Consider the following 144,179-nt stretch of genomic DNA (forward strand, 5'->3'; position numbering starts at 1 on the left):
AAAAGGCTGGCTGTTCCTTCTTATCCACTTCTCTAGCTACGAAGAGCTGCTAGTATTTGCAATTTATCAAACGCAAATACTGCTCCTCCCCAGTGAATTTAGGAATAATCAGCCATAAAAGGTAGATCTAAAATGGTGTTAAAGGAAGCAAGAGCCCAACCTGGATATGTGCTTCCCATTGGAGCCAGGATGCCAGAAAACTCAGAACCAAGCCTGGAGCTCTGCTCAGACTGAGGAAGGAACATGTGGAAGGGGCAGATACACATACCTGGGAGTGGAGAAATGCACATGATACTCTCCAGTTTTTTCAGTGTTCAAAAAAAATGAAGAAAAAGAAAAAAGGATCCTTTGGAGCAGGAGCAGGTGGTGGGTAGGTAGAGCATGGTGGTCCAAGTCAGCTTCCAGTTTAGAAACAAGTGTAAAGCATTTCAATGTTTCTGATGAACACAGACTTCTCAACTTGTCATCTGAATTCTTCCATTCCAACAGTGGATGTGTCTGTCCTTGAATGTTAACAGGGAGCAGAGGAGCTGCTCCAGAGGAGACAGCTGTAGGAGTTATCTCACTGCAAATTCCTTCATGCCATTTTCTATTTGCATATTTGAAAGCAAGCTGTATTCCTCCTAGGACGAGAAATATTCGCAGCAAAACTGTGCTCTACTGCAAAGGATTCACAAGCAGGAGATGGTGTGGCCATAACAGATTGTCCTGCTCTGAATGTCCCACACCTCCAGTACTTTCCATCCCATGGTTCAAGGTGGAAGGCTCATGTGAGCTTCCAACTTATGGGAGAAGTGCCGATCTCTACGCAGCAGAGGTATTTCATTTCAAAGCGATGTGCAACACTTAAAGCCCACAGACACTTCCAGCCCTTTTTAATCTCCTTTCAGCAGGCATATTCTAGTTATTTTCATTATAAACTCTGCAATTACTCCAATCTGGCTGAGGGATTATCCATCCAGTTCATGCTGAAACCTCTCTCTCACATGTACTCTTGCACACTCACACACACATGCACACATATCCTAAGGGAGGGGGAGGAAGTTTGAAAAAGCCACATTCTTCTGACATTGGAAGATCTACTTACCAAATTGCTCCTCCCGGGGTGCACAATAAACACCACCAAATGTCAGGCTGTGGCAGTTTCAAGTTCAAGTTAGATCAGTTAACTTCAGTTTCCTTCTTAAGCCATGAGAAAATTTTTACAACTCGGGGAGTGGGGTAGGAATCCTCGCCCCTCTGGGGTTCTGTGTGAAGTAGTCCCACGCAGTCCCTTCTTGAGGGTAAAACACCTTTCTTACCATGTGCCAAAAATGGATTTCAGCAGTTGCTTGCTAAATGTACCTTAAAAAGCTCTATACAGCAGAGTACAAACTACGGTACCACTTGAAGACCCAAGAGAATAGCAGCATGGAGCAGCAGGGCTATGACAACCAAGGACAATCTACAATGGTGTTGTCTCTGTTTGGTCAGCCAGTCTTCCAGTTCTCCCAAATTCTCTCAATTAGCAAAATAAAATGCATCCTTGTACATGCTGGCCACAAAGACACAATTAAAATATTAAAAAGTTCTGCAGCTTTCAGTGGCTGGAGGAACAGATCATTGTTTTCTACAGTAACCCAAATGTAAAAGACAGAGGATAACCAAACTGAGGAAAATAATTATTGAATCTACAGCCAAGGTCATATAAAGCCCTGTTGACATGCAACCATGCTGCAGACCTGGTAATACCTGAACTTAAGAGGGACAGTGTTCAAATAGCATTAAGACTCAGAACTTGAACTCAGCAAAGTCTGGGATGTAAACTTTGATTCTCTCTGCTCCCTTGCCATTTTGGCTTTGGGACTGCAGTATTCATGATATGTGGAGCTATCTGAAAGCCCAAACAGCCTTCCTGGGCTTAAAAAGTACTGCCAAAATTAGTTGTGGATGAACTTATCATTGTGACTCAGAACTTTTATGACTCTGCAGAGGTAAGTCACTCTGCCAGTGTTACCTGAACAGACTTGTTAACCTGTTTGACTCTCACAGCAGTAGTTCAAAAATAGGAGTGTCATCACAGGCTTTGAGATGCTCTTTAGAGCTGATGTAGTCTTTAGGCTCAATGAAAATACAGGGAACTGAGTGCTCAACACTGCTGCCCACATGCCTTAGAAACTGCTCCAGGTATTCCCCAAGCACCAGCTTTTCCTTCCTTCGTAACTCCATCACCTTCTTGTCTGTCTTAGCTGTCACCAAAATTATTCAAGTTCTCTGGACTGCTCTTTGGGGACTCCTGGCCCAGCTCCTTGCTAAATTTCATTGGTGGAAAATGCGCATCCCAAGCAATTAGAGACAATGCAACTGCTTCCCCAGCTAAGTGAAGCTGATGAGAATAGCTTAAAAAAAATCCCAGCTCCCAAGTTAAGAGGGTGTTAACAAAGCCTGTTTAAACCCCTTCAGCTCAGAGACAAAGGGCATCAATTTCCTACTGTAGGATTGGAGCAACTCCCTACTAAGGCAGTGGAGGTTATTTCAGATGTACAGGAGATCTGGGCACAAAACTGGAATGGCCAGGGGCTGATTTACACAGTCTTTCCTGATCTAAATGCAGGCCTGCTGCAATTCCTTCCAGCTCTGTGAAGACAGCTGTTTTCCCTTGGACTTCTGTCTAGTTCAGAGACATGCAGAATTGTTTCTCATGTCCCTTCTCTTCAAGGCTATTTTTATCTTCTAAACAATCAGATTTTGCAAAAGTCTCAGCTAGAAAGCAAAGATTCATCACAGCTATCAGCAAAAGGACTAATCAGCCCACATCCCTAAATCACAGGGCAGCATGCATGCAGGTTAGACAAGCACACCACAGGCTCTCCTTCCAAATGCCTTCTAGCAAGGCTAGCCCCAGAAATGCTGCAGAGCTGGCCTCGAGTCACTGCTAAATGCAATGATTGTCCTCATGGCCACACTCATTTTACCAATCTGCCATCTCCAGAGGACTGTGCATTTGCTCATTCAAGTGAGGCAAAGTCTTATTGTAATGGCCAGAGTGTTCGTGTAGTGTCTCCACTCTAGGATGGCTCTGGAGAGCTTCACAAGGTTTTTAGCAGCTCCCTCTTCCAGCACCCAGCTACAGCCTTTCTGAGGGGAGAAGGAATGGAAAGAAAAGAGCAATGTCCAGCTTTCCTTCTCACCACAGCCTCAAACTTTCTCCAATTTACAGAATAATTCATAAGTCATCAGCAACATACTGTCTTCAGGGAGAACAGCAGGAGGAAGATGGTACACGCAATCTCTTTGCTAGTGAAATACTGTCCTGGGCCAACATTTCACCTGGGGTAGGGGTGGACAGGATCTCAGCCCCAGCCCATCATGCTTGGGACTTTGGCAGAATAGAGCTTAACTTTTCATTGATTAGCATTCCCCAAACGAGCAGATGTTAAGGGAGACTACAATACACATCCAGCTTCCAAAGGGTTAGCATAGCAGGCAGGAGAGGAAAGAGATTGGTTTGGCTCATAATAGTCAAATTTCAAGGGTCCTCTCTCCACAAAAAAATAAGTCTGCAGTCAGAACAGCCAAAAGCCACAGGGAAGCTGGGTTTTGGGGGGGAGGGTGATAGTCTGGCTGCTTTGTTTCTGTTGCTCTTCAGAGCTGAATGCTTTTTCAAAGGCCTAGCAATGGATATTGATTTCAGTCCGACAGTAGCAGCCTTCTCCCCACCCACCCTCCCACCCACCCTGAAGTGACTCTCAGCAGGATGCACTGTGGCTATAAGTCTTCTGCTTAACAGCAAAGCAACACATTCTGGCAACATCTTAAATATATTCATAGGACATCTGTGACTGGGTTTGGAGGGGAACCAAACAGGGTAAAGGGAAGCAGAGTGAACATGAAGAGGGGGATCAGGGAGGAGAGGGATGGGAAGGTTTAAAAATGTTAACTGTTCATGAAAGATAAAAGTCATCTTCTGATATAGCAGCACTTTAGCAGTCAGCCGCGCTGAGTAGACCCTGTCTGAGATCAACCGCATGCCAACTTTGTTCCAGAAACAAGTCTGAGAGCCTCTCTCTTCAGCAAGTATTGGTTACGTGGATAGTTCTTTTGTCCTGGCATTTAAATACTGCAGCTTAAATGAGTCCTGGGAACGAAAAACAGAACAAACCAAACAAACCCCATTCGTACTAAATCTTTTAATGATTTAAAAGAACATCTGATTGACCAGAGTGTTTGAGAAAATCAAGAAAGCTGATCTGACAGGTCTGGAGCACCACCGTACAGTTACCAATCAAACAGGATCCAGGACGTGGCCCATAACAGAGCATTTTCATGGGAAAATGTCACTGTGGAAACGCCTTTGCAGAAGCCTGTTAGTTCTTCTGCCATTTTTCTCAAGCTATTAACAGTAATTGTGCATGTACCCACCCAAGCAAGCAATCATGCTATTCCACTTCACTCATATATATCAAATTCACTCTACAACTGACCCGGACCTATGAAACATTATGTCCTCCCCACACTGTGCTCACCAAGACAAAAGGGTAAGCAAACCAGCCAGGCTCTGATATGAACAATTTAACAGCTCTGCTGTGTGACAGAGAACGAGGGCTAGGCCCTATCAGTAAATTATTTTGCATGTTGATGCATCTTGATTAAATTTGCCTGGGCTTGTTCCTCACTGTCTCCTCCCCTAGCCAAACTGTAATCTTGAATCAGCTTGCTGCAGTGTGAGGAGAATGGTCACCACTTCCGAGGGAGGGAATAAAGCTGACGCTTCTTGGCAAAACCCTCCTGCTTGGTGACAACTGCCCAGGGTCAGGCCATCTGCATCCCCTTGTTAGGCAGCAGCTGCTCTACTCGCTCTGCAGAAACCCTTCTTCCTTCTGGATAGCAGTGATAGCTGATTTAGTTATTGATGATGATGGACAGAGGAGGAGGAGTTCTCTGGGGGAAGTCATAGGTGCCACATGCCACAAATCCTAAAATAAAGTTCCTATTCTAAGGTATCAAAACCACTCTTGTCCTTTTACAGGACACTAATTACTGTACAACCAAGATAAGAAATACTGATAGACCCAGATAATTATTCAAGCAGCATGCTCGTGCTACATCCAGTGTTCTCCTTTGAGCCTCCTTTTATTTTTTAATTTTTTTTTTACCTGTGCGAGTGTGAGGTACAGTGTAGTGTTATTTATCTGGAGATGTAGGTGTATGTTCTGGACGGGGAACGAGTGGATTCTGCTTGGGCAGCTGGGTCATTCAGAAAATCCCAGATGAGGATGGTGTCATCATGTGAGCTGCTGACAATCTGGAACTCGTCAAACTGAAGTCGAAAGACTCTTCCAGAATGCTCCTAAATGCAAGTGGGAGACACAGCATGTTACCTTGCAAACTAGCTGGCACCTGGGATGAAGGAGGGAATATGAACTTAGGCTTGATTCTAGTATTACATTCATTTCTCAGTAAACCCCACATAACACACTGTGCATCATGATCACAGAGCATAAATTACACTCTCTCGGTGAAAAGTGTTTGCTATATCTGAGTACTTGGCTTGCAGGAAGTTTATATTACAGTTGTCCTGCTACTCCTTAAATCCCAATACTGGATACACACTGTGCAAAACAAACCAAACTCTCTCCACCACACAATTCTGTCTGGCAGGACTGACAAGTGCAGTGTCTTCCTTTTTCCATGGCAAAACTCATTCCTGAAATTACAGCATTCCCAGATGCACTAGCTTACAGAGGAAGAGACGACAACTTTGCATTCACAACTTGGCACCATTGCCACTGCTGAAGAGGAAAGAGCTTAACACTGGAGGACACTAAGGAGCCTGTTGTAAAGTCCAGTGACACAGTAATAATTCCTCTTAAGCAGTTCTAAAAATATGAACTAGAAAGGGCATTCTTTATAGGCAGTTTGCATTCTGTTCCAAGGCTGAGTGGAGATAGCATGACGATTTGGCAAGAGTTCAGATCATAATTAACAGGAGGCAATGGGAAGATCTTGGATATCACATAGCAAATCCACTATGCTTTCCATTTTGTGTTACTTATTTTCTCTTGGTGCTTACACTGCTGCAAGACTAGTGGCCTCCTCCTCGGTCAGCAGGGAACAGGAACTGTGCAATCAGGGTGAGCCCTATCTCTTCCATCAATACACACTTCTCTTTAATGCTTACACACTGAAAGGGGCTGAGGGTCAGGAAAAAAACTTGTCTTAAAATACTTTAATACTAAAACCACAGGTTTCTCAAACATTTAGGTGAAAGAGAATTGTTAGTTACTAAATGGGAAACTTTTGTCTTATACAACAGGACTACAAAAATACAGCTCGGTTTGCAAAGTGCAACAGCTGCTTAAAAGTGAATTTCTAAATCTTTAAATTGAAATTATCTGAAAATAATCACACACAGTGTGATTCTAGTTTTAAGATAAATTTTTAAACATTTCTAATCAACGGAATCTTTCTGATCTTCTAACTATAACTCAAATTTGTCTTATAAACTCATACCTTATGAGTTTCTATCTTTCCAGCTACTCTAAAAAGAAGTGTTTTTCCAGAGTTTGTGTTGTAGCAGTAAAGAAGTTCTTGCTGAAAAGTATCACTACAACAGTCAGATCCACTGCTGGATTGCTTATAGAGACAGTGAGAGAGAGAGAGAGACTTTCAAAACCTGTTTCCAAAACTCCCTTCGTGATCCCTGTCATTGTGGGCTAAGTAGGGCTGCCCTACCTGGACTGTCTAGGTCGTAAGGAAAGCTGAACTGTGTGTTTATTCTGTGCATGGAAAGCATCTGTCAAATTCATGTGGCCACCATTCCAGCTAACGGAAGACAAAACTGGAAGGGACCTGGCATGCAGCGAACATTTGTTATCTGTGCACTTTCCTCCTACTGTTTGAAAATTGAACACAAGCAGCAGGAGACTCATGATGTTCATTGTGCAGCCAGGTTTAATTTTGGAGGACGAGGAGAGAGGAAAAAAAAACCAAACCATGGGCAAGCGGGTATAAGGACACCCTGTAGTCATAAAAGTCTAAAAACACCACAACAGCTTCCTTTGCTCCCCACTCCTCTTTTGGTCCCCTCTATTGCTATCAAACAGGGATTTATGAGTATCCATGTGTTGAGATTCCTGCAGCGTTTCCATCCTACCACTTCTGATTTATAATATAATTAGCTGGGGCACTTCGGCTGTCCACTGCTGGAAAATGCAGGGGAAATCACACCAGTTAAATTAAGTCCACAGGTTAGTTGGCACACATTTGTCTCAGGTTGGAGCAGGAACACTACTAATACCAAGCTGAAGACTCTCAGGATATGTGCTCATAGGCACTGAGTTCTTCCATAGTTTGGAAATGGGTGGCCAATGACAAAGGGGTTTTCTGGATTTCAGCCATGATACTATTTGCAGTTCTATTTGGCTAACATGAAGGTGTTTCAACATAGTACCTGCAGGCATCCAAGGCACTCAAGGACTCTTACTCTGCAGCTGAGGTCCAAATACATGACTGGAAAAGAGTTAGTATGGCTTAATGATCTACTGCCTGTCAGCTGAGTCCCAGTAACCCTCACAGCCTGCATCAAATGTGAAGTAAATATTTCAGCAAAATCTATAGCAACAGTAGCAATTCAGGTGGTGGATGAGTGTGCAGAAGGTCAGCCAGCACAGCTCAGTGGGTGAGAAACACTTTTAGAGAATCAGATAGCCTTGGTATGATCCTGGTTTAGAGCAGACTACACTCACGTGCCACAGCAGGAAAAGGTCTAACATACCAACCCAAGCACTGCCCAAACAACATTTTCTAGTTAAGAAATAGAAATATTTATTACTTCTTTTTCAAGGAGAATTTGGTACTGGTTGAAATCTTCCTTTATCCCCAGCAACAGTGCCTGTTTTTTGGGTTAAATGTGGTGGAGGGACACTTACAGGAACCATCCCATGGCCTTGACTGTACTGTCATTTTTTCACACCTTTCCCACATTACTGTAAGACCAGTGCAGAGCCACTGTTAAGCATGACTGTGAATGCTGTTAACACTCACACAGTGGCATTTTAACCACAGCATCATCAGACCTGTACTAAAAACTAGTGGACGGCACAAAAATAGTAGTTGCTGTTTAAGGCTAAGGCAATTTCACTGTTTGTTCCAGTCCTTACCTGCTTTTTCCTTTAACACCCAAAAGCTGGTTAAAATCAATCACAAGGGTGTCTTTGTTCCTGCTCTTCAGATTGGGAATGTAGTATTTCTCTTCAAGAAACTTAATGTTAACAATTCAGACAACTTACTACTACCTCATCAGGTACACACAGGGTAAAGTAAACCCACTGGCACATGGATTCCAAGAAGGACATTCTCAAAAATGGATTCAGTTATAAACTTCAAATCACAGAATAAAACTGCTAAAAAGTGAGTGAAAACTCCAGAAGTTCTAACTTTTAATGCTTTATAGCTTGCAACATTAAAAAAAGCTGGACGCCTAAAAAAAGCCAGACCCTTCGGAAATATTTCTAGATCCTGCAGACTGGGGCTAAATTACTTGAGTTTTCATGGCTCAAGATAGCCCTGATCAAGGACACTTTTTCCAACACCCCTACCAAAAGCTCTTACCACAAGGGTTCGCAAGCAGAGGGTCCCTGCTGGAGCACGGGGGTCCAAAGCAGCCACAAGATCCCATACTTTAATTTTCCTAGTAGTGAAAAAATAGACAAACACCACAGCTCTGTTAAAGAGAAAAGAGCAAGTACTCACAAAAAAAAAAAATGTAACTGTTAGTACAACTCAGCTAATACACCAGGTTAAGGAAAAGTATAGCAATCTTTCTGCTCTTCAGACTTGGTTCTTGAATTTCCCCTTCGTAAAGCTTATAGAGCTTAATGGGAGAAAAAAATAAGCTGTCAACAAAGTAAAACATAAAAAGCAGGTGGCAACAACTAACAGAAACATGGGCGTGCAGACAACTAGTTTGTAACAGCAAATGGTCCAGCAGACATAATCACAGATGGGAAAGATGGTTCTTATGAGTGGCTGAGCTAGAAGAGCTTTCAGGTTGAGTCGGTCAGATATTCTTACAACCAAAAGAACTGGACAACATACATCAAATCACATGGACTTGTTTCAAAAGAAGAACAAAAGCTATGCTTTGTAGCATGGTCCTGATTTACTGGCCATGAAAAGGTCTTCTTAGTATGGCAGACAGAGAATCTAATATTTATAGGGAAGAAGCAGCAAAGTGGGATGGGAGACACTGAGACAGACAGGAAGATGCACAGCACTGACTGCACTGATAACCTCACCCATCATATGCCCCACTGACTATCCTCTTGTTATCAAAGCGTATGCATCTCACCAACTCTTCATGGCCTTCCAGTACTCGTAAACATGCCCCACACTCGATATCCCACAGCCTGGAAGAGAGTACAAAGAAGCAATTAGAATTTTTTAATACCTTATCATTGTAACGAAACATTCGGTCTTTGCTTGTAGTTAATGGAAACTTGGAAATAAAGATTATGATGAAACAACAAAGAAGAAACAACATAGATGAAACAAACTACATTCATAACTCCTTTTCCTGTTAAGTGGATGCATGCTTTTCAACATGACCCTGTCATGTTACAGTATCACACGGGAAGTGACTCAGAGACCAGTTGTGTCTATTATCTAGTGCTGTACTAAGGTACACAAGGTATCTCCCAGTTATCTTCACAGTGAGCCTCACTTTATTTTACTGGGGTTCATTTTTCATGACAGTGTCCTGCCATGATTTTAAGATGTTAAGAGAAGGAGATTTACCAATCCCCCTGGCATCTTGTTTCAATTGATAATATCACCTTCACAGGGCATGTGTCCCTTTCTGCTCCCCTACATGCCTGTTTCTGATTTGGAGACTATCATCGGACAAACGAAGTCATCAATACAGTGGTGAAAGGTACAAGAATAAACAAGCCCTTTTAATTTGTCATTTTTCCCACTGAAGGTATGTTTACTCTGTAATCTGGTCACCTTATGCATAAGCTAAAATGGACAATCTACGTTTATTCTTTTGTAGTGCATTTTCTTCTTGCTCTCAAATAATTTCTGTGGCTCTCTGTGAACTGTTTCTAATAATAAAATTTTAGAAAAGTTCTGTCACCCAAACCAGCATACAGTATCTCAGTAAGAGACCCAGCAACACATTATTCTCTCAACTGTAAATATCCCAGAGTTTTGACCTCTGTGATGGATTTTGAGCATGGAGAATAAATTAAAATATATTAATTTTTACACTTACACAGTACCTTAAAAAACAGTTAAGAAATGCTACAAACAGTTATGAAGAAAGTCTATTTTTTTCCATGCTTTTGTCAGTTCTTTGACATGGCTCCCAACTACCATGGATCAAGAAAGATTATTTGCCTACAAGAACTGAAATCCTTTGACATGTATTCTATAGAGTTGTTCATACAGCACTGCTGCAGCTCCCAGACACTTAGGGGAAAGCAAGCAGCCACAAATGTTTTTAAATGCTCATTCATAAGCCTTTAGACTGACACGTTTTCCACAGAAGTGAGAAATATGGGGGGTTTGCGGAATTTCTCTGGGTGACACGTCTTGAAGCAGCACAGCTGCTGAGGGGTCAGGTCACTTCGCTTGAGAGATAAAGATAAACCACCCCCACATATTTTACTCCTGAGGTCCCCCAGGGAATAATCCAGATCCAGGTGATATGTGCCCAAGATTGGTGGACAATGATTGCACCTGTCTTGCCACAACAAGCTGCTCTCAACTTTGGACAACAGAGGAATGAACAGAACTCTTTTGTAACTGTAGAACCGGGAAAGGATTTGTCTATGCACATGTTTGAAGCCAACAAGGAGCACAAGGTAATTCTGTAAAGTTGATCTCTCAGGAATCTGTGAAGACCCCAATGGTTTCACATGAGTACAGCACACCAGTCAAGGTCAGAGCAAGCAACTTCATGGCAAAGGTCAGCCAAAGGCACTCTGGCTGGTCAGAGAGCATTAAGTCTCTCAAGGATGGACAATGCCAGAGATTAACTGGTGCAGAAAGGTTTGAAGAGCAATCCTGTGCCAGGAACTTTTGCGCCATGTGTTTCCATTCCTTGCCATCAATCCTGAGATTGCCAGCAGCTCTGGGAGTCTGCATCACACTAATTCAGGCCTTTTTCAGGTCCCAGTTTGAGGTTTTACCTGAATCTGAATGGGATTAGAAGAGGTGATCATGTCCCCAGTCATATGGGGCCTTCATGTACAAAGGTGATAACTGCTATTAAGAGCAGAGTTTCCTAGCACAGTTGGTGCCAAGGGTAACTCCCAGATTTGATAAGCTTCTCAAATGTCTACTTCTTTAAATAATCAAAGGAACAAATAGTAAAAGAACTAATCTTAAGGCTTGAGAACTAACTAAAAAAATTTTATGCACTCTTCCTTCCTACAATTTTGGGAGCATTTCTAGAAGTAGAGAGAGGTCTTCAATTATCCCAGCTTAATTCACTTGAAGTCCTGGCAGAGCCGAAAGATGTACAGAAGGCAGGTGAGCCTGAATCCCCATCTCTTAAAGAGAATGCTGTAGTCTAAACAGATCAGTAGCAGATCCCCACATGTGCACACATTGGAACTAGAATACACACATGCGAACCAACCACTCATTTAAAAATTAACACAAGATGTTAAAAGTCTGATTCTATTTTCTTGCCCTAAATTCTCTGGTTCCTTTTTTTCCTACACAATGCTTGCCTGTAGCAATTGCCTGTAGCAATTGTAGTTCCTACAATTGCCTGTAGGAACTTCGGCCCTAGATGCTTGGATTAAACTTGACGGACCACTTTCTAGCAGGTGGAAATCAGCACAATGATAGTGATGTCTATGTAGCTGTGTCCTCTTACACTGGTGAAATTTCTGGCCTAAAACAAAACCCAAATAATTTTTATATTTGGAGTCTCCCTACAGAAGAAAGACACTGATTTCTCAGCTACTTCACATGTCCTTACGTTTGCAGTTGCAAAACTAGAAATCACAGTCATCTTTTGGAAAAAAAGTTTCCCTGCAACTGAGGGATGATGAACTTTTAAGTTCTGTATCAGCCTCTCCTAAAGGCCAACACACAACATCTGGCATTTCACAGTGAATTCAAATCAAACATAGAAATCACCAAGCCACCCACAATGATGACTCAGAAACCTGCCCTTTCTTTATCACCCTTCCACTGACTTGTGCCCTTTGCTAATGGCTGGGAGAAAAGTGTGTGACCAGGTAAGTCCTTTGCCTTGCCCACACTGCTGCTAAACTTGACTTCCATTAAGATTCACTGCTGACATTCCTGAAATTCTAGCACAATTTATCTGTCAACTAGGGATTTTGTCCAATGTAAGCATAAAAGTAACAGTATTCCTCTTTAGCATTATCACTATCTTGACATTTATTTTTATTAGCATTGCAAGTCATATTTTAGATCCTTCCCTAACTGCTGCAGTATTTAACTATTTCTTACTCTACTTCTGAGACCAAGTTTCACAGTACAACTGCAGAGGGTTATTTTTTCTATTTGAAGAGTAGTTCTCACCACATCTAAGTGGTGTTGCTCTTACACAATGCCTATAATACCTTTTTCCCGTGATTAAGAGATGGAAGTTCCAGCTCTTCTGGTCATGCTCTCAGACAGCCCTATACTAAACTCTGGCACAATGACCTGTGATGTCAACCAAAGGACCACCATTTTCCTACAGAATGCAAAGCAGGGAGAGGCAGTGTGTTGCAAGCCAAGTCCACAGGCCTGCAATAGCATAAATCGTTCTCACCAAGGAGAAATTATTACTGACATATGAAGGGTTTTTGCCCATACTGTCCAGTTTTCAAGTTTTATCAGAAAGCAGACAATTATTTCAAGAGATGACAAGGACAAAATGGAGGTTGCTCTTCGTCCCATTTCCATGACAGAGGTATTTTCCTACATCACGTAAACTATTATTCAAGCTTGTTCCATGTACCCCGAAATTCATGGGACATCCCTCTGCCATCAGCTGCAGGATGTAGGGAGAAATCCTGGCTCATGATACCAGAAAGAGTTAAATCTCAGATTGCAACCAGGGCAGCTGGAGAAGTGCAAAAGGCAGCAAACTGAACTTCATGCTCTAAACCAGCTGTTCCAAACTTAACCAGGTGCCAAGTACCATAAGAAGAGTTTGGCGAGAGCCCAGGAGGATTTCTGCAGAGGATTAAATGCCTCTTACTGCAAATCTGACCCCTTTAACTAGACACATAGCCCAATTAAAATATCACAAGAGGACATCACAGAAAGTGGTACTTGCCAGCTCTTTCATACACCAGAATTGTCAGAGCAATGCAACTTGTTGATTAGTATGGGACTCTTGAGATGCTGAGGATGAAAGACAACACAGTAAAACAGGCTTCTAATATCTCTTTCCAGTAGTTCCCAATGTTCTATACCAAAGAAAGCATATTTCAAAGTTGACAAGGGTACAGAGCACTTCAGTTGCCTAACCTCTGCACATCCCAGTGAATCAGAGACAACGTGCTTGCACATAACTCTGCGATGGGGAGTGTGTCTCTCACCTGATAGTATTATCTGAAGAGCCGCTCACTACTAGCCTGTCTCTGTACTGCAGACATGCAATGCCTCGTTTGTGGCCATTTAAGGTGCGCACAAATTCGCAGGTACTAGTGTTCCATACCTGTGACAGGAAGGGAGGAGGGAACCACACAGAGACAAAATTATTAAGAAGAGACTAACAAAAGATGGTGTCTGTATGATTTATAGATGCATCCAGAATGTTCTTAATTGAAGAGGCTACCATTAAGACTGGGAAAATCACCCCTCCGATGACTTGTGATTATAGTCTGCAATTGTTAGCAGTTTGGGTCACTGTACACAGAAGATTTTTGCCATACCAGAAATAGCACTCTTTGGCTATGATTTAGTCTACACATGATCTTCATTTTCCTGACATTTAATACTGCAGATTGGGATCACAGCAGTAACGCTTAAGTGACTCCTATCCACTCACCTTCACTTTTGTGCCCATGCTGCCCTCTGACAACTATTGAATGACTGATGCTGAAACAGATTATGAAAGTGGTCAAGTCGAAAAAGAACACAGAAAAAAATTTCTTTTTGAACTGCCTCTGTACCTGGATCTGATTTGCCATACAGCTCTGTAAATGAGCTGTGCAAGCTCAAGAGAGGAGGGACAAGTGGAAATAAGCAGCAGGAAGAATACTGCTTCTAAAGGAAGCAGTATGGCCAAGGACCATCTTCCCTGTCTGGTCACTGTTCTTCATTAATAAATACCCCAGTGCTGAAAATAAAAAGCCTCTGAAACACCTCACCTTTATAGTTCTGTCACCTGATGCTGATACAATGTACTTGTCATCAAAGTCCACTACGTTGACAGCAGCTCGGTGCCCTACTAGCACCCTCCTCAGAGTGATGTCTGTTGGTGAAGCCATGTCCCACACGGCGATGGAACGGTCTTTGGAACATGTCACCATCATGCCGTTATTGAAGCGCAGGTGCAGCACGGCCTCGCAGTGGTGGATCAGTGTGTTCAGCATCTCGCCTGCATTCACGTCCCACACTCTGCAGTTTCAGATTTCAAACCAGAGAAAAGAGTTAAAAACCTGTACAGTGCATTTTCTGCAGGGCAAGAGAGGGATGGGGAGAGGTAATTGACTCTCTAGTGATATTAGAGAAGCAAACATCACAGGTTATACCTACATCTATTAAATAGTTCATTAAAAAATGTATTATATAAACCTGTTGATTATGCGTACATTGAGGAAGTCCAGAAGCCAAAAACCCTGCAATGAAGTTAATACCATAAAAATAACCCACCCAGGAAAAGAGCATTCTTTAATTTAGAGCTGAGGAAAGGTAGAAGACTGATGGTCTTAAAGGCCGATGTTTCCTGGTTGTGTCAGCCTACCGTACGCTTCATTTCCAGTCAATGTGGAGAAGCAAGTTCAGCGACAGGTTTAATTTTTGACCACTCTCACAGGATTACCAGCTCAAGGGATAATTTATACAGAAGCAGGAAAGACAATTCTTTTCAAAAAAATACGAGTAATTGCCACAAGTTGCACCATGAATTGAATTTATCTTAAGGTGCATCTGGTACACAGCAACATTCCAGGAATGTGCTGAATACCCAAATTAAGACACAGCATTTATGTCAACTTAATGTTATTGGAACCAACTGTTTCAACTGAATGATAATTTAAGATGCACATTAGATAAAATCTTCATAGAGAACTTCTAGGATTCAAAATGCAATTTTAAGTCTTAAAATGTTTCTTTTGGGCTATTCTGTTGGCAAACTTCTACCCTCCATAAAGAGATTTCTTTTGGCACTATCACACCTGTATCCCAAATACACTACAGGAGAGCAGAAAATGGCTGTATCATCAGGCACATCAGACACTGCAGAAGTTAAAACTTTCCTCTGCCAATAAGGCAAGCAGTAAGAAAAGGCAAGATGTGGGAAAGACTTCTAATGTCTTATTTTCTAACTTAGGGAGACTGAAGTGCATCAATTTATGGACTACAAATGAGAAAGAAAACTACATTCCAATTACAAAATGCAAAGGAGAAAAAACTAAAGACCTGAGCCATTAACATACGAACAGTTTGCAGACAGGGTTGCCAAACTGAACAGGAGCTGGAGACCCACTGACTTCTTTGGACAAGTGCATCCCTGAGATCCCAGAAGCATTAAGAGCCCATCTGTACTGTCTATTGGATGAAGCCCCTCTTCCTGAGGAGACACAAGGATAAAAGCGATGCATCCTATGTGCCTCTGGGGTCTGCACTAACATTTATAGATACAAAGGGAAACAAAGTATTTCTGGGCAAGTAGCCAGTCTGCAATTTGGCCTGCCCGGCCTGCTACGGAAGATGATAGTGCTTGTTACAGAAATCAGCCTCTCCTTTTGCGATCTGTTTAGCCCGGTGCAGTTCCCACACCGTCCTACACCATCTCCAGGTGTCTCTTTTGGCAATGCTGCCGAAATTCTGGATCCCTACTAATGACAGGACCCCAAAACTTAGCAGCACCACAACACTGCATGCAGCACATCAGTAACTAAACTATTAGATTAACAGCAGTAGTGTACACACAAGCACAGTGATAACCATGAGGAGCTTGCAGCCATAGGGAATACATGCTAATAGCTTCAGAAAAGGCCACCAACACAGCTTTCTGGTTCCAAGTTCACTGCATGGGCATTGTTTGCACTCTGACAAAGAGGGAATATATAACAACATGGAGAAGACAGACCTGCCCCTTCACATCCAAGTTCATATCACAATTCACTAACTCATATGTGCCTGTATTTATACGACAGGTCTTACATTCTCTGGGATTCTGTCATATGACTAGTGGACTTCAAATCTGCATGACATGCACTACAAGTGCTACCCTGAGGTGTCCAGCCTTTTGCTGTAGACTGGAAGGAAAGCAAGGTTAGAAAGACTGAATGAAAAGAAACATCATGCTGAAATATAATTAAAGTCATAGGAGATCTAGGCATATATATTTTGTTAAAATTAAGTGGGAATGGATGATGAAACCTTCATACTTGCTTTGAAAACTTCATCTCTTAAAAAGCTATTCTCAAGGAGAATTTATAACATTCTCAGGGAGTGTCAAAACATGCAAAACCTTGGTGAAATGCCAGATGGCCTTCCTAAGTCAGCTTGACCTTGACTGGCCTTTGCTTAGATTCTCATTTCTCCTTGACAGCGATTTGCAGGGACATCTGATAAAGAAGGACAGCACACTGCTCAACAAATATGTTGAACTACTTCATGGAACTGATTGAACAGTACACATTTAAGAAGAGATCATTTCAGCATTTTGCAAAGTTAAAACCCTAGAGGCAAACAGAAAGCTCCAAATCACAAGCACACACCTGACTGTTGAGTCTGAAGATCCAGTAATGATCACCCGTTCATCATACTGGAGGCACAGGACAGAACCTGTGTGTCCGGTGAGAATTCGCTTGCATTCCAATGTATTCTTATCCCAGATCTAAGACAGCAAACATTCAAAACCACACAGCTCAGTAAGGTTTTCATCTTTCAGCACTTACTGGTTTAACTAATCTGTTTTTTACTACAACACACCACCGATAGTGCAGTTAGAATACCTTTAGTGGCACCTGCAGAGTCTTCTACAGGCTCTTTGGTGCAACAGATTAATATCTTTGATATTACTGGCTTTACTATGAATATTAGTTTTACCCTTCTCATCAGGGTACAGGGCCTAGTAATTACATAGCCTGTAATTACTGATCGACAAAAACTCTGCTGGCAAAGTCTGTCTGTCTGGGAACAGGGTCTCTCTAGCCAGATAAAAAAGGCATACGTGCTGTGCAGGTGTGAGGTGGGGGAAGGGGAAGGCTAGATTACTAACAAGAGATTGGGTAGGTGTCACTGAAATTAGGACACTCTTATTTATGGCATAGGTACCACATACCACTGGTATGCCATTATGGAGCATTCTCACCTTGATAGTATTGTCTCGTAGGCCACTCACTATCTTCTGATCATCATACTGTAAACAATAAACCCCTTTGCTTGTCTCGCTTCGGCAGTGGATCCTCTGTAAACTGTGCCTTCCACACCGCCAGTTTGACTCTATTGTCTTGAGGAGAGACAGGAGACAAATGAGATGTAAAAAAAAAGCACAGAACTATTTCCCCTTTTTTTTGTTTGGCAGAGAAGACAGCAGACACTTTTCTTCACTCTTTCCTGCAACCAGGCCCAAACAATGACATAACTACTTTCTAGAAGAAGCAACACATGTAATAAAACCAATTAAACAGACAAATACCTGGAAAACATCTTGTGGCTAACCTGGTCTATGTTATCTGGAATGGTGAGGAAAATGGAACTTAAACACTTTTTTCTATCTCCAGCCTTTAACCCCCTGTGACTCAACAGCTAAACAACTGAAGAGAATGTCTCAGTTGAGCTGTAAGTGCTTGTACAAACTCATCACAACAGTGCCTGAGCACTGCTTTTGCCATTAGGAAACAACTAGAACATGCCATTTTGCCCATACTAAAAGTAAGGCAACCAGGCTCAGTTGCTTCCTGTTTCCCTGACTCTTAGGATTGCAGTCTTAGGCAATGCACTTTCTCCTTGGCTCAGTTCTTGATATCTTTCCATAACAGCTTATTAGGTCTCATCTGCACGGGGTGGAGCAAAGTACCATGGAACAGAGAAAACTAAGACATTATGGTGCTGCTGTGACATTTGATGTGCAAGGTGTAGAGACTCCACCTGCAAGGGCTCACTGAACAATCCAACTCATCCTCTGTCTAAAGGAGCAGCGAAGCCTGGGACCTCATATAATTATCCCAGATCTACAAACTCCAGATAAACAAAGACACATCGGATTTAAAGACATATTTCATTAGAATGGAATATTCTCAGAATTTCAGCATCATGAATGAATCAGGGACATTTGAAAAAAACAAACCCAAAAAGACAACAGCAAACCACCACCACATCTGGAAGCTGTTTCTTACCTCTATGTCCTGTATAATTTTGGGATAAAGTGCTCTGTAGAAGGAGTTGGGTGGAGCAGTTCCATCAGGAGGTTTATTTTTAAATAGATATTGCCCCCTGAAAGACAAAGAACACTTCCACTGAACACAAATCATGTTTCAGCATTTTGAAGACAGGTATTTTACAAATGGGTAACAACTGCTGGAAAGCAGAGATTCATATTTAAACTTAATTCACTCAATAAGACGGGCTGGTTCCTTGTTTGTTTGTCCTGCAACATGTCAGTGTTGCATTTTAACATTGAAATACCACAAAAACATCTGTGTCTAGTCACTCAGGTAAGGGAAATACATTCTCTATTATGGACATGGGCCCATTCAGCTCAGTAAGAGTTGAGAATGGCTTGTGCCTGCAATACACATACACATATCAGAAGTCACCTCTGAAATAAAGCATAGAAAGTAAATGAAAGAAGCCAAGGAACACTCAAACTCACTATGCATTCAAGGTTAGCTTTTATCTGCATTAGCAGGAACAGTATCACTTTGGGTACCTGGACATTTTACTACTACTAATGTATTTTGGTAAGCAACATTTCATCTGTGGTGCCTCCCTCATTTCAACACTGATTTGGAATACTCATATCCCAAGCTAGAGTTTTGCTACCAAAAAAATCTGTAAATGGCAATCACTACCTGCTGTGTAAAAAACTTTAATTCCTCATCCTGAAGTTAGGAAGCCACCAAACACGGTGTGGAAGCTTGTAAATCCCACCATGGGCGTACTAACTGCTGTTCTGCCTGGCAACATGCCTCACAAAATGGAGAGAGGCAGAAATGCCTCTGAGTGTAATCCTGGCATCAGAGGCACAGAGTTTACACTGGGCGAGCTCTCCACTTCTCCCTCCCTTACTCCATTACGGCATAATTAATTGTTCAGTACTTCCTTGCACACTCCTTTCCTGTCCTTTCCATACCGTACACCTCAAAACTAATTTGAGAGACTGTACATAAGCTGCCCTGATGTACTTGAACTAGGGAGATCACAACAATGAACTAAATTTTTAGGCTGTAAAGCAGTAGCAAACTATAGGACTGAACAAACCAAATGACAAATGCTCAAAAAAAGAACTTTTGATACTATTTTAAATAAAGTACTCTACGAACAACTTGAGAGAAAGGTGCTTTCCACTTTGGACAGAGCAATCATCTAATTCTTCAAATACAGCTACCAGCAAACACTTAAAGGGGAACAAACACATAGATGCAGACAAAGCACCAACTATAGATGGCTGTCTATTTACTGTCATCCAGACTGGAAGTGCATTCATGAAAAATAAAGTTACTGGCTCAGGGAGAGGAAAAACCCTTTGGAGGTACACAGAATATCTAGGACACATCCTGGAACACTTGAGGCAGGTCTACAACAATCTGTGTACAAGCCTATATGCCTAAAAACCTGTCTATTGTTTCTAACTTTACTAGCTAATGTAACACAAAGTCCTGCCTTGCTGCATGTAGAGTCAGTTGTTTACTGTTCAGCTAAAGGACTGTTTGGAATTTCCACGGCATCCCAGTAGCTGTTTTGCTGTAGCTCTGGGATAAAAGGAACTATTGTTTGCAGGTTTTGATGACCAGCCAATTCAATCAGATGGACACAACTGTGCCCAGATTCTGGGCTTCTGTTTTATATTTCTCTAAATCTGTGTAACCCTTCCTGCTCCCTGACAAGCTGTCAGTGAAGGATGCCATGCTGCAGAACGGGGGGTTTCTGTTGCAAACCATGAGCTGCAAATGCTGAAATCAGGCAGCCCATGTGCAAATTGAGGACCTGTAAGCAAATAACATCAGTCATTTATCTTTCTGAAATGTCCAGTTTGTCATCTCCTTGTGCCATGTACAGCGTTAGCATTGATTACAAGCTATAAAGCTCTACATGGCAGAGATACAATTGCATTGGATATTTCTTGTCTGCCTCTCTTAACCACGCAGTTCTATCTTCTAAAGCTAACCAGAGGAAACACTTGAGCACAACTTGCTCCTGTTGCATCAAAGCAACCTCCAGAATCCAGTGTAAACTCGAAGAAGAGATGCAGTAATGGGGAGACTGTCCTTGAGAGGAGAAGCAAAATTTTGCAATTGTTTTTTAGAAATGTTGTGTCTGTATGATTAGCACTTGGTGCTAATGGAGTGTAAAATAAACACAAGCATAAAGTGTGGAGTGTGGAGGGAGCAACTTGAGAACTATCAGCTATGATCTATGACAAGATGTAGAGAATAGGTAAAGCTCCACAGAACAGGAAAAAGACAAATGTAGCTCTTGTATTTTAAAAAAGGGAATAAGGTCCACCAAGGAAATAGTGGATTGTCTGACTCAAATAACTTTGACCGTTTAGCTGTTCTAGAGCACATACTCAGTCAGATGAGTGCCTAGATGATGACAACGTGACAAAGAGCAGGCAACACTGATTAATCCAGAATATACCATGTCAAATTGATCTAATTTCTTCTTACAGGCTACTCTTAAGACTGAGCAAGAGAAGTATCATCTTGGAAGAGCTCAAGGGTAGACACATAGATGGCTAGAAAGCAGAGTTTCCCGACAGTGCACTGTCAAACAGGATGGCAACTGGGATCTTGCATGGAGTCTGTCCTAGATGTGTCATTATTGAGCATTTTCATTAATGACAAAGAATGGAACAGGGAATGCATTTATTACCTGGCCAATGATAAAGTTGAGAGAAGCTACAGGCACTTTGAAGGCCAAGATTAAATTCATAATATTCCAGACAAAATGGAGAAATACCCAACAATAATAAATACTGTGTAATTCCTTTTCCAAGCAATGGCTCGGGAATCTCCATCAGTGAAGGTTTTTAAGAACAAGTTAAGACAAACATCTGAGATGACTGAAGAGAAACCTGGCTCTCCCTATGGGAAACAGGAGGGACTAAATGACCTCTCAAGGTCCTCTTAGGACTTACTGTGACCTCAACAATACAAAGAGAAAATGGAAGTCCTAGAGAGAATAAGGCACCAAAAGAAATGCAAAAGTTACCACTGCTATGCTTGTGTTTATTTTACACTCTTTATAAACATTACACTATTGGAAGCAGATCAAAATAGTATTTATTTTTAAAGAATGTCTCATAATCCTGATTTACTTGCCTTTACTTCCTGAGACAAACAGTATAACAAAATTAACTATAGACCAGGAGTCTTTGTTTGCAACTCTGTATCTTTTTCTTTTTAATAGCAACCAAAATGCCTGAGCTGTCACTTTTATCTTGTTTATGAAATATTCATACCCAGTTTCCTTTCTGCCAACATCCTAGGGACACCCTTGGAAAAGAAAATTATGTATTAAAGGACATACCCCTGAGAGAGAAAGTTCTAATGAAATGTTAGCAGAGCAGCTTCAAACTTGAGTGAGACCTACACTGTAGTAAGGCTATTCCAGATGATTATTAACTAATCTATCTGCATTTCTTAAGTCCCCTATTCTCCGTGGTACATACCCTCAGCTTCCAGTTTGAAAATTAAACAGATATCTAATAGTGAAAATCTGCTGAGGAAAACAAACAGACCTATCAGGAGTCAACTAATTCAGAGCACATGCTGCCCCACTGCCACCCCTAAAAAAGCTCTTCTGCTCTGAACTGCTGACCACTTTAGGGTTCCCCTGAGGCATACACAGCTTCTTAATTTGAACTGAATGACAGCCGGGTGTAAAAATCTCAGTCTGTATATCTCCCTTCTCACAGTGGGACAAGAGCATGATCAGATGAGGAAGGTGAGGGAAAAATCCCCCACATTGCCTGCATAGCCAAATAATGCCCTAACTCTCCAACCCCTGATTTTTGATTCAAGGAACTGTCAGGTTTGGAACCAACATGACGTTTCAGTGTGCTAAATAACCGTCTTCGAATATGGTTTGAAACGCACGGCACCTACTGTCCTGAATGGGGCCAAAGGAGGTGAAAATGCAGTTTCCTCACCATCCTCTCCTCTCTGACAACCCTCTCCACAGGGAGTCTGTCCTGACCATTCTCTCGATGAGCTTCTTCCACAGCATGCCGTCCGACGTCACCCGGTACCACTCCTTGCACACCAGCTCAGCAGCACACAACGATTTGGCATCCAGGTATGACAGAATGTTCTCAGCAATGTGATCCAATCCCCGAGCTGGGGGAGAACAACAACAACAACAACAACAACAACAAAAGATTATTTGCTGGGCAGACATGGAGTTTAAAAGAATTCCCCTTGCTAGTACAAAGATACGTTCTCCTTCCATCTCCTCTTCTGCATGCAGAGCTGGACCAAATGCACAGAAGAGCATTTGAGGCTAAGTTCAGGAGTGAGCAGTGTTCTCCAACTTCCTTTGGATATAGCACAACAAGTCATTAAAAATAATAAAGAATCCAAGAAGTCATTCCAATCTATTTCGATGGGTTTTAGCACTAGGGGGATATTCTATGGATGGCATTTCCAACTCAGCAACGCAGCCCCCAAAATCTCTCTATATTAGGACCATTTCTCATCTCACTGCTACAGCTGTTCTCATGCTGCAACGGCTCAAAAGCTGTTTTTGCTAAAGCAGTAGCTTTTAAACGTAATGAAGAAAAAAATATATATTCCCAATGTGTGCCCTGAAGGGTAGTGGTACCTTTAGACATGGGGGAGGGAAGGATATGCAGATGCACAGGGATGTCAAGAGGGAACAAGAGGCTGTGTAAGGAAAAAGTGAAGCAGGTTTGCTAGTTTCATTTATTTTAGAGGGTGAAGGAAAAATAAGCACCAAAATTATATAATTTGCAAATATTTTCCAGTGTGACTACCAAGACTGGCTCTACTTCAACATGGCTGGAGTGAAATGTAAAGCAATTGCCTGGTTAGCACCAAGCAGCTCAATGTAGCTGGGGCCAGGAAAGGTTATGCTGTATTTCTTAACTGGATGGATGTAATTAGTAAAAATGTGCCCTTACCAACTCAAATTTAATCACCAGCAAGACTTCAGGAAAATAAGATGCCTTTTAAATGAGAAGTTGCATAAACACAGCTTCTCTTGGAGGCTGTTTAATTCACGAGTGAGACATGCCACCAAGAGATTATCTCACTTCACAGGTCAAATTTCAGAGGCTTTGTGAAAGTTGTAGTTTAGGTTGCATTGTCCCTCAGGCATAATGTCCAGTCCAACCAAAAAGGAAGCATGGCAGATTGGTATTACATGCATTTTCCCTCTGATTCACATTTGAGACAAAGTTAAATACATGTTTTCTTGCTTTTAAAAGAACAGCCTCAAAGACCAGGCCCTGCTTGTGACAGTGAAAGAAAAAGTAGTAAGTGCATTTTAATAGTCACATGTCTGTATTTCTGCAAACCCAAATTGGGTGTAACCAGCTGATTCTGATTAGAGTTCATGACACACAAATGGCCAAAGCTTTGTTTTCCTTAACCAAAAGATCTCACAATTATCTCCCAGTGCACGAAAACGAGAAAATTCAGCATGCCTCCTCCTGCTGTTTTCAAAGAATCCAAATTTAGAATACACTTTGGTTGTGACATTCTGTCCATCATTTTATGCTTCAATCTGTATGTAGAAAAAGCATGTGAATGACACCATGCACAACCAGGGAGTGCAGAAAGAGGCCTGACATTTCTTATCTTTACAGATGCAAAATTAGATGTCAACCTGCAAAATAAAAGCTTCAGTAGCCTTTATTATGTATTCAATACAGAAAGATATGTACAACCACTATTTAAAATTCTGAAAAAAAATGAGTATTTGTAAATTTAGACTGACTGTACAGCAAACTGTGGAAAGAGAGATACATTTTACTGAACTTGAACTTGCAAGAATTCCACAATTTGGGAGGGTAGACGTGGAAATCATGTTGCCCTGCTTCTGCAGCCTGACACCTGCAGCTCTGAGCTCTCTCCATTGGGTGGAAATGGCTTATTTCACAGTCTGTGTTGCTTCCAGTGGGCCCACAGACCCACCAGAACATTTACAAATGCATGCCTGTGTAGCATCCACACTAGTGGCTTTAAGTCAGCAGTGTCACAGCAGGAATTTATTCTATGTGGAGAACAACTGGTGGCTTTAGGAAGCACGGCTACACTGTACAAACTGGGCACAGTAATCTTCACTCATGTGCCCTTCCTGGTTCATTAGTAGTTGCACTTTAGATCTTGCTGCAATGAGATGCTGTAACTATTTCCATGTCTGTTAGTCATCCTTTGCCATTGATATTAGACCCTTCACAGAGAAGGAACACTAATGTTTCGGCCTCTCCTCCTCACATTTATGATAAGTGGATGAGCAGAGCTATTTTGGCCTGGCTGCAAACTCAATTTTATTATTTTGTTTCTTAGGAACAGCACAACTCACTGAGACATATATGTAACAAAGCACTGCTTCCTTAAAAAGACAAAACTATGCTCAAAGAAGTTTTTGCTAAATGAATGTGAAACACGATTAGCCCTTCAGGCCTCCACACCATCAAGAATGTTCCAGTTATTTCACACATGAAATCCTTATCAAAATTACTTTCCTCATAAAAAATGTTAAACAGCTTGAAAATGCTAAGCAGAGGTCTTATTTTTCAGAAACTGAACAAACTTTGTTAAGTACACAGTTAAGCCGTATTTTTCAAACAACCTTAATTCTGTTCAAAGAACTGGGAAAATAATCTTAGCCAACCTTATACTAGTAAAACATGCTCATAATCTAAAACTACCATTAATTCTGGTCATTCTTTGGGACAGTGCTAGGAGGACAGAGATAAGATGCCTCATGATTTTGAAGCGGCTTTATTGTTTTATTCACTCAAGTGGGAGAGCAGGAGAAAAAATGAAGGAGTAAAAATGAAACCACAATACCGAACACTTGGGAATTTTAAAAAGTTAAAATATACTTATAGAGTATATATTTTTTTTATTATATGACTTAATGTAGAATTTTAGGTTCATCACTCTTTCCTAGGCAGTTTCTTACCTTTGCCCTTTCCCATTCTCTTTGGAAACCTGCCTATACTCAGGACATCCTGCACAGACTGCAGGATCTGTGCCAGTGTAATTCCTAGCCATTAATTTTCTCCCTTACAGCTATATTCACTAGGACATCTGCATTTCCAAATATGCAAATTGATGCACATACATTATTTACACACACACTTCCCACAACTATTAAAATACTCACAAATTAGCTGCCTGATTCCTATTTATTCTACATTCTGATATAGTAAAATTAGCTGCTTTCTGGGTAACTGTGAACAGACCACTAACAAATATGGTACATATGGACAGTAAATTTTGAATGTCTCTGGAAATATTTATAACATTTGCCCAAAATTTTCAGAAAAAAGCCTGTAGGTAGAAATTAGCAAGTGCAATGAGATGTGTTGGCTTGCTTTTACGGAGTTTCATGGAGAAAGTCCTGGAAAAATTGTGTATGTGATTATATGTATACTTCTGCTTTAAAAGTGGGGAAACCAATGCACTTTCAAAACACTTTCTATTTTTCTGAAAAAGAACAGCTCCACAAGTTATAATGCTGCTCTAAGTACATGAGATTATTGCCATTGGACTACTAAAAACTAACATAAAGCAGGTACTTAGCATAACTAAGATTTTTTTTTTAATGCTACAACAGCCATTTGATTACTGGGCACAATGAGCTTAAAATCCAATGAGTCTACCTATTTAACTTGATGGCAAAACTCTTGCAGTGCCTTTATGCTTTGTACAATTCTCAGTTAAACACAGTTTTTTCCATCTTTTAACCCTAAAATTTAAATTTCACATTGAGAACTGCCTTCTGAAGAATAATCAATGACTGGATTGAACAAATTGCCAACAGTTCAGCACTTCTTCGAAGGTATTCACAGAAGAAGCTCTTGGCAAGAAACTCCTCTCTTCAATTAGCTATTTAGAGACAACACTTGTAGCACTTCTTGCTCAGGTCCATCCTGCTGAGGACCTATAGCATGGGAATGCTAATCTATTACCTATCTATTTATCATCTAATAGTTTGAAAAAAACCAGCCAAGGATCCAGGAATTTCTGTCTGGTTCTGAAACTCTATCGCTGTATATATTTGATCTCCCATCGCCTCAGTTTTCCCATCTGTAAAATGGGGCCAATATAAAACTGCACGTACACTGCTTTATGTGTGCATTCTGTGAGATATGCCCAATGCCACATCTGAGAACAGCTGGGGTAATATTTTCAATGGAAAGCACTACAGAGATGTAAAAAATAGAATATTTCCATCTTTTGATCTTATGCCCTCCATTTTCTATTAGCAATAAACTCATAATCAAAGCAATGGATTCAGGAAATTATTTTACAAGGAAAGAGAGACAAAAAAAAAATCTAAATATGAATGGGGAAAACCTTAGTTGAGCAACCAGGAAGAGTAGTAGTTTTAATTTTAAAAATTTTCGTTATTCGTGCATCGTTATGGGCATAATGAGTACACCTACCTGCCCTGTGGCTCGTGATAACTATTGTTACGATACGTAGATGAGCTATCCCTTGCTCCTAGCCAAACCATGGTGGACTGTGCCTTGAGAGACAGCAGGAATACAAATTAAAATATTGCTCAATTTCATACTGGTATAGAGCCTTTCATTCAAAAGTTATCATCTATTTTGCAAACTGACCCTAGTGGAGACCTCTCCAGCAGGGCAGGCCAGAGCGGAATAGTTTTTTGAAAGACAAAGAGCAAGTTCCCTGTGCCTGCAGATATACCTGGCAGTGCAGTGATGAAGTCCCGCTGTAACATGGGTTTGAGGTATGAGTTTATATGTCCATGCTGGTAGTGACACATCTGGGAGATGAGGTGCTCCACAAACTCCACCTGGTCAGACTCGGACCACTGTTCAAAATACTTCACGCAGAGTTCCTTCTCCTTCTCATAGCTTGCAGACAACTTTCTCTGCTTGGGCACAATCATACTGGAAGTGCCATTGGCAAGTTTAGTCTGTAAACAGGGAGGAGAGAAACAACCCAAATCACATATATGAAAAGAAACTCAAGCAGTTTTACAGTATTTCAGGGGGAAGACAACAGAAGGAAAAAAGGCACTCTGACACACAAAGCTGGCTGGGACCACGTATCCCATTTGGTGCTGTCAGCTGGAGCGCAGCCGTGGCGAGCCGAGGCCCCTGCAGGACAATGCACCGGCTCATGCCAGAGCTGCACACAAAGGACTCTGGTTAGATGGGAAACCCCGAGCGGCAGTTTAACATACACACAATTTTATTTATCATGTAGACAGTAAAACATATTTGGATTCCTAATCTACATTTACTGTTACTTCAAAGCACCAACAGAAAACTGTATTTGTACTCCGGTTTGTTTTTTTTTTCCCTAAAGAATGGATTGCTGCTAAAATTCATAGGGAATGTGTGAAATGGATGAGAAAAAAATTGAATTACACCTCGAGAGGAAAGCCATCAAAAATACACCCTGCTATTTGGTATATACTTCTTTCATAGAATAAAATATTTTCAGCTTTCTGAGCACTGTTAATATCTTGTCAGAAGGAGTCAGCTCAAAGAAGAGTTTCAGGGACAAAACAAAACACTGACGTTTCAATTTACAACTTGATAGCAAGACATAATTCTGCTTTCTAAATGATTTAACTGGAAGAAAAGTGCACATTTTGCATTGCAAGGATATCTTTTGTCCAAGTAAGATTAACTGTTTGCTGGGAAATGAATTTTTGCTGTATCGGTCAAATAGTTTTTATTAAATGCTGAAAACATGAGATTTTTTTCTCTTTCATTGCAACAGTTTAACACCAGACAGCATTATAATAACAGTCAATATTATTACATCATTTTTATTGACAAAATAAATTTAGAGGTTCTTTATTAATTATCAAATAATTAAAAATAAATTGCAGATATCAGAACACATAAAACACTGATGCAGGGATGCTATGTTTCTGTTCTACAATAATTCCAAGCATCAACCTCACCAGGAGACTTCATTAAATTTAAAGGAAAAATGAGTCCCTAAATCTCTCTGCAAAGATATCTAATGAACTAAATGAAATGCAAGGATTAACTGATTTTACAGGAAAAGAAAAAAACAACACAAAAAGCCTCTTTTCAGTAAGTGCCAAAGCAGCAGGCTATTTAGAGACCACAAAATCTAGCTACCAGTACTGGGTTTGGAATGCAGGAATTTCTCATTTCTCGGGAGTAAATAACTCCTGAACTTCAACACCTCTCAAGCCCAATCGCAATCCTGACTTTGGAACACCGAAAACCTCATAATTTGAAAATCTACTCAACCATATATATTTCATTTTCTAGAGAAAATGCACCTAAACAGTCTTTTTGACATTTCTAGCAGAGCTGGACAGACCCTTCTCTGATAGAAAAAGACAGTAATTAGCTGTGATTTTTAGCAACCATTTTTTTCAATTTCTGGATTATGATTTAAGTTTCTGTGAGAACATAGAACATTGTGATCACACCATCAGTGCTCAGTTCTGCAGCCCAATGTTTTCAACCTTACTTTTATCCCCGCTCCTCCCTGCAAATGTGTGGCTGTGGCTTTCTGTGTTCAATAAGATCATGCAAGACAAGGACTATGCGTTACACTTTCATTCAGTTATCACATGGACAATACTGACTGCAAGCAAGTCACAGAGCAGCAGGAAAGAAAAACTCTCTCCTGGGCCAACTTTTTATATAGAGAAATCACTGAAGGGACTATGGGCATGAAGTCCTATTTGTAAAAGACTGGACTTTTTCTAGCAAAGTCCACAGTGTTCAACAGCCTGGCAAAAAATGATTACCAGTGGAGTGCACTGAACATCTGTGTCAAGCGATTCTGGTCATTTTTGGCAAAACAGACATCCCTGTAAAAATGCTGGATTAAGACAGTGGGGAAATGTTGCATCCCAAAAGCTTGATCTCATTTAATTTCCCATTTTGTTTGCTGTGCATCTCACAACAAAGGGTGTCTCTACAAAGCATTTTTTAAAAACCTATACGTCTGCCTTTTAATTTGAGAGACTGTGAAGTCTGACTAACACACTGAGCCTGAGCAGAGTAGACAACTGATGTGCAAAGGCCACAAAGGTGCAGCTCCTTTTCTGGGGTGGCACCACGTTCTGGCCTTTCCTTGCCTTCTGAGCTCCCCTCTCCCAGCAGCCTTCAGCTTCCCAGTTACCTCTAAAGCATTGGTTTGGAGTATCAAACAGAAGTTGGAACATCTGCAGAAACAAGTGATGGCTTGTGTGCATACAGATAGATGGATCCCAAGTGAACTCAGGCTTCTTTGATAGGAATAATGAGTAACAGGAGTCCATTGACCAACACTTTTAACAGCTCTGGAAGTGAAACTCCAGGTTTATAATGTGGTTCTGCTAAGAAGAACACGTTACAGTGTTTATGTCCAAACTGCTAGACATGGGAACACTGTATGTTTTAGGTTAATACTTTAGATGCATTATTACAATGCAACTTGAGACCTGCACCCTTGTCTGCTCTGGTTTCTCACCTAAAGGAGTGAGGACAAGCTCAGAGGTAGCCACAGTATGCCCATCAGATCCTGTGGTCAATGCAAGCATGGGACCAAGAGGACAGGGCATGCCATGAAACACACCAGTTCTGCAGAGCAGAGACAGATAAACTGACTCCCAAATCACTCAAACTACAGTTCAGAACAAAAATTCCAGAATTTCAATTTGAAGATTCCTGAAAATCCACTGGCAGTTCAGTGAAAAAGGCCTGTTAGCAAAAAAAAAGCATCAACAAAAACAATGACATCAAGCATCTGTATTATTAAATTGTCTACAGTCTCTCCTGGTACAGTAATCAGGTCTCACCTGAAAAACAAAAAGCTGTTCCACGTGCCATCCATACTGCTAGGGTAAATATCCATCCAAATGCACTATATACAGTCATGATTTTTATAAGCTTCACTTCCAAATGTGGCAAAGAAGAATAACCACTGGTAGTCCATCATCTGGGAGGAAATTTGGGTATAGCAGAGCAAACTACTAATTTGGAACAGATTAAACTTTACTGACGCCCTTTTCACAAAGCCCTGTACCTGAGGGCTGAGAGGTACCGCAGCTGGCTCTGGACACCATGACTCATCTGCAGCAACAGTAGAGATGTCCTCCTACAACCGTGATCCTGAGCTCATAAGCTGTGCCAGGAAACCCAGGGGATTGAGTGCCTCAGGTTGGTACTAGCTCAGGGATCTACGTACTATGCTCCACTGCAGCCCATAATTACAAGACCGTTTCTCCAAATGGCTACATTTAACACAAAGCACATTTGTATGCCCAGTGAAGTAGAAGAGGACTAATATATGAAAGGACTTTAATCTAAATAATGGCTTGCAACTATAGGAAGGTGTAATATTTCAACACGGATACATAAAGACTGGAAAAATCTAGTGTTATGCATACAAAACGAAACAGCTATGGTATATCTCAGCTGTAACCCATATATGACAACAAAGGTTACTTTTGTTTTTGTTCAGTAGAGGGGACCAAGGAGCCTCCTAAAGCACAGAAAAATAAAGACAAGCACAGTTCTCTGATTGTAGTATAGCAATAGTGTTTACCCACCCATATGAGTGGTCACAACTTTTATATATCTTTAAAAAAAACCCATCGTATCCTCTAATCACAGAAGAGGACTTTGTTCAGGCACTTTCCAAAGGGTAGATGAATTTAGGTTACATGTTTCTTAAGGTAAGAAGACATCCCTTAAAAAAAAAAAAAAGAGAGAGAAGTTGTCTCCTAGAATATCAAGAATGGCTTAAATGACCACTGCAAGGTTTGGGATCTTCTGAACCTTCAAGACACCTTCATGCTGAAGCTCTGAAAAGACCGAGAGATTAGACACTACTGCAAATTTCAATTTCTCCCTAGACAAAAGGAAGGATCTTCCCTTCCACATTCCAGCACCGAAAGGCCATAGCGTGCTTCTCCTCTCCTTCTGAGACTCACTGGGACTACAGGCTCTGACACAGAGAGATGTCCTTCACTACTTCTCTGCAACTGCAGCATTTTACCTCCAACTGCTTGCACCACCCATTGTGGTTAAGTCACTGATCTAGACAGAGCCACCTTAACAGGAATTTGGATGGGTCTTAGTGAAGGGGAGGAAAAAAGAGGACATAATGTTTAATTATAAGAAATGATTGAAATAGGCACAGACATACCCCGGGTGCCTCTGCACTGCAGCAAGCTCTAAACTTGTTATCGTTAATGGTTTAAATTTCACTGTGCTAATCATTTCAGGACACAAGCCTTTCTTGATAATCTAATGAATTATTCCAACATCCTTCAGCAAAAAAAATCCTCCATGACAGCACTAATTACAAGACGTTTTCCCAGTGCTTATGTAAAATATGACAGAGCAGCAGCTTAGGGAATTGCAGAAAACTGCTTCTAATTTCCACTGAGAAACTGACAAACACCTCTCTTTCATCTCTCCCAGCTCTCAAGTAAGATTTAACTTTCTCATTTAGTTAATTACCGAGTGAGGATCATCATTTTCCCGGATCGGAGCGGCACAGAGCCTTTATCGTGTTAACTTGTGAACTTGATCGATGGCTGCTGCTAAAACTTAATAACTTCACCCCCTGGCAAATTGTAAGATAAATATAATAGGAGAAACTCTGACAGTAAAAACCTGCCAGAAATGAGCGCTGTGTTTATGTTTCTTTGCAGGCAGCAAAAAAACAACCGACAGCTTATTACTGGGTGCGTGTTACTTATATTTAAAAGACTCCAGGCAGTTAACTTTCTGCGTACTGTTCAAACTTTACTCAAAAGATAAAAGACACTGGGGAAAAAACCCAAGCAATGGGATGACAAAGAAAGGAACCATGGAGGTGTATGTACGTCCAGGGGCCGGGGCAAGGGGGGAAGATGGAAACTTCACAATGAAAGCAAAGCCACACTTGTCTCTATATCCTCAATATTCTTCAAGATGGACCACATAAAAAATGCCCACAACACATTCAAACATGAAACTAGTTTCACCAGCAGCAAAAGCTTGGGAATTCTGGAGCATGTTAGAAGCACGTGGGAAAAGCAGAGGGACTAAAAAGTACCAGTGCGGCCATGAGATGATTCGGTTTGATGCCCGTAAAAGCCTGCAGAGCAGCCCATAAAGCTGCTCTTAGCCAGAGAACCTCAGCTTGGTTGGCTTTTCCAAAGTTACTTGCATGGCCACGGGACTGCTTGCTACTGCCCATGGTGAATTACTACTCAATACCACTCTGATTTAGCAACATAACAAAAATGGTGAAACGGAGCTGAGAACGTATGCCAGGCTTCCATGCTAAAGGGCAGAGCTAGTTATTTGAGAATCCTGTTGGAAGGGTGTTGTTTGCATGGCCTAAAGGCAGTAACAGCATAATTAAGAGGATACAGGTTCAATTTATATGGCTGGCTTCTTCTGTTTTAGGCTTGTAATTACCAAACGCTGCAGAACTGGTTCCCAGACTGCCAAGACCAAGCAAAGAGGAAAGAAGTTCTTTGCAGCTCCTCACTGGCAGCTTCCTATAAAAGAACTCCTTTGCTTTGAGATCTGGGGGTGGTGAGGGGTTGTCTCACCATGAAGAGCAGGATCTCATGAGCCGTAGCACCTGAGACATGAATAGGGCAGCCAGCTCCTCATTCTTCTCCTTTGCAGGATGAATCTGTTTTTCCAGTGTTTGAGTTGACAGCAAGGCTACAATGCTAAGTCATTAAACAACTCACTCCATTTACTTTTATTTTAAAAGCTCAGTTTAGAATCTACCCATTTCTGCCCGCCTTCATCCCACATAACAGCCTCTGTGAGGTTAACCATGGGTTTAGCACATATTTGGACTTACTCGCTCAGTACTGAATTACTTTCCACGCTGCAAAGCTCACTGAAACATTGCAAAACGAACATAACCCAGAAGTAGATGATCATCAATCACATCTGAGAGTCAAAAAGAAAGCACCATGAAAGAAACCACAGCATCTTTACTGTTTATTTCCAAGAGAAAATTCAAAATACACATACTAAAATTAACAGTGCCCAAAGAACTAGCCATTTTGCCTGTCTGGGGCTTTAGGCTGCTTGTCCACATCTGGTTTCTAATCACACTGCAGAAAAACTTTGATAAGAAAGGATACATCAAGATAAAAGATCACTGGAATTATGCTGGACACAGCAGGCCAACCTGCTGCACTTCCTGAAATCCTGGGAGGGCAATAGTTTTCAGAGGTACCATCTAAGTACCTATGATATGGTATCAGCCTGGAGGGCACCTGGCTAAGGATAGATATTACCTCAGATACAGAAGAAAGGGAGAAGGCTGGCTTTGTTAAGGGCCAGAAAAAGCTGCAGACACCAGAGAAGTAACATGCTGAGGCTCTCTAGGCACTGGGGAGAGAGGACTGAGCTATGGGCACTAGCACATGGGCTATTCAAAGAGCAGCAATAATACTTGCTGGAGAAGCTGCTGCTCTCCCACACTGCTACACAGTAAACAGCAACAGGGAGAGGAGATTAAAAAACTATTCTTTTAAGCTAATACTTAATGTTTCAGACAAACTAATAAAGTTTAATTGTCTGGAATCTCATAGCTCTTACTGTAAACTTTCCTTTGATATAGGTCTCCCACCTAGATTTTAAGTGTTGACAAAAACCTCCAAAATAAAATTTCTCTGATGTCAGCAATGGATGTGAACTGGGAGTCCCTCTCCTCCTCCTCCCTTATCTCCACGTTGTCTTTGCAAATAACAAGCACTGATGAGAAATCTGCTTGCATCAGCACAGCACTGGCATATGTTACTTCCCCAAACTACGATCCCTGACCAAATGCATATCTAGACATATGGGGGGGGGGAGGGCAAACACTATCACTCTTAAAGAGCTACATTTCAGAGCATACCTTTTACTTGCTGTGAAATGATCGTACACAAATTTCAAAGCAGATCCTCCAGTAACAACAAATCACTTCCAGTGGAAACCACTAAGGGAAATGCCTTCTTCCTCGGAATGGCTACCAGAACCAGAGTTGAACTGCTGGGACGATTATGTGTTATTGCTGTTAATGGAGGGAAGGAATATGCGCATTATAACTTGGAGAACCAGTCTACTAAAATTACCAGGTAATGGCCGGTAGCAGCAAAGGGCTCATTTACGGCAGGGAAAGGTGTAAGTAAGCTATGCTCTAAGCAGCAGTTTCATAGTTTTCTGGAACAGTTGCTTCTGCTTTTAAAACATTCAAGCATGATCTACTGCCTGAGTGAAGTTACTCTTTATGGGTCTTACTGTTGATTTTCTTCTTGCTTCAAGTGCTCCCTTAATTCAGAGAGAAAAGCAGCCAGGAACAGGTAGTGGACTCAAGTGATTCAAAACATGGCTGAAGAGTGAAGACTAGTACCACTGGGAACAACACACAAATAGATGGAAAGAATGACCGAAAAGACCTGTTATATGCTCTCAATAACACTATTGAGATTTTCAAATCACTTGGTTCTGCCTGTGTAAAGCTTTTGTCATCAGGAAATACAAGCCCTCCAAGACAGTTTACCCAGTATTACTTTCTATGTGTTTTTTCCTTGGAGATGCATTTTGCTACCAACAACAGAGGGCACAAGCACATCAAACTACCTGGCTAAGGCAACATGAGTGATTCAGAACTGGAAGTTGTGAATATATATGCTGGATATCATACACCATTTCCCAGCTACATGAGTATTACGTATTTACAGGGATATTGGAGAGACGCAACAAACAAAAACCCAGTAGCATTCTGAAGAACCTCAAGATTCATGTATGTGTCTTGCTCTCATTGCAAATGTACTCCTTGGATCTGCCAGCAGAGTTGGCTACATGAGCACTCCCTAACGTATTTCAGTCAAAATAAGCTTGTTAGCAAAGACCTGCTATTTAAACTGTCTACTCTAAAACATCTCATCTTAACTGAAAGCAGGTTTGCAGTTTTGCTGACAGATCCTGGAGGGCAGCAACCTGCAGCAGCCAGGCGAAGGCTGAGTGGTATTCTTTTCCACCAGTACAGCCAGATCTAGTAAGAGGACATCTCATCAGCTCACACTGACTGATACCAATATTACTGCTGTTAGCAGCCACCACAGAGATAGCTGAAATAGGACAAATCCATTAAATATTCTTGTACGGTGTTAAGTCAAAGCTGGGCAGTGGGCTGCATACAATATCTTTGACAGAGTTCACCCTGTAACCCCTATAAGATTATCCAATAACCCTCACTCACTAATGAGCATTGCCTTCTCAAGATGAGCTGTTCTGCCAACCTTTCAGTCAAATGTTACATTGCTGGCAAACTGGGTTGCTTCCCATAGAAGACCCCTAAGATTGCTAAGGAAGTCGGATGTGTTTGGCCTGGAGAAGACTACTAGGGGGCTATCTACTAGCCTAAGGGAGGTTACAGAGGAAAGTGAGACAGAATTTTTTCAGAAAAGTGTGTAACAACAGGAAGAGGGGCAACAGGAACAAGCTATAGCAAGCAAATTCTGGACATTAAAAGGAAGACTTTTAAAACATGAGTGGGCAAGATTCTGAGCAAAATGGAATGGTTGTGAAGGTAATCCTCCACTGAGTAGGCAGGGGGACTGAAGACCTCCAGAAGTCCACGCTACCTAAAGTTTTCGATGACTTTATATCTTAAGATTGTGTTGGTCCATTCTTTCATTGGTGTCTGGCAAGAGATTCATAACCTGAGGAACACATTCCAAAAGTACAAGGTAAGGACATTCTTTAATTAATTCTCCATCTTCAGAAATTGCATTATGTTGGGATAGGCCAAACACTGTTGATAATGTGAAAGCACATGACAGAGGTAAGGCAGAAAATAGTATCCTCTGCAACAAGTGACACTCAAACTGCACAATTCGGAAGCCCAAGTCACAGACTTCCGCACTGGGTATTCCTCCTTGGCTCAGTGTTACACTGTCAATAATCTTTCAAAAAAATCCCTCAAACTACATAAGGGAGGGAGCTTTCCAGTATTCCTCTTTCTATAGTAGACTCGATAAAAGTGGAATTGTTTGAATGTAGCATATAAGCAATATAAAACCCCCAGTAAATTGTGGCAAAACAGGACTGCTAACCTCACTTGGTCCTTCAACATGCTGTGTTTTCCAAATATTGTTCTTTCACTCAAAGGCATGATTCTGCTATTCCTTTTAGTGAGTTTATTAATAAACAGTGCAAATAGTATCAATTCACCCACATTTCCCTTTCCACAAATACAAGCCAAGTTTTCTTTTCTTCTTTTCATCCCATTTCTGAGAGTTACTTTCCCATCATATCAAGAATGTAATCAGTGTGGAGGACATGATATGAGAAATTTCTCCCATCCTCATGCACTGATGCATCTCATTGTAAATTTATCTAATAATCACCAACCCTTTCTATAACTTCCACTATAATAATTGGTTAAACATCTAAGAACCAATTAATTACATGGTGAGTAAAGTAGTTTCTCCTTCCAACAGTTTTAAATGTATTCCCTTTCAAATATCATTAGGTCTTCTATTGTGAGAATTGTCCTCCTTCGAGAAAGGAAAGGACTAGTCGACTTTATCACTGAATGCTATTTGTTGAACACCTCTGTGATACTTCTCACTTGTTTTCTGTATTTTCAGGTAGCTCACAATAGCCTGTATTAAATCTAATAACAGTACACTTGCAAACACATTACTTGCATCTTCTCATCTAGTAAGAGCAATTTGGGATCACACCTGGTAAAACCATATGTAACCTTCTGCAACAAAACAAAATTAAACGTCAAGAGAAGTCAACGCTTCCTACCACAGACCAAACTCTCAGATGCACCACTGACAGCCTGTTTCTCCGATCGAGGAGTTAGAGCTCCCTCTAGCACTCTCCAAACAGAAGAGCCATAGATGCTAGCTGTGACTATCTGACCTCACCCAAAGCAGTATTGAGTGGTGTTGTTAGTAATTTTTATTTGATTTACGTTTTGTAGTCACATGAGGAATTAAGAACACATCCACTAGTTTGTCTGAAATTCAAGAGAAACAAGCATCATGAGAAATTCCCTGTATAACCGATTAAAAATACTCAGATTGCTAAAATTAACTGATCTCTATTTTAAAATGTAATTTAGGACAAGCTGAAGCATTATCATGTCAGCTGTGTGTACAATGTGAGATGTAGCAGGAAATTAAATGAAAAAGTTGTTGAAAATTTTCAATTTTCATGGTATAAAGAAGTCTTGCTACTTCACCCCCGCCTTTCAGCTGACAAACATCCCAACGCATCTGACTGCAGTTGTGAATTACGTGTTTCTATTTTAGCATTAAATATTGAGTAACGCTGCTTAAGTAGAACTGAAAAGGTGTAACTCTGCTGAGTTCTGCACAACACTGAAGACAGAGAAACACCTCATGCCAGAAAAAGTGTCAGCCCTTTTTAATCATAGGTTATTACTTATTAATTCTTGATAAACTGAAAGCTGGAAGTACAATGCAAAAATGAGAAAGGAAGATGGGAGCCAAGTCTTTAAAGTTTTACTCCTAACTCTCTGCCTTCCTGTGCTGCCATAGGCAAGTCACTCCATTTCACAAGCCTATCAGTTAAATAGATGTATCCTAACACACTTCGCACAGAGACAAAGCACTGCTTAATGCTGGGAATGGCTTTGGAGGCCTCTGCACCAATGGTGCTTGAGTAGGGCAATGTCACAAGGTGACACCACATCACATAAGTGTAAACTTCACCTCAAGCACCAGCAAACAAATCTGTCACTTAAAACCAAAACAAACTAGACTTGTTAGTAAAGGCATGGTCTCGACTTCGCCAATTAGAAAAAATACAGCTGTACTAAGTGTTTCCACAGCTTTCCAAAGCTGAATCAAAAGTTGAGTGTGTTAAGAAAAAATTTCACCTGAAGTCTTCTCACACTGAGACACAGGACACAGATATCACTCCAAAATCTATAAGATATGTCAGTAACTCACTCCCTCCCGAAGATAAGCACCCTAGGGAGGGTGTGCTTTATTCAAGTTCCTTTACTCATCACAGCAATTTTGACGTGTAACCACCAGGGGACTTCTGAATGCTGCCTGACTTCAGAAGTTTGTGATTTTAATATTAGCATGTGACAGAGATGAGGAAATACAATAGGATGTGCTAGGCTATCCACAGCTACGTTTTATGGCTCTCACAAGTCCAGTAAGAAAGACTAGAAGTAACCAGACCCGAGTAGATGACAGAAGCACCTGACCAAAACTTCCCAACATTGCTCGCCGATGTCCCTCAGTCCCATCTGACAGCTGTCCTTGCCATTTTGGGCCCGAACTCTGTACACAGTCCTGCTGCTGCACCCAAATCCTGACACACAGACCCTCCTCCTGCCATATAGATGGCATCCAAGGCCATTCCTCTTATCCCCTTAAGAGGACGTGGAGAAAAGTGCTGGCAACAACTTCCTTCTCTCCACATCTCTCGCATGTGGTGCAAGAGGATTACAGTCCGGTATCTGACCTGTACAGCAGCAATGAAAGGACATCTGAAGAGAAAGCAAGACCTCTGCAGTTGCAGATTTGTTAGTGATGCTGGCAGCCTTCAGCTGCGTGCCTCTCAGGCTGACACTGCAGTCCACCTGTTCTCCCCACAGCTCCACATAGCTGTGGCTTGGATCCAAATGAGAGACAGGTAAGAAGTTGTGCTGACCGAACTGCAGTAAGACGTCATCAGCAGTTCCCCCCACACACGTGCCCAAATAGTGAAACTTTTGAGATCTCTGATCACTTCTGTATATTAGAAGCAATATATCTCCCATCCTCTTTTAGGGAAACAGCTTGCAGCCCCTGTTTTTGTGTCTTTGTTACTTCCAAACTGTGTAACTTGATGAGGTCCTTGGTGTTATCTTAGGAGAGAAAGGCAGGCAGCAGCTAGGGTGAAATGTAGCCCTTCTCATGCAAAGCATTACATACTCTAAGTGGTGGTTTAGTTTCTGGGTGTATTCGGAGACCTAAAATTGTAAGATAGATGTTCTGTATATGTAAAACTCCGGCAAAGCAGGTATCTAGCAGTGGAGCTTAACTGGAACTAATGAATTCAATACTGACCCTGCCCTGAGCAGAAGTTTGAACCTCCTGAGATCTTTTCCAACCTAAGTGTTTCCAAACTCATTGTCAAAGCTCATATATACTTGCCAGGCTTTTGGAAAGAAAAGTCATTCAGATTTTGACTGAAGCCAAGTTATAGTTATCTGATGTTGATGCATTTCATTTATCATAAGTAAAATCTGAAACTATTTTTAAAAGATGCTGAATAGAGAATTTTTATAAGACTTTCCAACTCTAGGGTTCACAAGCCTTTGCTATTGTATCACTCGTTGCAACAACCAAATACCAAGTTCTTCAAGAGTACTGCAGATATAACTGCTCTCTGGCTTGACAATTTGAGAGCATGCAGTATTCAAGGGACCTGTTCAGACATCCAATCTTCACTTCAACTATTCAAAATTTTTCAAAAACTGTCAATATTGTTATGATGCATGTGTTTTTAAGAACTTCATCTGATTCCCTCCACAAATCATTGAATTCCAAACTTATCTTCACTTGTGACCTGAACCAGTCTCAAAACTCAGGTCTCAAACAACGAATTAATTGACTGTGAAGTCTAATCATCTGTAATCTCCTAAATCAAATCTTGAAATACCCCATTACAACCCACCTCAGAACTGTTTGGGATTACAAATTATGCCCCAGAACAGGGTTGACAGATCTAAATTAACATGGCAGGAGAACAACCTGATTCAGCTCTGTAGTTCACACAATTTTGTAAAATCCAGTGACTTGAAAGAAAACAACAAATGCACATAATCAGCATTAATTAAGCAACATTTTTATTACCTACAATCAAAGACCGATAAGGAAGGTTTACTTGTCAGTTTTCTTTGCTGAGAAATTACAAGTCTTAGTTAATTAACAATCTAATTTTTTGTAGTATAGTTAAGTGTTTTTCACTTTTATTTTCTTCTAAATGAATGTTAGTCTAAACACAAAAGCTATCCTTTAATGTGATAGAAGTGGGGTCAGAATAAACAACGTTGAAATATTTTAATCATCATGTATTTTAACTAAATTCTCAGTTTGTTGTCACTGTTATAAGGGTTTCATTTTGTGCTGAGAAGCAACAGGAGTTTCTCACACTTTAAGGCTATGAGAAGACAGTTAAATCTGAACCTGTGCACACATGTATAGGACAGACCTATCATATTTCACAAATTCAGAGCACCATGAAGGCAAGTTTGCCTGTTGGACATAGGACCCAAACAGCCTGGCTACCTGAGCTGAACAGATAAAGACTACTGGTCTGTCAAGATTCACTATTATAGTAAAATAAGTAATTGCTGCTACTTTGAATACTACTTTCAGGACTGTGAGAGCAACTACTTGGTTGCTCATTTTTAATTTTCCTCAGCAGTAAGGCTCAGCAACATATACAGTGAGTACTGTTGTCTCCCACCAAGCTGCAGCCTTAACTAAGCCATCGGTTACAAGCAACAAGGGACTGCCTGCCTGCCTTGCTGAAGTTATCTTAGGTATGAGCTTCCACAGGCAGACTAATTCAAATCTATTTTTGTAAATTACAGATTGTGTTAAATATACATGAAGGAAAATATGGAACAGTTGCTTTTACTGCACAACATGAGTTATTTCCTATTCCAGGTTCCCTCTGAGAAAACTATAAATTCTGAAATCTGCCAATTAGTGGCAGTGACTACTGGTGATTCCATATTCCAGTCAAGCAGTAGTATTGCTGAGTACTGCAAAGGGCAGAACAATGTTCCAGGAGAACTAAGGGATCATGATACCTGACAATAACAAGTTGGAGGATGCAGTGATTTGCCCAAGCTTCCTCTTATTTTCAGAAAAATGCAGGTTGTGTCACTGCTTTAAATAACAATTAAACCATAAGCTTTGCATCAGTCAGAAGAATTAGATCTTTACACGTATGTAAGACTGTCAGTAGCTGAAGTACAGTTTAGGGCAATAATTTGACAATTTCTGTCTCAGAGAGAGTGATCAGAAAAGTAAACATGAATAAATTCCTCCTAGAAAACAAACTCCTCAACCACAAATGCTCAAACATCTTCATAGTTTTTCTTCCATTTCTTAAATTATGCCACTCCTCAAGGACAATTTAATTTGTCCTAATAAAACAAAGAGGATATGGCAGCTCTCTAAAAATATATGGGGATAAACATCAAAAAGGGAACAAAAACTACTAAAACAAAAGGAATAAACAACTCAAAGAACCAGTGGTATAATCTCTCTACGAATAAACTAGCTTGGAAACTCGGGAGAGGATTTCCAGTCATTAGAATAATTGGGTTCTGGAAACATCTGCTAATGGAAATAGAGTGGAAAAAAGATTGCAGATCAGCCCCTAACTGATTGTAAGATGAAAATCCATAAGCTCACTAAAGGGACAAAATAGTATCTGCAAGACAAGAGACTGGAACCTCTGAGGAACCTGTGAAGTCCCAGAAGGTAGAATCATTAAGACTAGAAAAGCCCTCCAAGAACATCCAGTCCAACTGTTAACCTAACATTGCCAAGTCCACCACTAAACCATGTCCCTAAATGTGACACGTACACACCTTTTAAATACCTCCCAGGTCTGTTACTCAACTTTCCTGGGCAGCCTGTTCCAATGCTCCATAACCCTTTTGGCAAAAGAAATTCTCCTAATAACCAATGTAAACCTTCCCTGGCACAACTTGATGCTACTTCCTCTTGTCCTATCGCTTGTTACTTGGGAGAAGAGGCTGATACCCACCTCGCTACAACCTCCTTTCAGGCAGTTGCAGAGAGCAATAAAGTCTCCCCTTGAACCTCCTCCAGGCTAAACACCCCCAGCTCCCCCAGATGCTCCTCATATGACTTGTGCTCCAGATCCTTCATCAGCTTTGCTGCCCTTCTCTGGACTCGCTCCAGCATCTCAATGTCCTTCTTGTAGGGAGGGGCCCGAAAATGAACATGGAATGTGAAGTGCAGCCTCACCAGTGCCAGGTACATGGGGACAATCACTGCCCTGGTCCTGTTGGCTTAACTACTTCTAATACAAGTCAGGATGCCACTGGCCTCCTTTCCCACCTGGGCACACACTGGGTCATGTTCAGCCAGTGTCAACAAGCACCCCCAGGTCCTTTTTTGTTGGGCTACTTTCCATCCACTTTTCCCCCAGCCTGTGGTGCTGCAGGGGGTTGCTGTGACCCAAGTGCAGGACCTGGCACTTCACTTTATTGAACCTCATACCATTGGCCTTGGCCCATCCATCCCGCCTGTCCCCACCCCTCTGCAGAGCCTTCCTACCCTCCAGCAGATCAACACTCCCACCAAGTTAGTGTTGTCTGTGAACTTACTGAGGGTGCACTCCATTCCCTCATCCAGATCATCAATAAAGATACTAAACAGAACTAGTCCCAGTATTGAGCCCTGCGGACACCACCAGTAACTGGCCACCAGCTGAATTCAATTCCATTCACCGGCCACTCTTTGGGCATAGCCAGTTTCTCCAGGAGCATGCTGTGGGCAGTGGTGTCAAAGGCTTTACTAAAGTCTATGTAGATACACCCACAGCCTTTCCCTCATCACAGAAGACCACGCTGGTCAAGCAAGACTTGCCTTTTATAAACCCATGCTGACTGGGCCTGATCACTTGGTTGTCCTGTGTGTGTCACCCATGATGGCACTCGAGACAATCTGCACCATGACCTTCCCTGGCACCAAGGTCAGACTGACAGGCCTGTGGTTCCCTGGATCCTCCTTCCAGCCTTTCTTGTATAACAAACAGGAAAATGTCTTGTTCTGCAAGAGGACATTCAACCTCTTATAGCTCAGAGTATACTTTAGAAGGCACAGATGTAAGCTTGTTGATGGTAACTGAGCAAACTGACTTTCAATGAGTAGAGAACATTGATGGGACTGTGGACTTCACTGTTAAATACACAAATGTGGAGCTTCATTCCTCTCTCATGAATGACTGGAAGAGCCGTCAATTTTCAGTCTGGTATGTTCCCACTGAGCTTGAGCATCCCTGAGATTTATGAAATGTACAACCTACAGCTTTCCACTATGTGCTAAAGAGCCAAGTTGCACATGACACACAGGAACACTAGTTATTCTGGTGTGGTTTTATCCACTGGTCTCACCTCCAGGAGACTCACAGGTAACTTCAGACTGCCCTGAGGCCATATTCATTATGTCTGTAGCTGGTTTCACAGGATATGCCTCGTGGTCTCCAATAATAAATGTATTACATGGGAATAGAGAATATCTCTTTTCATACCTTCACTGTCTCCAGGTAAACCCTCACAGTATCTGTGGCAAATCTTTAAGCTCTTCATTCATGTGATGTTTTGATGCTAGAAGAAGATATGATCCAGATGTGAGTAACACAAGTGACCTTAGAGTCCCTGCACTTTTTGCTGGAGGAGTTACCTTCAAGTCATTTACCACTGACTGGGAAGATCAGGCTGTGATCTGCTGGGCAGCAAGCTGTTTTAATGATGAACTCCATTGTCTCCAGGGACAACTGTCTACTGTTTTCACAATTAGAAGAAAAGTTACATGGCTGATTTCAACATGGTTGCTTGTGTCTTGTGTCTTTAACTGACCAGTCATCTGAGTACAGATTGCAATGGGTATCTGCCATTCTTGGGACTGCAAAGAGGGAAAAGTCAGACAGGTGCCAGCTAGAGCCTGGTATCACTCCAAATCAACTCTTATGACCATCAGGATCAAAACCTGTCCTGCCAGTCAACAGTAATTTAGTTTGAGAGAAAGAAGATGGAGGCAAGTGTCTCACCCCCAGACAGTTTGAGTCACTTGAGGTCCCACATAAGATGAAGAGATTTTTAGCTCAGTATCAGAAAACTCTGAAGGAAAATGTGTTTCCACCCGAGGACAGGATTTTAAGCCTGTTGATCTGGTTTTTCATATTAGAAGGGATTCTACATGTCAGCACTTGATTCAAAGAGGTTACTAGGGTGATAAATGCTCAGAAATAAAGGTAATTACGTATTTGAAAGTAAATTGAGGGCAAGACATCAAGTTCTCCAATGAGAACTGTTTTATTCTAATAAACATTATTGTAGGATATGAGACTGCCAACTCAACAGTACTGCTCCCATTTTCCAACTGATAACTTATCTATGCAATGTATAAATTCACATTTCTCTTACCCCACCTTCATGGGAACTACAAGATATATTGTAGGAACTAGTACTTCAATGTATGTATTAATTTCATTAGTGCAGCTTAGGTTTTATAATCTCTTTAAAGACAAATTACATTCTGTAACAGTATATAAGTAACTGTTTAGCATTAAACCCTTAGTAGGTGAACTTACAAAATTATTTGTTTTTAAATAAACGTTCTCCTTGTGTTTTAGTATTATTAACAAAAGAAGTTTAATGTACTTACATTTTACAGATCAGATACCACGTTTCATTATCCAAAAAACAAAATTACTACATATCACATGTTGACTCATAGTGTGCATATGAGAAGGGGGCAGTTAAATTCAAGTGAAAGCTCTGAATGTTCCAAACTTGAAACTGTTTCACCTATAATAAATACTACTGCATTAAGCAGAGAAGGATTTCTGGGGAAGAGTAATACTGATTATACATCTAGAAAAAACTTAAAAAACCTTTAGATATATGAGATTTGCTATTACTTTTCAAACACACAAAAATCAAGTTAAATTCAGTCTGCAAATTACAGCCCAGTTTAACAAAGTTTTGTTTAGAAAATAAAAAAAGAGAGAAATTGTAAAGAAAATGTCACTGGTGTTCTTTCAACAGCTAGTAGACAGTTTGCTAGCCCTCACAGAGAAAAGAAAGAAATGTATACTTGGATTGAGTAAAATATAGATAGTTTACCTAGAGATAAGAACTTTCTAACATGTAATGCAAAGAGGATTGGTTTTGACTTCACTAACAGTATTCAGGAAGGCTTTTAATGTGCTGGACAATGCATATATATTCTAGGAAGGGCACAGGTATAGGATCCATCAAGTCCAGCACTCTGCTCGGGACCATTGGGAACTTCTGTTACTTAAACACAGCCTGGTGTGTGCTTCATTCCTTGAGAGCTTGTTTCTAAAAATGTGTTTACTGGGGGCTCTTTGAAAGCTACAGAGTAGGGTAAAAGAGAGGGAAGGGTTCTGGGAAAATTTCTTTCTGTATAGGTTCTAGTTACTCAACTATTTTCTTTATCTAGGCTGGCTTGTCTATACACCATACCCCAGCAGCATGTCCTGCAGCAGTTTGTACACGGATGCTGGGTAGCTTCCTCAAAGATGAAAGCTACCACTCTCCAGAGAGGAGTCCTAGCTGGGTAACAATCTCTTTAGATCACACTCAACATGGTTGTAACGTCCTCAGAGCACACGTAACGTTGTCTGAGAACCGGGCTGTGCATCAAAGCCTTTGTGGTGGCCTCAGGTCATCAGTAGCAATACAGAAGTAGATATACTGCTCTATGGGGTTCCCTTTCATGTCAGTCCTGAAGTTCAGAAAGTCACATTCATTTGAGAAGAATTTCAAAGGGATTTTGATGAAGAGGTGATGGTTATTGAACTTGTGATTAAAACTGGTGGGAGTCCAGAAAGTGAGCATGTACCTACATAAAGCAGATGACTACACTGTCAGTAGAGCTACAGGACAGCTTTTACTCCTGGCTCTCTGCAGGTTCCCATCGGAGTAAGACGCCCCTTTTCTCCTGAGATACTATGCAGCTGTCTCACAGGGTGTTGCAGAGTTATGCCCCAGTTCCCTAGGCTGACTGAGCCTCAGGAGGAAGGCACTAAGTAGAAACACTCTACACACAGCTCTCCTGATGCTGAAAGATGGCAGAGAAAAACTTCAAGGAGATAAAAAAAGCTGAAGAAAAACACCTCAGAGGATGACCTTTCCCCCAGTGTGCTGTTCTCCAGTCTCAAAGCAGCTCTCAAAATGAAGGCCCCAAAACAGGGAGAAAGAACCATGCGTCAGGGTGAAAACAGAAAGGCAGGAAATCTGCACAGAGAAAATGCAGAATATAGGCAATGGAATGGGAAAGATATGTGAAATGTTTTAAATTAAATTAATTGAAATTGGGATTAAAAAAAAACCCTCAACCCATAACCCAGAAATTCTAGCACTGATAAAAACATTTAGTTGCAAAACCCAACCAGGAGCTAGAATGAAATTACTGTATTAGGTTAAAAAAAGAACTAAGATTAGCTCTATGTTCATTTTAACATATATGTAAAGATTTACAATCCCAAGGCTGCCTATTAATTCACAAGTGGCATATTTACACTATTTATGATATTATACCCCATGTTGGGACATCCCATTACAGAGTCACGGTAGTAGCTCCATACTTAAACTGGATTCTGCAACACATTGCATCTTTCCAGTCATTCTCCTGCAGTATGATTACTTTTGGGCAAGAATTTACCACCTCGTTTCCACCCACAAGGGAATGTCTTTGGGAGCTGACAAACGGATTTAAGCAGCTGTGAAATGATTTACTGGGTCTTGAGTTTTATTAAAGTAGAACGAAAGGCTTTGAGAGCTTTCAGTGTTTTATAAAACACCACGAAGAATGTTTGGCTTAATAAGTGTCCACTTTTTCTTACACTTTTCCTCTTGCCTCCCATAAGGATTGTATTTGACTGCAATTTGACTGCAGCCATTGGCAAGTGTACCTTTCCTAAGATGCATGTCTAATACAGCTTTTTGAAAATGTAGATGGACATGGGGAGAGAGATGCCACAGCAACAGAGCCCAAGTCAACATTAAGTGTATATAAACAAAAATACTGCTTAAGTACATAACATGCTTCAACTGACACCATGTTTCCAGATTCCCAAACATTTAATGAGGAAATGTTAAGCAGCATTATCCTTTTACAGATCAAAGAACTGAGATGAAAAAACAGAATATGACATAGACAAAAGATATCTCAAAATCTTGATTCATAATTCCTAATCTGATATTCATCCTGCGAGGCCTCGTTGCTTACTATAAATAAACTACTTCCTCCTTAGATTTCAGTTGTTAAAGTAACTTTTGAACTTCTCTGCAAAAAAGGGATGCTTGCCTCAAGAAACACTGGAAGGATTAATTAATGTTTGTGAAGCATTCAAACTGCAGGGGAAACCCCCAGGAGGAAGTCTGTATTTCCATATTCTGACCAGGACTTGAAAGGCATGCAATAAATACAGCCTGGGGCACAGAACAAGGAATACGAATAAAATAAAATATTGAACAGCTGTTTGCTAAGTGAATACTTTTCCTCCCACATACCAACTTTTATTCCCACCTCAGGCTGCAGGGAGTGGAGGGCAATCAGACTGAGGCCAAAACAAAATTTTACTTTGAAGGGTTAAACAGTGGCAAAGTTATAAAAAATTGAAACTGCTTACTGTAGTATTTTGAACTTTCGTATTTTGTAGGAATGATGTGCCATCTTTCCCCCTCACTCCTCTTTAAAAATCAGGGGCTTTGGATGAGTTAGATGATATCTACATAGCTTTTTACAGCCTGAAAGAGGTTAGCTTTCTAAATCACAGACCTTTTGTACTATCTAAACCAGTTTGTATTTCTAATATAATTATGAGTGGGGCTTGCAGTTCTGCCTGTAAAGGTTGTCTAATATTTTCCTCTGTAAGAAACAAAGATGGTGAGATCTGCCTAGAACTAAACCCCAAAGGAACCAACCTCATCCACAGCAGCTCTCCTTTCTAGCACACCTGTTTACTGCTACCTACCTAAAGTAAGCAATGCAAAGTTGACAGTGGGTGTGAGCTTACAACTCACACAAACAGCCTGTACAGTTTGCTGGATGCAGAGCGCTGATTTTTGCCTTCTCTTGCAAACTGACAAGATTTCACTTGCTTTTCAGTATCAGAAAGTGGAATACCTAAAAGTGAAGGAGGCTGTGTACCAATCAGAAAACTGGAAGAAAGGACACTGTGCACAGTGACAGAGCTTCACTCTTCTACCATTACAACTTCTTTGGGAATTATGGGGAAGGAGAAGAGAATTGCCTGAAAAAACACAATGCAGAGAGCAAAGAAGAATAGGAACTGTGGTAATCGGAAGTAGCTGGGTTCCCAATGCAAACATTAATATTATTTCATAATACTTATTTTTGTTCCCAGAAATTGCTCCCTAATATCACTTTTCCCCTCACATTATTTTTCCCCTTTACAAAAATAAAGATTTTCCTAAGATTGGTATTCAGATCTGACAGTCATTAATTCCAGTGTCTGTTCTTAGAATGTACTTGAGAAGACTGTGATTTTCTCAAATCATTAGGAAAAAAAAAATCAAGTCAACCTTAGCAATTACAGCAGCCAAATCTTTTAAATTATAATTTCCTGTTGGTAAGTGAATAAATTGAAAAATACCGGGGCAAAAAACCCCCATCCACAGAAAAACAACACAAAAAGGAGCATTAGGAAATCAATGCAGTATTTGATCTCTCCTCTTTTTTTGCTGCTGAAAGCCACATGGCACACATAGTATTTTTAACTGAGGAGTCTTGTTACAAATATATGCCGAGGAATCTTATTTCAAACATATACTAAATAAGGAGAGGAGTATTAAAAAAGGCAGTCCCTTACTCTAATTTTATCCATCTCCCTCCTCTTCTTTCCTTGATGCAGTGAAACTTTAACACCAAACCCTGTCTCTCTCTCTTATTTTTGTAAACAGTGATCAACATTTTCCTAAATGACCCTCGAAACGACCTACTTTGAAACTACTCATTAGTAACAGCCACGTTTGCAATATTAACCTGGATGTGGCTGTTTATTAAGATCTTTTAAGGGGTTTAGAATGAAGACACACTGCCGGTGTACAGGGAGCACAGAAGGGGTAATTTAAAACCCATGTTTTTCCTCCCCCTCACCGAAAACATGCCCAGTATTGTGCAGCTGTGCTGCCAGCTTCATCACTCCCTCCATCTCCACTCTTGCTAATTAAAAGGTTGATCACAGAACAATGCTCTTCTCATTAATTTCGGCTTTCTGATTGGGCAGGATTCCCGCTCGCTCCGCCTGATCTTTTCCACACTGCTGAAGTTAATGTGACAGGAGCCCGAAGATGGATTACCCGCTGCCATATTGCCCATCACCTCCAATCAGCAGCTATCGGGGTAAACTGATTGTTCTAATTTGCTCTCATTATTTTTACAATATCAGGAGAAAATAACGCACACAGCTCACTGTCAAAGCCGTGAAAATCAGCCATTAGTTAAACCCAGACACTGAGTGGCTTTATTAGAAGCACTGCAGTTTATTGATTCAGCTTCAGTAAACTAAGATAATACCTGTCCTCTTTAAATACGCTTCTTTAGGTGTATTTATGTTGCAGGAAAATATGTATTAGGATACTTTTGGAAACGCTCACTGTCTCAGCCTGTTATCTTGAGACGCTGGCAGACAACAAAGATTAAGAACAATGGAAGCTTGACTTCCACAGAATGAAGGGCAAAATATGCAGCATTATCTGCACGGCAGCTTGCCTGCATGTCTCAGCTACTATTTTACAGTTTAAATAAAAATCATCTCAGGACTAGTATGACAGGTGAATATGTAAACACACTCCAAAATCGCACAAAATACGGTACCACCATAAAGACAAACATGGTGCAGGTGTAATTGTATGAGCTGTGTGTACAAGGCTGAGAGTTCAGGTTTGGGGTTTTGTTTTTTATTTGGTTTTATTTGCTAAGCTGAAGAACCGGCACAGCACAGCATCAAAACACAGGGACTGAGAGCAGGAGCTCCAAATGACAAGGGTAACTGTTTTGTATGGGTGGGAACTATTTTTCCCCCCACACAGAGAGGCGTTATGCTGCCACAACTTGAGAAACGAGAGCAGAAATGTCAATCCACACTGAAGCCTCACAAGACCCCAGAGCTAAGAAATGAATAAAGTATTGTTTCTGGTATGAAGTCAGGCATTTTTACACCGCAGCAGTGTTAAGAACTACATTGAAAATCCCGGACCTCTGACTGTCCCTACGCTGTATATAAAGGGACCTACTTTATACTGCCTGCTGCCTATCTGCATCTTAGCAAAGGGAAATGCTAAATAGAGGGATTAACAGAAATATGATCCCTTAAATCTTGCTAAACATAAACCTTAAACTGGTGTCTACAATGCTGTAACTCGCAATGTGCTCTAAGAGTGACAGCCAGAGTGCAGCAGACTGATTTTACTTTTAAATAATATCTAAATTAGATTAATTCTTTGTGTAGATCTGCATGAACCAGAGGGGACATTCATCATTGTGCCAAAAAAGTTAAATTCACTGGGGTACGCTCAAAGTGAATGGTTCTAGACCTACGTTTCATCTCTCACACACATCACCAGGATGCTGTGCCAACACACATGAAGCCAGCTAGGAGCTGCAAGAAAGACAAGAGAGTAAGTGGATACCAGAGAAGGTCTAATTTTTCCCTTTGTAGATTATGAATTGCTTGGGACAGGACATGTGGCTTCTCTGTCTAGTAAGCACAGAGCATCCCTTTCAATACTTGAGCTTCTTTTTTAATATTTAAACGGTTTAAATATAAGGAAGGATATTCTCCTCCCTCCCCCTCCAAACCAGATGTAATTCTAGTTCCCCCTCCTCCTCCTGCTGTAATTTAAAATGCTACAATTTTCATTACTGCTTTTTAATATTTTTAAATCTTCATCAGCTAATGCCTTGCGTTTGGGGGTTGATTTTTACTCCCTCCTAGAAAAGCCACCTCATAGCTTTGTTTGGTATCTCTTTTGACCCTTGCTAATGTTTTTTCTCTTGGAGGGGCATGCCACGCTTTTCCTCTTAAAATTCCTGCACTGAAAGACTGCACCACACCACACTCCACAAAACGTGCTGATGGCACAAATTACAAGCCCCCAGCCGAACACTCCAGCCCCCACCATTCGGGCAGATTTATGTGGGCTCTTGCCGACGTTATTACAAGTCAGAGTTTATTGGGAAATTGTTACATTATGCGGAGTGTCTAACAAATTGCTTATGCTGCTATAATTGGATTACAACAGCCGCTTGCTCCCACCGGTAAGATTAGGCAAGTAGGACTCCTGCCGATCTCTGAGCGTTAGCAGTAATTTTATTTGCCTTGCCTCTCTCTTTCCTAACAACATGCCTCTTTCCCTGCCAGCTGTCTGCTGAAAAGGCACAGGCTTGTTCCTTGGCCCTAACAATGCAATTACAGCCCTGCAGATCGCACTGTTTGTGCATTAAGTACAGAGCCAAAACGAGGCGAATTGATCGTTTGACTTTTGGAGGAGCCATGTGATCTCTGCGTGCGGGTGATCCGGCATGCATCACTGGGCAGTGCTGCAGCGCACGCCTCACCATGAACTCGCTCCACACTACTTCCCCTCCCCTGTCCACTCCCAACAGCAAAGACGCTGGAGCCCACCCCACGTTAGCCCCCATCAGTCTACAAAAGCAGCCTCGTTTTTAGGGGCTCATTTGCTAGGCTGAGCTCAGAACTCGCTCTGCCTTCAGAAATGCGACACTCGGCCACACCAATGGCTTCCCTGCAGTGGGGTACACTAGGAAATTATTATTCCAGCGTTTCGTACCACAAGCTTTAGCATAAGAATTTGACATTTTTCAAACAACTTTTTCTGTTCTTGTATTTGAAAAACACTGAAGACAGATCTAGTTAATGTCATGTATTCTGTACCATCTGAGAATGCCATCACTGCAGGTGACTATTTAAGAAGCAATGCTTCTTTTCATGTTTGCCCCCATTTACCACTAAAGACACTGATGACTTGGATTCCAAACAGTTTCACATTTCTAGCATAAAGGATCCCAAAGTACTTTGGATATGCAAGTCGAGTTTGGTTCATAACACTTATCGTGGTGAACACTCCTTATAACCTTAATGTGACAGATCTTGAATGAAGACCTCAAGGCTGTAATTCTTTAAACAGCAAACACATGGGCTGGAACTACAGCATGTGACACCACACATAATAGTTATGGGGGAGTTTTGATTAAGGACACCAAGTCAAGTTCTAGACACTGAGAGGATTCCATGATGATTCAATTTAGAAGGGAGCTCAAGAATTCTCCAGCCTTGCCTCCTCCTGCTCAAAGCAGGGTGCATGATGAGGTCAGACCAGGTAGCTCAGGGCTTCATTCAGCCTCGTCTTGAAAACCTCAAAGGATGGACCCTACAGAGTGTCCACAAGCAACCTGCTCCAGTTGACTGTCACCACCACGAAAAAGCTCTTCCTTATAACCAGTCAAACCTGAGATGGGGTTTCTAACATTTGTGTGGGAGACCTTCCAGTATGTACTGAACTCAATTTCACAGGTAATGCAATTTGCTTGATTGAGATTCCAAACTAAGAGCTCCAAAAAGTAGAAACATCTCTATCGAGATGACCAAACTTTGAAAATTATTCTTCATATCAAGATTTTGCATACCACCTGCCTGACCATCCTTATTGCAGAGCTTTGAGAACTGATCTCCAGAATACACTTAGAGACCCTCAGCTATAAAGCAATGTATGAGTTAGCCTTTATAGTAATATTTCTTCAAAGCCTCTGTTGCATTTAAAAAACCCTCAAGTGTAATTCTTTTTTAATTTGTGGTTTCATTGACATGCAAAGTCATTTTGGGTGGTAAGAGAAGCAGAAATGACAAGCACTCCACAATGTTTGCATAACTGAAGACTAAAGAAGCCTGTTTACATGTAGTTTAACACTCAAAAGAAACTCTGAACAGCTGAAATGCCTTATAAATAGCTCAGACCCAGAGGAAGTGCAAACGTCTGCATTGTGAATTGTAGATCTTAATTACAGACAATGGCTGGTATAGCAAGTAGCACGGAAAAAAAAAAGTGAAACAGTTGCACTGTTCATGGTTGGCAATAATTCTTCAGGAAAATATTTACTATCAATCAGTTATGAGAAAAGGGACTCTGCGCTCATAAAACAGCACGTTGCTTCTCATACCAGGACCATTTTGCTTCAGCATAATCTGAATTTAAACAGCTTGTTTCCTGCGGATATAATTTTGGAAATAAATAAAACAAGTCTATCAAAATCTGGAGAATGTCTGTGGTGGGGTAGAGTGGGGGGAGCAGGAATATCACATTTCTTTCTCGGTCATTTGCAAAGAGGTTATTAGACCAAGGGGAAGATAAAGCATAAAGATTGTCTTGACCCAAAAAAAAAAAAAAAAAAAGGAAACAATTAAGATAAAAGTAGACATACAAGGTTTTGGATAAACTTTCCATTAAACACTGAGAATTCAGTTTCGAAGCACCTTCTGCACATCAAGTAATCCCAGCAATGTCCCTGCAATGCATGCCATCCACACAACCCTCTCATTACAGAAGGAATACCTACATACCTACAACAGAAGAGTAAAATGATATGCTTACACCCTTATTAGCCAGTGGCTAAGGCAGCATTTATCCAGTTTGCAACAGCCTCAAAAACTGCTGTCCCTCCCAGAGAAAGGTATATCCAAGACACAAAAGGGGACACTCTTACTGAGGGGTTTGGAACTGGAAGTATGTCTACTGACAGCCCCTCTGCATCACAACACAGAAGCTTAATATTAAAAATTAAGCTATGAAGGAACATAATTTCTCATTAAAACAGTGGAACAAGTATCAGGAAACTGAATGTTGCTAGTCAAATAATATTTGTTCATGATCAAATTGCTCTAATTTCAGTCCCAAGTACTGGAAAGGTTTCAAAAGCACTATAAAACTATGCATTCTCTGAAGATATACTGACTCAGTGGTATATCACAGCAGAACTCTGAGTTGGTTGTGCTATTCACGCAAAGTAAATGCAGGGACACTCTCTGGAAAAAAGAGCCATCAATCTGTGACATAAAGGGACTTGAGAGTACAAGAGGGACACTCTTCAGATCAATTTGTCCTACTGCCAACTGGAACATCCAGCCTGGAACCCTAAATGCTTCTTTATTAAAGAGTACTTGTGGTTTCTCCTTTGAATTTATATAAAAATTCTTGGCTCAGTGTTATTATTGTGCTGACTACGTTTGTTCTAAAAATTTGGAAGTAGCAATGCAGAAAGAACTGACAAAGGAAGGAAGATTTCAATTACCAGCTACTTTCACCACTCCTTGCTTTAGCTGAATCATCCTTGAGTGTAAAATGTATAGCAATAGCTAAATAATAAGATGCATCTTTGAAAGGAAATTTCACATGGCATACTGTAAGTGCCAAGGCCTGTTCTGTGTTTCCAGAATTGAGCAGAACAGAGCTCTCTCCCCTTGTACACTACACGCAGCTTGCCGAGCAAGCAGAACACCTCTATGTACTTAAGGAGGACTTTTCATCCAAGCATCAAAAAAATATCATACATTTCACAACATTTCTCCAAGAAGAGTATTATTCTGTTCCCTTTTTGAAGAGAAGCAAGAAAAGCCATCATGGCCACAGAGAATAAAATCACAGTGCTGTAGATAAAGGGTATACATAAACCCTTTCTAGACTACCAGTTCAATACATTAACCACTGCACATTTATCATTACAATGAGCAGTAATCAAAGATTCCCTAGAAGACTCAAAATGCTTAGAAGAGCCTGAGAAGTCCCTTGGTTTGCCGGGACCTTAAAAAGCAGGACTAGTTATCACACGTGAGTAGCAAGGAGTGGCCTGAAACAGAAGTCTAATTTTTCAAGGGTGGTGTGCATGATTACATTTTTCTTCCTCCAATTTCCCTTAGATAAAAATAGAGGCAGAAAACCTCTCCCAGCTGCTGCTGAGTTCAGAACTAAGTAGAAACCTGGGGATGCTGTATGCCATTTCAAAGGTGTCTCAGTGCTGTCTGTGGCAGGTATTCCACAGGGTGCCTATCTCTGGCACAAGCAGGAAAGAATTCAATGTCCAAAATAAAAACTGAGAACACTCCTTTGTATAGCAGATACAGACGAACTGGAACTGACTGTAGGAGCTAATAAACAGAAAAGACCTATCTAACAAATGCAGGAAATGGGTATTGACTGTAGAGCTGTGATATGAGTTGTACACCAGTCTCTTGCTGAGAAATAAAAGAGCCCTTTGAATCAATAAGATATTTCCACGATCCAGGGAAATGCAAAATCTAACAGACTCCAAGCAAAGAGCAAAACTCAAACCTAACACAGCCCACATTATGAAAGAGTGGGCTTTATGAAAGACCTCTGTTTGAAAACAGGACTACATATAACCCATCCATGCAAAGACTCAGCCAAGGAGACTGGAAACACAGCAGAGCATCCCTGGCCACATATCAAATATAAAGTGTGAAGGTCACCAGAGAAAGTAAGTGGCCCTGGGTACAGAACAGAATTGAAACTTGTTTGCACACCCAGGAGCATCACAAGAATCCTAGTGACATACCAGATGCCAAGGGACTTTTAACTGTGTCCCTCTCTAATTGAGGATGAAGCACACACCAACACCATTATCTGGCCTGAAGATACTGGCTTACAAAATATGGAACAAACAATAGGAACAGATGCTCATTTGGCTGGATTTCAATAAGCCTCATTAAAATCAAACACCCTGTCCTTGGAGCTCAGGTTCATGCTACATTTCTACCTTATTTAAGCACCTAGCACCAATTCCTGAGAAAGCTGTCCACTTGTGATTGCACACAAGTAGTATCATAAAAAGAAATCCTCTCACAGACATTTTTTCGTTTCTAAAGAGACAAACAGGAGGAGTTTGGATATATATCTTTGTGTGTGTACACACACATATAAAAACAAAAATAGAGACTGAATTTCCTTTTCAATGACATTATATTGGATATACATCAGACTTGTTGATCGCTCACAAGCAATGGGCAAAAAGATGCTAAAAGAGTAACAGAGAAACTCCTACAGATGGGAGAGAAACGATGTTAGCTGATGACACATGTGGCATCTGTGCATCACAATACATGATTTTTAATTTAAGATCCCACCTCTTCAATTAAAACATGTGCACACTCTAAACAATTTCCACTGCTCCTTTCTGGCTTCTACCCAAGCATCCCCAAGTCCTACCAGTGGAGTTTCAGAGGACAAATACCAGAAAAGCAAGGCTACGAACGAGATACAAAGATTCATCAGAACATGATATTCTAGTTCTATTTTTAAATGTCTGAATAAAACTAAATAATTCATAGGTTTGCAAAAGTGACTGAGAGCACATGGCTGCAAAGGCAGCATGACATCGCATACAAAACCAAACAAAGTTTCCTAACAAACATGAACTTCTTGAGCTGTCAGAAAGACTTTCCATATCTGAATATGCATATCTATTTATTACAAACTTTCCCCCCTCCTCCATTTTAGGAAGAATGCCACCTGTTAGGTTGGTAATTTATATCTGGATATCCTGTACAGAAACTCTCATTCACAAGAGAGTTCAATGGACAGACAGCGCTTCAGTCTGAGAAAAAGTACCTCAATGTTGATGTGTGTGGCCTCAAGGGAAACCACATTTCATTCTTTGAACAAACTTTTACAAACATCAAATACACAATGAATAGGTGCCATTTATACAGTGTTAACACAGCACAGTTTTCTTTTCTGAAAGTAGATGCAGAACTAGAAATTTTGTTTTTAGAAAAACCATCATCATCAGACTGACTGACACATCTGACAAGCATGTGATAATGCACACTATGGCTCCCAGTCAGGGTTGATACTGCACTGCAGAATCAGAAAAGGTAAATCACAACTTCCAAAGTAATCCTTTTTGTGTTTCACTGCAAGTTTAAAAAGAAAATTGAAGCCCTCAAAATACATTCGGAGAAGTGCTGCAGATAATGAAACCTGCGGTTATACTTTCCAGTATTCACCTTCCTGACAAAACATTTTAAAGTCCAAGGCTGTAAAACACATCAATCATAGAGGATAAAACTCGTCATGTGCATGCAGCCTAGGAGAAGGCCTCTGAACTCTTTAAATCCCACTTAAGCCCTTCACCTAGGGAACATTTAACAGTTGTGCCATTTGCCTATGCCATCACTGAGCCATCTGCATTTAGATAGCTGGATTTATAAATGCTTCAATACTTCTGGAATTTGAAAGGCAAGCTTTCTTAGAACCTATTTCATTTGGTTTGTAGCTAAGAAGGCAAAGGAAAGGAGTACAACAGCCAGGCAAGCTAGTACTAGAGGAATTGTATCCCCAGAAAAGTCTTTATGTTTTTTCATATATATATATGTGTGTGTGTGTGTGTGTGTATACAAATGTGTATATATATGCATGTATATGTATATATATATGTTTTTTGATATATGTGTGATGGCAGATTGCCCTAGAGCATACATACACATATACTGTCCAACAGCATATAGAGACAAGATACTTAAAAACATACACTTTTTCATCTCCAGGGTGACGCTTCACATTCATTCTCAATAGCATGAAACAAGTCTTGCTGCTCTTGCCTTCAGCCCTACCCACACCTCTCACCCACCAAAAACATAACTTTAGGAGAGTTTACAATTTAGGGCATTAAGATGGTAAAGTATGTAATTTCATTTAAAAGAGGCACCACTTAAACTGGCTGTACTTCTTGTACCTCCTTGCTCTTTAGTGAAGCGATTAGGTCAAACAAGACACTATAGAGCAGATGGGGTTGAATGGACTTACTCCAGTTAGCTTGCTGTGAGCTGCTTTATGGCATCAGAATGATGCTGCATGATGAGACAACTCAGCCAGAGCTGCTCTGCTGAGAGAGTTTCACCTCCTCTGTATCATAAAGCACCTTAGGAAGAAGTGTGCAATACCAGTCATCTCAAGAATGGAAGTGCTGGTATTAAATATCAGCTCTTTGTACCAAGACTGGTAGCTGCCCTCAGAAGTGCTTCTGCAGTGGGAGGCAACTGGCAGGTTAGCACAGTTTATGAGTGCTATGCCACCTGCAAGCACCATGACAAACTTTTATGACAGCCAATTCCCTGACAAGAATCAAAAGTAATGGGACATCCAAATTTCACCAGCAAAATCCCAGAGAAGATTTAGTTGGAAAATTATCTTAAAGGTCAATACAAAAGTGGTCCCTGAAGGGACAAGGCACCTTTAACAACCATTCCAAGTATGAAAAAAATGGACTTCAAGAAGATCAAGGAATAAAATAACCAAAAGAGAAAACAGGCTTTTGAGTGGTCAGGTTTGTGGTGACAGAGGAGCAACAAAATGCCAGCTGGTTTCAGTAACAGATGGCTGCATGCACTGATCTGTCCTGCATGCCCATTCTAAACTTCCTTTCAGTGGAAATACAAAGCTTGCACAAGGCTAAATGCATCCTTTGCACAGTCTTTCTAGACATATTGCATCATGGTTCAAATGTTCTCCATTCACAAACAGCCCTAGATGTACATTGTTTTACTCTAGTTATGCTGAATTTTAAGAAAAGAGGGTGGCTAATGGCACCTCACCTTTTTCAACAACATCTACCCCAATTCTCAACAAATTATTTTTCTGTGATAGGCTAATAAGTCCATTTTCTTACCATTATGACTGTGGTATCTCCCTCCTCCCTTTTCTTTAAATATAGCATTCACTGTATTTTAATCGAAAGGTCTTTCTTTTTGCACCTTCCTTCTGGCAGCTAAGAAAGGAACCATGATACAAAGAGCTCACATGGAGTATTTTTAGTATCTGGACATTTATCATTTGAAGTTGCCACAGCTAATTACATGGCAGGCATAGGTCATCCCACTGGAAAAGCCTATTACTTGTATAGCAGAATGAACCCTTCAGTCCTAGATAGCTGAAGACTCAAGTAATCCTTTCCAGCAGAGAAAACCAGCAAGTCTGAAATCTCTACACTGAAGAACAGAAAAACCTACCCAAAATACTTACTTTCTGTTTAAATATTTTTTCCTAACTGTAATTTCTAACAAGAACTTTTCTCTGACTGTCAATGAACAATTTGCTGAAAACCTCTCAAAACCAAAGCCGTTCTCTTACTTACTTTGGCCACACAATTTTCAGTCTTCATAGCAGTGCTTCCTAGACACACTGTTTCCTGGTTTAAGCACAGTCTGGCACAGCTGTTGTAGGTCTGCAGAAAGATTAAAATGGTTATGAATAGAAGAACACGATTTTCTTTCAGGCACCACATTTTTGGCACAGGAACCCACAACTCTACTACATTTCCTTTTTCCTAAGGTGTAAATGTTTCAAATTAAAATAAACTAGTTTACAGCAAAAGCCTATGTTCAGGGCATGCATGTCCTCTGAGCTATGTACAATTTTAGAGTTCTGATATACAAAAAAAAAGATTTTTCTCCTCTGTTCCTTTGAAAAAGGAAAAAGTATCTGATCTCATTTGTTCATTCTTTCACAAAATGCTGCATAACTGAAAAACTAAAGCAAGCTGATTCCTACACATTAGTTAGCACGGTGTATGTCAAATGTTAATAAACATCTCCTGACTTTATCAGGTAAAATACATGGGGACAGTATGAAGGTTATAATCAGAAGGGAGCAAACACAGACCACATCTCACTTGTATTTAATCTTCCCAATTTTGGAAAGCTTTTTTCATTTTTAAAGTACAATGTCTTTTTTCTTTAACACTGTCCTGCCCAGGGGGCCCTCAGTTCTAGCTGCAGACTTCAGAGTCTTTGCACAATACTTTATTCATAGCCTCTCCCATTTCAAAGGGAAGTGTATGAACAATACTTATGAAGTGGGTTTAAAATTATATTTTGGTTGATTTGGCCATTTAAACCAATATGCCCGAAGAACTCAGGAATTTCTAATGGAGGTTCTCTCTTCCCCCTCCCTTCAACACCTTTTTAATTACTACTTGATTAAGTTCACATTTTTTAGTAGAAGGAGGAATACAGTAACACCTAAGAGCTTCAGTATGGGATTAACCCTCCAGCATGTGCCATCACTTAAAGAAAAACGCTCCCATGCAAAAGTGGCAGCTCAAAAGCAAGCACAAACTTGCTTTGTTGCAAGAGTAGTAAGTGGACCACAGAGATGATATTGCTACCTCAAAGAGTTGTGTGGGGAAAACCCAAGAAACATGCTGAAAAAAATGAAATTAAACTTGTTACAACGACATTTCCAAGAGCACTAAGTAAAACGTACTAACACTCATTATATTTTTAAGATTGCCTTAAGGGGAAGACGCACAAAGACTTGGAGTGAACTGCCTGTCAGTTCTCTCCCTGTAATAGTCACTAGCAATCTCTCAAGATCTTTCTTTCAGGGCTCGCTACAGATTTCTATTTGTTTGATTTAAAACTAATTCAACACCAAATCTGCTACAGGTTAAAAAACCTGCGGACAACACTGCCATGTTAAGGACTCCTAAACCTCTCTCTCTTCTCCAAAGTTACATCACCAGAGCCAGATTCCCTCAGCACCAAGCACGAACAAATGACCTCATCCTTTTGCCCCTCTGCCAGAGGCCTGACTCTGTGGAAGATGCAGACAGCAGCAACAGAAAAAATGGCAGAAGAACACATGGCAAAAGATCTCAAATGCAAGAACGCAAAGAGATTAAAAGGGGGTTATGCTGAGTGATAGGAGATATGTCCACAAAGCCAGTGTTCCCAGCAATGCCCAGCCTAGGGGGATGGTAAGCACCAACTGATGGGAACTGAGTGTTCACAATCAAGTTTATAACATTCACCTAAGTTCTTATGATCCTCATGAAACACTCCTTACTGCCCACCATGGGAACTCTGTGTACTGGCTGTGGTGGATCTGTACTGGTCCAGCACAGTAGAGAGAATCTTGGGGAAATTCAGGAAATCACAGTCCTTTCCACCTTACCTATTTACAGAGCCCCTTTAAAGTTCACCATGAAATAGAAACAAAAAGGAACCCAGAAGCCCTATCTTCTTCATTCCTTTAGAAGTTCGTATTTTACTTCTTGGTGAGCTCTCTAACTGGTGACAGAGAGGAATGCAGAATATCCTGGCTCATGAGATCTCTTTACATGTCACAACATTGATATCTGCTGTGACTAGCAGCAAGTGAGCAATTTCTGTCTCTGGATCCAGAAAGAGAAACTGAAAAATTCAAACACATGAATTCTTTCAAGGCGTCGTGCAGATGAACAGAGTGCATCTTTCAGCAGGGGAGGTTCAGATTCAAACTGGATTAGGCTACAAGCAAACAGAAGTCTGACAGACTCAACTTAGCCTCTTACAAATATTTGCCAACATCATAAAACCATTGCTCTGGAATGCACAGAACTTTCTCCTCAGAAGAAAGACCAGAAAGGCATAAACTATTATAAATTGGGGCTTAGATGTAGCAGCCCAGCTGATAAATAAAAAGTTGACACCATCTGCTTTGCATTGACATTCAGACAATACCATGCAAACTTCATTTTACAGGCATGGTACTAGTTAAATTCAACGAGATTGTGAAGAGGAAAACCCATGAAGAGTTGATAAGATTCTTTGCTCAGTATTTGTATTTGTGTAATTTAACCCATTTATCATCAGTCTGTGATTTTTTTCATTTGCAGTTTAACCCCTAAAATTCCAGTCACAGTATTTATGCACAACACATCTGCTACATACTGTAAATTTTATGAGGAGCCCTGACTTGAATAAAGTTACTACTAACTCCACTTTGCAGATCAAAAGCTCAGCCACAAAAGCATTTACTGAAAGCAACAAGGAAGCCTGTAGCTCCGTGAACTGAACCATGAACTCAGATCTTGTCAGTCTTTTTCCTCTCAAGACAGGTATGCACAAACCTTGGTAGCAGGCCAGCTTTTTAAAAGCTGGGCTTACGACAGGCTTTCTCTCACACTTACAAATGGGAAAGAGCAGACAATCCAAATGCACATCGTGAAATACTAAAATGCTAAATTTAAAGACACTAGCACTTTCTGAGAATGAAGGAAGCTCACTATGCACTATTCAAAAGTTATGTGCATGTCAGAATGCAGACACAAATAATTATTCCAGTGTATTGCTTAATTTTTATTACTTTCATCCACACATTACATCTCAGTGAGAAACAACTGAACTTCCAGTGTAACTTCTTCATTAAATCCCACACCACCAGGACTAGTGATATTTGATGGAATTAGTATAGTACAAATTTAAAGCAGATAAAATTAAACATTTCTTCACACAGGAGGCTTGCTGCTCCAGGACATCGTGCAGAGAAACATCATCAGCAAGTGGAAAAAGGGACTAAACAAACTCATGGACAGCAGGACCACAGAGTACTCAGCACAGATATCAGTCATCCCAAGAGCAACAGTGCTAGATGCTGCAGGAGCAGGAGGACAGTAGAATACCAAAAGAGACCAGACTTGTTTGCTCTCCTTCAACAGCATCTTCCACTGACAGTGCTGGAGTTGGCAGTAGATGAGTCTGACTGACCCCGGCATTCCCATGCTACTGATATCCCTCTGCCCTTGTCAAGATGCCAATGATACTTCAGTTTCTCCTTACCAACCTTTTCAGCCACGGAAGGAGAGAAGAATGTGCTTTTCCTATGAGAACCAACTTTTACACAGTAATTTTATTACATAAGGATCTATGCACTGACCAAATAATCACTAAGTCCTCCAGCAGCTCTTAGCTTCTCAACAGAAGTTATGGGGAAAAAGAGAACATTAAAGGGAGTATTTATCATGGATTCAACACATAAGGATGCAGATTTGAGAATAAAACATAAAGTGATCTACAGTTCAACATAAATTACTATCTCTGCAAAGTTACCAAGTTCTTCTGTTGTTATTTTCACATTCTCACAGAAGAATGCATTATTAGCCTTGTGGGATGAATAAAGAGGGTAAAGAAGATTCACACACATATTCTACAATATGTTTTAAAGGGTTGAAAGCAAAATGCAGAACAAAACCTAGTTCTCCCTTGAAGTCCAGGGGAAAAAGAGGTAATGTCACTCTATTTAATAGGTCTCAATGGAAATGTATTGACAGTGTTACGAAGAAACTGCATCTGGTTCATGAAGCCAAGTCATAAGAAGCTGGTAGAATATATTGTGAAGGCAGTACTGTGTGATAGTCTCCTAATGTTTCTCTGTAGGCAGCAGTTACTGGCTACTGCAAGACACAAAATTACAGCTGGACGTGGAGATTTGGTCTGATATTGTCATACTTGTGTTTGCACACTAATAGTTAGCAGTGAATAGACCTAGTTAATAGAATAGTGAATTCTGATAGCAGAATAAATGTCATATCATCAAGTAATAATGCAGAGCCCTTCATGTTAGGTGAAACATTTGATGGTGTCTCATGCTACACTGCAACATCAGAGTACCTCCTTTCATTTGTTCCAATGCCCATGGGAACATTGATCAACCTGGAAGAAAAGCAGGAAAATCAAAGCCAGAACTAAGTCTCAGAAAAGTAAAATTCTGCAGCTCACCTTTAAAGCTTGACCCTTTTACATATCTCATCTAATCCACACCAAAACTGTTCAAGTTTCTCCTCACCTTTCATCAAAATAAGAGGTTTCTTCATCAAGGAAAAGTAGTCTGAAATGGTAGCCTGGTTCAACACCACAGGCAGATAGCTTTGCGTTGGAGTGCTTTAATATGTTTTTATATTGCATATAAAGCATGCAAACATAAACCAGTTTGTTGAAAACTACCCTCTTTGTGGACGCTGGCTGTAATTCTGAACAAGTTTTCAATTTTCACACTGCTGCTAGGGTAAAACATTTTAAAGAGTTTAATTTTTACAGTGGCTTCAATGACACGAGATTATCTAACAAAGTAATGGTTAATCAATAGAGGGTTTAGTTGTCAGGTGAAACATATAACACACTAAAAGGGATTGATTGCAAGACTCCTCCTTATTTACTGGGAGGTATATATTTAAAATGACACAAACTTGTTACCAAGCTGCATTCTTTTAACCTTGCAAAAGCCGTTTGAGAACAGTGTTAAGCAGCCCTATAGCCAAACAAGCTCTAATAAAAAAAAAAAAAGAAACCTACAAATATATGGGAGCACCAAATCATGTCAGAAGCAGGGGAACCACAAAGCTGTATTCACTCTCAGCCAAAGGCTTAAAATGCCACAGAGGCGCTAGACTATGGTTCACTAAAGATAGAGCTGAATCTGATCTCATTCTGTAAGTGTCTTTGGTTACATTTTTCTTTTTAAAGAAAGTATGATCCTGCTCTTTGACACAAACACATAAACATTTCCACTCTCATCTGTGCAGCTCTGGATGAACGCTGAGTGCCAACCAGAAGACTCGAACCCCAGGCAGAACTCTGTGTGTGTGCAGCTTTTCTGCCAACTGAAATCCATTTCTTTGGCCATTCATTCTGAGAATCCCCAGTCCCTGAACAAAGCTCCACTTTTTAATAGAAGCTGCAACCCAGGAGTTCAATAAGATTCCCCCCCCAATAGTTAGTAATTACATGATTTATCAGAGAAAGATAACACTAATAAAAACACAGCAAAAAGACAAAACCCATACCCTCCCTTCAAGTCATTTTCAGGGAAAAGATTATTAAACTGTTCTTTTTGAACAAGGGCTTTTGTAGCTAAGCACAAATTGCCAAACGGTTAGAAAAAAAGTTATTAGACTCAGAAGAATTCAGCAGAAGTGGGAAGTTATATAAACAAATCACTCCAGCAGATTTGGAAAGATCGCTTTCATCTTACTTAGAGTCTTAAGAGACTTGCATTAATTACCCTTTAAAGGTCTTTCACATGGACTATTTAAAATAAATGCAATTTATTTATTTATTTCAAATGAGGTGCTTCTTCTGAAAGAATTAAGTAATCTCAACAAATTTAAAAACGTTTTTATAAACAGGTAATTAAAAAGAAGAGTAGAATTAAGTCAAGCTGTAAGACATTACCCAGGATTCGCCTTGACTATTTTCCTAAGATGAAATTTTTTTTATCCCTAGCCCAGCCTTGGGAAGGATAGTCTCCACAGAAAGTCGTAAGGCAAAATAAAGACCAGCCAAACAAAAAACTAAATCATGTACAGGATTTTCCCTAAAGCACAGTTTGTCATATTGCAATTACACCTTGCCGACTGTGAAAGCCAGAGACCTTAATATTGCCACTAGAGGGAAGACGTGTCTCAACACATGGCAATGGTAGTTGGGGAGTGGGTTTTCTTGAGCAATTACCATAACAAAGCTCCCTTGGCTATGTGTACCTTCTAATTACCCAGTACAATTAAAATGACTTACCTAAAACAAACAGGGGGGAAAAAAGGCCCCTAAAACGAAAAACCTAAAACAATACAAACAAAAAGCCTTACTCCAGTCTGCTTGTTATCTGAAATTACATTAAAGCTGAAGATCTTTTTTTTCCTCATCCATCAATGCACAAGGGGGGGAAACACAAAAAGGAGTATGTCACAATGCCCAACACCACGGGGTTGTTCAGCGATGTAAAAGCATTAAAACAAACAAAAACAAAGAGCAAGGAGAACTAGATCGCTTGTTAAAGAAAAGAAGGAAAAAAAAAAGAAAAAGGAAATGTCGTGGTATTTAGCCATCTGGTAGCTGCTTGAAAACAAATTGTCCTCAAAAGAGCAGAAATACAGTATGTCTTCTCCCAGTTCACTGGCTTATGAATCAGGCTTCTTTTTCTACCTTTTTTTCTTTTTTTTTTTTTTAAATATAGGCATGGTAATGTTAGACTTCTGTGCCACTGCTTTCACTTCCCTCTTGTCCCACTGTGCAGACACAACCATGGTCATCCCAATCAGATCCGGTTATCCAACTCGGATGCATTATTCGCAGTCTTTCAGGACACATCTTGTTGGGCCCATTGTTCAAAATCCCTCAGGATTTTTTCTTTTTCCTGACAGCTACTTGCTGATTTTTAAACCCTTAAATCTTTCATTTTATAAGGCACATCATTAAGGGAAGATGGCAGCCAAGTGATTTTTCTTTCCATTGACAATTTGTGACATTTTTCCAGCAGCGTGCAAGGTGTTGAAAACCTGGCAGCTGTTACCTCCTGGGATGAAGATCCTTTTTTATCCTCCCTTGACAGTTTAACTCAATGGGTCAGCACCTTTAAAGACTGCAAAGTACCACTGAAGTGGATGGAGGCTTGAATTACTGCTCCCTCCCTAATCAATGTAAACCCTCACTGCAGGTGAAACTCTTCATCTATAGAGGTGCATGGGGGAGGAAAATGTAATGCCCTGAGCCAGATGGTTTTCATCTTGTTTTTTAAAGAAGAAAGGAACACGCTAACAAGGGGACAGCTACTTTTGTTAGCTTCTTGGCCTCTCTCATGGCTTTCGATCCCCAGGGTTCCAGCCACACAAGAGAAGGAATACAGAAAAACATAAACACTTAAAGAAATATAACTAGGGGGCTGGCAACACGCTGCTTTCAAAGAGCTGAGAGCCCTGCTCAGCACTTTATTTATCACTGCCCACGTTCTTCGGATGGTAAGTGGACATGGACACAAAGGGCAGAGGGGAGCAGACAACACTTGCAATTTACTCAATTACAGAGGAATGCAGCAACGTGGTGGGGTGACAGATTCCTATTAGCACTAATGCTGAAAGAGCCCAGTGGCCTTTCCACCACAAGGCAGCATTCCCATTGTAACTTAGACTCTGGCACATCCTGCTTTGGCCAGCTTTTTAACATGCATTAAGTGTCACAAAGGGCTGAAAATTATTTTTTGGTTGTTGTTTTGAGAATAAAGAGAAAAAAAGGTCAAAAGAAAAAGAATCTTGCAAGTAGGACTAAGGGTGTACTTCTAGCAATTTCAGGGGGCTTTTCAACCAGCAACTCCTTACTAGCAAGTGTTACTCACGTAAAAGGTGAGGTAACCAGGACAGCTTTGTAGACCAGGTCTGCCCTGCCTTGGCCAACTCTCCAACAGAAGGTAAATTTGAACTGCAGTATCTTCCGCTGAGGGAGGGAGGGACCCTCTCTCCCTCCACACCATGCAACCTTCCTCACCTGTTAAAAAGAGGGCCTCAACTTTGCACATCAGAAATACTTTTGCAGAGGAGAGGTATGCCTGGTCAGGAGCCCTAAGCAGTCAGATGAGGCTGCCAGCTCAAAGTAAAAGGTTGACAATTGCTACTCTTTGTTTTTCCTTTGCTCTACCTTCTTCATCCACTCTGCTTCTCACGGTTTTCTTGAGTATTGGCTTTAAACTCTTAAGATCAGACTGTGCCCATTTTAACTCTGAAATAGTGCCTACAGCATGTTTTAGGTACTACATGTAATTTTAGAAAATTATCTCAAATCTGTACGAGTGAATTGAGGTAATACTTTGTGCCAAAACAGTAAGAGCGAAAATTCTTGAAAACACTAAGGGGCTTGTCTGAATGGGGTAACAGACAGGGTTTTTTTCCCCCGGTCTTCCATCTGGAAGCTTGCAGAAAGATAGCTGAGTCCAATGTGAGGTTTGCAGGAGGTACAGTGCAGCAGCCTTGCTGTTGCCAGCTTTTCCCCACAAGGCACCTTTGCCCATAGATGAACCACAGCAGCAAAAGGCACTTCATTATCGCTGCAATGAAGAGAAGGGAGGGAGAGTTTTAAACAACCTGCATTGTGCCCGTCTTCTTTAAAAACCAGTGGGGTAATCAAGTTCAGGGCAGCCCTGGACAGCTGCCCTGTGACCTATTCATGTTGACCCCCACTATTCATCACTTTCCTTAGGACTGTGAGGGCAAGCTCCCGGGGAGTGACCACCACAATAGACACATACGAGCCAACAAGAATACGGTGCCTGAAAAAAAAAACCAACAAAAAAAAACCCAGATGGCACTGCAATAAATTTACAAATCTGCATTCATGGCTCTGTTAAAAACACCCAGAAGCTAAAAGGCTGGAGGGGCCCCCAGAGAGCTTCCCCTTCTCAGTTTCTAAAGCCCGTCTCTCTACCCAAGACTATTGAGCTCATGTTCTTCATAAATGAAGGATGGAGACACAGCCCTTAAAATAACAAATGTCTGACCTAATCAATCTAGTGTTTGGGTCTAACGCTAAATGATAGGCACTGAAAACTAATTATGTTTTCTGGCAAGGAAGTTGAATTAAAATGGAAACACACAGGTTAAAAAGGCACTGAAGCATTTGCCAGTCCCTTTGAAAGGGCGGCACACACACACACACACACACACACACACACACACACACACACACACACACACATACACGCGCGTGCTCACACGCAGGGCTTGAAACAGGAACCTGATTCAATAACTCATGCATTTATTTTTAAAATGAATCAGATTAGTCCCATGTGTGACCTGCCGGTCCATCTGTATGAGCTGGACTTAATGGGCACTCTTCTCACGCTTACTTCAGTTTGAAGTATGAGAGAGATAAATTTAGTTTAATTTTCAACAGATCAAGCTATCCATTTTCCAAATGGACCATCTGGATCAGCCTATTAAAATTAATTTATAACTTTGCAGTGTGAAAATTCGTTTGTTAGCTTAAATAAAGTTGCCAAAAACTTTTGCCACTTGTCATTGTTTTTTTCTAGTGTGTTTTCATACTATGATTTTCAGTTTACCCCTTCAAAATTTAAGTTTGTCAGATCACGCACTCAGTAAGAACTGAACATTTGCATCCATATTCCAAAGTCTGTTGTAACTTAGATCTTTTCACTGTTCCAGATAACAGTGTCAAGTTCATTGCCCTTTTCTGTTTCCCAGTGCTAATATCCATGTCTCTTCTGCCTTGCTGCCCCCTCATGCATCCAACAGTGGCTGTGCCTTCCAATTTCAGCAATCCAAGGACACACTCCACTTGTTGAGATTTCTGAAGACATCTTCTCTAAAAAACATTTTGATCAATAGCAAAATTATATTTCTCATAGTAAGAGTTCCATAGCACTGAGCAATGGGTGTCTTCAGCCCCTGCATACAACTTCAGATGCTTAATTAACCACTATACCTCATTATCTCCACCTTCTGATATGTCTGTTCCACAAACCCAATGGAGAAAACATTTATGGCTAAGGCTGCATAACACCACTGCAGACAAGGTAAGAAAAGGAAATGCACCTTTACTTAAACTTGTTATCAGTGGAACATGTCAAGACATCATACTTCCCCTGAAGTGGTCTAATGCACCTCATTCATTTTCTAAGACTAATCAAAAAGTACTAAATATGTGGATACTTTCTCTGGGAAGACCATTTAAGTAAATAGACTTCTCTTCTACCCACATACACTCAATTCCTTTGTGCATGTAGGTCCATGTTCCCCCGTAATGAAATACTAAGGGAGTCTTAAAGGAGGAACAAAAAAGATGAAACTAAACTCAATATTTACCAAGTTAGCATCTTTCCACTAAGGTGGAAAGCATGTTTTTTGTATTACTGCTTTGACAGCATTTGCTGGTCAGATCTTTTTGGTTCTACAAAGTAGAGATAGATTTAAAGCAGAGTAGTCACTCTGCATACCTTCCTGTAGGAATCACTCATTGATTATGAGAGTTTGGGCACACGGCTTCATATGTGTCTGATTTCTAGAGCAAGAGTTAGAAAGCTCCCCACTGCTTCTGTCCATTGCTAATAGAGAAGAGGAACAATCTGAGCTTTCAAAATGCTCAGACAGCTTTATTTATGCTATGTAAAGAACCAAAAATTTCTTCTCCAACAGGCACAAAATTGAGGACAATCACCTCCTATAATATAGACAAGAGGGCACCTGCTTTAAGACTAAGACTACATCTTGAACTTATCTACAAAGACTGTTCTCAACACAAAAGGTCCCAGATAGCAATCAGAAGACCCAAGGATTCTGTCCTGCATCTGTTACCGTAAAGACTGGAAACAAAGATGGAGACTGATACAACATCTCAATATTGTGAAACACAGCTAACCATCTTCAACATAAAACATGTCCACATAAATTAGTTCCAATATGAAATACTGGGACACTACAGGTAGTTTTTAGGTGTATTCCTGATATCTAGTCACCTTGGTTACGATGAATTGTGGTCCTGTGGGCAAAGACAACTTTCCCTGGACACCAAGAAAACTTCTGCAGATTGCAAAATAATGGAAGGGAAATCCAACTCAAGAAACTGTACCTTTCTCATCTGTATAATACAGCTTGTGAATATCTGTCTCCTCAATCAATAATCATGAGGAAGGACTCAGTGCAATAAGAAGACACACAAAACAAATAATTCAGGTTCCTTTTAAATTAACACCTCGTACTATGAATCTTTTCCTGCTGAAACTGAGGATTTGGCATCAATAATATAACCCAAAGATGAAAAAACCCCTGATTTTCTGTTATGCTGGGGACCTTGTTGGTTATCCTGGGAATACACAATAAGGACCTAGTAGCTCTCCCCTCTTCTTCCAGCTGTCATTTGTTGTTGAATGCCATAAACATTTTAAGTTTGATTCTGCAAGGTAATCTTTCTCAGCTATATGTGGGACCTCAGTTATTGTGCCAGCATATTGCCTCTTGTCTGAAAGACTTACATGGACTACATCTGTTAGATGGACCTGTTGTAGCCACATGTAGTCCATGGCACCTACTCCCACAAAATCGAACACTCCTAACACAATACATTATTAAAAAAGAAAACAAAACAAACCCATCCAAACCCAACAACTCTGAGCATGAGCATGCTATATCAAAAGGATACTTCTTCCTTTACTATGGTTCTGACCCACAACTTCTCTTTGAAATAGCAGATGTGGGGCAGTACAGTACCACCCTACTCCCCTGCCTGAGACTGCTGCTCCTGTGGCTGAGATGCAGAAGGAAATGTGACAATTCCTCAGCTGTTGGAATGTGTAGCCTGGGGTAGTCATTTAAGTCACATTCACCAATGATTTTATTTTGATACACCAGGCAGGAACCTCAGGCAGCTAAGGCATGGACATGATTTTGTTTCTGCTGCCTGAAGTTTGCAGTGGGGAGAAAGAGCAAGGTGAAAATGGATCAGAAATCACTAAATCCAACTTAAATTCCCTGGAAAGCATATACCATACTCCCATTGTTGGCCATGGGGATTAAAAAAAGGGTTTCTTTTGAATTGGTAAGAAATTTTCTTTACCATATATAACATGCAAAGAGATGTTTTATTAGACCATCCTTTCTCCTTTTTACCTATTAGTCATTTATATGAAAGTAAAAGAAACAAGAACAGGTCATTTTTCAGGTTATTAACCTGGATATCACCTCCAAGAAAATTTACTTTCAAGGGCAATAAAAAGCTTAATTGTTGTAGAACATTTTGAGGCTTTTAATCTGAGGTAAGGCAAAATATACTATAAACAAGACAGGAATGATTACAGAAGAAAAGGCTGAAGAGGTCTTGATGAACAACAAACAGAGAGTCACAGCTGACTGAACTACACTGTAGTATATATTTCTTTGTAAAAAGTCATCAAACTCCCCTGAAAGCTAAATCTCTGTGTCTGATTTTCCTGGGTACAATGTGACTTGTTTAGACTTCAAAGAAGAAAAAAAAGGATTTCCGTGAGCACAAGCCAGACTTCAGCTTCCAGGAGCATTTAAGGATTCAAATACCTAGAAAGTTTTATTGCATTTTTAAAGAGACTGATCACATACCTGTCTAAGTGAATTCTTCTCAGGAATGATCTTCCTAGGGGGCTCATCATTATTACAGTCTTCTCTCTCAGAGGAATTCTGTGAAAGAAAGTAAGCTTTAATTCAGTTCTTATCCCTAATATTACTCTGCAAGGAGAAACGAAACAAAATATTTTTACTACACAGGCTGTAGTATTTTACACATTCGCATACCGGAGGCTAACTTGTACTTTTATGCCAAACAGCTTGTTATGGCAGAGAAAGAATTTCTCCTCCTCAATACAGAAACACACCACTGTGCAGGTATCTGTTGAAGAAGCCTGTGCTTTAGGGATTTACTCTTAAACTTCTAATAACAGCTACTTTGAAAAGCTGAAACGACGGCTGAATCAGCATGGCAACACCAGTGCTCCTCAACACCCCAGAATAATGACTTAAAACAGTGGACTCTGTTGAAAGCAAAAGGTTGTTAGTGGGTGCAGTTTTGTTCTCTGCGCCCCATGTTTTTAATCTGCCCAACCACTATTAATTGCAGTGAGTCTGCCTGGCTGCCAAAAATCATAGAGAAATCATGATAGAGCTAAATTATTGTAAAAGAGGTTGTCAGGAGATCCTTCCAAAAAAACCCCAAATATGGTGTGGGTAGTGTATGATAATACAGCTATGGTTTTCACTCCTGCCCTCTGACTCTACATACATTTACAACTTCTAGAAATACTGATGCTCCAAAATGTAAGCTGACACCTCCAAAAAAAGAACATCAGTAAGACAGGAGACAGTGGACAAGATATACAAGGGTTTTTCCAGCATGAGTAAGAAACATAGCCAGGAAACTTATGTCCTGCTAACATCATGATTAAAACCAATTATCACTTGGTTTAGAGTAAAGACAAGCTATAGTTATCTTAGGATGTGCACAGTTGGTTGCAAAGGTTTGGTTAGAAACTGCTGGATAGGTGGGGAGAATCCTGACCTCACTGCCAAAGTCAGCTACTCTGGAAGACAACATTCCTTTGCACAGGTTCAGCCACTGCATTGACAGAGTAATGACAGCCAGCTTTGGGGGAATCCCACACACACATCTAAAATCAGTTTGATCACCACAGTATTCATAGCCTCAGGCCACATTCCCATGCATTCAGCAGTGAGCAACTAAACAGGTTTTAAAGAGATACAGAAAAACTGCCTAGGGAAAGCTCTGCCAGGAAAAGGGTGGTTTTCCAGTTACTTGCAGACAAGCTCAGGAGTGTGCTTATTATGGCAGAAGTTTGCATTCTGTACCTGTCCCCCAAATAACCTGTCCTTCGCTGAGCACGGCTCTGCCTGGCTTCTCACAGAGACAGCTTCCAGCCCAGCACCTCAGGAGACAGAAGTGGCATCTGTTGGCAAAGGAGGAGCTGGGCCCTGCAAACAGCCAGCGTGGCAGTGCAGGGCCAGCAGCGAGCACACAGGCTGCAGGAAGCCATCAGCAGAGCAGAGCACCGCGTGCCCACTGCAGTGCTGCGTGATTAGGCACCCTCTGGGCAGCACAGGCCACTGGTCTGGGGAAGGGGAAGGAAAGGTGCAGCCAGGAGACAGGGCAGGAGTAGAAGCTGTTTGCTGAGAAATGGCAGATAAGGGGTGGGGGGAGAGGAACACAACAATAAAACCCCACTTGGGATGTCATAAACTGGTCAGGAGTAAATCAAGGTTTGCAGACCTACTAGTGATTTCGAATTTTTTTTTTTTTTTAAAACAAGATATAGAACTCACAAGGCACCATGTCATGCGGGATGCTGTAACCAGGGTTTTATAATGGAAATCAATCCTAAACAGGCCTGACAAATTGCTGTAAGAGGTCAGCTTTTAAAAGTTTTCGTATGAGATCTCAGTCAGGACCAAGCTATTACATTAAATCTAGCTTAGAAAGGACTGTGATTGTAAAACCATAGAAGTTAGAATCACATACATAAAAAAAGGAAGGTCAGACATTAAAGCTGTTCTTTTCTGCTTATGAAATTCAGTTTCATAAGTGGTTAATTGAAGTTAGTATTTTAATTTTTGTGCTTTGGAAAGAAAAGACCAAGAGCGGAAAACATGAGAACCTGAGGTGAGTTACTATACATTTCCAGGAAATGTATTTTGTTGTGTTGGGGAGCTGAAGGGGTTGTTTACTACGTCTGGATGCGTTTTCAACACTCGCCCGCTTCCCTACAAAAACTGCCAGAACAATTTCCGCTTCCAAATAATCTCTCTACGACAGTGAAATCTTGCCTTTCAAAACCACTCAGGATCCTCCCTCAGAAAACATCAAAAAGCAGGAACTGCTGGTGAACTGTCAGCCCTTATTTTGAAATTCCTAGTTACTGCAAAGCATCAAGTTACCTACTTTTTCTTTAAGCTGAGCATCTAATTTTAAGAGCAAGCAGAGGACCATTTTGCATTCATTATCTTTATAGGTGGCAAGGCTAAGAGGTTGGCTGAACAAAGACCAGACAAAGACTGCCAAGTGCATATGGTGGTTCACAGCTTGGCGTCTCACCATTCTACAGCACCAACACAGCAGCTCCGATAGCAGACTATTAAAGAGGAGCGCTGCTCATGCACTTTTGTCGGCAAGTAAGTTACGCTTGGTGAAGACAGAATGACTGGAAAGCATTACACTTAAGAAAAAGCACAGATGTTTATAACTCCCGCTCATTTCTCAGGAATAGGAAACCTATCAATCCAGGTGCAGGTACAGGACCCCGCATATTTCAGGACTAACTGTAGCTGCATGGAAGTGAATTTCACTTGACAGGGCAACACTTAGCCATGGCCATGGGAAGAGCATAACGTAATCGACTGAAACGGTACATCTATATATTTCTCCTTGCTGAACAAGGTGGGAGGAGGGATAAACATGTGCGAGGTCAGAATAAGGTTTGCTTCAGCAGGACTTCAGTGATGCTCTTGGCCACAGGAGAGGCAGACAAAGGGAGGAACCGCTCTGAGCACCCTCTCGTGGTTACTGAAACGCATGTCCCGGGCACAGACCTGGAAAGAAGCATTTGGTATCCAGACGGTAAGTTGGGTGTACTCACTGGGAATATTAAAGATCTGCGGTGACTGTACTTGATACTTAGTAGGTGAGTGAAAGCTGAAAAGCCATTCAAACTCCCTTCCATCAGGGAAGATTTTTAAATCCCGCAGGCAAGCCTTTCTCCATAGACTAAAGCCAGGCTGGCCAAAAGTGTGCTTACATGCAGGGGTCTCTCCTTTTGAACAAATACAGGCAAGATAAGATGCTGAAGTCTCCAAAGCATCCCCTCTTTCCACAGACAGGTAAAATAATTTTTTTTATTTGCCCAAGGTCACACAATGACAGTGGAAGCACTGGGAAGAGAAGCCAGGAAACTCAAGCTCATAGTTCTCGTAATCTTCAAAATTTCTTTCTAGCAGGAGATTCTTGCAAAGGGGCTCTGCCTTCCATTGCTCATTTTTCCTAAAATGGCTACTGCCTGTAATGAGATCCTTTTAAATCTGATTTGCATTTAAAACTTCAGCCTGTAATTAACAGAATATAACTCCATGGCAGGTTGTCTTAAAGACCACTACAAAATTATTACTATTTAACTCTCCCCATGAAGCCTCCTCCACCACTAAACACAACATGCTACAATGCATACAAAATCCCCAGACTGAAGCGTTTGATGGGAGATGACATGCAGTATTTTGTGTACACAGCCCAGCAAAACACTGCTGGGAATGAGATATAATGCACAGAGAAATGCACTCCCAGGGACTACCAATTGGGCAGAGCTACCTTTAGTACCGCCTTGCTCGTCGTGGTGGAAATCAAACCCCTGCCAACTGGGGGAGGCTTTCTTTGATGCTGTTCTGCCCTGCACTAATTATAAAAGAGTACAGACGCAGCCTTTCTTCCAAGTGTGTGGAGGTGGGGGTGGGGGAGAAGCGTGTGCCTATGTGAAGAGCACAACTATTTTTTATGCTTTCAAATTCTTAATCCTGTTTGGAGCTGTCAGTGGGGGTTAATGGAAGCCTTGGATAGGAGAATTCCAATCTGGTTGGCAGATGGATAGGTTGGTTATAGCTGCATAACTATGTCTTGCCTGCAGGCACAATTCAGAACACTGTTAAAGCAATATAAAGTCTCTGTCAAGCTGAACCATTTGGATCAGTAGCAAGGAGAAATAATAATAAAAAAGGAGTTCATTTCTGGGCCTTGTGCATTTATGCTAGTATGCAGAAACTGATTAATTGTCATCATGTGCTGGTCTGCTATACCTCGGATTTCTACTTCTGGAGTAGATTTTGCATGCTAATATAATCATTCTCCCTCTTGAGACATTAGCAAATAATCAAATGAAAAACAGGATCATAATTTACTGAGATTCGGGCAATTCTCTATGCAAATTTGACTTGTTATTGCTGCTGCCTCGTTAATCTGAATGCCTTTGACAAACTCCTTTGATTTATGAACTCATGACAACTCCAATGTGTATATATTTTGCTAGATTGACATTATCATTAAGAGTGGGTGGACTGAGCTCACATGAATGGCTGATTTTATTCGCTGGTGTCTGCTGCTCAACAGCTGAGCATCTCCTTCTCACAAAGCCCCTGAGCGCCAGGCTCTTCCCATCTACCCATCCATTCATCATCTCGATGTTAATTGGCCCAGGCTTTAAGCAAATTTTCAACACGATTTAAAGGCACGATGACACTGATTACTGACCCTCTGCCATACGGTGCCTATTGATTAACCTGACAGAGATGATGAGCTTGAGGGAAACTAGGTGTGTGTGGACCTCGGGGAGGGGGAAAAAAAATAATATATTGTTTATGCAGGCAAAACACTTGTCTTTATCCCAAAGGCCAGAATTTGTGCTGCACTGGCCCTTAAAACACACTATTGCTTTAAACACCTGCATCCAATATAGAAAATGCTTGCTTGCTTGCTGTGGAAAAATGATTACAAATTTGATGTCATGTGCAGTCTGTATTTTAATCGAGTTCCCTGATAAATAGACCCCCTCAAGCCAATCAAGTCTCGCTCCAGCCATTGCGTGCGTATACATCAGTTCGAACAGAAGCCTGGGCAGGGTGTGCTTTTACTGGTATCAGCAGATCCAACCTTATGTAGAAAATCTACTTGGGTATTTTAGGTCTCTAAGCAAATAATACAGTGGGAACACAGTGTGCAAACAGTTACAGTAGAGTAAATGTTTCAAGGGCAAACTGGATACCACACGTAGCTGTCTCAGTACTTCTGCTGCCACATTAAAACAGATGCTTTAGCACACACCAGTGAAATAGTGCATTTCCCCTTTTCCAGTGCAAACTGTTGATACAAGCTGACCCTCAAGCTCCTAGGTGCATTGAATGAATGCAGCATTTTATCAGAGCTTGAAAATAATAGACATCCTTTTTCATGTTCCTGGAAGTGTCCCTGTGCTGCACTTGGTCCTCCTCACCAAGGACAGAAGGGTACTGTCTCAGTCAAGAGGGAGCCACTGAATAAAGTAGGTACATCAGCATTCTGCCTGCAGACTGGTGCTATATGAAAGAAAAAGGAAGCAGAAGGCCTGTTTAACCCCCACCCAGCCCCAGGTTAAGTCTGTCACACTGCTCTTCTCTCCCAGTTCAAGCCAGCAGTTTGCCAGAAGTCAGGATGTTCCTTTTGTTTAGGAGGGGGAATTTGAGAGAAAGGGGGTGTTGCCCCAAGATGCTGCAAAGTTAGTTGTCTTCTAATTCACACCAATTTCTTGCAGAATCACTGGGTAAAGCTATGGAGAAATTAGCTGTAATTGCCTGATGCCCATGTCAGCCAGAGTGGACTGAAAAGTGAAGGGAGGCAGAGGCAAGAGAAAAAGAGAGAGAGAGAGAGAGAGAGAGAGAGAGAGAGAGGAAGAGAGATGTGTGGAAATAAGTGCCAGTCTAAGACTAGAGGCACATAGAAGCCTTATGTTCCCTTTCCAATAACCTTTGTAAGTGATAGATGAGTCCGAGCCCATTGTTATCGTTAAGGGACTGTCAGCATCCTCATTTTATAAATGCTGTCTGTCAGTTTATAAATATCTCAGCCATTTCAAACAGTGCAAGGATGAATCCTGGCATAGCCAGTGTCAGCCTGAAGCAGTATTACTGTTAAAAAAAATAAGTGTCTAAGATCCACTAAAAACATTTAAGGATAGCATCTCCTTTTTCTCCTATCATGAGACCCAAAACATTCAAATTCATGCTTATTTGGCTAGTCACTACAATATATAAAAGCACTCCTTAACACTGCTAATGCTCTTTGAGAAGAACAAGTATGAAAGCTGCAAGTTTGAAGGCAATTCTCTGCTGTTCGGTAGATAAAACAAAAATGACAGCTGTAACACACAGGGAGATCCACAGCAATGAAAATGCAGAGATAAGTATCAGACCCCATTCCTCCTTGGCATTTGCTGCTCTGAACATTCACCAAGATTAGATCCTTTTAGAGAACACCATAAATTGCAATGTGTAGGCACAAGGGGGTGACTTCAGCCTGGAATGAAGGCACAGACAAGTTTCCCAGCTCTTACAAGTTTAAAGTTAAACGGTACTTTTGCAAGGGGTTTAAGGCTGAGCATTAGAATGACGGAAGGAGAGGGCAAAGAAACTGCAGCCTGCCTTGCACTGACTGGTAGCAAAAAAGGAAAGGGAATAAGTTAAACTGACTTTCCAGTTCAGTGTCTGCTTTGCAGACTGGCATGAGATGTCTATCCTGTTTATGTATCTATTACCTTGTTAGCTGCACAGAATCTGGGCTTTTTTTCCCCTCCAATATACTTATAAACGCCCTGTGAGAGGGACTTCATCCCTACCCAGAACATTTACATGGTGCCTAAATAAATGAAGTTCAAATTCATGCCCAAGCAGCTCAAATATCTACTATAACCTAAATTCTTAAAACTGGAGCTCTGACAGCACTGAAAATGGAAAAATACAACACTCCAACCAGACACATACATGTTCACACAAGTCCTAATTCGGTCTGTCTCAATGTTAATGCTGTCGACAGTAACAAAAGTTTAAACAACCTTTTCTGCAGTTCAAAACCAGGACAAGATTCTGGTTTTTACATCTGTAGAATGGGTCCTTCATATTTTTCTTTATTTTTCATTCAAATCAATAATTGGAAAAATACACATTTTCAAAGCACTAAGACTTGAAAATGGACCTCCATAACAGCAAGAAGAGCTTCTTATGAAGTTATTTGACTTATTAATTATTGGTTGGTTATAAAGGGTAATGTAATGGTGTGGGAAGTCAGCATTATTAGAACAGTAAATTCAGTTTAATGTTAAAACACCAAAAGCCAGCACAAACATCAAAGATCTGTCGAACAGATGCATTTCAAACAGCACATATCTAGTTGTTAAAAAAAACAAACAGAAATACAGATGCTGGGAACAGGTCATTTAGGGGAATTTCAAAAAGCTGGTTTCACTGCATACGCATTTCTCAAATGAGAGCAAGAGAAATAGAGAAATAGAGAAAGAGAGAAAATATGGCTAATGAGAACAGCCTTTCCATGTTTTCCGGGAAGCAGCCCTGTTTAACATTTCTGTTCTGTGAATTTAAGACAGTCGGCAGTGGCAAATTTGTTTTTAATATTCAAGCTTTCAAGCCTTGCAAACTAGTTGGCCAATGGCCCTTTCTATTCCAGTGTTTGTTGGTGCCTTATTTACACACGCATTACATCCGGAGAGCCTTTGAATATAATTTCATGTGGATTAAGGGAAGAACATTTGCTTCTGCTAATCAGGACATCTGGTTATTTTTGTAACTCACAGACATCTGCATTAGGCAGTTCAACTTCCCCATTCCTCATAACAAGGTTAGAGCTTAAGAAGCCTCAAGGACCCCTAGCTGAATTTTATTACTTGCATTTTCTCACAGCTGGGTCTGTTTCAGAATTTTCTTTCCTAAATAGCACAAATTGATCAGCACCTTCACAGGTACACATATGCTTTTATAGCTAGCATTTTCTGTGCATGATTTTATAGAGTACATCTTGTACACCAAGATTTTATAGTAGTTCAAAGCTATCTGCATCTTTTTAAGGAACAGAAAGCACATATTCCAGAAAAAGCATGGATGAAAACATCCAATTAACCTTATGATACACATAATACGGGTATACTTCCAAATATTCAACTAGACCACTTACGTAAGACTGGTGTCAGGACTTGTTCTGAATCTTATTATCTCTGTGCTTTGGCTTGTGTCTTCCAATGACTTACCCTTGCATATCTGCTCCCCACATTGAACAAAACAGTATTCTTCCATTTTTATACTTCAGGACAACATTTACAGTTTCTCCAATCTTTTAAATTCATGCTCAAATTCTTCTTTAAACAGTTTCAGCTGGGGTTAAATTTCTCTGCCAGATTGCAGAATTGTGCCACACATACTTCAGAAAGAAGGATTTTGCATGCAACAGAAGCCTTTTAGAGAAACAATCAAGGCATGGCTTTCACTTCTCTGTTGCTTTCATTTTGTTACATTCCTTCCACAAAAATTCATTTTCAACACTCATCCCAGGGTGTTAAAGTACTAAAGTTTGAAATCATACGCTCTCATTCTCAGTTCACAGGATTCTTCCCTCCCCTGCTCATGAACTGTAGGCTTTTATCAGTGCTTTTGTATGCTGGAATAAGACGTTTTCTTGATTTCTTTCTCCTACATGTAAGGTAGGGGGAAAGCACAAAGTCAGCTTTTACAGGCTTGGAATATAAGCCAACATTCAAAATAGATGTCAAAAACGTATTTCTAGTACTAATGAGAGTTAGCAAGAGCCAACAGATCCAGAGAGAGTTTTTTAAAACTTTTTATTTATTAAAATTCTCTAGATACAGTTTAACTTTCTTTGTACAATATTTATTACAGCTTCACCTGCATAGGAGCTGCAAGTGCTTCTAGAAACGGGTTGTAAAAGTGTCTAGTTTTGCTGTAGATTTCATGTCCTTCTTCAAGCATTATTTTCTAACTTTTTATAAGTACTTTCCTCAAAGACCCAATGCCATCTCGCTGGTCTGACTATAAAACCCCTTCCCTTCTCGTCCCTGGTCATCACCTACACTTATCATTATAACTCTCTTTTTTTCAAAACCTCTCATTCTGAGCTTTCCTGTCAAGCAGACAAAAAGACCTCCACTTCTCATCACATCCCTTCCTTAGAGCCTGTGGCGTTCTCACTCCCAAACACCTAAATCAACCAAACTGTGCTCATCTCACTGTACTGTTTATGCTTTTTTTGTTGGTTTTTCCTTCCTATTTTTCATTGTAGGAACAGGGAAAATGAGATACAAAACAAAGGTATGAAGCAGAAGTCTGTCCAAAGTAAAAATTACAGCGTGGGGGAACCAACCCTAAATTTTGTGTCTCACATCATGTTAACTTTTTAGGCACAATTTCTCCCCAAAACAGTGAATGAAAGCAGCTCACTAGTTTAAAAAAATGGCTACTCGTTGATCTCACTGAAGTGTTAGACTGATGTGAATTCACATCATATTGTCTATGCCACTGTATGTGGAGGCACACAGATTTTTATGTCTTAGACAATGTCAGCCAGATGACCCTGCAGCCCAAACTACTTGGTTTTCAATATGGAACAGGTTCAAAGTACCTATAGAGTCACCATGGAGCAGTTTGGGTGACACAGCTCCACCTCTCCAATGTACCTCAAAGTAGTAATTAGTCCACACAGGCAGGCCTTGGTGGTTTTTCCAGCTTCCAAAGCTCCATTTATTACAGGAAAGATCATTCACCACTGGACTATGAGGCAAATTTAGTTAACTTCCAATACAGAGTGTGTTTGCTTCCATACAGTGGTGTTGAAAAACCTCATTGTTGATACAAAAAAAGAAAAAAAAGGTGGGAGTCTAAACATGTCCCAATCCTCAATCACATCAAGCAAAAAAAAATACGTTATAATCTTGTAATAAAAGAATGAAAAGTTACATATTAGGCACTACACATTATAACATTTAGCTAGCAAGCACTGCAGCCTTTTAACAGCTGCCACCCAAGAAACAAACCCCTGGGTCTTCCTGATTTGGCTAGACCAAATTTAAATGTGGTAACAAAACAGCCCCTCATGCAACATTTAAATTTAACAGCTCACTGTTAGGTTCTACTATTATAAAATAATTCTAACTCTGAAACACCATTTTCTTGAACTAGAGCAAGGAGTTACAAAATATTGTCATAAATTTCACTGTGCTGGGTAAGGAAGAAGAGTTGGACCTGCTATGGAGACCATCAAATGGGGTGGGTAGTCAAGCAATCAAAGAAAGAAAGATAAAGATGTACACAGATTCTTGCCTTCAGATACCTTGGGGCTAGCAAACATTTTGTTCCTATAGGAAATTATACAGCTCTAGATCACTGCCTATTGAGATCCAGTAGTCGCAGCTTTTTTTGCTACAACACGAATGGCTTATTAAACAGAGAGCATATCTGTTTTAGTTAACTTCTTGGTGGAAAGGGGCCAGGAAAATAAAATGTACTTAAATGCTGAATTTTTTTTTCCAGGCTGAATGCCTTTCATCCAGTAAGACATTCAAAGCAGTGACCCAGCAAATGGATTGAAAAAGCAATCTTCCGTCTCAGTGCCACATTATCATTCCTATTCAGTATTCTCGGTGAGATATCTCAATCAGCTGGATGTGTGTGTAAGTGACAGCGCAGCCCATTGCTGGGTTAATTAAACATTTGACTTTAACACCCTCCCCGTCATTAAGCAAATAAAAACAGATAATTCAAACTGCACTTCATCCACGGGGTACACAACATACATGTCAAAATTAAGAGAGTCCAAGGCCCTCGGGGAGTTCTACTCGGGGAGGTAATCAGTTTAAATCTTATCTGGTTTATCAATTATTCTATTGATTAAAGCAGGGTGATTATACAAAACTCCCTCTTGCCACATGGGATACATGTCAGCAGAGCAGGACAACACAGGGAGGCTCAAAAACGATTTAAAGAAAATACAGACAGATGAATAACAGTCTATTAGTACATGCTAGCAACCCAGAGGTGGAAAGCCTAATACTTCTTTTTAAGCAAGTGAATAAAGTCCTTTCAAATTAGAGTGCCAATGCTGTTACTTCATCTGTTTTTAAAATCAGATCTGTATGTTGAAAAAGCAACATTTCTTTAAGCAGAAGACATTTTGCCAGTATTTGAAAGATGTTTTATTGATACGGTCCTGGAACATAAAGACACCAAACACAAGAAATTCCAGACTTTTAAAAGGCATTATACATATCTAATAATGACTCTAAAAAAGTGGATGGAAAGGGCATTCTCAGTATTTGCACTCTCCCACATACATACATGGCATAGCCATAAGTAGAATGTTGAATTGTAAAGATTTAAGTGTGACAGATTATCTCAGGCATAAAAAGAATGCGCTCTGGAGTTCTGGAGAGTTTTTTTCTTTTGCAACCCTCCAAAGTGAGACATTAGCAGCTGAGCGAGCTGCCACTGCCACATTTTCCTCATTTTCAACAAGCCTTCGTAGAAAATCCCACCACAGCAGTCCTTATCACAACTTATGTCTTGCATATAGCCACACTGCACAAAGCAATTCCAGTTACTTCTCGTTTTTTGCTTCCAGGCAAAGAAAAGACCTCTTTCTTTTCTGAAGTCTGTTTGTGTCCTGAGTTTATGATCATGGTCCCACCTCCACTGTCTTCCAGTACTATTTTGTTTCAAGTTTTATCATATCCTGAACTGGATCCTGAACTGCACTGTAACAAGCCTTTGCCCTACACATACAAAACAGGAACCTTTTAAAAACAAAACACTGCAGTCTAGTGCAAAACAACAACTGAAATTAATTTCCAGAAGTTCCCTCAAAGCACTAACTAGCAGCAGAAGAAAGGCCAGCTTTAAAACAGGGAATTTTTTTCCTTCTATAGCATCTCCTACAGTCTCTCTCACAATGGGCATACTGGTAGCACAAACTATTTATTAGTCATCTCACCACATCTCAGCTTTTAACCAGGACAGAGGGTATGAACCCCAGCAGTCAAAATGCCGACAAGACAGAGAGCCCCAATGCCTCACCAGCCAGTGCTGCTGGAGTTGCAGTCACAGGAATTTTAAGAAACAAGGACAACCAAAAAGCAGGCCTGAGGTGTGTTCTTGTCCTTCACCTTCAGAAGGGGATTATATGCTGCTCCACATTGGCACTATGTGTGCATTCATCTATACTTGAGCCTCTTCTTTGTAGATCTCTTTTCTTCTTTGGAAGCAAACTAGAAGGCTGCATTAGCATGCTGTATTTTGCTCTCACCACTAGAAATACTGAGGGTGCTATTTGTAATTGTATTCTTTTAAGAGGTTTGTTCTCTGCAGCTGTTTTCTGCTTGCAGTGTATTTTGTGTAATCAGCACATCATCATAAATACATTGGCTGTTCCCCCGAGGGAAGCTGTCACTGTTTAATTTACAGAACAACCTGGCCAATGCGAATTCTAACACTACAGCACTATGGCAAGAAGTTACCACACTCAGAAAAACAGGTTTCTATGAATTTTTATATCAAGAGCTGGTCCCAGGACAATTTAGGTTCTAGAAATAGATTGATTTTAAAAGCACTTTATACACTGAATGGAATGGATTCTTTCCCACTTACAGCTTCTTAAGGCAGCACCAAATTCACTCCCATATTATTTCAAAGGTGACAACCCCAATCCCCCCAACACAACCATCCTCATTTCTGACTTCTACCAAAAGAAGACATTGTATGTAGGTGTGTTATCCTACACACCAATTTTTTGTGTCTTTTAAATGAAAAACCACCACGACATCAATGTGTTAGTTTGTCTTCATTTGCACAAGGGAACGTACTCTGTTGCAAGGTCAAATGTTATTACCTACATCAGAGGGTTGCTGCACAGTTTATTACTCTGAAAACGTGATAGAGGAGCAAGGTATATTCCAGAAAGAGTAAAACTGTATGCAGCTTTATTGGCTGAATGAACAGTTCCTTTCTTTGTTTTGAGAGAATAAATTACAAGGATTTTTGTAGAAGGTAAGCAAGAGACAATGGCTGATCTTCTTATATACAGCCACAATTTAGAAAATTTCCCAATGGTATCAAATTATATTGGCAATCACTTAAAAACTAGATGTGAACCCTAAATAAATACTTGGGCATGATCAATGAGTTACGTGGATATTTCAAACACAGTGGCTACTACATGCAGTCTACCTGATTACTTTGAAAAGTAGCCAAGAAGGCTTACAACCTAATTTTTTTTATACTCATATACACACAAACACACACACATATATATATATATATAAATACATAAAATGCTAGAGAGAAACAACTATAAATGTAAATAAATCAAAACCAAATTAATGCATAAAGTTCTTTGGGAATTCTCCTCCAAAAGCAACAAAAAACTGTTTCAAACATTTAACAAAAATCTGCTTTTCATTTTGGGGGGCAGCTGGCTGCTAAATAAATTTCAATGTAACTGAAAATTCCCAAGTTCCATGTATAGCAGCAATTTTGCTAATTCTCGGTGGTAATTAGAAGCCCTGTTTAACATCACTAGACACAGGGCAAGTATACAACCATAATAAAAAAGAATCATGCACATCACAGAGTATTGGTTATGTATTTTGACAAGGACAGTTTAATTTTACTTAGTTTGCAGAGCATTTTAGCAAATTATTTTTGTCTATTTCAAAAGTAACAAAATATAAGGAACAACCATTAAAGTAAAACAAATACCATCTTGTCTCTGATATGGTTTATGAGAGTGATCTACCAAACACTGACAAAACTGAGTGAAAATGGCTGAAATTTTATGGAAAACTGAGTCATTTGGTTATCAATAGAAGAAAGAATACAGGAAAGAGAATATCTGACTATTTCTACGCACCATGTAAGTAGCAGCTAACAGAATAAATAAAAAGAAACCCACCCGACAGTGTAGCAAAGTATCTCTTCAAGCTATGAATTTTAGGATTTAGCAACTGCATTTCTACTGGGAGTGTTTAGGTTCATCCCCTTGAAATTTGTATGGGGCCATATAAATACCTAGTTTCGAAGAAGAAATAGTTCATTTTTGTTCTCCCTATCACATGTACCTTTCAAATTACTCAGAACTACCTCTCAATATTTCCAAATAGTGACTGAATTCTGACTAACGCTGGCTTAAATTTAAACGATGGGTGAGAAAGTACTTCACGACTTCTCCAAATTTGTGGTGAAATTCCATATTTGCATTTCTAAATTAAAATTATCGCTTAATGTGTTATTAGCTCTTTGCCAGTTGCGCAGAAACAGGTACAACTTGATCTTGTGCCACTGCCTCCCCCTGAAGCACCTACTGCCCGTGGCGCCATTAAATCCCAAGTGGTAACAGGGCCGAGCAGTTCACAGGGACCAGGCTGGACCTAAACGCACTGGACCGTCTGTGACTGGTGCCCCCTCAGTGCCTCCCTCCTCCACAGAAAGCGAGGGAGATTCAGCCTTCGGACCAGCACGGAGAAGTCGCTAACATGTTACTTCGCTGATAAGCCCGAGGCCGCGGCTCTGAGGGAGCGCGGCCCCCCCGGGGCTGCAGTTCCGGGCGCGGCCGGGCGGGCGCAGCACAGTCCGCGCCATGGCCGGGCCCCCGCCCCGCGCCGCGCACGCGCGGCCGCGGGAGCGCGCACACGCACAGCCCCATTCTAATTCAATTAGCGCAGCCTGCAACTCCAGAAAAGAGTAATTCAATTAGTGCATTGTGGAGCTCCACAATACCTCCAAGCAGATGTTCGCAATCCTGAGGAACCGGAGCTAGCTTTAAAGATACCTGTACGCCGCCAACGCAGCGCTGCATATGCCGTTTGTCACTACGGCTTTACACACCTTCCTGACTCCTAACGAGGGAGGAAGGAAAACTCGGTTGAGTTTTGTTTCATTTTTCAAACTGATCAGCCAAACTGATGCCGGCGTGCTGGAGACCTTGCCCTCACCTTATCGTAGTAACCAGAACATCACTGCCGAGGCTGAAGAGGGGAGGCCTTGTAGCTACGATGTAGTTTAAATTAATCACCGCGCTGGGCACACAGGGGGGGTATTTCTCAGTGACAGATACTGCCACACTTCTTAATACTCAGACTGAGAACTAATGAGAGCACATGCAACTTCTGACAATTTATATGGGTGCAGAATAAATGCAGATTTCTAATTACTAAAAGTAATTAATAAATGTAATTAGAAATTAGTGATGTACTACCAAAAAAACCCTAAAACCATTCCCACTGATCCACAAAGAAAGATTTCTTTGAGTACCCTTCATTTCTTTGCCACCTGAAAGGAGGAAAACGTCTTCTCGCCGCTGCTACCAAAGAGCTAAGATCTGGCAGCACACCCTGGCAGCTCTCTGAGTTGGGTGGGCTCCTCTGCATCACCCAGGTTATGCCACCAGCCAGAAAAGACCATTAGATTTTTAGAGGGATGAATTCTAAATATGTTTAAGAAAGCTGTTCTGTAGTCACTGGGCGCTTCTTTTACTTAAAGAAATCCCCAGCCAGGCTAACCCTCTTGGTCTTCCTACAGTGAAGCTCCCCAAAGTCTGACCTACAGATGGGGGCCAGAGTCAAATGCAAAAATTACGCAATTTGGCTTCATTTCTTCTCCTTCTTGTATCACCTCTCAGGCCTTTGTAATTGCTCTTGCCCAGCGGTAAAATGAAGAAAAACAGGAGAAACTGCTGCTGAACAGGTCCAACAAGAAACTTTGCTTAAAAAACCAGGTGTCACATTGTGGCAGTTCAATATTTCATAGCCAATACAAGGAATGTGCAACAGCACTGCAACTTTAAATCTTTGCCTCCTGTGTCAGTCTCTCTCCTCTCATTGTAATGCCAAAGGGAACAGCAATCAGAGTGGAGATGTTCAACGTGATAGAGGTCAGGACACCAGTGGATCAACGTACCAGAAACACGACCTTGTTTATTTTTTTCCCCAGTATTATTGTTTACAGGGTGCTTTGCTCATGTACCTTGTGGTTCTTAGCTAAAAGATGAAATTACAGCCCAGGATGAAGCGCTCAGGCACACATCCAATTTGTGTTTCCATCTCAGAAAACAAAAAGCTTCTGAGGCCCTCGGGCTGCCATTCAAACTTGGAGAGGCTGACATTTTTAACAGCATGAACCAGAGACTGGCAGAGGGAATGATCTAATGCATTTCTGACTTGTCAATCAAAGATCTCACCTCTGCTGTCTTGTAAACAGTTGGGGGCCACCTAACTACATTCACAACCAGGGGAGAGCCTGCCGCCAGATGGGGGGTGCTGGAGCCACACGCTCTGGCTATTAGTCACCAAAATTATGATTCCATTTTAGAGGTGCACTGTAAACAGCCCAGGGGCAGGTTTCACACAGCCGCTGGGAGAGTGTGAGGGGGGAATACAAAGCAGGCTTGGCCAAGGGCTGTCATGTCTCCATGCTGATGGAGGCTATTGACTGGACACTCAGTATCTCTCCCAATTAGAGACACAACTATGCACACCAGCAAACACTGGCTCCAAAGCCAAACAATCTCCTCCAAATGTATTTCTCACAAACACATTTCTGAGCATGCAGTTTGCCCACCCCGAGACTTTAGCTTTAACCTCCTGTATAACCAGGAATAATATACTGCTACTCACATTTACACTGGATTTCCCAGCAATAAAACATCAACTTCTAGGGCAAAAATGGGTGAACAGGCTGAAGGAAATTTACAGATACAATTGTTTATAACAATTCACTGATGATGCTTCTTTAACAAATATTTCACTTCCTAACACAAAAAATATAAATATTAGGAAAAAATAATGTAAAAATAATTTTAAAAGTAAGTCCACGTCTTCATCATTTCCATCACTACATACCTTTCACATAATTTGTATTCTCACCTTTCTCCAAAAGTGATCTCAGTCCAAAGAGATCCTGTCCATGCTGTACAACTTCAAGTGTGCTTCCATTTACCTCAGTTTGCCAAGCACAGCACACCCATGCTTTCCTCAACCAGGACAGAGCTTTTAGCCAAGACCGAGGAAGTCACACACACCCTCACTTCTGCAAAACCAAGCAGAAGGTTGTCTCCTTCATCTGACAAACCCTGATGTGCAGTTCTTTATGATTAAGATCTTCAGGTAAAAAAAATGTGAATTTCTGGCATTCCAGAGACACCTCTATATTCAACAAGATGCTGCTACCTCTGCCATGACAGTTAGTCCTCCTCTTTGACTGCTAGAGCCTGTTACAGAAACAAGAGCTTCAGATCTGGCAAAATAAAGCTGATAAGACAGCTCTTTTCCACCGGTGCCTAGGCTTCAGACAAAGGTAGTTTTAAAAGCATTACTCTTGTCCCAAAAAAGTTTAAGATCAAAACAGGAGCTGGTATTTGTGTTGGCTGTAAATTATGTAAAAAGGAAGAGCTGGACTGTTCTTTGCACTTATTCTTATACGTAACCTTTGGTACGACTTTTTAGTTCTTCTTCAAATCTCCTCATTTATGCAAGAAACTACAGAAAGAAATTCAAGGAAATATTATGGCCTTCTGCAAACTTGGAAGGATTAATACAATCATTTCCTTGGCATACCTGATGAGTGTAAATGTAAATTTGAATTTTCAAAGAACTGAGACAACATAAACAGAGCCTTGTGAGCATGCATGGAAAAATATTTTAACAGGGAAACTAATTATGTTCAAACAAAAAATGTCATGAAAACAGACACCTGTTGGCACATCTGGAAACTTCCAAGGCACAAATTTCTAAGAAAAAAGAGTATATATCCTGCATAAATTTATTTCTAATTATTAAGAGAATATACATGCATGCTAGGTTTCAGTTGCTTTGCAGAATAACAGTACAGTAAAATTTGGCATCCAAGACACTAAAAATGGAATGGCTGGTCTTTTTCTCTTGTTAAAATATTTTCTTTAACCTCTTCCCACAGTGCCTTTTAGGAGTTCATGTTCCAGTTTGCTGCCATCTTTTACCTTGATTGCTATGAAATTTCATTACACAATAGACAATCAGTTACAAAGCCCTTTTAGATAAAAGACATAAAAAAGAACTGTTTCTAGCTCCTTATCCCCCTATTCATGGGTTTAGCCTTTCCCACTGCAGGATGATTGCCAAACAGAGCTGAGGAACCAGAAGATCCTGTTTTCACATAAGTGTCTCCAATCATAAAAATACACAAAGAGGAAAAATGAAGTTACCTGACATATTAACAGAATCATCTCTAAATCAACTACCTGCCAATGCTTCCCATGAGGAGTCAGCAAGACTTTAACTGAGCTATTCAAAAAGAGCCTCTTTCCACATTTCTGTCTGAGCATCTGAAGGTAGGCATGTAAATAACTAGACAAATTCAGCAGTGACTAAGTAGCCTTCCAGATGGCATCTTCTCTTTTGCCACAAGCAAAGAACATTGATATGCTTCTCCAGTTACTTCAAGCTTGCTATAGAAAAAAGAAAGTAACTTAATATGAGAAAATTCGCTGGGCTACAAGACAGTCTTTACTGCTTTCCTGAAGATTCAACATAAGAAAAAGCATTAAAGAATGATGGAATAATGCAACATCACAGTTTCAAGCAGGCTCAAAACCACTCCCTTTCTGCACTGGAAAATGCAAAAGCCATGCCTCAGAAGGGAATTTTCTCCAAATCATGCAAGCTAATGGGGATCAGTCAAAGCCCATTGAAAAAAATGGACTGAAATGTGGATGACTCATTGCTGCAGAAGCTGTTGCTGGCAATTTGTTTTCTCTCTCAACTGGCAACAAATGTGTTCCTCAACATAGCAGTCAGAGCTCAGTGAAGAGTACCAGTGTACCATTTCAGATGGCAAATGGGATATACCTCCCAATTCCCACAGTTACTAAATACATATGGAAATGTCTCTAAAACTCTGCAGAAATGCAAATGTCAAAATCCTACTATTATCCCAAGAAGGCAGAACACGATGAATGGTTGTGCAGCTGACTCTCTTGACCCCAAATATCAATGCACTGCATTAGCAGAAAAGTCATTGTTCATATCTATCATTAGCAAGAACATCTTCAGCTAGAAGTTAATTTCCCTTCCCCTTTGTGATATATGCTTATTCTGAATAACCAAAACTAACTTAAGTAGAAAGAAAGAAGTCTCAATTTGAGTTTATAAATTACATTCCATATACTGCTAAGGTTCTCTAAAACCTGAGCCTAAAGGATCTGAGATTTATTCAAAAGCCAAAAGCCCAAATATTGGGCCCATCCGATTTAGTCAAATTATGCAAATCAGGATTAGAAGTAGGAGTCTAAACTCTTTTCTGTTGCCTCCAGAGTCCTGTTAGACTAATAAAAAGTCATCTTCCCCCTTGCCCCCAGAAAGCTCTACTAAAAGCTTGCTTCAGCAAAGGAGGCCTGGCAGTACACCTTCCAGAGTCCATCAGTGCTACTGCTGGGTCAGCAAAAAGAGTTGCAGCAAAATGACGCAAGACACTTAAGCCTCCCCTGAGACTGAGAGGATTATTTCCACAGTACTATCCTAGCCCTTCCAGCAAGAAGTCAAATTCAAAATAATCTTTGCATGCTTTCCTTTAGAGGCACATAATTAACTTTCCCCCCAAAAAATGAAAATTTCAGAAAGATTTTAGCTTATTCGTTACACCTGGTTTTGTGAGATGTCGGTGAATAAAACTCTCTAACTCTCACAGTTTAGGTCAGCAGTAGTATAATCCAGCAGCATAAACCTTCAAGTAAATGTTCATGCTACCATGAGCTCCAATAAACTTGCTCTCCACAGAGATATTCCTAAGTCCCTCAGTCACTGCAGTTCACGAAATATCTCACAGTATCCAGCGTGAATGTAACACCACCGCTGCTCAGTCTCTGCTCTTTATGTTCACGTCACCAAAAATGCTTACAATGATCTTGAGAGCCTTGTCTCAAGGTTTCTAGATGATCACCCAGTATCTGTCTCATTCACTACCCACAGGACAGTGTCTGCATTTTTAAGATTGGCTGGTCACCCAAAGGGTCTGAACAAACTCGTTTGGCAGAAAGCTGTCTCATGACAGAGAAAAGCTTGAATTTAACAAATTCAGAGACCAAAGGAAAAAAAACCCAATGGTTTCCTTTATTTGCCTCTTGATGGACAGCTTACTTGTACAATAATTTTCTGTAGTCAAAATGTCCAGACTACTGCTAACAAAGACAAAGTAAACAATTGCTGGCATCAATTATCACAATAGCAATGAACCCACCCCCTCAGTCTCCTCTAAGTGGCACACAAAACATTTAGATAGGAGGGGAATCACTGCATGAATAGCCAGATTGGAGACTGTGTGATGGATACTGTTTGCCAGATATAATTAAGTGGTATTTTTTGACACAATTGAAAGCCAATGGAAAAGATGATGGTATCAAGCCAATTTAGATAAAATAATTAAATTACATCAAGGTAAATGGAAATGCCCCAGCACTGAGCTGCCCTGAATCTACACAAGAGGGATTTAAATACCAAAGATCTGAATGACATAGGAGAGGCATTGAGTATGAACCAGAATAAATGGAGGTAAAGCAAGCAAGTAAAGAAGGAGATGCACACGTACACAGATGGAGAGAAAAGGAGTGGGGAAAGACAGAAAGTACCTGGAAAGCTGGGAGTGCGCCAGTCCCTGGGTTATACAGGCATCGCAGCGAGGGCATGCTGTCCGCCAGGCTGGAGCAGCCCAGCCACAGAGATCTGGGCATAGAGCACTGCAGAGAAAGGACAACTATGAGATGGGACTGTATGAGACAGGATGGCACAGATTACAGGAACTTTTAAGGCTTAGCCAAATGGCATCAACACAACTGCACCTGGCCTTAAAGACTGAGACCTCTTAAAGAGAACACAAACTGCCGATGCATCTTTTCCTTGAGAGAAGCTTTACAGATGTCATAGCAGCAAGAAAAAAGCACAATAGATCAAGAAACTAATTTTTGATCAATTTTCTACACTAACGGGTCGAGTTTTTCCAGTAATAAAAAGTTTCTTTCCAATTAATGGGACCTTTTCTCCATGCACAGCAACACGCCAGGCACAACAAAAGGCAAGAAATTTTGCAAGGAAAGTAGAAAAGGAAACAACAACTTTAGGTGTAATACTTGCAGGGAAAGAAAAGGTTTAGGGTTTGTCTCTAAAGGAGACAAAAGGTAAAACCTGCGATCCAAAGTGAACAGGAAGTTGGTGACACTTCACAGGAGTTTCATGTTTCTGGTTGCCTTGTTGTTTGTTAAATAAAATACAATTGTTACAATAAATTGATTCAGTTCCTACAAACACAAGTACAAAAAAGGAGCCAAAGCAGCCAATCAAGAAAAATACTAGCCACGTGGATAGTTAAAGCCATTACCCCTTGAAATAGAGAGCTGCTTATTCATTTTACACCACTACTATTAAATTTAGGGATGCATTATGATAGCAATTGCTTTTACCAGCCACAGAGTTTTTGATGCCATAAGCACTACTGCATTTGTCTAATTACTGGCAAGGCAGGAAAAAACAAGTGTATTTTAAATTGGCAGACAGCCATGAAAACTGAAGGATGTGATAGATTAGCTGCTAGAGATTTTACACCCTCATACGCTTCTTTTTTGCAATCCTCTCCCCTCCACCCGTTTTTTTTGAAACGGGGGGATGGGAGGAAATCTGAGCAGAAAGGGCAGCTGGAATGGGTATGAAATGACAGCTGCCTCCTGAGCCACCATTTCTTGCTGCTCTTAAGAGGGCTAGACAACCTTGCACAATCTTGCACTAAACAAGTATGTAAGAGCAACATAACCCATCTTTGAATGAGCAGAAAGGTTATCACCAACATCCATAATCTGGTCCTGTGCAGACAGACACAGCGAGATTAACCTTGTCTGTCACCACGTTCTTTGCTGTACTTTGTTGCAATTTACACTGCTGTTCCAGAAATAGTATTAAAAGCCTGCTGGGGAACATAACCTACAGAAATGTGCTTATTAGAAGTTTATGATACCTTAAAATAAATTCCTCACCTCATTTTCATTGAAAAAAACCCCAAAAAACAACTCTTCACTTTACAAAGATACCGAAACTCAAAAATTTGAGTACTTCATAGTATTACATATCAAATGAATTTGTACATAATGCCCCTCCTGAAGCCAGAAAAAATTACAGCCATAGTATTATAACAAGCTACAAAAATGAGCCATACTTCCTTGTCTGACATCTTAACTTCCCAAACACTCCTCCACAAAAAAACCTTCGAAATTCCAGCAATCTTTTCTTTGCAATGTAATATGTATCACTGCAGCTTGAAAGCTGTTACGATAATCTTTTTTTAAAATATTTACATATGAAATGGACATCTATGGTTAAGCATTTCACCATTTTAATAATACATTTACTCAAATCAAACTTGTTTATTACTCTCCAAGAACATCACAGTAACAAGGGAGATTCATTACATGGTGCCTCTGATGATGCAGTGCATTCACTAGGTAAGCATAAGCTGCTTACCATTACCCATCTCAGGATTCATAACATAATGGGGTGGGGGTTTTGTTGTTTGGTTTTGTTTGTTTGTTTGTTTGTTTTGCATACAGACTTATCCAAGACTTGCAGAAATCCTTTATTCCATATTCTCAAGCTTTCCCATCCCTTGAGCTGGCTCAAGTTTTCATGCTGTGACAACAAACTCAAAGAATTGATTGCCATTAAAACTGATTGACAAGAAAAAAGTAGTTACTTTAAATATTTATACAGGCTGAAGCATGGAAAGGTACAGAGGCAGGAAAAATGAGGAGCACGCTGTCAGCGGAAAGGCAGGTTTATGTTGACTCAAAGTTTATGTGAGATTATGGCTCAAGTCAGTCACTACAAGCTGCAGGTAGGGCACTCCATTGTGCCAGGGCACTTACAAAGCAATGAAATGTCTTCCTCTAAAAGTGCCACAATAACAAAGGAAAACATTGAAGGGCTATTCTGCAGAGCTCTCTGTACCTATAGAGGATATCCTTACTCACCCGTGCATTCCTGACACTTAGTATTGTTCTAAAATTAGGAAGTATGAAGTAAAAAATTACCAACACTTTAGATGACTTCTGAAGCTGCTCCAGTATATAACAAAATTTAAAAGAGTGATGCAGTTCTGTTACCTGTCTTAAAAAAATGAGTGTGAAGTTGCACATAGTGTGGAAGAAAATGTCCTTCCTGAACTTGCCTTTTACCTATTGAAGGAAGCAGAGACTCTAAATTACTGTTGGTGACTGAAAAAGGCTTATTCACAAGCCTGAACAAAAGGCCCCAGGTGCTTCAATAGAAACAGCTTGTGTGTAAATCAGATGAGTGACCCAACAGAACAACTTCATTTAGAGACTGATCTCTGAAAAATCTCAACAGCCTCTATCCCCATCCACTGAGCAAGCCACGTGTCAAACACTCACTTTTGTAGTGTCAGCTCCACAAACAAGGGACTGGCTCAGTGTTCATGACTTGAAAGCTGACTGACAAAATCTTCTCCTGAACTCAAGTCAATCTACATTGACTCTTCAAAACAAAGATACAGAGGCACAGTGCTTGGACTATAGCCAAATGGGAATGCTGATATTGCTTGCTAAGTACTGGGCCAGGATGCAGTAGCCTCTCTACTTTCCTAACTCCCAGTTGCATTAATACTTCAGATGTCTGCACAACTTTCAGACCCAGAGATGCAAAGCTTTTTATTTAGAAAAGCTAAGCATCTTTAATACACACTGAGTGGCATAAAATGGGGAATTATTTGACCAAAAAAACAATTTCTTTTTCCAATTGATTTTAAAGTCCCATTCCCTGAACTCTGAAATGTTCATATTTTCCCACAAAATAAATACAGGGAGTACACTTTCAAGCAAGACCAGCATCCTCCTTGTGACAGAGGCTGGTACCAGCTGCTCCACTGGTGATTAAAATGGGCTTTCCTTATTTTGAATTAAAATAGGCTAGAAGTATTGACAGCCACTGGCTGAGCTGAGTGGGCAGTAACCATGAGCTGAAGGGAAGACTTATTTTAACCTATTCAATTATTCTTGTAACTATATTGCAGGAACATTTTTTTACTACATCAGATGTTCTGCCTCTAATAGCCTACCCTCTCTTCCAATTATCTGATGTTCTAAAGACAAATCTCAACATACACTCAATGGCTAAATTTTTGCTAGTGCTAAAAATTGGTTATTTACTTTATTTGCTATTGCATTACAAGATTATATATTACCATTTCAGACTGGGGTTTTTTTATCAAATTTGTTCTCTTCTAGTCCTTCAGCAAATACAATATACTAGGGGTAACTAACACAGTTTTAGTAAATTGTGTTACAGGTCAGAAATATATCACCTTGTCCTGTAAAACTAAGTGGTTCTACATGGGGAAAAAACAAAAGTTCTTGGTCTACTACAATTCACAATTATAGTGCACAGGTGGGAAAACAAACTTACTGTATTGAGCTCACTGTAAAACAAGAATGACCAAAAGAAAATCAAACAACAGTTTAAGGATATTTTCATTATAATCACTTCAGAGAAATTAATGAGATGATAGTACAAGAATGACTATCTTTGTGGTGCATTTTAACATAATAAAGTATAATAACATACTATCCCTGTCTGGACCCTTCACTCAACTTTATGACAACCTGTGCACCTAAACCATCTTTGATTTCAAGGCAACCTACTATATTTTTGCACATCTTCACAAGTTAGAGATAAAGCCGAAAGGAAACCAATTTTTTTCCCCAAGGGCTAGTATTTGGCCTACTGTATAAAGTACTAATTTCAGCTGCTAACCACATCATTTTCAATCCTCTCCTAGTTCAGAATTATTTCCCTTCTAGTACTGTGTCCAGTGCCTTATGCAGCTGAACTCTAAAGATAAACCAATAACAATTTCTACTTCTTTTGGGAGATGGGAATTTAGATCCTGTTTATTCAATATTTTCATTAAGGAGCAGAAAGAGAATGTGACATGCTGAAGAGCTGAAGAGTTTAAAAACTGAGACAAATGGGACTTTTTCTGCTTGGTCCAGCTTATCATAAGCCAGGGAACTGGATAAAGCTGTACAAAGAAAAACAGCAACACAAGTTCTAACTATTACAAAAACAAGGACAAGAGGTGAAAAGAGGTGCTAAAAATTCTACCACGCAAACTGGAGCAGATAAAACATAAGAGATGCTCTGAAGAGTACTAAAACTATATAAACCAGACCTGAGCTTGATACAAGGAGACAGGTCTTTTCCCACCTCCTTTTTTCATCACTTTAGAAAGTGAATATGGGATGGCTGGCAAATACAATTCTCCCTGAAAGTCTCTTTCACACTATTGTTTTGTGCATGCTCTATAAAATCTAATTCTCAGGAAACGTGACTCAGGAATTTTGATCCTTTATCAAACATGCTCAGATCTTACTGGGATTCCTCATATTCAGAATTATTTTTACCATATACCACAAAAAACAGGAGAACAAACCCCAATACCTTTCAATCTCACTTAGTTCCTCTTATACTTTTTTTGGCCACATACTTTACTAAGCCAATGCCAAAAATATAACAAACATCACTTTCACACTGTGTCCAGTGTCCACTATTCCTGTCACCACAGAATGCAATACATTGCACAAAATGTATCAGATAAAGCAGCTGCTATTTACATTACGAATGTTGGTCTCATGAAACTTAACAATTCCAGAAAACTACTTCTGGCTAAAAAGTGATTTTGGTTCATTTCTTTGGTCCACTTTTCACCCTTTTAACCTTTCGTATATATATAAATATGAAAAGGTATCTCTTATTTTTCCCTCTTCTGTTCTGAGAGGCATTGTCTAATTTAATATATATGACACAAGTATAAAAAAAATAAATTCCCATTGCATCTTATATACTTTCACAATTAAAAAACCTGCCATACATATTTCATTTTTTAGCTTTGGTAGCTCTTGATCAAACAGGATTCTTATCTGAGAAAAAAAAGGCATACAATACAACTTAAAAAACCCCTTCAAAATGGAATGAGAATATTCTTTTATTATTTATTTTATTAGTTTTTGTGGGGCTTCATTTTTTTTTTCCCCCCTATCCCAACACTGGATACAAGGCATACTAAATACATAATTACATGAGAGAGCCACGCAGCTTTCAAAGGAGCCATTCAAGTGAATTGTGTAAATAATATGCCTTTACAAAGCCTAACATATGAATATAGATTTACCAGTTATGGAGCAGTTATATACCTGAGAGACAAGAATACCCATTTAAAAAAAAAAATCCTGCCCAATTATGAACTTACCAAAGAGACCAGCATGGCTCAGAGCAAATTAATACTTTTATAACTTTTGGAGAAAGTTTTTTGCTTGCTTTCATTTGAAAATAAGAAAAACATTAAAAGCTGTATGTCTTAATTAAACCAAAAAACAATAGTCAAAACCCATACAGTTAAAATTTACATCTCCTTGCACCCCAGACAACTTTCCCACACTTAAAACCAGGTAATTCTGACTTTGTCACTGGCAGTTCTTCTTGAAAGGAAGAAAATTAATTTATAACAATAAAGAGGCAACTGCAGTAATCCTCAGTGTGTGACCATGAGAAGGATCTCCCACAGTTCAACTAGCCCACAAACTCTCAGCTCTTCTAGCTGCACATACTGGACCAGAATTGTGAAGAGCGGGATGTGGTTGCTGTCATAATCAGTGCTTTGCACAATTTCTCAGCTTCTGTTATATTCAGACATCCTGGTCACATTTCCACAGGCACGTATGGAGATGATTAAAAGTGGTTTGTGCTCTTGTTTGCCATAATAAAAGTAATTGAGCTACCTTATTAAAGACTCTTGGAGCATTTTTCACAAACTGCAAATCAAGCAACCCAACACCTCGCTTTGGGAAAGCCAAGCATATGTTTCTGGGACAGCTGTAGGATGTGACTTCAAAACAAATCGGAGGCTGGAATATGCTACTAGGATTCAATTACAACACTTCCTAATTTCCAAATGTAGGAAATACTGGACTTCTTACGCTGGTACAGATCACTGACTTCAGTGCAGTGGTTTTCCCCTTCACCCTCAGGGTGTTACTACATTCTGCCAGCTTTGCTGTGCACACAGAGCTCCAAGTGCTGCAAAAGGTTCCTTTTCCTTCAGCCTCCCACTTTGCATGTAATTGCTCAGTAAATTTTCCTTAACATACGTATTACGCAAACTCTTCTCTAATCCTCTGGTAAATCCCTAGCCAACAGTAACTTTTTACGAGAGATTCCAGTTCACTGACTACTCTTAAATATCAAAGGTAAGACATATGGAAAAAGGTTTACATATTCAGATTATCCAAATAATTACTTACCTGAATGGGATCCGGGAGGATCAGATCACAGCTTTTAGGTAAATGTTTGTGAAGGAATATTTTCCCCAAAGAGTGATTACTGGAGTTCAACCTCTGTGATTCCAAGTCAACAGAAATTACATGCCCCAGAAAGGGGCCAACTTCCAGCATCTATACGATGTACAAGATCCTCAATTGCCAAGTGCTTGAGGGAACTTGTGTAGATCACATCTGAACTTGACAATACTAATGTTTTCATAATTATAGCTCTTTAATGCATAGAGCTGATAAACCTAAACCAGTGCAGCTGCAGAGCTTTAAGATTCAGGTGCTATACTCTTCTTTAAACAGTATAACATGCAGAGACCTGTGTGTGCTTCTTTAAGCAACACCAAAGATGGTGTTTGGCAAGCCCTTAAAAAAGCAAGCCCTACACAAACTTACTAAGAGCAATCTCACCAAGGTCTAAAGCATGAAACTATTTGAAGGCTTTAAGTGGAGATCTTACAAGACCAACCACACTAAGCTCCTTGGTAAGCAAGAAAACACAGCTGCCATTAAGCTCCATCATGTTTGATGGACATGATATAGTTAGACTCAATGATCTTAGAGGTCTTTTCCAACCTTTATGATTCTATGTCCAAAGCCTGATCAATTCCAACCAATTTCAAATCTTATTATGCCATAAGAGATAAAACGTAGGCATTCCACATGAGTTTGGGCAGAGTAACATGGGATCCTAACAAGTATGTTGAAACCCCTTCACCTGAGGACACTTCTAAAACTCCAGTCTTGATTTTCATGACACAAACTGCAGAGAATAAACCTACACTGGTAGAGAGATGAAATGGAGGTTTCATTAGATTTTTCCCTCATCTCCAGTTTTATTTAATTCCATAAAATCTCTCAGAATTATTGTTATGCACCTACCACACAAAAGTGTCTCAAGGATAACTGATATGTCCGCAGAGCACTTTGAGCACGTAAAGTACTATATGAGTGCCAAGTATTAATACATGAACTGCAGAAGGAAATCTTATTTCTACTTTCCACTCGAGGAGTTAGTATCTAAATTTTAAAAAGCATATGGGTCCACTGAAAATAGAATATATGTTTTAGAAGTTAAGGAGGAGATGCTAGATGACGAAATTACAAAACCAAAATATTTCCAGAATCATTGCATTTTTCTCTCACGAAAGTGCAATTTTAGCGGAAGAATCCCATTTTCACCACAGTCCTGGTTTTTACACTCTCTTTTCCAGCTGACTTGACTGAAGTGCAGACCATTAATATCTGAAGTGCCTTGTTTTGATTATACTGGCCTTTGCTGGTACCCATCTAGTTAAGGTATCACCAAGAATTTCCAGCATAAAACACATCTACAGGTTTATAACTTGGCTTTAAAAATTCTACTACAAAAGACAGTGGGAGGCAGAAAGGCTCAGATGAGTGCATTATATTACATATCCTATGTGATGCATACTTGCTCACGGTGCTATGAAAAGGGGAGGGATTAGCTTTAGCATGTTTCACAAGCCACATAAATGATACTTTTACTTCCCAGTTTATATAATCAAAATAATGTTTTGTAAGTGTTTCAGTTAATTAGCTTAACTCGCCCAATTTCACAGTTTAGCTTAATTTATAGGAGGTGTCCACATAATACAGGAATTGGAATGTCACATCTATTGATCGTATTTATACACAAATGTTTTCCCCCTTCCTCCCTCAGAAGTCAATCGTGGCTTGTCTCCAAAGGGTCAGCATCTAGGTGATGGGATGTTACAGACTGCTGGCAGCACAAAGGCTTACATGAAGATCAAGGCTGAATAAAGCAAATGTAGGTGTTTGCTGTTTTGTAAAAGATGAACTTAAAGAAAACAGCTGGAGTAAAGAGAACATTGCAGGTTACTTAAAATGCTAGTCTTAAAGCAACATGTACTTCTGGCCATTGGTATTGTATTTCCTCAAGCCCACATAAGAACACAATACAGCTTTCTGCTGCAGCACAGCAACGTTACATATAAAACCTGCCATTAAAGGGCAGAGGGTAATGGCATCAGTGTGGGCGACCCATGCTCAGGTAGTGTTCAACTATTATCTCCAGTTTAAGTAGGCTGAAAATACGCAAATCCAGCCAGCACTGTTTTTAGATAAAATTGTCAGTTTTATGGATATTTATAGTATGTGTCCAGTCTTGCAGAACTCCATCTTCCTCCGCTTCATCTGTAATATAAACTGCTTTTAGTCCACATTAATACAGTGTGTTACTGGGATACTTCTCACATTCTGTGTAAGTCAGGCAGCAGATCAATACTCAGCCATGCTGAGGGGAAAAAAAAAATCATTAAGTTAGGATCCTGTTAAAAACACAACCACCAAGAGAATAAACCTGATGCACAGACCCCGTTCCATCTGGATGCATATGCAGATTACTGCTTTTACATACATCAGAAGTGGCTCTTTTCAATACATAGTTTTAAAGAAGCCTACAGGTAGTACCTTTGATAGATATCCTATACCAAATCAGTCTCTCACCTCAAAAAAAATTTTACTTCTCTGCTTCTCATGAAAGCTCTTTCTTTTGATCAAGCTCCCACCCTTTGTATCAACCCCCTTACCCTTATACTTCCTGTGGTGAAATCACAGCACTGAAATTGGAATAGCAAAGCTATTTCCATGACAGCATCTGCTGACTGACACAGGCACAGGTTTATAACTTTTACTTGTATCAAGGAGGAGTAAGGAGGTTTAAGATAGACTTTAGAACAAATAACAATAAACTAAAAATCAAAAGGAAAGCACACTTACAAAAAATATTTTTTTCAAAGTGCAAGTTGTTCTATTATTTAGGTTGCCTGATGTGAAAGCCTCCTGTGAAACTTTACTGAGCATTTTTCAATATTTTTCAGAGCCAAAAAAGCATGTATTTCACCTGCATCAGAGCACTGGTAATATAATGCTGGTCTGTTTGCCTCAGAAGTAAAAGAAAAACAGAACAGCCACACAACCCTCTTCCTATTGTTCTCCCAACCCACCACATAAGAAAGGGAAACTGATGCCATGCCCCATAGGTCAACAAACTTGAGCTCTGTGAGACAATAATTGCAGAGTTGAGATTCCTCTGAGACACCTTGCCTCCAGCTCAGCAAAGTTTAAATCAAGAAAACATAAGCTTCAGTGTCCCAGCAGACCTTCACTAGTGAGGACTTGGAAAGAGAGAGAAATGGCCTCTCAGAATGACGCTCCAAAGCATGTTTCACCTTTGCAGCACATCACTCATTCAAAGAAATGGTTTGCAAATGCAATATAGGACTCAATGCCCATCTTCTTATAGGTGTTCAAGCTCTGCTCAGTTTCACAGAAGTCAATAGAAGTTAACAGCAGTAAGCAACTTGCACAGGCAAGTTACTCCTTGCTACTGCTTGTAAGGTACTGACACGAGAGTGGAGAGAATCAACACCTTCCTGTTAGCACCTGCAGTGGAACTCTAATGGTTTAAGGGGTTTTGCTGCCGCAGTTTTTCATTCTCTCACATTCTGCTCAAGTGACTTGGCTCTTTGTTTCTGATGGGCTCACAGTACCATAGATCCCTTCACCACCATGTTTCGTCATTTCACAACTGCAGTTGCCGTGACAACGGGATGCAGCTTATCTGTGCTGTTTTCATAATTCCAGTTTTTGTTGCCATAACAACACAATCATTCTGGCTTTCTACAAAAACAGCAACTTTAAGCCATGTATTCTCAAGGACACAGGATTCATCATATACATAATCTTCATGAGAGAAGAGATCTGTACACGCCATTTATAAATTAAGCTGTTTTTTCTGAAGGGGGATTTTTCACTCACAAAAGTGAAAAGCTGACAGCAATTGCTAGAGGCAGACTGCTGAGACATCTAAAGCCTGGCCTTTAATAATAGCCAGAGTAATATAGCACTAGGCCACTTCCGAGTGGGGACTCCCCACAGTGTCAGACTGTGTCAAACTGCACAATTGTTATGTGATGTGAGTAAGTGTCCATACTTGATTCACCCAGGCAGATCTGAATTAGATGTTAGATGTAATTCTCTTGAGTTTTAACCCAGTGGCCTCCCCATTATTACCAGCACCACCACCATGCAGCTTTGTATTTGAAGGCCCATTTTAATTCTGTAATTCAAGCTGTTGTTGCAGATTTGTTTTCAGACACTGACCCTCTTCGCATTTTGAACTTTTATTTACAGGAAGTGCACATTCATCAGACTGGTGAGAAAATGTTATACAAACACAGCATGCATAAACACAAAACAGTGATGGCTATGAGGGGTATCAGCTAACATGGCACTGTAACTTCATTACACCCTCATTTATGTACTTCACTAATGAGACAAGCACAGGTGTCCAACACGGTCCCTCACATGAGATGAATAACAATAATACAGTCCAACCTGCTTTAGCCATGCTTGGTATCCAGAAGATATAAGTTGGAATCCATCTTTTGGCATGTGTATTCGGGGCTAGGAGAGAATAGACATAAAGAGAGACCTCCTTTTACACTGGGACCTAGCTAACCTAAGTCTAAATTCTGGAGCACTTTAAACAATGCAGATTTTTTTAAGCCACATGTGACGGTTTAGTACCCAGATTAGTTCTTGTTTACTCTTCTGATATCAGCTGCTTTAAGAACACTTTTTTAATAAAGTCACAATCATTTTTATGATTTCCACCATTTTATATTTCAATTCAGTATATATAGGTATTTCTTTAAAATTTCCACACAAATGCACCCGGATAAGCACAGCCTCTGTGGTGGGTGCAGTAGAAAAGACTAATGGTCATTAATGCTTTTGACACTAAATAAAGCAAACGGTGTCAAAACAGCAGTAATTAAGCTATCAGTGTTTTCACAGTCACCATCCTCAACACAGTCAGACCAGACACTGGACAACATGAAGAGATTATGGAAAATCCCTGAAGAGGTGCAGCCTTAATATTGGGGTAACAGGAAACTATACTCACACGCAGCCATAAATTATGCCTCAAACTGACACACAAATATAATCTCCTTCCCATTTATTGTTTTCATGCTTTATTGAGTTGGGGAAAAGGCAAGACATCCAATTGCTCTGAATGAACACATAGCTTACAGCTAAGAAAAAATATGCACCAAAAAATGAAACACTGCCTAGTATGACATTCATTTGTAGTTTGAAGACATTCTCACATTCAAGTGGATTCAACTGTTCCTATTCCCCCAAAAAAAGAGATGCTTAGATATTAAAATCAAAATCACATCTAAGCAACATGACCAGACAGGACATCCACAGACACCAAATCCAGAGATCTTTCTTACTCCTAGAAACTACTTCACAATCCCTTTCTTAATTCACAACACTTCCCCTCGAAACTAGCAGATGTGGGCCCCTACAACTCCTCCCAGAAGGCTGGAAGAAGCTTTCTCAGTTTCAGAATGGCTGTATTCAAGGTGAGTTTACCTTCGTTCATTCTTGAGTCAACACAATATTAAGTTTGTACAAACTGTGTCCACCTTGGTACTCTAAAAAATACAACTGGTTGGAGAGAAAAAACATGTCACTGCTGAACGACGAACCTTCCCACCTATGGTGGAGAGGTAATTGAGTCTTGGAACTTGAAATTAAAATAAGAACTTGAACAGACTAAAACCTTGCCTCTAAAGAGAAGTACGTGTACAGGATTTTACAGTATACTTTGAACATTAGTTATTTTTGCTTCTCTACAGTTTGAATTTAAATCCTCCTAAATCTTTCAAAGTAGCAGTAAGATTATGCCCTGGTGTCCTAGCCAGTGATCTCAGTTAAACATGAATTTTAATAATCACCATTGTGCTGATAAATTAAAGTCAAGTATATCTCGTTACTGCATTCACCTACTGAGTTTGGACTTGCAATGCTTAATACATGAACAAACTATGTTTTAGGGGACTTCTCACACAGCTAGAAGCATCATCCTCCAAGACCTAATCCTTACTTCAGCACAAACTTCATGGGTGGTTAGTCTCTTTACTACTGTAAAATGAGGACAACATTCATTTAACTCACCTCACAGCTTTGCTGAGAGGAACTGTTGACATTTCTACCTGCTTTGAAAATGGAAGAAACTACACAAAGTACTACTTATCTAGCAAGAACACTACAGAAACCCACAATTTACTTCTGGCTCAAGTGCTTCAGTTGCTTTTTCAAAGTAGCACAGTACAGTATATATCTACCAAGAAGAAAAAAAAAGCCTTCATAAACAAGTAGAAGTAACAATCTTTTCAAACCACAGTGTCAGGAGTAGAGACCTGAACACCCGTCTCGGATGTGCCCAAGTTCCCAGAACAAATTGTGAAAAATGACTTAATTTCTTCCTGTTTCTGTCACCTAAGCTACAAATTAAAGGATAACAGTCAAGCTTTCTCTTCAGACCAGCAGGCTGCTTAACGTCTGTTAGCCCATCAGTCCCAAGTAGTCTGAATAACTGATTTAAGACAGTGATTTAAACCATTAATTTGAAGCCCCTGGTCCTGCAAATACTTAAGTGTATTAACAAATCTGATGCCATCAACAGGATTACTCTCATGCAGAAGTATTTCCAATATCAAAGATAACACTGTATTTCTATTTAAATAAACAAGTTTTTTGTGACTTGAAAGTAAGGTTGCTTAAGTATTAGTAATAAAAACCATCAGGACTTCCAGCAGATTAGCAGCTACTGTAAACTCAATTTATTTGTATTTAACTTGTCAGCACTGAAAAAAATAGGAGAAACTAAGACCCGTCACTCATCTCTCAACACCATATTTGCAAAATCCTCTCAATGAGGTATGTCTCCTCTATGTTTGATAAGCCTGCCCTCATCTAAGAAGAAATCAGACTAAAGAGAAGAGAAGGAAATTTTACCAGTATGAGATATGTCACTACCCACATACTGCTGCTTATGCCATTTAAGTGGGATATTTGCACAAGTGAGCCCCCGTTCATGTCAAAACAAGCATGGATAGAAAAGTATAATTTAATTAAAACCTCACAGATTGACCATTGGCTAAACTTTTACAACCAATTTCCTAAATTCTGAATATCTGTAGTTCTCTAAGGCACACTGTGAGTGACCCCTAAGAATGCATTCTTCAGCAGAGAGGCAGTTAAAGTAGTATATTTGGTTAAAATGTTCTGAATTGCAGCATCTGAATGACAGCAGACACACTGTAAGAGGAACCCTTATATGCCTGACAATTTAAAAAATAAAATAAAATAGCCTCTCTTCCCCCAGCTTTAAAAAGATGTGGGACACAGTAAACTGCCTTGTTTGAAAGCTGTATTATTTTATCAGTCAACACTAAAATCTTCCACGATTATGATCCATTCAAGGCCAGTTCTATCAGCAATACAATTAATTGCCTGGCAAGACCTACTCATTTTTGTATTTTCATGAGCACACATCGTTCATGCTCATGGTTCAATATAATTCAGAAGCATAGTATTTTCTCATAGCATCCGTTCCAGCACATTCCATGATTAGAAGTCAGGCTGCTAGGGTAATTGTCCTCTTTTTCAATAGCCATGACAATGTTTGCTTTCCTCAAAAAGTAACTCTGAAAGCACTCTAACTGCTAATTTCTATCATGCTATTCTGTGAATATTTCACATTTTGATCTAGGTGAGCAACTAACTTGTAATATAACCCTGTCTACTTCCTTTTCCAAGACAATCATGTTTATTATTGAGGACTTGCTTTAAAAATGAGCCCTCGATCACCACAGATGGCTTATTCCACAATCATCAGCAACTTATTCACAGTTCCGAAAAGCAATTTTACTCTGGAAGAAGTGTCTACTCTCTCTTTAGTCTTTTTGGTGGCCACAGAACTTGTCATCTCTACATTAGCCATATATTAAAAATATTACATATATTGCAGTTGTCTATAAACCAGTGAGCCAAGAAGAGCTTACTTTGCACATCTTTTTGTCTGCAACTCCTGACTTTTTTTTCCCTTTAGTAATCTACTCTTCCATTTTTAATCCATTTGATTTCTGCAGTCCCTAGCAAGGCCCAGAACAACTGAATGATTTTTGAGAACAAGTCAGTAATTTAAAATTCAGTGGTACCCTCTTCACTTCTCTACAAAGGCTGATTTTCAGAGGACATTTAATTACAGGCCTGAGTTCCTATTTTCTAAGCCTAAACACAACCCCTGAAGGCTTACAAGATTTGAGTCACAGCTGGAGCTGTGGTTACTATACAGTTTAAATATCAGCCTCTTTACTGTGCAATTTGTTTCGAAAATCAAATCAGATGCTGTGTCATAAACAAGTACTAATTAAGTACTGAGTGGAAATTGGGCTTTTTTGTGCAAGAAGGGTTCTTAAATATCTGCATCTTCACTTCCATAAGAAAGGATAAATATGTCAAGAATGATAATTATAAAAGGAAACCTACTACGGTACTTCCAAGGCAGTACTGCTGCTTCTCCATTTCATGTAAGAAGAAATGAGAGGGGAAAAAAGTTGAGACCTGTATGAAATACATATGTACCAAGGATTTTATTAATCTGATCATATAACCCATAATGCTTTCTTTTCCCTCAGAGAGGACATTCACGCTGGGTTTCCATCACATAGGTTTTAAACAGGCAAGCTAAACCCATCTCTCTTCTGTCACTGCAAAGCAACAGTGAAGCTACTTATATTACCATTCCTTTAACTCATGATCTACACGCAGTATTTATTTGACAATAATATTGCATTCATTAGATACAACACCTTCTTTGATAAATATCAAGAGAACAACAGGAATAATGCATTTTAATACTCTGAAGGTTGCCTCTGAGTAACAATATTCACGACTCCATTAACTAACAGGCTCTCGGCTACAAAGGCAGAATTAGATCTGTCAGTCACTGACAGGGAAGGGCATGGCCAGTTGCACTGAAGATTGTCCGGTTGAGATGACTTCCACAGCAAAGGAAAGTATCCCCTGTGGCCTAGAACTTGTAATGAGTTTGCATCCATTACAGCAATAAACTGAATTCCTATTACAGAATATACAACTTCATGGCCCAAACAGATCCCATACTCCACTGCCCAAAGCAATACTCAAAATAAGGCACTGTTGGATCTGTGGACTCCAATTCAACAAAACCAAATACAGGATTTCAAAATCTTTCACTGTTATTAGGAGAAAAAAACATGAGCTCTCTAGTCCTATGACTATGAGTTGCCAATATTTAAGTGTGTCCTTTGTGAGATTTTGTAGAAGGAATGAACGAACACTAAGTCAGCTGACTGTCAGGTCTCACAGTTTGACACAAACTCCTTCAGAAGGACACAGTGCTCTCGAACAGTAGGCTCTGACTGCCTGCAAACTTAATGAGTTCACCGCACGTGGTGAGCATGGCTACTCCAGCTCTTTAATGAATCAGTTTGAGTACGTCGACTGAGATCTGCTCAAAACCAACTCCCACTGGAGGATGTCTATTTATATTCCTTGACAGATAAATAGACACAAAGTTTTTTTATATCCTGAAAGAGCAGCAGCAACCAGGAAAACTACTTTTGTAACATGAAACACCTGGATACCTTCTTTAGGGCTCACAAGAATATTAAGCTACAGTATTGAAAACCAAATGGAGACCCATGACAGCACTCCATTAATCTTTGGACAAAGTAACAGCAAGCTCTCCAAACATGCTTACTCTAGCAGTGTAGAGATTCCCTTCATGTCCATAAGTAAAAACATGCTTGATTTCACAACCATTTGACATTTTAAGTATGAAATTTCAGTCCTGTATCCAATCTCCTTTAAGACTGCAGGATCTGTGGTAAAGAAAAGAGAAGCTCCATTTCTCATGCTACTGTCTGAACTCGTACCAGGTAAGTATCCAACAAGAACAGTGGCATTCACAGTGCAAGCATTACGTATAAAACAAGCAGCTGGAAGCCTGTCTAGAGATCAATAAAATGAAGCTGCTACCTTTCAACTATCTTATCTCTTTTTTTTAAGTCCATAGAAAAGTCATAAAGCTCACCTGGATTCTAATTTTTCACTGAGATTCAGAGTGCCAGGAATAGAAAATTCTGTACTTAAAAAAAAAATACAGCCAAAGTAAACAAAATTAAGTCTGAAAAACGACAATCTCCATAATCAGCAAAAGGACCTACAGTGTTAACTTTCACCTTCCTGATCTCCTGCTAAATTTTAGGTAGCAGACAAAAAATTACACAGAAGAGATGGGTTACAGGTCTGTGCCAACTATCCTGGAAGGAAGTCTGCAGTTCACACATTAAGCAGACAAATTTGTATGAGGAATACCATTTTTTTTTCTAAAGAGAAGGAAACACTTTCAAGAGCAGACTGCAGCATTCAACCACATATTCTGCTTAGCTACTAAACTCTTGCCTTCTGAGCAGACTCCAGCACTCAAGCCAAACACTTTCCTATTCACTGAAGTAACCAAAACACTTCCTTTTTGCAGGAATGGACAATCTGTCCCAATACATTTCTCTCACAAAGCACTGTGCTACAGTTACAATGCAAGACCTTTTCACCCATCATAAGTAACTTGGAATTCATAACTAATTGCCTCAAGAACTTACCAAAATATATTAAATTTCCCTTCCTCATCTAAATGCCCTGTACTGAGTTCAGCTCTATGACAGTTCTCAAGTCCTTGAGACTGGCACAGGTTGTAAATGCTCCTTTCCTTGGCTTAGCTAGAGGAAACTCCTCCTTCAGCCAAGTACCAAAGCCTGCTGTCTTGGAGGACTATGATGAAGTGGGGGCAACAGAAGCAGCTGAAGACACCTAATGGGCAGCCCCTGGTAGCCTCATGCAGAACAACTATCAGTAAGACTAGCCAGAATGAGTCTAAAACATTGCAAAAATAACTGGCAAAAAAAGAAAAAAAAAACAAACCCAAAACACAAACAGACAAACAGTTATGTCCTCTCTCCCAAAAAAAGAAAGTCTACTGAGACTGAGTACTGATAACTATTGCCAAAATGAAACAGTCACCATGGGAGGCTAAGTAAATCTATTCCCAATTTAGAACAAATGAGAATTAGTGTTAGACTAACCCAATCTTCTTCTTTAAGAAGATCACTGAAGTCCAGACAAATTAGAAGTAGTTAAGCACTTGATAGATGACATGTAGGAAGTTACTAGTTAAAATGGAGAGGATTACGATTAATACAACAATTGTAAGGAGGATAAGAAACTAAAAGAGTAGAGGATCACAGGTTATTCTGAAAAAGGAACCATCAAGCTGTACAGAGATTGATCCTTGTTGAAATTTAATATTAATCTGGAAATTAATGTTAAATATCCTTACTAATGGCTAAAAAAACCCCAAGAATTACTGATGTGCTAATGAAATTAGAGAGACGTCATAAACATATAGGACACAGCATCTTGAAGATTTGGGTAACAGAACAAACACTAGATGCACATAAATCAGAATGTTACATTATTTCCATTATAAATTAGGAACTCAGTAACTGAGAAGAAGGGAAAGAGGTCCTGGGATATGTTACTCATTAGATAATGATGGTTCACCAATACAATGCAGCCACAATGATGGCAAATACTACTGTAGGATATTGTATAAAGGGAAGCACTCCCAGAAGAGAGATATTAGGATTACTGCTTTTGTACAAGGAATCAATAAAATATTTCCTGGAATGTTCTACATAGTTCTGGTCGTTCAAGTTTCAGGGAGACTGACCACATTCCGCAGCTGTTTAAAAGGGTCTGCTAAGATGATCAAAAGTTACAGGAAATTTCCTATGACAGAAAGACAAATAAATTAAAAAATGCTGGTTTAGCCTGATCAGATCCAGCTCAGAAGAATACGATTGCTCTCCACAAACATCTGCAGATCAACACAAGGGAACAAGGAAAGCTGTTTAAGCTCAAGGACAACACTGGCACAAGAACAAATGGAAATTAATTAGCCATGAATGGAGTTAAGCTGGAAAATAAGAACAAGGATTCTAACTTTCAAAGTAGTCAAGTTTGGAATAGCTCTACAATGGCATAGCAAAGACAATTCCACTTAGGAACTGCTTGGAGTAGTTTGGAAAAGCTCTAGAGTACACTGTCTGCCAGTATCAGACTTGAACCCATTCAACACCAGATCTGTTCCAACACCACACAGAGATGTGTCTTCTCACTGATGGGCTCTCTATAGTGCCTGCAGAAAGTCTTATTTTTAGGTGAGTGAGATTATAGATATCCAGAAATACCTTCTTGTCAGCAAAAACCTTGCAGGACATTTATGCTTGCTTATAAACAACAGCTGTAACAAAGTACTAGAGCAACACAATTCAATGGAGTCATACCAGTCAAGAGAAGAAAAAAATTAAAAGGAAAAAAAAATACAAAAAGAACAGGGAATAAAGATTTTTTTTTTTTCCTTTTGAACATATTAGCAACAGAAAACACCTTCACATTTGAAGGAAGTGTTAACATTGTTTGGACTTCTTCAGAAAACTGTTGAGATGCTTCCAAGACCCATCTTCTAAACAAGATCAATTCATTTCTTGAGACTACACCCACTTCTCATTGTTCTAATTTGCAGGAGGTGAGTGATAGCTGGCTGCATTTCTCAATCACGCTGAGAGCTGTGGCATGTAAGAAGGAAGGGCATTTAGCAGACCCAATGAACAACCCCCCTGGAGAACCGCCAACCTCTTCTTAACAGACAGAATTCAAGGCCAACTATCCATAAACTAAAAGCAACTCCCACATAAACACTGCTCCATTCTGCATCGCTCTCACAATAAATTACAAACGATGTGTGTAGAGAGGGAGAGTGACTACATTGTATGACGGACTTTCATGCTAGACCATTTTTCTCTGAAACAACCAGAGACTGTTCTGGTTGCTGTACGAGCAAGCATGGAAACATTCTGACTTTCTTTTCTACTCAGAATACAGTCCTGCCTTGATTAGTATCCAAGCAAAAACTGCCATCACCTTTTTCCACAGTGTTTAATCCATCCTCTTACATTTGGAGGAAAAAGAAACCCCCTCAAATCTGTAAGAATAACTATGACCTAAACTGGAAATATCATGAGAGACTACTACAAACAGAAAAATCCCATGTAGGCACACAGCCAGCTGACAAAAACCACACCAGAGTTCTGCACTGACTGGTATCATCCGAATTCCCTCTCTACCATCTTCTGCAGATCTGTTTTGCTCCAGGTGCTTCTGAAGAAGATGGGCCCATGTAGACTAAAGTCAGAAGTACACTTATTATATTGCTCTGCTAACATACAACTGCACTTAAGAACTTCACTCCTTCATAGTATGTGCCCATAACCTTTCCCTTCTTACCATGGGATGAAGGAAATTAAACCAGCACTAGACTTCTTGCTGCTTCTAGTCAAAACTGGTTATTCCAGTGGATTCTGCCAAGAGGTTGCATGGTTCCTGCTCACAGACTGTAAATACTTCTGTCCTTCCCTCACCAAGACTGGAAAGACCCCTTGCCGAGCTTTCCCATTCTTCCTTATTCTCTCCTTTCTGTTGCTCTCATCAAGATGAATGCACAAGACCCTGTTTCAGCAGTGGGGGAAGGGAAATTAAATCAGATGTTTCTCAATTTTTAATACAGAGGAGGAATAGAAGCAGCTAGAGATTGCAAAATTACGATCAATCATTTGTTTCCAAGAAAAATCACTGAGGAAAAGTGAAATAATTTAAAACTAAAAGTCATCATTGCCACTTCTGAACCCTTCTGCCATCCCAGATAACAAATCTGGCTGTGCACACACGGCTGCAAGTAGGCTGAGCACCCATTGGTTAATGGAACCAAGGAACTTGCACATGAAAGAGAAAAAAATGAATTTTAATGCAGTTTTTAGAAATACTTGTCACTGTTTCAGCATTGCCATTTAGTGAATGGGACCGATTTCTCTCTCAGTAGGGGATGATATTTTAATGATGTAACAATGTACTTCCCAGAAGAAAGACAAGCCTCATGAGGCAGATTAAAACTAAGAATATTCAGATCCCATTAAAGTCAGACAGTTTCAAGCCATTTTTAAAATTAATTTTGTTTAATGATAAAATGTGTTATCTTAACAGGTGGCTAGCCAATTGTAAAATTAACCAAAACATGGTCAGAAGCACAAGGCTAGCTATTAGAACTGGTTTCTTTGTATTCTGCTTTCTTTTATCAGTGTACCATAAGACTCTACACAAATTCCTCCAGTCCATGACCCCTGGCAAATTTCTGAGCTTCAGCTTTCTCTTTCTGCAAGCAGCGGTAGTATTTGTCCAAGACCAGAGTTCCTCAGGACCTCAGAAAAAGAGACATTAGAAAGCCCTAATGTTGAATAAGCAGGAAATATTTACTGAAATTCCCAGGACGCTTATTGTCAACCATTTCTGTGGTATCAAGAAGTTTTTCTCAGCACTGATCAGCATCTTGTCAAGGAAGCAGCTTCATGTTGGACTGCTTATTCATTGTATTTTGAGCACTTTCTCTTTAGCTGCAGCCACTGGACTCTGCTATGCTACAACTCATTTTCAGTTTCCACAGCTGAACACACAGTGGATTCAGCCCTTATGTGCAAAATCACTTAAAATATATAAAGAGCATGGCCTGCTGAGCATCTCCTGAATGGTAAGGAGGAAATGAGGAAGACTGAAGAAAATATTCAGTATTTGAAACACTAGTTAAGCTTGCCACTGAGAATAAGTTAAATATTACACAAATCTCACCAGCATACGTGGAGTTTGAAATGACACAATGTAAGCAGACAAGGAAGTGAGGAAACGGCTTATTCCGTCTGCATGGATGAATTTAGTATGAGAATTTTCATACAACAAAATCGAGTTGCTCAGCTTGCTGGTTTTACTGGTCTTACACGTGATCTGATCATTTATACCCTAAATACTGTTGCAGCAACCACTAGGAAGATTAATATGACAAGAATATATGACAATTATGCAGATGAAAAAAGGTCTGTGGAATCCCTTCACTCAAGTCTTAGTGAAAATTCCCAATTTCCAGGTATAGATGATGCTCTTTGTAAAAGAAAATAAATACTTTTCATGAACACGTTTTATGATACAAACAAACTACTAACACAGTAAAATCCAGAGAAAACAAAATAATGGATGAACACATTCACTTGACAAGCGTATCCACTCAATATCTGTATGTCAGGAAATACTTTCTGATCCCCACTTCAAATATTTTTAGTGTGAATTTTAAATGAGACCAGACCATGAAGTCTCCTTTGCCATTTAACTTTGTCTGAAGCCATTCTTTCTGCTACCTCTGTAGCTGCTAGCACTAAAAATAAATAATAAAACAATGGAAGTTTATATTTTCATCCCATTTACGGCCCAGAGATCAGAGCTTGGTTGGCCACCAGAAATATTCCAAAGATGACCATTTATTTTTTTCTTCATTAGATACCTCTTAGAGGGACAATCTCTGAACACTGTACATTCCTACCTTACCTCTAGAGATGACACACAGGTATGGAATAATTTTATTTTCTTCCTCTAAAATCCTCATTACCTTTTTCTGTATCACAAACCTCTATAGGATATTGAGAATGTTGAGGCCAAAGCACATCTTCTATCTTCTAAGGATTATTTAGGAAACCCTTTGCCAAACCAAACTTGTGGTTAGAACAGTCTGCTTTATCTTACTAATGAGAATGATAATTTAGTACCAAATACTCATGAGGAATTACAGCTCTGCTGACTGGCAAATAATTTGCCAAGGCAGATTAGTTTAGCTGCATAAAATAAATATCCACCTGCACATACTAGCACTAATCAGGGCGTGAAATTAAACTTTTTATTCAGTGGGAAATAACTGCTGCAAGGCGGCGATTTAGTCTGAGAAGCAAATATTAAGGTCAGCCTATTCTCTCTGATGTTTATAGTATATATTACAGTGTGGAGAGCATGGTGCAACAAATTTGGCTTTTTAAGTCTATGAAACTAAATACTTCAATGATGCGATAGCAAATTTGCCATTTGCTTTTCTAATTGCATACATTTAATGGAGCAAAGTGGCTGAAATGAAACATTACCAGAGAAGTGAGGGTGAAGTTCCTGAAGTACCAGAGGCCTGCACCAAGTGCAGAAAAATCTACAGCACAAAGTTTGGGATGGAAGAAAATAAATCAACATTTTCTTTGCAATACACCAGTCTCAACAAATTTCCAACTAAGAGGATGCTGTTTCAGCTAAGCACACGTTTAATATTCAAACAGGACTTGCAAGCCCACATTTAGGAGGCAACATTCTTGCTCTCCCAGCTCACAGAATTGTTCTCACTGCTTTCATGACACCCTTGCTTTGGATACTCAGGATTCTCTGCCACAATGTCCACAACATAAATAGGTTCTTAGGAAGACCGCAAGGTTCTCCAAGAAGACTTTCTTAAAACAAAGCTAACAAATCATAGGTCTTAAAAATCCCAGTCCTACTGACACCACAAATCATTCACTGCAAACAGAATGTCTTTTAAAGTATAAGCCTTTGTCCATCTGTTCCATATATATACACACAAAAACAGAAAAAAAATTCCAACTTTATTACCCTTCGGCCTGCAGTAACACTGACTATTCTTCACTGTATTACCTGGCAGTTGTGTGGAAACTCCTACAAACGTGGGAGTATAAAAATTAATCAACTTCAGACTTTTCCCTAATTAAAAAAAAACCCGAGCCAAAACAAAAACACACACAAAACCCTTAAAAAACTGGCAATGACCAAAAAAACCCCAAAAACCAATGCATAGATGTATCTTAAAAGACAACCAAAAGGTTCTGCTTCTCCTGTGAAAGTGGAAGGTCCATCAGCACCTCCTAGAATCGCATCCAAAAAGAAAAGGAAAATGGTAATTTAGGGATAAAACAGAAAAAAAGACACTCATGGAGAACGCCAGGATTGACATCTTTCTATTCACAGGCCAAGAAATTAAATAAATTATTGCAAATTGATTAATTTGTAAAAACTGAGAAAGTGAAACTTCATTAAATATCAAGCTTTTGCCTCTCCAGCCATCCTATATGGGATCCCAAACTGGTCAGGTACTGTTCCAAGCACTGCTAATTAAATACAACTGAAGTTGTCACTAGTCCATTCAAGAAAACAGATGTCGCTTCATAGAGCTTTGATATTTTTCTTAAATACCTTTCAAAATGAGGAACAAAAAATATGAACTCTTATAAAAAGGGCTTTATTGTATTTTTATAGCATATTACATACCTTGTAACAATCATTCTGTTAAGTGTGAATGTCAGTTTTATTTTCTGTCCTTTTTTCCTGGCTATTTACAAGCTTTGTAAGAATTGTTCCTTAATTAAGTCTAAACATAGTTTTATATAAATGGATTCCTGGAATTAAAAACGTTCAGACTTAAGAAATGATTGTTACAGAGACTGTAACAGGCCGTAAAAAAGAATGCCACTTTAAACAAAGATTTCTCATTTTAATTAAAAAGATAATCATCAGAACATTCGTATACTTAACAGAACCATTTGAAGCTACTTTGAAAAAATATCTACTATTCTATGCAGGCTTATGTAGTTTACTTTATATGACATTTAATCAAAGTCTCAGTTGAGCCTATCACACTCATACTTTAAATACTGTATCTACAGTTTCAAACACTTATTCAAACATGAAAGTTACTTATCCAGCACCTCGATTTCTTGTTCTTTTGTAAACAGTTATGACAATGGAAATTCCATTTCTTGAAGGCATAAAAGCAGAGCTCTGTAAGGCAAGGGGGTTGGGGCAGGGCTTTTGTGTGCATTTTTTTAAGTTAATGGGCATATTCAGCTTATGCATCAGTCTCTTACACACTTTACTTTATAAAGAGTGTACTTCTATCTGTAGCATTGTACAAACACGAAAAAGGGCTGAAGTGAACTAAGACAGGTTCCACTCTGGTAAAATCCTTGCTGTAGCTGCAGAAAACTGGACTATATAATTTAAAAGATCATATTTTTAATCTATGAACCGTCTTTCATTCGAAACAAACAAACAAACAAACAAACAATCTGATGACATGTAGAACACATGATAGAAAACACTCATTCACCAGCAAAAAATCTTCCCTGGTGAGCAGCTGCTTTGTATTGCATAGTGTTAATACACAGCAATTTAATATGAGAAATAAATTAGGCCTTATTAAAATGTAGAGTAAGGAAACAAAGTTAAATAAATGATTTAAACTTTAAACTATTAGATTATATGTATTGTAACTGACCATGGATAACTAGGAATCTGGTAGCAGCTATTAGTTAAATGTAATACTGCTTCATTGGCAAGTAATCAAGCCAGTATCAGCCACTGAGAAGGTAGCTGCCTTCTACTCCCATCGAAATGTTGCACAGACATAAGCATACAGCAAAACAACAGAGTACAATCTGCCTTTCAAAGCATTAAATATAGATGCCTTAAAGCAAAATAGTTTCATTCATAATATTAGCACTGGATGAAGTTTCCATATGACATTTTTCTATTAGAGTTGGACATTAAAATGAAAAACAAATCACCAGGTCCATCTTGCCTGATATCTTGTGACTCAAGAGAGCTGCTCAAAGTCAATGTCAAAAACTAGGTACTGACATATTTAAGTGGAAAAAGTATTATCTTCTAGAGAAGTACAAAAATACTACCCCCTACAGGGTTGCTTTTCAATATGAAATGAAACCTACCCCAAACACACATGAAAACCAAAACTATCTCTCCAGTTTTTGATAACAGGCCTCGTGTCTCCAAAACATATTTGAGTATTTACCTACGATGCTGCCTGGGAAGCTCTGAGAAAATCAATAATTAATAGCAAAGCCCTCCTCAATCCAAACTGTGAGCCACCAAACAAGGAAGACGAACATGAAGCGTGTCCCACACTCGGATGGACAAGGTGAATGATTCAGCATTAGCTGAGAGGATGCACGAGCTACCTCTGTGCAGATAACTGCACCAGTGCCATTACTGCAGTGCCCAAGCACTTCCTGAGTGCTAAAAGGCAGAAACAAGAAGACTTTTCCTAGGAGGGCCAAGATGATACTTGCAACTTATCCTTCACGTATCTAAACAACCTACCTGTGCCACCCCTCCATGAACACCAGAAGACCCCTAGTCTGACAAAACTTTACTACATCAGCATAATTAAAGTAAGAGCCACATCCTAGAGAGAAATGCACTAAAGCAAAAGCCTGAGATGTGTTAAACCAAAGCTTTTCTCACTCTCCTCTCAACCTGTAAGCAAAAATACCCCCAAAAAGTTCAGAGTGGACAGAGGAAAGCCACATCTTTCATTGCACATTTTACAAGCATTTTGCATACAAGAGGCATTCTAATAAAACATGGAAGAACTTAGGTTAGATTTTAGCTCTCAGTGCAGCCTGATCTTGGTAATTCCTCCTTTTATCTGGTGCTCTTAACAGACACATCTCCCATAAGATCAGCTCTCTCAGGCTCCAGCCTCTTCCCAATGTCAAGGAGCTCTATTGTTTGCTCTATTGTTCGAGTGGGACACAGCCCAGCTGCAAGATGGATGGGGATTCCCTCAGCCTCCAGGCCTGATCTTACAGATGATCTCAAAAGGCCTGGACTAAGTCCTTGGAAGGGAACCTCAGTACAGGAGGCAAAAAAGGCAGCATATGAGAAGACAGGGCAGCACGTACACAGTCCTGTCTGGCAGCAGACAACAATGTTTCACAAGAAACTTTTTGGGATGTGAAACTCACTATCTAGAGGCAGGTTGTAATTACCAAGCTTGGCCAAACACAAGTGCAGCAGGATCTGGGACACTCCTTTGGCCGTCCACGCACCAAAGAGGGCCATTCATTATTACTAATTGCTACCTTGTCTATTTAGGTGTCCATGGCATTTTCCCACTTCACTGAGCTGAGACTCCATAAATCTGAGAAACTTGGAGACTACTAGCAAAAGGGTCAAAAAGTCTCAGGAGAAACAAGTTCTTCCAGATCAAAAAACAAAAGCCAAACAAGTGGTTTCGAAGCTCAATTAAAAATTAAAATCTGCAAATAGTGTTTCCTCAATTTCATTTTAGGCATATGTTTTGAAGGTTTAATAGAATTCCTTCTTCCTGATGAGCCTAAATTTAATTCTGTGCCACTGGAAGCACTAATTCAAAACAAACTTTTAGCAAGTGTTGCCAGTCATTTAAATTATATCCTTAGGGAAAAAACAGTTTGGGGTATGTGAAATTTACACACAGCTTGGTTGGCAGCAGTTTGTTTTCAATTCTAAAATATTACATTTCTGGCCAAAACACTTAGAAATATCAACTAACGAAGAAAGAGAATGAAACTACAGTTTAAGTGCACAATGCCTCGCATCTACGTAAATTAGCCGCATCTGAAGAGTACCTTGGATGCAAGTACCCCCAAGGCTGTTTTCCATGCCAGAGGCCAACTCACAGATCTAAACAATGTACGTGCTCTTCGCAGTCACTAGAACTGATACGCTGCTGCGGCAGCAGGTGAAACGCTTAAGTGTCAGTATTTACAGCTCTCGCGGTAGAAAATGGGAGGAAAAACAAAATTACAGAGGGATGGTGTGCCGTATGGAAGGATAGTCTGAGGTGTACAGATTAAGAGGAAAAAAATAAGAATTACATGCGCAAACCCTCCCGGTGCCTCTGGGCCCCTCTGCAAGGTCCTGCCTCTTTCCAGTTTCACTTCTCTCACTCCCAGGTGGCACCTGGAGCTTCCTCCCCCTCCTCCCAGTGCTCCTTTTCCACGGATTTGGGGACCCTGCTCCCGGCAGGCAGCCCCTCCCCGGCAGGCAGGACACCTCCCCACCCCGGGCCCCGCTCACCACCCTCCTCCGCCCGCCAGCCCGGCGCCCCCCGGTCCGGCCCGGCCCGGCCCAGCCCAGCCCCGAGGCCCGGCCTCCTCCCGGGTCCCCTTCCCCATTGCCCCCCGCTCCATCTCGCCACCCTCCACCACCCCACGCCCATCCCCCCCAGCCCCTCCACACGCACAGGTGCCCACATCCGCCGCCGCCGCGGCCCCTCACCATGAACTTGAGCGCCTTCTCCTGCAGGACGGCCTCGGCCGGGTCCATGGTCCCGCGGGGCCGGGCCGGGGCCGCCCCCCCGCTCGGTGAAGGCCGCAGCCAGCGCAGACGGGAACCTGCGCTGCCCCGCGCCCCCCCACCGCGCCCCGCTGCCCGCACGGCGCATGCGCCGCCCCGCAGGCCCACGGGAAATGGAGTCCCCGGCCATGGGGCCAGCAAGGGCCCATACCGCAGACTGGAACTACAAATCCCGGCAAGCCTCGGGGGCGTGGGCACGTCGGGAGGTGGCTGGCGCATGCGTCCCCGTCATAGAGGGGGCCGACGGGAGATGTAGTACTGTGGGGCCGTGACGGTGTGAGGGACGGGCAGGGGTCAGCGGGGGGCGGACCGAGTGACGGAAGGAGGGTCGTCCACAGCCTCAGACCTTACCCGTGGGGCGTACGGCTGGCTCTCGAGTCACAGCCCCCGCTCTCTGCAGTTAGCACCTCAAATCAGAGAATCACAAAATCACAGAATATGCTGAGTTGGGAGAGACCCATCAGGATCATCGAGTCCAGCTCCTGGTCCTGCACAGGACCATCCCCAAGAATCCCTGAAAGCATTGTCCAAACACTTGAACTCTGCCAGGCTTGGTGCTGTGACCACTTCCCTGGGGAGCCTGTTCCAGTGCCCAACCACCGTCTGGGTGAAGAACCTATTCCTGACACTCAAACTAAACCTCCCCTTACTCAGCTTCATGCCGTTTCTTCGCGTCCTGTCACTGGCCACGAGAGTGAAGAGGTCGGCGCCTGCCCCTCCGCTTCCCCAGGAGGGCTCTGCTGCTCCCACATTTTGCTCCAGTGCGCTCCGTGCTCATGCGCTGTCAGAGTTCATCTCGACTGTTGCTCATAAACCTAAAATGAACCTCCTACTCCTGCATGTGGGGGTACCATAATAGGTGACTGCCATCCAGAGAGAAAGTTGGTCTGAAGGTCTGCAGGGGATGTGAAACAGGAAAACTTGCATCTCTGGAATGGGTCAAGTAGGCTGATGTTCTTGAGGGATGTTTGTTCAAAGCCATCCTGTAAACTCCTCACATAAACATCCTCCTGTGGTGCTTTGGTGCCCTCACACTTTGCTTTTTTTCTAGTAGTGTTTCTAAAACAATTTTCCCTGAAAATTGGGCCAAGTTCCCTTTGCTGTACCAAGAAGCAAAATAAAAAAATTATTGATCGGCATCCCTTGAATATCAGCTGCACATAGACTGGAGGGTTTTCTTTCTGTTGCACACCCTAAAAGACCAGCTCACTCTATGGCAGTCATCACTTCTCTTGCATTTATTAAATTTGCCTCATCTCTTTTCAGTTTTCCTGAGTTTTTCACAGTGTGCCCAAAAGCTGAAGCCACCTCCCATATAGCAACAGAGAGGAATTACTTCTTGTGTCTTTAGCACTAACTGTAAGACCCTGATAAGTTTTTACTTCTCTACAGCAGACATGACACTGATTTATAGGCAGTTTGTCATCCAGTAAAACAGGTTCCTTACCTTACTGCATTTATATATATTTGACTCTGCATCTTAAGTGAGATACCCTGGATTTCTTCCTATTCAGATGCAAAGAAGCCAGCCACAAACATCAGCACTTGCTTGCCCACATACAGCTTAAACCCATTCTTTTGATTTGTGTTTGACACAGGAACAAAAGTGAAGCTTCCAGCTGCAGGTACAAAACCAGCACCTCCTGAGTACCAACCCCTTCCCTCATTTTCTCTAAACAGCTCATCTCCTCCACATTTTTAGACAAGATGATCAGAGAGAAAACAAAGGACACAGAGAATGTGCCCATTACTGGATTCCTTGCAGGGACATGTGACCCACGTGGTGCCTCATGATCCAGGAGTGTCTCCTGCAGCCAATGACAGCAAGGTGACAGGGAATGTCAGCCCATGCAGGGTGTGATGCTCCCAGAGCAGTGGCCTGAGAGAAGGAGGCAGGGATAACCTTATGTCCTCCTCTACAATCCCAAGGCATAGGAATCTTCCAAATAAAGTTTTCGGGTCGCCAGGACATAGGCTGCTATTCCTGGGCTGGCCCAGCCATGCTCTTGGCCATCATAATTTAAGCCCAGACTCTTAGCAGTGAAGCGCCTGAAACGCTTGGCTGTAGTGGGGCTGGGCATTTTCCAGACTGCTGACAGCACTGAAAACACTCACCACAATTATATAAATAACAGTAATTATAATGAGGGAGTCCTATAATTACAAAGGGGTGGCTCCTGTAACCGTACGAGGGGTTGCTGGTGCTTGAGGCATGGCTCTCCCATGTCTCCTCCCTCTGGGCATCCTGCAGTTGGCTGAGATGTAAATGGATCCTCTTCGCAGCAGCGTGACAGGATGAAGGCTTTGATTGCATGGTTTATTTGTCAATAATATCTGATGCCGGCCTAATTGTAGTAAAATTGAAAAATGTAATGCTTCAGCACTAGACACCAGTGTCCCAAAGCCCTCCAGGCTGATTGATCTGTCTGGACTGTAATTTATAGGGGATTAATGTCTGAGGGTCATAAAAAGCATGAACTATGTGGAGCCAAAACTAATTAGTATTTAGGTGCTGGACTGAAAACTTGGTGGAAGAAGATAGTGGCTGAGTTATTCTTCCATACTGGCAGCAGGATCCCACAATGCAGGACGACTGCAGAGAGACAGGGCAAGGGCCTCTACCATAGTAGAGAAACCGAGGAAGGACTCTGAGATGCAGCACTTGGCCCAGCAGCACTGAGCATGGAATAACACCTTGCCATGTGAACTTTCCTGCATCTGCAGCCCAACCTTGTGGTTCCTTCCCACTGCAGGATGCTCACTGCAGCTGGATGACCAGCTCTACACCCAGAAGCTTGCTGTGTCCACTGTAGCCAGGAAGAGAATGGGCAGCACATCAAGCCGTGACATCCACTGGATCTGTGGTGCAGCCCTGTGCCATCGGGATGTCGCATCACACACCAGGAGGAGAGGCACTGGAGAGGACTGTGATGCATAAGGCAGGGGGAAGGCACACTTCGAGTTCAGCAGATTTACAACCAATTAAGCAATGATTTGTTTGAACTGCAGGAACAACCAGACGTGTGGTCAATGCTGTCTCTGCCACAGTAGAGCTGCCCTGACCAGCTCCTCTTTACTTTCCCCTGAAACAGCAACTATACACTCCCTCCCTGCCCTCCACCCCCTCACTGCAGAGCACGTTGCATGAAGTGAGCCACATAGCGCTCAGGGACCTCAGCATCCTTCCAGATGAAGGATGCTACCTAACAGTAAAGATATTACTGTGATTATTTTTGCAATAGCATATTGCTCTGTGCATTCCGGACTCTGCGGACCACATCCACGCCTGGTGTAGCACCATGTTAATTTGCTGTGGCAATCATTAATTGGGTAAGGAGCAGCTGGTGCTTTGCTTCAAGTGAAGCTGATTGGGTCAGTAAGTAACTGGTTAAGTGATCTACAGCAGGTACAGCCCTACTTTTCTCTGCAGTCCAGAGGGGTTTCACTTCTTGTCCCTGTGACCTTTGGTGGAAGCAGCAAGATTTGGCCATGAAACATTAGGGAGCTTTAATCAGTGCAGCTCCTTTGGGCATTATTGCTTGAATTTTAATATTTTGAATAATAAAGGATGATTTTAAATTAAATTTGTGAAGTCACCATCTGTGTGTGCTTGGCCTTGTTTTCCTCTGCTTTGGCAGTGCCTTGACTTCGTTCTTTCCAAGTTGGAGCAAAAAGGAAGGGAAGTAAAAAGAAGAGATCACTCCAGTGGAAGAACCTTTTGTTATTCCCTTTGTCCTGCAAGAACTTGGCAGCAACAGCAGCTGTTATTGAGGGTATGTTTCAGTGGTGAGCACACAGGCAATGTCTGATAGCATAAGAACTTGTGAGAAGGCAACAGGGCCCCCTGCACCCAGAAATATCCCAGCTCAGCCTCTCCATCCCAGCTCATTCATGACGGTGGCATGTTTCACACAGGGCACTGGCATCTCAGCTAAAGGGGCTTGGTGTGCAGTGGACTGGGGAAACTGGGGGCAGGATGGGGGAAAAGGGGGTTTTTTATGATGAAGGGACTTTGCTACTCAGTCATACAAGAGCAAAAGGAGAGAGTCCAAGCCCACGTGGTATGAATTACATTCACTGAACAGGACAGTACCCATTACCTGGTAAAAGGAGAAGTGCAAGGCAGCACGAATGGAGGAGATGACCAGAAAGAAAGGCTTCTCTGCAGAGAAACCACAGTGGTCAGGCTGTGGGTTGACATTACAGGCTGAGCTGATTGTATCCCTTGTGCTGCTGAAAAGGGGAGCTACATCCCCTCTCCTGTCTCTGCCAGCCATGTGCTTCCTCCTCTCATCTTCTGCCTGCTCCCAAACTTGTTTGCTAGCACGGTGAGCTGTTTTTGTTCACTGTAGTGTCAGGAAAATGATACTAAGGAAATATAAAAAAATGCTTCTTTACTGGCCAGTCAAAGTGACCTTTTTTGCCATCAGACAAATGGCAGAGTTACTGCAAGGGTAGGTGGGAATTGTGCTCCAGGGCAGGGAAGGATGAGACTGGTCCCTTCAGTTATGGGGAGCTGCTAATTCAGTGGATACTAGGTGAAAAACCTCATCTTCACACTTGTCAGGGTCTTTTGTGGGGGCTGAGGGCCCTCCCTGCAGGAACAGCATCATCACTGCTGCTGGAGGCTCTGTATGGCCAAGGCAGAGTGGAGGAAAGTCTCAGAAAGGTCAGATCCTGAGAGCTGGGCATCCTCACGGGGATTCTGAGCAGGTAAACCTGAGCTCATTTCCCAGTTTCCCATCTTACCACTGTTGCTGCATAGTGCTGTTCTCCCTCCAGATCCACTTGGCCACATGGAAGCAGGAGATGCTGAAGCCTTGGTCCTAGTCCTTTCCATAGACTATGCAGTGCTTTGTTTAAAATATGGATTAAAAGGAATCAGGGTGACAACAACCTTCTTGAACAGGAACTATAGCCATTGCCAGTAGCCTTCCCAGTTTCACCCACAGACTTGCCAGAGGCCCTGGTGTTGAACACCCAGCTGAGGAACATACAGAAACATGCACCCCGACTCCCAGCCAGCCAGGTGCCCCAGCACAGATCTGGAAGCACCTCTTTACCCTAAAAGCAGCTCCTTCACTCTCTGAGGCCTGGCCACCTCCCCAGGATGCATCCTCTGGTGTTTGCAGCACTTTTCATCAGCCTGTCCTTGAGACAGCAGCAATGACAAATTCATCAGTCCTTCAGCAAGCACGAGTCCAGAGGATCATTGCCAAGAGCTCAGTGTTGCTGTCTGAAGGGTGGCAAAGGGGAAAGTAAGATTTCTTCTTACAAGGATGAAAAACAAACCCAAACCACCAAACCTGACCCGATAGAACAAAAACAACCCCAACAAGTACCTTGTAGTCAGAACAGCCTTTTAAAGCCTCATGAATATTTAGCTTGTCCTCATGTAAAATATATGACTTTGTGTAAGGATCAGGCAAAGGAGGTGCATGATTTTTTTCTGATTTATGGGCCCGGCAACGGATTATTCATAGCAGAGCAGCTGTGTGGAAAGATTCATCCACTGCAAAATGTGATTGTACATCAGGCAGTGTGAGGGAACAGAGCTATGACTAATGGCTACTTTACATATAAATGAGAAGGTTTGCGCTAGGAACTGTAAAAAAAATACAATCATTCAGCTGACGGCCAGGCCTCTTTATCGCAAGCACTGCACAGGGGCCATGGAAAGCCGGGAACAAGCCTGCCTGAAGGCGCTGCCTTCCCTCACATCCTCCAACATACAATAAAGGAGGCAGCAGCAGTCAACACTTCCAAGGGCCAGATTTGTTGCTGGTATGAATCTGCAATGGGGGAAGGCAGATGTGTCTCCTCCTGCCTCGGATGCCCCTGGAAGTCCCTCCTGACTGGGCTGGAGCATCGTGCTCAAAAGCAGACGGGCAGCATGAGCCAGGGTGCTTGGCACAAGCCTCAGCACAAGCCCTTTGCTTCCCCTCCCCACTGTGATCACAGCCTCCCCCACCCTCCCTCTTCTAGCCGAGACGGGTTGTCTAGACATTGCAGATGTGGACAGATGTTGGGGCTGTAATTTATAGCAATGGCCTCCAGAAGGCAATTCCAATTTGTTTCGCTAAAGCTTTAAGTTACAGGCAGCAAGATCTCCTGTAAATACTCTTGACTTACATAGTAAGTACATAAGAGACTTTGCCTGGCAAAAGCCCACTTGCTGCAGCAACTATGGCTTTCCCCATATCGTGGAGGGATGTTACGATTCGTAGATCCGAAAGGAAATGCCCTCTGCCAGGGACCCAACGAGTCCAGAAGCCCCAGCCCGAGTTCCAGGAGCTGACACACATGCAGTTCAGAGGTTGCTTCTCCAGCATCATTCACTGCTCAGGGATGGAGTTTGGGATCCTGCCTGCAGAGCTAACTCCCACACCCTATGTGCACCCCATTCCTCATGGGGCATTTCCCTGCCATTTTGTGCCTGAAGGACAACTCAGAAAAGGAAATTTTCCCAGCCCTTTAAAAGATTCCCTAGAGGGAAACCTCGCCTGAAAGGAAAAAGGCCCTCAGAAGGAAAGATTTCCCTGTAGGGAAAGCTTTTAAACCCAAAGAGAAAAGAAGCACAGTCTTGTCTCTGCCCAGGTTCCTACCAGCCCTGTTCAGAGCAGCCCAGAGTAGGCATCACAAGATCTTCTCCCTCCATCAGACACCACCCAATATCCCAAACACTCCTTTTGCTGCTCTAACCCTCTTGTTAAAGACAACCATGGTCCCAGTTTTGCAAATCTGCAGCAGATACCATTACAAGTGAAGGACAAGGAAGCCTGCAGCCATGGGAGAAGAGGGCACTAAAAAGGTTATGGTCACAACCAACTACTTTCAGCATTTCTGTCGTGCGAAACCTGCCAACCAAGGTTTGAACAAGAGAGGGAGTATTCCTTCAGCACCATTTCGGAGCACCTACAGTTCTTCCGCTTGCAGAGTCCAAGGGGAAAGAATAGGAGCCCTTTAGCAATTATTTGCTCCTGCAACTCTGTTTGTGCAGGTTGTTCCTAGGTGGAACAGCACAGACTTTGTCACAGGGCACTGAGGTGCTCTGCAGTGGGTGTATTGGTGCATAGGTGCCTGAGTACCTAGGGAGGCACATGCTAATGGGAAGCCCCTCTGGCAGTCCCTGATAAATTACAAAAGCTGGTGCTGACATGCCGCAGCCAGACAGGTCTCAGAGATCCCACCATGTAGCTCTCCCTCATGCTAGGTGCAGTACACAGCAGATCACTGCCCAGAGAACTAGCAAACTCATTCACTTCAATCTACATATATTTCCACCTGTGAAAGTCTGTCTGTCCCATTCATCTCTGTCTCTTGGCCATCATACTAGTGAGAACCTGTAGAAGACTTCTGCATGTATGAGACCACCAGAAAACAGAGACATGAGATTATATCTTGTATTCATCAGAGGTGAAGACCACATTTGGAGACTGGGATATAGCATATGGCTGAAACCCCACCTTCAGAAGTCCCAGGACAGGGCATCAACCAAGAGGAAGTTAAATATATATATGCAAAACAAAGAGCATACACAGAGCTGGAACACAGCCACTACAGCAGTTTCATCCACAAAGCAAGGTTGTGGAGAAACAAGACCCTGCAAACTCTGAGACACAAAGTGATTCAATTAAAGCTTGTTCCTGTGAGGCTTGGTTGGGATTAGAGATGTGCTCCCTTTGAATTTGCGGCTGAAAGTCTGCAGCCACATATCACCCTGGGAGACTCAGAATGAGAAACCCACTGATGTCCCAGAGGAGTGGGAGCAGCAACCAAAACAGCAAAAGGGTGTTTTGTAAAATTTGTGTCACTTTTGTTCCAGAGTTTGCAATTAAAGCAATGGAAAATGGCAGTTTTCATGTTTTCAGCCAAATTAAAAAGTCTTACTTTCCCCAGCCCCCAAAAGTTTAATCTCAGATTTAATGAAACATTTAATTTGAAGCAATATATCTTAATTTGTGGGGAAGCAATTTATTGAATTAAAGTAAATAAAGTAATAAATTATTTATTGTTCTTTAATTTTGAATTTTTCAGCAGAGCGATCAGCTGAATTCAAAGTAAAAGAAATGTCTGAGCCCCCATTTACCTTCATCTGCAAGGAGAATATTTGATGCCTCTTTCAACTGTGTGGGACAGGAGAAGGTCTTGGAGGAGAGGCTTTTCTAGGAGGGAATCAGACTTCTGGCACTCAGCTACTTTTGCAGCCACAAAGGTACATTTCCATACTGCTTTGCATGCCTGTGAGTATCAGTGCAGGAGAGGCACAAAGGTGCTGCAGCTCATACTGCAGGCAGTGTCCAGGCCAGCCCAAGGTGGGCAGATGTTTTCATCCATGGGAATCTAACTTGGAGACTTTTCTGTGCCCCGAAGGACAGTGTGGGGCTTAGGATCCAAAAGTGGATTTGCTTCACGTTTACTTTAAAATGGGAAAGCAGAGCAGGCCTTTCAAGTTTTCATATCCCAATTGCAAATTACATATCCAATACCTGCACCCCAGCCAGCTGCTACTGAGTCCCAGCCTGGAGCTGTGCTGCCCCTGCCGAGGGAGAAAATCCAGATTTTCATGGAGGGGACTGGGTAGCACAGGAGGGATAGGAGTCACACCTCACTTACACACTTTCTGCCCTCAACCAGCTTCCAAAGTAAAATATGGACCCAAATACTGCCTTTCCCCAGACGCTTCTGAGCTGCATCCCTCCTGATCCAGCATTTCCAGAACCCATGTAGGATCCTACTGATGGAGTAGGAAGCCAGGGCTGAGGTGCACGAATGACCCTAGGAAGCAAACAAGCCAGACTCTGAAGCTTCCCCAGCAGTCAAGGGGATAAGGTGGCCCTGAGACCAGTCAGCTCCATGGTTATGGAGCCTGGGGCCAGCACTGCCATTTCCAGAGAGCTAGACTGGACAGCTCCCTCCCCTGTTTGCTCAAGCACTTCCAATTAAACCCAATGGAATTCAATCTCTTACTCTTAATAAACTTCCCTGTTTCCTTGCCAACTCCCCTCCGGACACTAAGACGCTATTACTCCAAACACAACAGGAAAGGGCTATTTTTTTCTGCAAACTTTCTGACTGAAGAGGCAAGCATGATCCCCCCTAGCAGGATCCAAGCCATTAGGATCCATGAAAATTAACTGCAAATAAACATTTAGGGAGGGGAGGGAGGTAACGGGGCTGCTGAACGACAGCAGAAGGGTTATGCACACGCTTCCCAAGGCAGGCAACACCTGCAGTTGCTGACTGGTGTGCACCTGCATGTGGGACCCAATATGGAATTTCAGAACTTATGTTCTGCTGTGAGCACATAGATCTCCAAGGATGCTTCCCCTTTATTTTCACGCCACTGCAAGTCCCTTCTCATGCATCCCAGGCATGCAGTTCTGGGGGCGGGGAAGATCTAACAACCCCTTCCTTGTCACTGTCACCACTTAGTACAGTGTGCACATGCAAGGGAGCTCTACAGCCCCCCTCCTCCAGCCTAGAGTCCTCATCCCCACATGCTACATCTCCATTGCACAGACCCAGAAGATTAATGCAGCCATCTCCCCTTTCCCAAAGCCCTGGTCGCAGCTTTGCAAGGCAGGAGCCTCCTTCTCCGCTCTCCTCTCCCTGACAGATGCCTCAGAGCCCGGGGCCGCAGTTAAGGTGACAAGATTCAGCAATTCTTTATGAACATTTCATTCCCGCTCGCTACACGACGTAAATTAGATGGTGTGTTACATTCGGGCAAGAAGCACGATATGTCACTGTGGCGCCGGCCCATTGGATGGAGAGGCTAATCCTGCCGTGAATTTCATTACTGCTTTTATGCCGTCGGAATTAGCTCAGTGACAGCGAGCCTGATTGTCTTTCACTAGGGGTTTGCCAGGGCGCAGGAAGGCTTCCTCCCTGATGGGAGCACTACCGAGTGACCCCACTCTGTGGCCACTCATTGTGCCTTCACTGAGGCAGGGAGGGAGTGGTGTCCAGCCCATGGGGAGCTCTGATATCCCTCCTCCCCAGTGCTCACATAAATGAGATTGAAGGATCCCCTTGCACAGGTGGGTGGCCAGGATGGTGATAACCCTCCTCCCTGTAACAGGAAAGCATTTTATCCCTCCCCCTCAACTTTACATGCACATGGGCAGTTGTCCTGAGGATGTTGTTCTTGCTATGGTGGATTCCTCATTCTCCCAGCGCTCACATGTCAGGTACCAGCACTCGAAAGCCTGGAGCCTGAGAACCAGGGACAGACTGTGATCTATGCTGCAGCTGGGCCAAGCTCAGGTCTTGTATCAGTGTCTGCACTTTTAGGTTTCATGGCCTTGCCCAGCATAAGAGGAGATGAATGAGATGCACAGAGCCATTTCCATGACTGCCCTTAGGGTGCTGATGCTCAGGATCCGTTTAGCCAAGCTTCCTCCTGAAGCACCCTCATGAAGAATATCAGCAGTATGGGTGACTCAGCAGCTGCTGACTTTAGGGAATGAAGCTGGACAACTTGAACCCATCCTGTGTCTATCCCTGCATCTCTCCTGTTGTAGAGCTGCTACTAATCAGGGAGCAAAGCCAGGAACACACAAAAAACCATCTCCAAACAGCCAGCACTTACCTAGGTGATGTTGCTAAAAGGTCAGACACCAAAAGGGTGGCTCCCAGTAAGAAGTGGCAGAAAGAAATCTGGGAACCTGGAGAGCCCAAGTGAAACAAAGGTAAGGCTGGCTTCATGCACATGCTGTATCCACTTAGCAAGTTATACTTTCCCCAGTGAAACAATCTCAGAAGCATGCCATAAGCTGTCCCCTGATGCCACCCCCAGGCCCAGCCATCAGGAGTTCCCTGAACCTCAGCACCCACATTTCATAAGCAGCATGGCTTTACTTCTCCAAACTAGCTTCTGGAAATCCTTTCTCCCTCCTCAGAAAGGCCCATGATAGCCTCAGCTCACTCCTCTCCATTTTTCTGTCCTCTCCCATCCACTCTGCCCACCCCTGTTTTGCATCAAGCTACCTTGCTACCTCTCTCCCAAGATTAGATGGGAGCAAACCAGCAAACCCCCACGTGCAGACCCATGCCTGCCCACATCTTACTGAAGCACTTGACTTTTCTCCTGGTACCTCTGAGCGCTGCTGCCATTTACAAGGTTTAAATGTCAGTGTGATGCCCTCCAGGGGTCCAGAGGATTGAGCTGCAAAACACTTGAAGGTTGCAGATGACGTTGCTGATGATTGTCAGGCTGATCCAATTGGTTCTGCAACCCAGCACAGGTTCAGAAACCGAATTGTGGGAAGATGGACAGAGAAACAAATTGATCATCACTGCCAATCATCCCAGTGCATCCCCAAAGTTCAGGTTGTGTGGTTCTGCACAGTTCCAGCCTCAAACTCTCCTCCAGTGGTGAGTGCAGCCTCTGGAAATTGCAGAGGAGGCTTCAAAGCCAAAGAACCAGCAGGAAAAAAAAGCTCTAATGACATTCCAGTGCTCTGTGCTACCAGACAGACCCCACCCCTCCTGCTTTCCTTCTGGCTGTCCCAGTGTCTCATCTCAGGGCACCTTTGGGTGATCCAGTTTTCAAAGGACTGATGCAGGAACTTTATAACATCCCCTGGGGGACTGAAGGAGCCCTCCTGGGCTGGGTGCTGTACAAACATGGCATGAGGAAAAAAAACACTTTCCCCTAAGCAGGAAAACTGGTGTCTGTAACTGGCAAAGGAGCACATTGCATTTACTGGAAGTCAAATCCACCTGGCTGGGGTGCTACCAAAGGCCAGCTTAGATCTAAAACCCATCCATAAGGGTGAATCTGAGAGCAGTAATGGTCCAACTGTGTAGCACAATCTGGATATGTGGAGAGAGCCAGTGATTCTGGTGATACTGATACGTGTAGCTGTGCTTCATACTCTTGGTCCCCTTCTCCCTCTCTCAGGACAAGAGGATGAGAGGATGCACAGCTTTAATGTGCATCTATTAGTCAAAGTGCTGTACTCTTAGGTAAGCACTTTGGGAAGCTTGCTTAGTCCCTCACAGTAATATTCCATTAGGCCTTCACTCTAATTAGTGGGAGAAGGAGTGAGAGGGGATGGGAAAGAGTGGGAGGAAGTTAACACACTGATTTGGGATGATGAACTACATAAGAGATTTGTCAAAGACAAGAAAAAGAACAAGAGCAGTCAAACCTCAAATGTTTGCAGGACAAGTGCCTGAAGGTACATAGGAACAAGGTTTAGTAGAAAAGGGTCCCTAGCTATCCCCAAAGAAGGGGACAGGATGCAGCCTTTCCCCTGGCATTTGGGATTTGGAGGCAGGCAGTACCCAGAGCTTGGATGGGGATGGCAACCTACTGCCAGCAGTTCCATGGGTTTGTGTTGTTGGTTTAATTGGGATGAAAAAAAGTAAAAGATTAAAATGAGGATAGACTCTGATATTGTGTCCATAGCCTTCTTGACAGAGACTTCCTCTTCTCTGTCACCAAGTCAAATACAAACATGCCCACAAAGAGCAGGGCCAAGGCAGGGGAGCTCAGTGGCCAGAGGAAATCACAATGGCTTCGTGGCATGCCACGAGAGGTGGCACTTGAACCTCAGAAGACAGAGGGGGCCCTTTTTCTGGAGATCACTGGAGATCCACTGTCAGAGCAATGCCAGTCACTGTTCTTCACAGCTTGGGAGTCCTCTCTGAACCTGGAGGTACTCAAACCTGGAAGAAACTCAGCTGTGATAGGGGACAGGCTCTAATTAGGTCCAGCAGGAATAAGTCACTGGAGAAAGAAACTGTTTGGGCACCATAGCACATGACTGTCCCTCAGCCCAGCTCTGTCACCGGCTCACAAAGTGCCCCAGCGACAGCAGCAAGGGCAGGAGAGCTGGGTCACGTCCAGCCCCCAGCCCAAAACCTGAACCAGCCCCACTAGCACTCTGAGCATCACTTCCCTCCCCTTCAAACCTCTCCTCTTTCACTGTGCCAATTGCCCAGGCTTTAGGCAGAGCTGTTTCATACACAGCTCTCCCAGCAGCCAAGAGCAGTCTCAGCTGGATTTGCCCCAGACGCAAGGAAACCTCGGACAGATAATTCATTGTGCAGCCCACTGCAGCAGAGACAAGGCCAGAAGCTGTACAGAGCAAAAATAAAAAAGTCACTGGGACTCTCCATATCATATATATATCAGCCAGCAACAGCTCCATTGGGAACAAAGGTATTCAAGCATTGGAAAGAGAGTGCTTAGCAGTAAAATAGGTCCTGGAAGCCCTCGGGCACTATTTACTGGGGAATGAATCTACCTTGGTGACTGATTGCAGCCTTTTAACCTGGATAAATCAGATGACAGATAAGAGCGTCTCCCAGGTAGCCCTGCCGGCAGGTACCTCCATTACAGCCCCATCCATTTCAGCCAGCTCTGTCACCCACCAGGGGACATGTCCCCCACTGTGTGAGGTGAGCCCTGTGGGGGGATCAGTGGGCACAGGTTTCTACTAGTTTTTGGAGCAGCTCTGCTCTTCTCTTTATGTCAGGGTAGGCAAGGGAGCTTTTTCCAGCTGGAGAGGCCACCAAAGCAGCTGCAATGCTGAGGGCTCATTGCTGCCTGGTTCTGAAATCCCAAAGCATCCCATATCCAAGACCACTGCGGGAGGTGGGGAAAGGGCATGCAGTGGATCCCAGCATGGGTTTCTGGGGTACACAAGCCCAGCATACTTCTCTCATCTGCAGAGGGCACCTTCCAGGCTGCTTGCGGCGGGACTCACTGCAGTTTCTCAATCACCCTATATCACACCTGAGAGATGGCAGGGACAGAGCCACCTCCAAAGCCACCTATACTGAAGGGACAACCACCAGCTGGGAAAGAGGCTTGATTTATATAAGGACACTTACAAGCTGTGAGTGCTCCCAGGCAGGAGTGAACAGGCAGCCTGCCCCAGCCTTTCATTTTGAGATGCCCTGTCTGCCCCCCCAAAGTGCATATTAACCAGGATGCAAGTGTCTGTAATATGCAGCTGCCCTGCTTATCCTGTCCCAGAGACAGGCTGCAAGGACTGAGTCTTCCATCTCCCCGTGTGGCTCTCCAGCAAAGCAGTCAGGAGCTGTGGCAATGCTGCACAGCAGTGCCATGAACGTAGCAGCCCCTGGCCGTGTGCTTTCAGGCTCAGAGCTGGTTTTTCATGCACCATCCTGGCACCACCAGGTCAGTCATGGCCCACTGAGGAATTGTCACAGGTTAGCAGCAACGTGATTTGCCCTGTGCAGTCTGTCACCCCTTCTGCACAGCAAGAAACCTGTAGCACAAATTAGGATGTTGCCAAACCTTTGTTTTCTTGCCTGCTTTTCCCCTTTGAGCACTCAGAACTTGCAAGCACACAAGACAACACATATCCACAATTTCAGTTGCTGCAAAGTCTAGGCACCATCCTGTCCCATTTTTGCTCCTAATGCCTTTTATTGCTGCTTCAGACAGCCTTTGGAGGACCCCAGTAACTCAACACTCACCCTGCAGCTCTCCTGACACAGCAAGGAGTGCTGGTCAGGAACACTGTCATTTCAACAGCCGCTGGAGCAATTAGTACTCAATGCATCTCTTTATCTTGCAAAAAGAGCCAGTCCCTTCCACACTGCTGCTTGCCCCTTTCTGTGGCAGAGCAGGCACAAATCCTGTCTCCTTCTGTCCCTTTCTTTATAGATTTAAGGGAGAAAACAAGAAGCACAAACAGGTGTTCTTGCATCTTACAACCCAGTCCTGTGCTCTGCCACTCTCTCCAGCAGAGCTCCCACCCAGGGCCAGCTGCTGATATTCAAGAGAATTAATTATCCACCCGAGATAATAACCCAAACCAAAGCACTCAGTTGAGAGGAGTTAAAGGAACAGTGCTTGTCTCTAGTATGGAGCCTGGGGTTAGAGAACCTCACAGTACTCCAAGTCACCTCTGTTGCCAAGCAAGAGAGGTCTGAAAACTTTGGAGGCAGAGAATAAATGCGGGGAAGACATTAGGGAATTGAACTTTGGCTTTGCATGTCGGATCAGCATGGTCTGGAAAGGGCAAAATTGTTCCTGGTTTTCTGTGCCTTGGCATGGCAGTTTCTGGAGTGAGAATGGGAAACAAAAGCAAACCGACATATCTTGTTTGAGTCCCTGCATATGGGAGTGCTCCCCTCCATGTCATCCCCATGCCAGTTGGGTGCCAGCTTCAGCCAGAGGCATGCAGAGCAGGCACGGTGTGTTTGCTGGGGTTGGATGCAGAGCAGGGCATGTAGTACAGAGCACAGTGGAGCCCCAGTTACACCATGCACAGTGATGCTCAGTCTGCCAGGAATCACCAAAATCAGTCATGAACCCTTTCTGGCTGATTTAAACTCATCAGGCGGCAACTCTGGAGCTGCCGAAATGAGCAGGAACCTCTGGTCGGGGTTATTCCCTAAGAGCCTGCAAAAGGGGTTTCTCCTCTGCAGTAGCTGTAAATGACACAGGCAGTGCTGGGACTCAAAAGAGGATGGGTCTAATCCTGCAAGTTGCTTATCAGAAGGAAAATCCAGTCAATTCCCTGCAACAGTGCTGCTTCATGTAGCAGTTTGGATCAGGTACCTGATCCCTATGGGAATTGCTCGGTTTTTTTGGTGATAGGGTTGTTTTCAGCCAGATTGCTTCCCTGATCTGGCCTCCATACATCCTCAGGGACAGCAGACCTGAACGGGGTTAGACAAACAGCTTGGCTGAGCAGCGGGGGGTGAGGGTGCCCTGGGGCAGGATTAATCCCAGCTTGACACATTTCCCACACACCAGAGCATTTGAGCTGAGATGGAGATGCTCCAGGGAGCCGAGCAGGGGCTGGTAGGCTTCAGGGACCAAGACTCCCCTTCTACCCAGCCACACAAACTGCAGTGTGTCCCTGCCCCGCTCCAGGTGCACGATGCAGATGGGACAAGGAGCCAGCTACTGCCTGTCTATTCAGCCAGGTCTGTCAGTCCAGTCAGGTTCAAGATATCCAGGAGGGTCAAAGAGAGATGAAAGTGTATGTGTGAGGACTGGAGAGCAGCGGGGATCCACCCAGAGGCTGACCTCCTTCTCCATCAGAGATCACACCCTGGAAGCCATATTCAGCCATCATTAGTATGCAAAGACTGTGATCCGAGAAAGGGGGAGAGAGAAAGGGAGAGGGAGGGAGGGAGGGGGGAGAGAGGGAAGGGAGAGAGAAAGAGAGAAAAAGCCAGTTGTTTTATTCATGGCTGGTGATATTATAGACTGAGTGAAAATCACATTATCGTAATGGGAAAGTTAGAGTTGCCGTGATGATGCCCTGAAGCTTGTGTGCTGATTGGGGTGTGATTGCTATCTGTATTTATATGTAGAAAGCAAAGTTCACTGCCAGTTCAAGATGGTGGAGCCTGCTTCTTCATGCTACATAATTCTTCAGTAGGGAGAAACTAAGAGCAGCCGGGGCTTCTGAGCAGGCATGGGGGCTCCCGTAGTGTGGGGCCATGGGCAGAGATGGTTTGTGCTGCCCACCTGACTCCCAGCACAGCAAGGGCTGCTGGGCTGGGAGCGGGGTGGGGAGAGTGGGTGTGAGTGGGATGGGGGCAGTGGATGTGAGCACCTGTGTGTGTTTGCATGTGAGTCAGTCTCACAGCCCTGGTTGTTGGTGATGCTAGGGGAAACTGGGCTGCAGTTCCAGTTTTGAGGATACAACATGATGGAGGGCACAGAGCAGCAAGAGGAGGGGATCAGTGTAAATGTTGTGATGCTGTTTGCAGACTGCAAGGACTTTGGGAGTGTGAGTTATTGATGCCTGCTGGTATTTTCTCTTAGGTGGAATGTGACAACCTGGATGGACTCCGTCTCATCCATTAGCCAACTTTCCCCCTCAGCTCCCAAAGTCTTCTTGAGGGAAGGTGCAACCTTGGACCTTCCTGCTCCAAACTCCAGCTTTAGCTGCTAAGACTGGGATGGTGCTGGGCTTCTGTGCAGCAGCAGGTGGTGGGAAATGTAGGTGAATCCCTCAAAAATAAATCCACCCACAGAAAAGGCTAATGCTTAAGGAACTCTTAAACTTCCAACCTCACTCTTTTTCTGCCAGCCCTAGCACTCATGTCTGGCTGCTGAAGGTCCTATCCCGCACCCTGTCCCAGGCATCCCGGAGAACCTGTAAGCCCACAGGTAGGCTCCAATCCAGGAGCTGCTATGCTTCATATATCAGCACTTGGGATACTTCCTGTGGGATGAGGACATGCCACAGTCACTGGCTCCCCCAGGCAGTCACACAGAGGAGATCCACGGGTGGAAAGCTGCTGCTCTGCTTGGGACTCAAGCAAGTGCCCTGATGCTGCAGCACAAGGGGACTTCCACTCACCAGTTTATGTTTTTACATCCCAAAGTGACACACATTAAAAAGACAGACCATGAACTGTGCACCTGTCAGCAGTAACGCTGAGGTTATACTGGCATCCCGGTGTCCATGCTGTCTCCTCCCAAGGACATACCTTTCAGCAGGCTCTTGCATCTGCAGAGATATGTTGGCATTCAAGGGATGCGTTTACCTTCCATTTCTGGGTACAGTTTCAGAGAATAATAAAAATCAAAGTTTGAGGAAAACAGAGGGTGAGTTATTAAACCACAGAAGAGGGAAATAAAAATAGCCAGTGTTGCAGAGGGAAAGTGAGGCAGATATTTGAGAAGTCAGAAGAGCAGAGGCTAAATCCTGCTCTTTATTTGTTTGCTTTCAGTAGGCTTTATAGCAAGCCACTAAATGTGCTCCATTCCCCCTGGAGAGCCTTCTCCTTAGTCAGCTCAGTCATGTGCCTCCCAGCTTGCTGTTGCATTTCCCTTTCAACCCCCCATGAGGACCTGCAGCATTGTGATGGGAATTTCTTGTGCCTCTCCTGACTCCTCACCCTTTGCCGTGCTATACAGTTGTTTGTAAACATACCTCAGGTGTATGAAATGCTCTTCCACCCACATTTTGCATTGATGCAAATGGCACAAGGTGCAGGGCCTCGAGCAGTGTCCCCCAGATCTGCTGTCACAGTTGGAGCAAGACACAGCCTGGGAAGAGACAGGTAAAGGCTAGATTGTACCCAGCCTATGTAGAGAGCTGCTGCAGAGTAGAGACTGAAGGATGAGGTTGCTCCACAGGGACTGCTCAGCCCAAGGTCAGAGGGAAGGACAAGTTTTCCACTCCAGGCAGAGCTCAGACCTGGCCCTTCCACGACAAGTGGTGGCAGAGCCAGCTCCTGGGTGCCAAACCCCCCGTGCCCTCAATGCACCAGATGGATACTCATGTTCCCGAAAGAGCAGCCATTACCTCGCCCGCCTCCCTCCCACTGAGGGAGTCAAATGTGGCTCCAAAATGTGCCATGCTGCAGAGCAGAAACTGCCTGTGACCCCACCTGTCCCCTCCACCAGCCGTCACAGTGTGGCTGCCAGCCAGGACGCCCTGTGTATCAGACACAGGGTAGGCTGGGACCAAAGAACACTAAGCTGGGACGGGTAGGAGGCAGCAAGGGGCTGCCTGGATACACTCAGAAATGGGAGAGCCTGAAGGCTGCTGGCTGGGCTTGAAGGCAGGAGGAGATGTGGCTGCAGGGCACCGTGGAACTGGGGACAGAGACAGCAGAGGCAGAGTGAAGGTCAGGCCATGAGCACAGGCAGCTGGGGAGCATCCCTGGGAGAAAATGCAGCCTGGGATACCTCATGACTGCCCATGCTGACAGCTAGTGGGAACTGCCTAAATAGCTGCTCATGAGCTGCAGCATCAGGTCCCCATGTCCCAGCTCCCCATCCCTGGGCATGGCAGCGCCAGCCGTGCCTGGGGCTGGCTCCAGGCTGACCTCTCTCCCATTTCCCAGCTGCAAGAGAGGCTGTGCAAGGGGCACAAGGGGAGAGGGACTGCTTTGAGCTGCCTTTGTGCTATGCAGGCTCTGCCATGGCCAACAGCCAGAGACCACAGACCACCCACCTCCTTCCTCAGGAGCCTGTGTACAGGTGTTTGGGTGAACACACGTGGGGCAAACACATGTTCCCTGCACACATGCACTTGTCAGCAGGGAGAACAAGCACACACACATGCATGCAAGAAGCAGGATCCTAAGCTCCAAAAATGTCATTTGCCAGCACTTAAGACAAGGCATCCCTACTCATCACTGTTGCTGGTGCGTGCAAGCAAATAAAGAAAATGACATCTCACAGACAGACATCAGCAAACACCTACATGAAACTCGAAATCTCCTCCCACCAAACACACACACAGGGCTCTGTCACACACAGGACTACACTATCATCCCAACACACCCACGTGGGATCATTGCAGCCTGCGCCCACTGCTACACAAACATCTCAGCCCAAACCTATGTGGGGTTTGCTCTGCGTACAGAGATATCACCCAAGCACTCAGGTGCTCCCAACCCATGTGTGAACAGGTAGTGGGAGCCTGGCAGACCCAGGCTGTGCACCCAGCAGTGACCAAAGAGTTATAAATGTCTGGATATTCCCATATGCACATGGATGTGCACACAGACACACAGATGTTTTGTTACCACAGCTGCCTGGGCAAGGACACTCATGGCTCCCTGCTTCCCATGGCACTGCCTCTCTTCTCTCCCTATCTTATCTGTTTTTCACAGTTTAACCAGAATCAGCAACTTCTGTCACCTGCTGCTACCTGGCATGTCCCTTCCCACGCTGGCTAAATCTGTTTGAACCCACAGATGTGTGATTAAACACGGCGAGCGTTAGTAGCGAAGCACTGCTGCGTGCTCCCCGTATGGCTGATGAGTGTGCAGCTGGAGCAGAGCTCCCTGGGGTACCCTGCTGCTCGCTCAACACGCGCCAGGTCGGGGGGAGGAAGGTGTCAACATGGCAGGGAGGGTATTTAAGCATTAAGCCATTTCTTTTCCCTGCAAGGATCCAGAAAGTGCAGCTTTTCCTGCCTAGGTATGTCTGGCTGAGCCTTTGACGAGGAGATTGGAAAGGCTTTCTTTGTAGGAGAGCAGCAGAGAAGAGGGAAGGGATGAATGTGAAGGGAGAGGAGAAAACTGTACAAAATACCAGAGGGAGTTGCTATGTCTTCTCCCAGCTCTGTCACAAAAAATTCAAGGGGCTTCCAGGGGAGCCAAACAGCAGAGTATGTGGGGGTGCCACACAAGAAGCTTGACTCTATACCTTACTGCCAGGTGATGATGGTGGGACCAGACAATAACATAACCAGCCCGTATGTTTCTGAAGGGGAAACTTTGCTCCACAGGTTCCAGCAAGTAGGTCACCCTCTAGCTTCTCTAAGCATGTGTTCCCTGGATCCTGGGGGGGGGGGGGTTGGCTTCCAGAGGACTCCCCTGGCTTACGTAGCCTATCAACCAGGAGCAGTCAGGCTGGCTCCAACTTGACCTGTGCTGCAAGGGAGAGAAAGTCGAAGGGAAAAGTGCCTTGATCCAAAGCACTAGAAAAAAGTCTGTTGGTGACTTGCCCAAACAGAGCAAATCATGAGCTCAGAGCAGGGCACCTGGTCCCTGTTCCACTCTCATCATTGTGAAGCATTTTGGGTCAGGTTTAAGATGCATCAAGAGGCGTCTGAGGATAGATCCCAGAGGAAAAGGACAGAAATGTTTCACATTTGTCTCAAATAAATAACAACTCGGGTTTCTTGCAAGGCTGATCCAGGGTGCAGAAACACAGAGATGCACTTGGGTAATGCAGTAAAAACCTCTCAGAGCACAGGACTGATCCGCTGTGTTCTCACTGGTCCCTGCCATGGTCCCTGCCAGGGTCCCTGCCACCAGACCCTACCTAGCTCCTCCACCACCCTCCCTAACTGGGCACAGCATCAGGGCAGCCTCCCAGTGGGACAGGGACCCCTCTTGGTTTAGGATGCTGTCTGGCTCATTCCTGATGGGAGTGACATGTGGCTTGTCTTCAGCATGTCAGCCACTATTGCCCACAGTGGCCCCAGGGGTGTGAAGGGGGACTTAGTATGGACACACCACTCTGGGGTGTGCTCCCTTGTCATTTTCCTGCTGAAACCAGGGTTTACCCTGGAAAGGGGAGACAGCTGGAAAAACACTGTGGGGCTGAGGAACAGCGTGGGACAGAGCAGCCTGCCAGGCTGGGGAGATAGCAGTGCTCCTCACTTCCAAGGGCTGTGGACGCTGGGTCTTGCTGCCTCTCTTATTACTTCTCCCAGCTCCATCTTTCCCTGGAGGACCTTTCAAGACACCCGTGCACAGCATGAGCCCATCTGCTCCAATCACTGCAGCTGCCGACTCTTCACTCCTCTCCCTCTTGCTTATTTCCCTGCAAAGAGCCCTTATTTCTCCTATCATCACCTCTCCCCACTGGGTATTTTCTATCAACCTGCATCCAACCCCTGCCTCTCTGCTCCCCTCTCTGCTCACTCCAGTTCTTGCTGGCCTCACCACCAGTCTCCTGTGTCACCGTGTCCTAATTTAATGGGGACCAGACTGGGTGCAATGCTCCTCTTCAAGCAGGTCCCACACTATGAAAATGCTGAGGTGGCTGTTCTGCTACACACAAACAACTAATGCAGAAAGGGCAACCAGAAAGCCTGTAAAACCATGGAGCATCATTCCTGGGGAATTAGTACCGATGCAAATTGACATTGCGCTCTGCAGCTGGTTTCCTCTGTGCAATGCCTGGTGCCAACAATTACTGCAGACAGGAAGAGGAAGATAAACGGATGAATGGGTGGTTCACGGAAGATCTAGGGATGGAGGAATGGATGAAGGACAGCCCAGATGGGTGGTGGGTCCAGTCAAGGTTCCGGTCTAAATTCCCAAATTCCTTATATTATTAATTTACTTTCCCATCTGCTGTAGTGAAATCAAGCACCGCAAACTTTTCCTTATTCCACAGTTTTCCCACTTTCTGACATCAATTTGATGCCATTCTGTTGGTGCTTTGCTTGCCAATCCCTTTCTCTATGGCATGGATTGCTGTAGTGAAGTAGCCAGGATCAGCATCCTTCACACAAGTGCATTTTCCCCTCAAGGCCAGAAACAGGATACTCCTGAGTCTGTATTTTCCCCTGTCTCACCTGTGTCACCATGTAGTCTGATCAGCCATTGAGACCTCTGCACTGATCATCTGCCCCCCAGAATTACACCCCTATCCTTGTTCAAGGATAGGTTGAATGAGGCCTTGAGCAACCTGGTCTAGTGGGTGGCATCCATGCCCTTGGCACAGGAACAGGAACTAGATGACCTTTAAGGTCCCTTCCAACCCAAGTCATTCCATGGTTCTATGAAACAGGTATGAACAATAAGGACTCAGGGAAACAGAGAAGACTGCTAGTCCCTGTCTCCCCCAAACACCGTGTGATTTGCACACTATCAGAAAAGTCTGTAGACTTCTGTGGTGTGAAGATAATTTTTCTGTACTGGTCAGCAGCACAGCTGTGTCCCAGGGACGCAGATCATGGGCACAAGACAGCAACAGTCTCCCTCTTTACTAGGTTTCAACTCCTTGGCTCTCTACATCTCTGCTGCTTGCTGTGGGAGGCAAGCTGGTTAATGGGCATGCAGAGATCCTGGAAGGGTGGTGTTTTGCATTCTGTGAGTGGTTTGGGGGCAAGGAACAAGGTGTTATTTGGACAAAGTTGGTGGAGTCATAGCCTTATTTCCTTGTGAGATGAGAGGCAACATAGCTGGTGACACTAATGACTTAGCAGGGAAGGTCAAAGGATAATGCTGCTCCTGAGCTCTGCACGTCTGCAGCAAATGATGATGGAACTAGGTGAAATTTTGGACAAAACATTTCTTAAAACAGACCGTGCCCCCTGGAGAAACTTTTTGCTTCAGTAGAAGTGCCCTTCTCATTAATTTGTTCATAATTCTGCAAAGCCCTTGTGTCCAATTTGGGTCTCCACAAGGCAAAATAAACAACAACAACAAAAAAAGACAACCAGGGGTTTGTTCTGATTTTTGGAAAGCCCAGCATATTTTATAAAATCTGGCTTTGAAAACCGATTTTGGAAGAGAGGGAGGATGGGTTGCTTTCAGCCACTCATCCATAAGGAAAGAAAAAAAAAGGAGAAAAAGTGAAGCCATTGGCAGTTGAACACAAACTCGGAGAGGCAGAAGGAAAATGTCAGTGCTATGTCACAACTCTAGCTGGTACAAGACAGCTCTTAAACAGAGATGTGAAAGGGCTGTTTGGGATCATGTACCTTCCATTCCATAAATTACAGCTGAGTAGAGGGGGGTAGAGCAATGCTGGGTGGTTTTGGGAAGAGGTCCCAGATGGTTTCTATTTCATCCAAAGTGGGTCACCTGCCTCTGCTCCTGTTCCGTCTTGATTTCAGAGTTGGCATCCTCTAGCAAAAGTCTCTTGGTGGTGGTGGGCACATAACTGTGGCCCTTTGGTCCTGCCCAAAACCAGTTTTGAGCTCTCCCCCTTGCCTTTCTGAGCCCTTCCTCCTCAGGACCCATTTGTGGGGTGGGTACAGCCAGGGAGATGAAGACAGCTGCCCCCCTTGCCCCACATCGCTCAGGATCCCACGGCATTGACTCCTTGTGAACCAAACAAGCACTGGCACGATGCAGCCTGGCAGGCTGTCCTGAGGGCTGTAAATCATGCCTGCACATTCCTCCAGTGGCGTCTCACTTCAGACACATTCCCCCCCCCAAAAGTATAGCAAGCCTGCACCCCTCCACCACC

At 41.9% G+C, this 144,179-nt stretch overlaps 1 protein-coding gene across 10 annotated transcripts; it reads right to left on the minus strand.

Annotated features, from left to right (window-relative positions):
• Positions 1-3,781: 3,781 nt before the first annotated feature.
• On the minus strand, positions 3,782-120,623 carry BTRC (beta-transducin repeat containing E3 ubiquitin protein ligase). 10 transcript variants are annotated; one of them, XM_064663138.1, is made up of 16 exons: positions 120,476-120,623; positions 103,868-103,936; positions 92,729-92,836; positions 72,088-72,165; positions 59,548-59,637; positions 27,270-27,501; positions 22,511-22,697; positions 18,534-18,630; positions 17,507-17,644; positions 16,911-17,029; positions 14,331-14,580; positions 13,557-13,675; positions 9,279-9,389; positions 8,593-8,671; positions 5,136-5,329; positions 3,782-4,117 (listed from the first exon to the last, which is right to left on the minus strand). In XM_064663138.1, the coding sequence occupies exons 1-15, from the start codon at positions 120,521-120,523 to the stop codon at positions 5,168-5,170; spliced, it is 1,887 nt and encodes a 628-aa protein (XP_064519208.1). In that variant the 5' UTR covers positions 120,524-120,623; the 3' UTR covers positions 3,782-4,117; positions 5,136-5,167. The 10 variants fall into 10 exon arrangements, with proteins under 10 accessions (XP_064519208.1, XP_064519201.1, XP_064519203.1 ...); XM_064663131.1 differs by lacking the exon at positions 103,868-103,936 and having other exon boundaries at positions 120,476-120,619; XM_064663133.1 differs by lacking the exon at positions 92,729-92,836 and having other exon boundaries at positions 120,476-120,619.
• Positions 120,624-144,179: the final 23,556 nt, after the last annotated feature.

This window comes from Pseudopipra pipra, chromosome 8 (assembly GCF_036250125.1).
Source record: "Pseudopipra pipra isolate bDixPip1 chromosome 8, bDixPip1.hap1, whole genome shotgun sequence".
Classification (NCBI taxonomy): Eukaryota; Metazoa; Chordata; class Aves; order Passeriformes; family Pipridae; genus Pseudopipra; species Pseudopipra pipra.

Excerpts from the sequence above, each read along its gene's own strand:
- BTRC (XM_064663128.1), bottom strand. The coding sequence starts at position 99,607 with ATGCTGGAAGTTGGCCCCTTTCTGGGGCATGTAATTTCTGTTGACTTG. Across the intron at positions 13,676-14,330 it reads CAGGTGACAGAACTATAAAG|GTATGGAACACTAGTACCTG; the intron begins GTGAGGTGTTTC and ends TTCCTGTCACAG. Across the intron at positions 5,330-8,592 it reads TCTGCTTGCGAACCCTTGTG|GAGCATTCTGGAAGAGTCTT; the intron begins GTAAGAGCTTTT and ends ACTTGCATTTAG.